General features: G+C 41.4%; 11 protein-coding genes and 1 long non-coding RNA gene across 19 annotated transcripts; 5 read left to right on the forward strand and 7 right to left on the reverse strand.

Moving 5' to 3' along the window:
* Positions 1-763: 763 nt before the first annotated feature.
* On the reverse strand, positions 764-4,257 carry ccdc107 (coiled-coil domain containing 107). Of its 2 annotated transcripts, XM_061268554.1 has the most exons (7): positions 3,958-4,257; positions 3,421-3,641; positions 3,025-3,087; positions 2,647-2,716; positions 2,453-2,543; positions 2,200-2,303; positions 764-1,780 (listed from the first exon to the last, which is right to left on the reverse strand). In XM_061268554.1, the coding sequence occupies exons 1-7, from the start codon at positions 4,091-4,093 to the stop codon at positions 1,425-1,427; spliced, it is 1,041 nt and encodes a 346-aa protein (XP_061124538.1). In that variant the 5' UTR covers positions 4,094-4,257; the 3' UTR covers positions 764-1,424. The 2 variants fall into 2 exon arrangements, with proteins under 2 accessions (XP_061124538.1, XP_061124539.1); XM_061268555.1 differs by lacking the exon at positions 3,025-3,087 and having other exon boundaries at positions 3,958-4,256.
* A 406-nt stretch (positions 4,258-4,663) lies between these two features.
* On the reverse strand, positions 4,664-9,781 carry irak3 (interleukin-1 receptor-associated kinase 3). Its single transcript, XM_061268553.1, has 10 exons — positions 8,764-9,781; positions 8,233-8,490; positions 7,985-8,145; positions 7,736-7,800; positions 7,554-7,668; positions 7,370-7,488; positions 7,096-7,294; positions 6,234-6,296; positions 5,547-5,711; positions 4,664-5,439 (listed from the first exon to the last, which is right to left on the reverse strand). The coding sequence occupies exons 1-10, from the start codon at positions 8,864-8,866 to the stop codon at positions 5,086-5,088; spliced, it is 1,602 nt and encodes a 533-aa protein (XP_061124537.1). The 5' UTR covers positions 8,867-9,781; the 3' UTR covers positions 4,664-5,085.
* Positions 9,782-11,462: 1,681 nt separating this feature from the next.
* On the reverse strand, positions 11,463-13,201 carry b2m (beta-2-microglobulin). Its single transcript, XM_061268159.1, has 3 exons — positions 13,022-13,201; positions 12,251-12,526; positions 11,463-11,875 (listed from the first exon to the last, which is right to left on the reverse strand). Exons 1-3 carry the CDS (start codon positions 13,095-13,097, stop codon positions 11,862-11,864), a joined length of 366 nt encoding a protein of 121 aa, XP_061124143.1. The 5' UTR covers positions 13,098-13,201; the 3' UTR covers positions 11,463-11,861.
* A 532-nt stretch (positions 13,202-13,733) lies between these two features.
* Positions 13,734-19,004, reverse strand: lemd3 (LEM domain containing 3). The gene is made up of 13 exons (XM_061268151.1): positions 17,807-19,004; positions 17,386-17,426; positions 17,238-17,307; positions 16,881-16,954; positions 16,711-16,790; positions 16,491-16,636; positions 16,253-16,354; positions 16,073-16,175; positions 15,765-15,931; positions 15,602-15,683; positions 15,437-15,542; positions 15,299-15,377; positions 13,734-15,231 (listed from the first exon to the last, which is right to left on the reverse strand). Exons 1-13 carry the CDS (start codon positions 18,978-18,980, stop codon positions 15,062-15,064), a joined length of 2,394 nt encoding a protein of 797 aa, XP_061124135.1. The 5' UTR covers positions 18,981-19,004; the 3' UTR covers positions 13,734-15,061.
* Positions 19,005-19,711: 707 nt separating this feature from the next.
* On the reverse strand, positions 19,712-21,554 carry tmbim4 (transmembrane BAX inhibitor motif containing 4). The gene is made up of 7 exons (XM_061268152.1): positions 21,365-21,554; positions 20,996-21,104; positions 20,761-20,866; positions 20,659-20,692; positions 20,432-20,549; positions 20,315-20,360; positions 19,712-20,202 (listed from the first exon to the last, which is right to left on the reverse strand). The coding sequence occupies exons 1-7, from the start codon at positions 21,453-21,455 to the stop codon at positions 19,996-19,998; spliced, it is 711 nt and encodes a 236-aa protein (XP_061124136.1). The 5' UTR covers positions 21,456-21,554; the 3' UTR covers positions 19,712-19,995.
* A 354-nt stretch (positions 21,555-21,908) lies between these two features.
* msrb3 (methionine sulfoxide reductase B3) lies at positions 21,909-26,592 on the forward strand. 4 transcript variants are annotated; one of them, XM_061268154.1, is made up of 7 exons: positions 21,909-22,069; positions 22,800-22,914; positions 24,669-24,777; positions 25,292-25,369; positions 25,457-25,485; positions 25,597-25,694; positions 26,012-26,592. In XM_061268154.1, the coding sequence occupies exons 2-7, from the start codon at positions 22,812-22,814 to the stop codon at positions 26,186-26,188; spliced, it is 594 nt and encodes a 197-aa protein (XP_061124138.1). In that variant the 5' UTR covers positions 21,909-22,069; positions 22,800-22,811; the 3' UTR covers positions 26,189-26,592. The 4 variants fall into 4 exon arrangements, with proteins under 4 accessions (XP_061124138.1, XP_061124139.1, XP_061124137.1 ...); XM_061268155.1 differs by lacking the exon at positions 22,800-22,914 and adding an exon at positions 23,472-23,622 and having other exon boundaries at positions 21,915-22,069; XM_061268153.1 differs by lacking the exon at positions 21,909-22,069 and adding an exon at positions 22,126-22,179.
* A 1,073-nt stretch (positions 26,593-27,665) lies between these two features.
* On the forward strand, positions 27,666-28,474 carry LOC133145651 (protein BTG3-like). Its single transcript, XM_061269297.1, has 3 exons — positions 27,666-27,892; positions 27,948-28,085; positions 28,288-28,474. The coding sequence occupies exons 1-3, from the start codon at positions 27,723-27,725 to the stop codon at positions 28,472-28,474; spliced, it is 495 nt and encodes a 164-aa protein (XP_061125281.1). The 5' UTR covers positions 27,666-27,722.
* A 5,880-nt stretch (positions 28,475-34,354) lies between these two features.
* On the forward strand, positions 34,355-49,313 carry hmga2 (high mobility group AT-hook 2). Its single transcript, XM_061269066.1, has 6 exons — positions 34,355-34,395; positions 34,663-34,776; positions 35,702-35,788; positions 36,108-36,158; positions 44,584-44,616; positions 46,106-49,313. The coding sequence occupies exons 2-6, from the start codon at positions 34,675-34,677 to the stop codon at positions 46,157-46,159; spliced, it is 327 nt and encodes a 108-aa protein (XP_061125050.1). The 5' UTR covers positions 34,355-34,395; positions 34,663-34,674; the 3' UTR covers positions 46,160-49,313.
* Positions 49,314-50,222: 909 nt separating this feature from the next.
* Positions 50,223-56,674, forward strand: dera (deoxyribose-phosphate aldolase (putative)). 2 transcript variants are annotated; one of them, XR_009710932.1, is made up of 10 exons: positions 50,223-50,375; positions 50,959-51,056; positions 51,121-51,268; positions 51,431-51,526; positions 51,602-51,736; positions 51,796-51,924; positions 53,382-53,494; positions 53,837-53,986; positions 54,060-54,199; positions 55,088-56,674. XR_009710932.1 is itself a non-coding variant. In XM_061269142.1 (9 exons), the coding sequence occupies exons 1-9, from the start codon at positions 50,345-50,347 to the stop codon at positions 54,114-54,116; spliced, it is 957 nt and encodes a 318-aa protein (XP_061125126.1). In that variant the 5' UTR covers positions 50,223-50,344; the 3' UTR covers positions 54,117-55,045. The 2 variants fall into 2 exon arrangements, 1 of the variants encoding a protein (XP_061125126.1); XM_061269142.1 differs by lacking the exon at positions 55,088-56,674 and having other exon boundaries at positions 54,060-55,045.
* A 951-nt stretch (positions 56,675-57,625) lies between these two features.
* On the reverse strand, positions 57,626-67,261 carry LOC133145492 (uncharacterized). The gene is made up of 2 exons (XR_009710924.1): positions 66,387-67,261; positions 57,626-57,866 (listed from the first exon to the last, which is right to left on the reverse strand). It is a non-coding gene; the product is annotated as an uncharacterized LOC133145492 (long non-coding RNA).
* Positions 67,262-67,283: 22 nt separating this feature from the next.
* On the forward strand, positions 67,284-68,885 carry LOC133145491 (microsomal glutathione S-transferase 1-like). The gene is made up of 3 exons (XM_061269050.1): positions 67,284-67,492; positions 67,559-67,650; positions 67,914-68,885. The coding sequence occupies exons 1-3, from the start codon at positions 67,376-67,378 to the stop codon at positions 68,158-68,160; spliced, it is 456 nt and encodes a 151-aa protein (XP_061125034.1). The 5' UTR covers positions 67,284-67,375; the 3' UTR covers positions 68,161-68,885.
* A 12,836-nt stretch (positions 68,886-81,721) lies between these two features.
* Positions 81,722-111,072, reverse strand: lmo3 (LIM domain only 3). Of its 3 annotated transcripts, none has more exons than XM_061269327.1 (4): positions 110,639-111,072; positions 106,452-106,665; positions 89,343-89,468; positions 81,722-83,347 (listed from the first exon to the last, which is right to left on the reverse strand). In XM_061269327.1, the coding sequence occupies exons 2-4, from the start codon at positions 106,655-106,657 to the stop codon at positions 83,242-83,244; spliced, it is 438 nt and encodes a 145-aa protein (XP_061125311.1). In that variant the 5' UTR covers positions 106,658-106,665; positions 110,639-111,072; the 3' UTR covers positions 81,722-83,241. The 3 variants fall into 3 exon arrangements, with proteins under 3 accessions (XP_061125311.1, XP_061125312.1, XP_061125310.1); XM_061269328.1 differs by lacking the exon at positions 110,639-111,072 and adding an exon at positions 109,635-109,745; XM_061269326.1 differs by lacking the exon at positions 110,639-111,072 and adding an exon at positions 109,149-109,408.
* Positions 111,073-137,747: the final 26,675 nt, after the last annotated feature.

Here is a 137,747-nt window from a genome sequence, read left to right on the forward strand (position 1 = left end):
CCTACCACAATGTACCAAGTGCAGACCCTCGGAAGGAATTAGGCCCGAATCCCACTGGACGAAGACTGAGCTGATTAAATGTTGCCTTCCTGAATTGAGAAGCTAATTTGCGACCAATCCCACAACTTTGTTTCCATGCCGCAATGAGAGGAAGTCATTAATAAATGCCGTATATCTAATTAGGGGTCTTGATTAAGGCGGTTGGTTTAGTTCACCCGGCAGAACTTCTCTAATTAGGTCACATTTCAGAAGTATGCTAGGACATGACGCGTGCTCGCTCAGATAAATATTTCACAATTCCCTTGGCATACTGAATAAAGTTATCAAGTTAAACTGTGAGGGGACATAATTAAAAAAAAAAACAACAACATACGACGGGGTCAGGGTTAAACGTGTCTTTCGCCGACAGGCCTCGATGCGTTCTTATTATGATATTGCAGCGCTCTCTACAGGAAGTAAAGAGAACTGTCATCCTAACTGATCGAAAAGGTGTCCCTGTTAATATTGGTAATATTTTACGCAACCTTTCCATGAGTTCAAATAAAGTTATGAAATTTCATTTGAATAAATCTTTCCCTAAACTAAAAGGTACATTTCTTTCAAATATAACTTTTTTAAATCTATAGGAACTCTTATTATGGTACAACTTTTAATTTAAAATATATTTTGACACACTGGGGATTAATAATAAATTAACAATCCTGTATTAGCAACAATGTCAGCAAGGACAAACAATTCCCTGTGGAATCTAAAAATACACTAATTTATGTCAATGCAGCACGACAAGAAATTTATTTTTTATCCACGACACACAATATATGGATATTGGGGAGGGTAAGTCAAAAAGAAATAATGGATCCAAACATGACAGACTAGGAACATTTGTGTTTTCATTAAAATGCAGCTAAATTGTCATAGATATTAAAATAGTTTTTCAAAGACGATTTGGGGAAAATACCGCTAGTGGATGTATAAAAACATTGATAGCATGCTGTCACATTTTGCAGGCAAGGAAGTCACAAAAACATGCAGTGATATAAATCTACTTTTGTCACATGTTTTTATGTTTTCCGTTCAGCTCTTGGGCGCCCCCTTCCGTTCAAAAGTCCCTCTTAAGACACTGTGGTAAAACAAATTGTCTATAATAAAAAAAAAAGGATGAGCAGCTGGACCAATATGATTAGGATTTTTTTTTTGTGAGTCCATATAATTCTTTAAAAAGGCACATCGAATTATTTTTTTTTCTTTGAACAATTTTCACATTTAATAACAGCTGCTGACTGCACTTACATGATATCAGCAACAACTACACAAGCCCTGTTCTTAGTGATTGAAAGGTTTTTTTCTTTTTGGACGAACTTTTGTGAATAATTCATATAATAAATACGATAATTACATAGAGGACGTTTTATCCTGCAAGAAGTTCATTCGGGAAGATTGCGGCGCCTGAGGCCGCACGGCTGTTGCACTTTACCGCTTTCCTCACACTTTGTGTTGTCATGCGAAGGCATGGAATCAAACTCCTCGTATCCTTCCTCCTCCTCCTCCTCCTCCTCCTCCTCGTCTTTTTCAGCCTCCTCAGTTTCCTCCATGTCATCATCATCATCATCTTTCCTTTCAACCTCTTCCTCCTCCGAGTTTGGTTTCTTCACGCCGCCGCCTTCGGCTACGTCTTGTGGCTTTTTGGAGGTTTTATCGGTGTTGGTGTCGCTGGTTGGAGGAGTCTCGCCGGCGCCCAGTGTTTCGATGAGGTTGTCCAGGCTCTGCTCGAAGCAGGCCTCTGAAAGGGAGAAATATTTCGGGGGAAAAGTAGAAACTGCATTTCATTCATTTAAATTAATTCTAAGAATTCTATCAAAATTAAACAAACACTTCTGAAAGATCTGTAAATGTCTTGTGGTTTAAAGTTAAATATAATCAAACATTAAAAACACACAAATGGTAAAACTGAAATGTAGTGATTTTTCACTACCGCTAGGGGGCGCATGCACACCACTTTAAGAATAATTGATTTATTTTGTGTAGTATGAATTCTATCATGCGTTGTAAATATATACATTTTTAAAATGAACTTTGAAGCGCTTTGCAATTAATATTTTTTCTTTTTAAAACTATATGCTTTCAGACATTTAGTTATCGGAAAATGAAACCTCAACCAGTTGAATTGGGGTTTTTTCTCCAACCGGCATTTGAACGCACCATTCAAAGGCGGACAGTCCATTCCTCTCTTTTTCATCAGGTAGCGAATGGTTTGGAGTTGGGTCATGATCTCGTTCTTCTGCTCCTGGGCCACAGTTTTTGTACTGATGGCGGAAGAGAGGAAACAAATGGAGTTGGTTTGTGTTGAACGATTTCACGACGTAACATGGGGTCATGATCGTGTACATGTTAGATTGTTAATTACTGTTCTAAGCGGGTCAAACCTATGAATAGCCAAATGCAAAGCACTCACCAGTTTGTGAGCGGGTCAAGTTGGGTGAGAATAGAATTGAGCATCCTTTCTGTTTGGGCCAGCCTTTGTTCCAGTTCGTTCAACTGGTTCTCTGTGGGCGGAAAAACAAACACGTTTGGATGAGTTGTCGGAAACAAATATTGTGGTATTCAAATAGAAATCCAAGTGTATGGGGAAAAAAAAAAATAACGCACCTGCCTCCGCCGATTTTTTGGCCCCTTTTGCAAATGTAACCTTTTGTGCTTGGTCATCTGAAGACTTAATCTGCAAATGGAAAAAAAAAAAAAAAAAAATCATATTGTATTTCCGCAAGAGCGGTTGTGTACTCAAATGTAAAATGAGGGGAAACTTGGCGTATTAAGAAATAGGAGCCGACCAATATGAATTTTCTAAATTCCGATATTTAGTATAAAAAAATTCCGAAAAACGATTAATTCAAAATCATATTTAATCAATGGAATAACTTCAAATTACTGTCAGAACATTTGACTGTTTTACACTACTTTGTTGTATTTATTTAACTTTAGAACAGAGAACTTTTTTTCTCAAAACATAAAAACGGAGACTCTCACCCAAAATCTTTTGATCACTTGGGAAATACTGTCCACCACCTCCACTTCCACTTCCACTTCTTGCTGACAGCAAAATATCATGCTCAGGAAAATTTGGAAAGCCGGCAATCCACCAGCGTCGCGGAAAATGCCGTGCACGGCCGCACGAAAACATGTCACCAGGAAAATTGTATTTTGGATTGAGAGGAGTCAGAACTCCCTTAAATGGAGGACATTGTTCTTCGGAACACTTGACAGCATTTAAGTAAAATCAAGAACATACACGAATAATTGATTCTGATTATTATAAAAAAAAAAAATTAAAAAAAAAAGTTTGAATCAGCCGATTTTAATCCATTATTCGGTCTGGCTCTATTAAATGATTTCAGTGGTTTATTCTTCCGAATTCGGTCCTACCTTCAAAAACTTGTATGCCGCAAATACTCCGACTCCGATGGCATACAAGGGCATGAGCGTGAAGACGTAGCCTTTGCTGTTGTTGTTGGATTTGAATTTCTCGCCCTTCATCTCCTGCTCCATCAGCTTCTTCATCTGCAGCATGCTCTCGGCCGACTGATGCGAATTGGGGGCGACCTTGTCGGAGGCTGGAACTCGAAGTGTACCCGGGCCAGGACCTCCTGTCATGAATATTGTAAGACCGGCACAGGGACAATGGAAAGTGTAGTTTGTATCATGTTTGAATGAAAACCAACAGTTTGTAAAGACTGAACTAACGTGGGTGGTTTATATTGGTGAAAATATGCAATATATTGGTAAAAATGTGGGATGCTATTCATTGGTATTGAATGACATTGAAAGATATTGGAATGATGCTGGGTGATATGGAATTCAAATGATAATAGAAGGAATACATTTATAAACTATAATAAATGAAGAATACAAGAAAATAAGAAATATTTTTTATATTTATACAATTATAATAGCTTACGTCACCTTTTCTGGAGTAACGAGGGTCGAGCCTCGACTCCTTCGCCCCAGTACCGACGCCGAACATCTTTGGCAGGACGACAAACGTGAACAGCACCGCCGTGAACGCCAGGGCGACTTGCTGGGACGTTGACAAGACCATTTTCGAACCTCTTGTCAAACCAAGGTTCAGTTAAAGATAAAGAGTCGTGCAGAAAATGCAAAAATGACTAAATACAACCTACGCCCAGCTGGTAGTGCGGGACAACGAGGCCACAGCTGTGTTGACCACAAACTAGCTTTACTACCAAATCAACAACTCTTTTTCCGCAAGGCAGCCTTTCAGAATAAAAGATTCCCCTGAAGGTCTTTCATAAAATCACGTGAGCACCAAGAGGAAACGATGGGTTCGTCGTTGTGAAATCACGTGTTCCTCAAACAAATTATCCCATTTGTAATATTTCGATTTATATTGCATGTATTTTGTGCATATAAGCTACTACTCTTCTCTGCGGGACTTAATGGATTTATTTTGAAAAGCAGCACATTATGGTTCCTGTGACAACGGATGTTGCGTTAAGGTTCAGTGTAGAAATCGGAATTTATGCAATGCAGTTTATTAACAGTTCAGTGCTTGTTAATTCACTTTTTGGTGGAGCCCCGCTATATTCCATATTCTATACGCCATATCACTGGTCAATCGCAATTATTTTTATCAACCTGGACAGACAAATGACAAATATAATTTTTTATTATCACAATAATTTTAAACTATAAAATATTCCAATATCATGACATAATGTAGTCATGCTATATCAGCTTTGGTTTTATACATAGTGTTAATGAGTATTACAGTCATAAACGTACATTTTGCATATTCAAAATATAACATATTTCCAAGAATTTTTATAAAAGGGGGCAGGCCACCATATCTCCTTATCTCAAACATTGGCTGGTATTTGCTCAGCAGAAGGCATTCAAAGGGGCGAGACATTTATTTGTTAACGTATCAGTGAATAACCAAGGCCCCTATTTGAAGATACGAGGAATATAAAATTAAATACTACGACAAAAATAGCTTAAATAGATCTAAAATGTGTATGACAGAAAGGTTAAGGACTCAATATAAATCATAAAAAAATAAAAAATGTCCAATTACTCAGCTAAATCCTGGCTAGTGTTGCTAAAACCATTAGCCCTGCAGTCTTCACAGGAAAGACCTCCAGTCTCAGCTTGGCAGCTGCACTGTACCGGCCAGCTTTTGTACGACGGGTTTCCTTCTTCTTTGGTTTCCACAGTCTCAGTCACATTTATATATGTCACCTCTGATTGGCTGCATTCGCAGGGTTGTGCCTGAGCCGGAGAACCAGGGAGGCTGCGCTGTTCATCGTGTTCCACGGGGATGCTAGGTGACGGGCTGTGCTGGATGTGAATAGCGGCGCCATCGTCCAGGCTGTGAGGGCAGTCCAAAGAGGAGAAGCTGGGAGGTGGCAGCAGCTGACTCAAGACCTAAAGTGTTAATCAGAACAATCCGAAAAGTCCATTTCATACTATTGTAAAACAAATTTTATGGCCCCTGATGAGAAATTCTTACTAATTGAATATTCCGAGCTTACGTTCTCCATGCTGGGTCTGCAGTGGTGTTGACTCGAGACACATCGCAAAGAAAGATCCAGAAGACTACGCGCCAAAGACGTTGGCCATTGACCAGCTGACGTATCCAAAAACTGCAGACAAGAGTCTACGCTGCCACTGTCCTCCACTTCGGTGAGCAAATCCCGCTGTAGAAAATAGATGTCAATATCACTTACATAACTGTACTTATAGTAAATAATATTTTTTAATGGAATTTAAATGTATTAATTCAATATTACATTTATTTTTTTTATTTAATTTAAATTCATCAATTCAATTAAAAAATTGGAATTGGACTTAAAAAACTGCTTGAAAAAAACATCACTTACATAACTGTACTTAAATATTGATTTTTTTAATGGAATTTAAATGTATTGATTCAATATTATTTTGATTTTTAATTTAATTGGAATTCATTAATTCAATTAAATTGAAAAATTGAAATTGGACTTAAAAAACTGCTTGAAAAAAAAATCAACCCACAGTAACATTCTGCACAATTTTAATATTTAATGCTTTAAGTAGCACTAGAGGGAGCCTGAAAATATTTCTAGGAATTTTAGTGCGACAAAAATTAAAGGGGCCCTCTGAGCAAAATATAACCCAAAATCTAGATTCTAGAAGTGTAAAACCACACTGTTCCTCTTTCTGCCGTAGACGTCACTCACCAGCTGCGCACGTTTCGGCAGCTCCTCTACAACTTTACGTCCTGTCATCGTTTCCATGACGACCTAAGGGCATACATTGCTGAAATGTGAGGTATTATTGATGTACGTTTTGACAATAGAAGAATAATTCATATCGATAGCGATGTACCAATATTCTGCATCTTTACTGGTACTTTTAAAAATGTGCCAATTGTATAACAACTACCGTATTTTCCGGACTATAAGGCGCACCTTCAATGAATGGCCCATTTTAAAACTTAATCCTTATATAAGGCGCACCGGACTATAAAGCGGACCATTAATGCATCATGTCAGATTTTTAATCCAAATCAAATCATTCTCCATTTTACCTTTTTTATTTCAACTTCAGATGCAACAAATGACTTTATAATCACAAAATAATGATCCATAGTCTTTTTGATTCATGATTCATAGTCTTCAGCAGGCCACTTATGTTTGATTTCATGACACAATGCTTCGGGCCAGTTTGAATTTAGGAATTTAGTCCATATATAAGGCACACTGGACTATAAGGCGCACTGTCGGTTTTTGAGAAGATTTTAGGTTTTTACGTGCGCCTTATAGTCCGGAAAATACGGTATATGGTTTCATTTCCTCTCGTTTCAAACTGTTCCTTTTTACACACTTCACACTTGATATTAAACCGGAAGAGGAAGTCTGAATCTGGAAGTTTCATAGACCATGTTAACGTGTCATTGTTGTGTTGATACGGAAAAAAAAAGGAAGTGATACATTAACTGGGTGAAGGTGGAAAAGAGTTTACTATTTTGATTCCTTTGAAAGTCAAAAATCTATTTTAACTTGGCCGAGTTATTATTCAACAAGAAAGTTAATTAGTTACCATTCCGAAGCTGAAAATATCCAAACTGGTCGAGAGTTTGCCATTTCGGAGGTACTCCTCGGGGAGGTACTCCGGGTTGCCGTGGGAACCTGCATCCAGTGTGATGGTATGATTACGTTTGACCGAATGAGGACGAAGTTGGGCCAGGCAGAAATCGGACAGCTTGGGTTGCGTGTCGTCATCCAGGAGTATATTAGAACTGCAGAAACAATAGAAATTTGACTTTTTATTAATATCAAGTATGATATTAAGTAAAATAAAATCTAATCATTACCTGGAAAGATTCCCACAGATGACTGAGCATGGTTGGGACTCATGGAGATAATGTAAAGCCTTGGCAATTTTATTTATGATGGTGAAACGTTCGTGCCAAGACAAAGGCAATCCACCGTTCTGTAGAGCATCAGACAATTTGTACAAACTTCTTTTCGGGAAAAATAGAAATAATCTTAATCTACCTGACGATGGAGTCTGTGGAAGAGCGATCCCTTCGGCATGTAAGGGGAAACCAGACAGTAGCGCCTTTTGTCAGAAAAGCAGCCCGACAACTCGAGAATGTTTGGATGTCTCCGCCTGCGACACAACAAGTGTTTGTAATCTCCGCAACGTCGATTAAATTGATTTGACCGATAACACGTACAACTGATGGAGTTCCATATCTTTTTGGAAAACGTCCCACAGATTCTTCCAGGATATGTTATTGACCTGCAGAGGATGATGAAGATAGTCAAGTAATGTAAAGCACGTTTGTTGCTAACATTCTGACTCACATGTGACTCAAGCAGTGTGGTTTCAAAAAGTCAATATATAATTCCGTTCAAAAAGAGGTCACTGGTATGTTGAAAAAAAAATGACTTCAGATGAGACAATCATAACAAGATGTCGTTACCTTTTTGAAAAGTTTCACGGCGAATGTTCTGCCTCCCATCTGTGCCAAGTAAATATCAGCGAAGCAGCCTTCCGAAATTCTCATTTCGTGGTTAAAATCTCTAGTTGCCTCTAAGATTTTCCTCAAACTGATTTGTGGCTGAGGTTCCCCTGGAGAAAACACTGATTTGGAGATTCCAATATCAAGTCAATCATTCTCAAACTTGATAGCCATGAAAAAAAAACACATTCATATTTTAACGTACTTACCATCTGCGCTTATTATTTGATTGATGTGTAATCTAGGTGGAGGCGGCTGGGATGCAACATCTTTGACTTCATAAAAGTGGTCCTGAAAGATCTTTATGGCCCTAGAGTGCCCCATGTCCTGCAGGACTTTCATCAAGTCCTGCACTTGCGCGTTTCGCTGAGCCCAGGACCACAGAAGCTCCTTGGTGGGACTGCGACCACCTTCCTCCACACGCTCGTACTTGCGGACCTCTGTGAAGCTTGGGAGGATACGGGCGGCTGGCGCGAAATGAATTAGATAAATTACTATGAAATTTCAAAATAAATCTAAAAAACATCGACTGTATCAATAAAATAACAAAGCCTGCAGATAATCTCATCATGGTGTCCCACACGGGTCTATCCTTGAACCAGTATGATTTACCTGCTTCTCAAAGTGCAACAATTACAATAAATCAACCACTAATTAATTACAACATCTACCATCAAATTTGAACTATGACCAGCAAATTTCAATTTGAACGCTAAAACGATTAATCAATTAAGACTCACCTAGTTCGCGCCATCCGTAACGATTACATCCGGTGTCCATAATCTCACAAAACCTTTCAATGAGGAACGGAGGGACATTGTAGAGAAACGTGTTTGGGTCCATATCAAACCGTCTGAGCTGATAACAGTCACAAATGTCAAAGACGGAAATTTCGCGTATGGTGAAATTGTGGAAACTCCCCTTAGTGGTGGAGTCATTCTCCGGGTACGTTTTAGAATATTTCCGGTAAAGCCGCCCTCCCGGCTTCCGTGGTAAACAATGAGTGACGTCACATTCTCTATTTGGAGCGGAAAGAACTAAGGTTTACCACAAAAATAAACTGGGTTTAAAATTATAATCACAAAATGGCGACAATTCACAATTTCTTTTCGGCATGGTCGACTCTCATTCCAACATTTTTTGTATCATAATTTTAATAAAATTCAACTGCACAATGAGTAAAAACAGCAACAATGAGTAAAATAAAATGAATAGAGTGTAAATAATTACCTTTTTAAACTGAAAATCGTATGCAAAAATGCACTTTTGGTACAGAAGCATATCATCAGGAATGACTCGTATTAGGAAAAACATTGAATTTATTACAATGCTGGAAAAAAAGTATGTAAAGTTCCACTGCTGTAAGAATTTTGACACCATTAAACAAGACGAGAAACCAAGCCAAGTCCCAGCAATTCAAAAGAAAGTCCATATTCTTCTACTTTTGTCGTTTTGGGTTTATACAATATCGCAAATGGTGGCAGTTCAGTAAACATTCACTTGTCCGAGCTTTTTTTCCCTGGTTTTTTATAGTGTCTTCTGCCCTCTACTGGCGAAGTTAATTAATGACTTACACGTGATCAGTTCCTTATTCCATCGTCTGTTTGTCGTTTCAAACCGGTCGAGGAACCTTTTTTTTTTTTTTTTTTTTTTTTGGAGAGAGCTTAATTCACCGCTCCCAGAAGTCATTGTTCCCCTTAAAAATGAAGACTCGTATTTGTAAACAACTCTCCAGTTTAAGACACTCCTATGGCAGACCTGTGGCAAACAAGGAGTAAAAAACTTAATGAGAACAGATTAAAAAAAAGTATTTGCGCTGTTGTTGTTGAGAGGATAGGCGGTTCATACCTAAACCACAGGACCGGGAGAATGTTACATATCCAGTTCTAAAAAGAAAGATAACCAAACTGTAAACAGAGACTTTGAGCTTCAAATCTGTTTAGCCTGTAATTTATCATCTCAGTTTTTACTCCACCACGAATCATAAAATCAAGTCACATGATTTTGGCTGAATCTGATCTGATATCTCACCATATCTACTGTAGCCAAAATTAATAATGAATAATTCGATTCCATACTAATAAATAAATACCTTACGGTACATTGTATTCATGAAAATGCAAACATACCCCAAAAATATGTCCTGGTTATCCCCATGTGGGTGACCTGGCAGGTGTACTTGTCTCCCTTTTGGGGGATGAAGGTCACATGTTTGGTCATGGAATAGTCCCAGTCCAACTCAAAGATCATCTCGGTCTTATTGGCATTTTCGATCACAACGTCATTTTTCAGCAGGTCCACTGTGATTATAGGTGGATGGAAGTTGCTAACGTAGCAGACGAGGGTGTTGGGTTTGTTTAACACTCCTGTCGTCCGGCTGTACACTTGAACAATTGGTGGTGCTGTAAAAAATTAATAAACACAAAAATCTATCTGTGACTCTTCCAGTCTTTATATTTCTGTATTTAGCTACCATTGCCTTTAAAAGGGTGACACAGACACATCCAGAAAAGTATTTAGGCATTCAGCTGCTTGTGCAGAAAGTACTGAAATGTTGAGCACTTATAAATTTTACAAATGTTTGGAGGTCAAAGTGCACGCCGGGTTCTTTATGAGTATTCCGTACACAAAATCAGCTAAATCCTAATAATTACAAGATGAGACAATATTAACTATTTAGAAGTTTACAATGATGCATATAAAACTATCAACAGAAAAACTAATGAAACTATCAACTTTGTAGTTCAGAAATGATTTAAACGCTTGTTCCGTCCTCCACAATAAAATCTCTTATGGATATTTAGAAATATTACCAAACTATACTTACATTGTTTGGTCGCCGTAGACTTCAAGAGGCACAAAAGACCGAATAAGATTGAGAATCCGTGTGTATTCATAATTTTAAAATCACTTCGTTGGTTATTTTAAATAAACCAGCAAACGAAAGTAAAGTGAGGATTTGGATTCCGCGATCACCCGTCGACATAGCACTGATTATTTGGCAATGTGGAAAGAAAGAGCGCTTCATATGATACACGCCTATGCCGCGCGAGCGGTGCTATGGATTTGAACAAAACAAAAAAACAAACTCCACCCGCAAGTTGGCATGCCTCGGTGCAATTAACGAAACCAGATGACCCGACACTCCTATTTTTTGGTGTCCGGTTACTCCAGATTCTTTTATTCAGTTTGGAATAACTTGATTGACTTGTTTTGGCGTTTGCCTTATATATATATATATATATATATATATATATATATATATATATATATATATATATATATATATATATATATATATATATATATATATATATATTAGAATTTAGAATTTTATTTATATTATTTAAAATATTAGAATTTATTTATTAATCCATCGAATTATTAAAACAAAGTATCAAAGTTTGTATATTGCTCAATATTTATAAACACAGAAACGTAACACCAGATGTCTTTTTATTTTTATTAGACAAAATCATCATTGGGATAGGCTACAGTGCACCCGCGACCCAAGCGGTACAGGAAATGGATGGATCATTACTTTACATAACGATCATTGTCATTGATCATCAAACACACATCATTGTTGAATGGATTATAGTGCAGTGACTAAAACACTCAAGGTTAATTATGGTCATTAGTTTCCTTAATGTGATTATTGCCCTTGAATTGTGAGTTTAGGAATGGGATAAGAAAATGTCTGAGAAAGGCAGTCTGAAAATATCCCTAGTTGAAGCCAAAGTGTAGTGTCACATTAAATGCAGAAAAAGGGTGAGTAGTGACAACTTTAGGATTCTGGCCGGATTGTGATGGAATGACATCGATGGCCCTTGCATCCTCACATATTGGCTTCTGTAAGAAAACAAAACATTGTATTATTCTAACGAGAGCATCGAAATTTGCATCAAATAGCATTGATAGAAAATGTAAAATATAATCTATAACTATGATAATATAGTTTTACATGAAATATGACTACAAAAAACAGAAAATACACTTTAAAATGATTTTGATACACATTTGATAAAAAAACAAAACGGTTCTTGTTAATTTTTTTGTGACGTCGTCACGGTGAACATTTACTTTGACATTGCAACGCTGATAATTTCAAATAGGTATGGATGAGAACAATTTCTTGGACAACTGTTTATAATATTATAATTATAATATTCTCAAAATGTAGCAGCGTTCGACTTTGGACTTTCCATTGTGATCAATTTTACTCACCCCAGTCAATATTGCGGGGAGGATTTGAGGCATGAGTGACTCGGCAGAAATATTTGTCATCTCTCATTGGCATGAACTCAGCATGCTTGGTGAGATGGAAATGCCAATTCTTTCCGAAGCTCAAGTCGGTCTCATTGGTTTTTTGGAGCTCCTCTCCATTCTTGAACAACTGGATGGTGATGTCCGGGGGATGGAACTGGCTCACGTGGCAGATGAGAATGTTCGGCTCTCCGAACTTTGCTGGCAGGTGACTGTACACTTGCACTGTCGGGGCCTCTGTCAGAGAAGAAGAAAGTCACTTGAGAATCGGAATTAACTAACGACATTCAAACACCTATCAAAAGTGTTTTTAATTAATCGCAAATGAAAGTTTAGATGTTCTAGTACGCTTTTTCTGACATGTTGTAGTCTATTCTTTTGAACAGGGGTGTGCAGACTTATGATATCCACTGTGAAAACTTAATTCCTTCGCTATGAACAAGAAGTTGTGGCAAAATATCTTTATTCTATCTTATTTTATTAGCCTTATCTTATTTTATTAGCCTACTTTGGCCTAGTACGAACGATCCTACCATTGTTATCAAATGAGGGCGGAGCCAGTTCAGTGGGTGATTTCCATGAAAACGAAACTGAACTACGTTGGAAGCAGGCACTCAATTTGTGCTCGATATTTTTTGTAATAATTCTTACAGAAGAATCAGCCTTGTTTATGGTTATTGATTTAAGGGGGGAAAAAACGATTTCGCAAAATTATGTTGAATCTATACTTACGAAACTTGGAGTCCACCAAGTAGACAGCTGTCAGAAAACCGAAGATTACCACGATCTTCATGTTCGAGGTCACCATAGATCGGATTTTTGTCGCAAATGCAAGTCGAGAAATGTGCAGCTCTCACTTGAAGCAAGCAATATCGAAAGTAAGACTTGCACGAACTGCGCAGTTGAAATAGTGTGTTGAGCCCGCCCACTGCGGGTGTGTGTGTGTTTAATTGCATCCTGGAAATGTGAATCTTCTGGTTTAACAAATGCGACGTCAACAATTCAGGTATTTTCATCTTAACACATTCGCCATTTAAAAAATATAAGACAATTGTGATGGGCTCGGTGGAATTCTGTTTCCTAATATCTTCCTAATTTACACGGATTAAAAGATATAAAGTAAATATGTATTTAAATTATGCAGTAATTGCTCCGCGAAATAAAATTCGTGCACCTTTTTATGTACGTATACATTAAAAAAAAAAAAGCCTTACTGTGTACATGGTCTTTTTTTCTAAAAATACTAAACACTGACCCCTAGTGGTCATTCATCAAAACTCAATTCAAATCATTGATAAAAAGTAGAATGCTACAATGTTAAATTAACAAAGCTGTTGGATTGCATGTTTGGGTAGAGATATTTGTGCCGCCACCTGCCAAGAAATCTGAAAATCCCACTAGTTATATTATTCCACTCCCCCTCAAATATTAAATAAAAAATCAATTACATTTTTACTGAAAGTGATCTTTATTGTTTTACACATCCTGACAATTGTCTGGCAGCGGATGTAAGGTCAATCCTTAATGGAAAAAAAATAAAAAGCTAACACATTATGTAACAGTTCTAGTGACATCAAATAGTACATCACCATGGCTGATTTAAAAAAAATAAATAGAGGAGCATTTGGTTTAATAAATCAGACAAAACTGCTACAAAATACCAAATCTCAGAAATCTACCAAAACTACATCTAGGGCCAGCTTTCCTTACCCCCTTAAACCAGTTTCAACATTTCCCCACAGCGATGCAGTGCCCATCTTTAAAAAAAAAAAAAAAAAAGGTAACACACATTTAAGGCACGGTTGGGATGTTTGCTGCTAACTGTTTTGCACCAGGTTGTGAACATCTGTCAATGTGCATCATTCACACAACTGTTCACTGCAAATACTGAATGCGACTTTCAACTCACTGCATTTAGAAACATGATTTAGGTGCATCTTAGTGTTGATAAAGAGGTGCTGTATTAAAAAAAAAAAAAAAAAAGCAGTTATGTCTCTTAATAGACCTTGGAATATTACAAGTAACAAACTATCAATGTATTTAGAGTGCTCCAAAGGTCACGGTGGCATCATTTTAAAAGGGGCAAGATAGTAGACGTTAAAAAAAAAAAAATCATGAGAGACGGGGGGTCCAGACTTGACAGAGGTAAATAATACACTCGTAACATATAATATTGGATTACAACTGAAGAAAGCTTCGGGGCAAATGTACAACACAACACTCCCCTGATTCTGTGATGTCAGGAGCACTGCAAGTTAAGATGGAGGGCATCAGAGGAAAGAAGGAATAAACAGTAACAATAAACAGCTGCATCAACGATTAAAAAAGGGGTTGAGGGGGGGTGGGGGTGCAGAGGCTTGTGTTTTGCTCTTAATGCAGGTTATTCCATAAAGCTTGTGCCGTCATTCCCATGTATTTACAGCATGTCTTCATCGTCTGTTCATTCGTCACAAAAAAAAAAAAAAACGGGAGGGAAATCTCGGTTCCGACACGGAGGCGTACGCCCATGCATGCGGCGGCCGTACGGTATATTCTCTACGAGGCGCGGCCGACTCCGCCGACTGTGGAAGAGACGCGCGATTGGGAGTCCTTGCGCACGCATTTAAACAAACCCAGAGGGGAAATAGTTACATCCGGGACAGTTCCGATAGCGACATTTGTAGAAAAACCAACACTGGAAAAGACTCTGGGAAAATAAGTCATATAGAAATGTAAAAAAAAAAAAAACATTACGTGGTCCGGTTAGAAAGGACCAACAGAGGGAAACACTTCTCACGAGAAGCCTGAGGAGTTGGCCGCGCCCCTCGTGGGCGAGCTGGCCGTAGTGTTCGTGGCGTTTGCGTGGACGCTGGAGGCCTTCAGGGGTGTGTTGCAGGCCTTTGACTGCGGGAAGCGCTGGTGGTAGCGGTCCAAACGCAGGTATTTCACCGTCACCAGCTTACCTGTCGGTGAAAAAGTACCGCCAGTCACCGCTGGACTTTTTTTCATTCACCTGCTGGTCTTACCTACCATTAAACCAAGAGCCATGAAGCGCCTTGAAGGCTTTCCCTGAGTGCTCGGCGGAGAGGCACTTCACGTAGACGCAGCCCTGTTGAGAAGAGCGGCTGTGAAATCACCGACGTCGGAGACGTGGCGGCGTGTGAATACCTCTCGACATTTCTTGTCCACCGCGATGTGGACGATGCCGCTGTTGTCGCTGCACTTCTCCAGGATGGCCTCGTGGATGGCGAGATCCCAGTTCTCCCCGACCTCCCTGGAAACAAAAGCATTTTGAAGCGCTCGCCACCGACGTCGGCAGAGCGAGGCACTCACATGACCGGGTCAAACATGTTCCGGATCTTCAGACACGGCGTCAGGCTGTTTGGTGGCGAATTCCGCCAGTCGAGAGTGAAAGCTGAGAATTCAAAAACAAAACAGGTTTGACGCCCAATGGGGATGGATCACGAGAGCCCTGACGCTTTTCCAGTGCCTTTACCTTCTCCCTGCCAAACTTTGGAGGTCTTGTCGCAGCTGAGAGATGGCTGGATCCACCTCCAAACAAGAAAGTCGGATCCCCCGATTCTCACGCGCTCCGTTCGAATTCTGGATTCGTTGGCCGACAGAAACTTCTCGGCGCGCTCCCAGATTCTCTGCATTTTCTTCCTACAAGACAAAACAAGTGTTTCTCACCTGTTCAACGGGACGAGCGTATGTGCTGGCTACAGAACGCTAACGTTGCTAATACTAACATTGCTAATACAACAAGTCACGTTGACATTTATTTTAACCCCCCCTCCCACTGACCGGTCCTGAGGTTGAACCAAGGAGTCTCTGACGTGGGGTATAGGCAGGTACGGCTGAAGATCTTGATTCTCTTGACAAGCGTCATTATGGCTCTTTAGAACATCTGAACAACAATAAACACACACAGTCAAAGTTATTTGCTGAGGAAAACTTTGATGATGCAAAGTCCTTGCTTCTTACCGATGATCCTCTCCACCATGTGATACATCTGTCTGGTTTCCTCCTCCTCTCTCCTCCAGCGATACTTAACGTAGCACACCAGGCCCCACACGCCGCCGACCGCTGCGTACAGACATACAGGTTGAAACATGACGGGCATTCCACTTAGGGTGAGGGGGGGGAAATTCCTCTTTAAATTATAATGACATCACCAGGCGAACATGGATGGCGAGGCTACGGAAAAAAGTTCACGTCTTACCGGCTGCCAGGAGGGAAACTCTACTGATGACGGTGAGGAAAGCTCGGCGGAAGCGGCACGTGAAGGACATCCTTGGATGCGTGGATTCCAGCCAAGCGACCTCGGACACGTCGGTCATTGTTTCATCGGCGACCTTACCGGACAGCCTACAAATTGCACGCGCAGAGTCAATACCGATGAGGCCATAATCAATGTGAAAAGATCAATTCCATTCCATTACCTTATCCCAACATCTTGGCCTGTCTTGATGATCCATTCAAGCGACGTGTAGACTAAGTCCTCGAACGTCGCATTTTGAGACTGGGGATTGACAATTATGAATCTCACCACGAGACGACACGACAAATTTCAAGCATTGTGAAAACTGCCCACATTCATTAACGACTATACCGTCAAATAAGCAGAGGCTTCTTGTATGGACAGACTTCTGTTGGGATATTGCTGGTCTCCACAGTCATGTTGGCCTGTAGAAAAAAATTGAGTGCTTTGTGACAACTTGCTCTTAAATTATACTAGCAAAAGGAAGCAGGTATCGATTGAACAGCACAGGGATGGAGCGCGGACCCCTGCGGGACACCATGTGAAACTTACGTTGGTAATGATAAATACAAAATCATTTGGGATTTTACGCAAGTTGATCACAAGGAGGTTATTGATTAAAAAAAAAAAAAAAAATAAATCCACTATGCTACAGAGATCAAACCAAATACTAACAGCAGCTTTGGAAAGCTAAACATTGATACCCACCAGCGATGTGCGCCAGATGATCATGGAGATCTAGCAGCAGGTTCAAGATGAGGTCCCTAACGGTCTTGTTCTGTTGAAGAGAAGAATTCACATGTAAAACAATCCAATCTCTGTTTTATATATTGCTGGGAAAAAAAAGTGTACTTACATGCGTCTGGTCGAACTCGATGCCAAAAGGATGACTCTTAACTGCGACAAAAGAAGGAATACATTCATAATAAATCTTAAAGTGAGACCACAAGCTCAACCGGTTTCAGGAAATTAGCTTTTTCTTCAGAGTATGTTGGAGGACGCCATTAAATAAGCGAGTCAATAAGGCGGCCGTTTAACCATCTGGAACTAGAAATCAGAATATAAGTTTGCTTTGAGACGGAGATAAATCTTGTAGGTGATATGTGTTTGAGTTACTCACATGTCGCACATAATGGTTTTGTTTACTTGTGGTGCAATGGAACTTGCTCATATTATAATGCCTGTTTGGCTTGTAATGATTTTCTGTGGTCTCGTCTTTGTTTTCTATCAGCGGCACTCGATTTTAAAGTGGCAGGAGTCCGGCAATTTTCACTTACTGACTCCATCCACCTCTGATGACCCAGTGCCCCTCATCCTGAGGTACATGAAGCCCAGGACAAGGAAGAAGAGGCATGCAGCCGTGAGGAGAAACATGGACAGGTAGTGGGCACTGAACCCGCTGGAGGTGGCCACCTCTTCCCTTTTGAACTGCTGGAAAAGCTCATCTACCGGTGCAGAAGAAAGCTTTTCCTTCTGGGGCTGGCTGTATGAGTGGTTGGGGGTGGTGTGGTTGGAGTGGTTGCCGCTATAGGTATTGGCCAGGCTGCTGTACTTGGAAAATCGCGGTCTCAGCCCAATGCTGAAGCGGCTGACGTCCTGGCGGTCGGCGTGGTTGTTCTCCGCTTCTCCTCTGTGGTTGTCGTTAAGCGACACGTAGATGGTCTTCCTCGGATAGCTTCTCATCGCGTCGTCGCTCTCAGCCCCCTCCTTCCGTCTGCTCACCATGTTTAGACTCCCGGGTGGGCTCGGCGCCTTCGCGTGGCCCCGTCTGGGCTCCAGACTACCCCGCTGTGGGTCTCCACCAAGGCCCCAACCCTCTTCCGCCGCCTCTTCGTCGGAGTCGGAGTAATCCCCAGCAGCTAGCTTACTTGTATGCAAGTGTGACGCCCTACTGCCATTTAAAGAGCGCGAGGACTTCTCCAGGCCCCTTTTAAATTCGTCCTCAGATTCATCGTAATTCACTCCATCCGCTTCGGTAGTCGTTTTAACGCCGGGTCCCCAGCACGAGGAGATCCGTCGGTTACCCCCCGGAGCCAACGTAGAATTGTTGCTGTTCAGTGGATTCCCCGCGCCATGTCGACTTTTCTCTTTATCGAGCTTTATTTTTAAAGCGGGGGTCCTCCGCGGCGCCCCGCCGTGGTTGAAAGCCTTCCTTATTAACGGAGCTTCGACGTCAGACTCGTCCGAGCTGAAGCCGAGAACGGTGGACTTCCGGCCCGGTCTCCTGCTGGAGCTCAGGTGCGTGACGTTATGGCTGGCTGGCCTGTCTCCCGCCGTGTTGCCGCCACTGCTGGTTTTGGCGACTCGAACTCCTCGTTGGCGCTCCTCGCGAAGCTTCTTGAGCTTCTTTAAATACACCGGCCGAGTGCTTTCGGTAACCGGACCCGGAGTGAAACCGAGGCGCTTCAATTCAGAGTAAAGCTCCTCGTCCGTTAACTGCGTTGACGCCATCTTAGTCCAACTCAAGCAAAGGACTTTAGGGCGGAAGTGACGTAGTAAATGACAGGCTGCTGTGATCTAATTGGATTAGACCCCAAACTTTGGCAGACGTTTAAAGTTATTATATCTCTGGGGGGAGGAAATAAAATGATTAAAAGATTTGTACTCTATTTCATCAATTGAACTACTGCTTTCAGTATTTCTTTGTTAATTTATGACCTGGTAAATAGTTATTTGAAAAGAATAAAGTTTAAGTACATGTCCCCAATTTTCTGTGTTCACATGCTGTATGTTCACGACAATATTAAAAATGAAAATAACAAATCTATCCATCAAGATCATTAAAAACCATGGAAAGGCATCAGTACACCTTCTGGAATAATATAAATTGAAGCTATTTTTCAATGAAGAGATCTTCTCCACTATTTAAAATGCTAATTTTTGACAATATTTTTTCAGTGAAAACAAATGTCCCATAATATTGTACTCTGAAATTGCACATACACTTATGATCACGCAAAAGACGACAACTTAGTACTTGTTTGGTTTGACATTGGAAAATCCTTTATTTACCCCATAGTGAGAGAAACTAAATTTCAACAAAGCCAGAACACAATAACTGCCATTAAACCCACATAATGTACATAATCTGAATTAAAAATAACATTGTTAATAGTGCAAATGCACAATGGAATTGGATCAAACCTGCACAATTACATGTTAAATATTGCACATATACAGAGTACATTTTAAAGTATTTTATTTTTAGAGCAATTATATTAAATGCATATTCAAAACAGACATACAAAGATATTCCATTTCACATAACAGGATAACAATAATCTGATCCCTTCAGAAGAGATTTTCAATTTATAGCAATTTACCCACCAGATTTGAGTGTAAAGCGAAAGCAAAAGAATAAATTACCAGTACAGGTGCCCACAGTGTTAAAACCAAAGGCGGCCATGTTGTCACAATCCGACGCGAGATTGAATTCAAGCTTTTCAAATAGGCACCGACTATTTTTTTAGTGCTTCTTCATCGAATCTAGGATACGCAAAATGTGAAGGAAGAGGTTGACGATGTCCAGGTAGAGATTGATGGAGGCCAAGATATGCTCCTCGGGTGAGAGCTGCTTCATCAGCAGGTGGGTGTCGTAGATGATGAAACCGCAGAAGATGAACGCCCCGGTTCCGGCGAACAGCAGCTCTGTGCTGTCGCTGTTAAAAAACACCTGTAAAAAACACCGAGGCAGACCAAAAAAAATGTCAGTTTTGAGAAAGGGGGTCCTCAATCTCACTAAATTGAAGAAATGACATTGACGCCGTGCAAGTAGAACCACTCACCCTCATAACGCTTGCAATCAGGAGGATCCACAAACAAGAAAAAAGGCTGCAACACAGAGCAAATCAAATACACTGCAAATCTCAACTTGCGTTTCTTCCCTTTTTGAGCCAACTTACCCTGCTCCCAGTTTCGTGAAATCTCTCTTGGATTGAAAGGTGTAAGCAGTCAGTCCAGCGAACACGGCACAGGTCAGGAACAAGGCTTGGAGCACGGTAGAGTATTCGTAGAAGGTCACTGTATAAAAAGAGCGGCGCCGTTATCACAACAGTCCAATGGCTTACGAGTTTATAATTTGAATGTAGTGTCATTACGCCAAAGTACCACTGTATTCACTTCTACTTACAAGCAGTGGCCACTGAGATGGCCTCCAGCAAAGTCTGCAAACAACACACAAGTCAATAAAAGCACTCAGAAGTCTGAAGATACAGAAGAGCTTATCACTTACAAATACAAACAGCAGGTAGAGGTTGACTGGATGCTTGTGTCTGTAAACAGCCAAGGCCAGAAGCAAGACCAAAGATCCCAGAGCGGAAACCAAAACAACAGCAGGGCTGCGGAAGAGAACAGGTAAAACCCAAGTCCTGTTTATAAAATGTCTCCAACCAAAAATGGCGCTGTTGTGCAATGGACTCTCATAATAGGTATTACAGCCACCTAGCGGTCCAATTTGAGGTGCTCACCTGGCATGAACAAAATCCTTGATGGTTTGAGAGAACATAAAAAGGGCAGATGTGCCCGTCGTCAGAATGATCTGCAAGCTTAGGAGAGTGTACACCTTCCGCAAAAAATCTGGAAAAAAAATTGAATTAACAATACAATAGATAGTTTCCAATAGCTTGATCCCACCCACAAAACCTGAATGGCAACATTTCAGCGCTAATATAGACTTTAAGGTGAAACTAAACAAATACATGGACTATCCATGCAATCGAGGTAACAATATGGATATTCTGGAGGAATATATTCCGGTTAGCTACACTGTCAGGTGATTCCGCATACATTTACGCTAGCTAGCGGCTAATTTTCGTCAATTGTGTAACTTCACATACCCATACGTATCTGTACGCTGGCTGTAGCGACATTAGTGCCATAGTTGAAGTCATCTTCAATCGAAGATCTCGGATATTTTTCACAGCTCATCGTTAAAATGGTCCAGTTGTCTTTTGTCCTGAAAACGGCAGATTATAAACTGAGGACCGATGTGGAGCTCGGACGCGTAGTTATGACGTCATCGAATTTAGTAAATAAACATTTGTTTTTGCACGAAGCTTTATTGAAAAATTCTAATTACTGTGTCCGCGCGATAGATTCTATTGTGTTTTTCTTTAAGGATTATCCTGTTTAGCGCATTCATTTTGGTTAAATCCTTTGTGTACATTTTAATTCATATTTGTTTTTAATTATTAACTTTCTCAACAGCTAAGCTAAACCATTAAGATTAAACAAATACTATTTCTGATCAAATACATTTACAACGTTTCACATTTTTCCCCGTTGACAAATATTGTGCACATCCTGATTTTAAATAAAGCTTCTAAACAAAAACAGATACGTCGGGACCATAAATGGACACGTCCTGCAACCGAAGCTGCGCTGTTGCATAGCTGAAAGTGTCGCGGGACTTGTTACCAAGCTTGTCCGGTTGTGTCTGTCCCATCTCCGGCTCATGTTTCACCCAGTCCACGGCAGACTGTCGCTTGGTTGTCGCCGCCGCTTTTTTCTTTACCTTTCATTCCTGCTATTACTCCCTACTGGTATGTGTCCATATTTTATTGACGTTATAATGCTGATGTTTAGTTAACAGTACCGATACTGCTTTTCCAAAATGATGACTTTGCATTTCAGGCTGCAAAAGGGGCTGCAGGTACGTTAATAACAATGTCATAAACGCAGAGTCGAGCGATCGCTTTTGTCTACTGTACAACATAAATGGGATTCGATGTTTTTTCATTTGACAATATAAAAGTTATTATTGACGTGGTGGACTTTTGGGGACGAAGTTGAACCGATTACACACCAAACAAAGTCTCTGCGTTTCAACATGGCGACTTCTCGATGACTCCAGCTGTTTCTATAAATTTACCACTAGATTTATAGAACAGTATACTTGACTCTTACATACTGTTAATTTTACATGCAGACATTAAAAAAATATTCAGTGCCAGTCTGACATTAATAGATGCTTTAATAAAGTCCTGCAGGAGCATGTTTGGCACCTGAACAAATGTGACAACTCAAGACAGCTTCTCCACTGCCCCATAAAAATACTGTAAACATATATTAGTTTCCAAAACACAACAATGCTTCTCGTATGGTTTACGTGTAACACTACACCTCTCTATTCATTTAGCATGTGCCGAGCTATTAATATTAAAGTCGTCCTCGCTTCAAGTTGGGCTCTTTTCAAATTAATATCCCCAAAAATGAGTCAGAGTAGTCCAAATATTTTAAAATAATCCAGCCTACTCTTTTGTCTTTCTTTAGCGTGACTATCTCATGGCCGCCTTGCTCAGACGTGGGCTCTTCCTGGCCTTGCCCCATCTCACAGGGCAAGGCAGCAGCTCAGTCTGCCACCCTGCGGTGTCGGCCATTCTGCTAGGTAGAGTAAATTTTCCTGCGCTTTAGTAGTACACGGAATTCCGACCCCATTCCATGACGCTGGTCCAATTTCCAAACGCCATTTTCCACCTATCCACCCATTTACATTCTCATTTGCACTAAGATGGAACTGAAGCGAAAGACTGTTCCAAAACCTCAACATATAGAAGCTACCGTAACTTAACAAAATATAAGAAACCGTTTTATTGTATTATTAACCTAATATCTACAAACTTGTAATTCTTGTTGTTTATGTAAATAAAGCCTCTGTCTGCCGCCATTTTGTCTCAAAAAAAGGCCTTTTATTCGTCAAGAGAGTCTGCACAGTGTTTGTTTGTGACCTAAACTCATTTGTCACTTACCATTTTCCTTCTTTTAAATCTCAGATATCCAGCCATCGTCCGCTAACAATTTACTTCCTTTCTAGGTGTGCGTACCGAGTCGTAACCATCGCTTTCTATGTGTTGCATGAACCGGGACCTCCCCCCCGACAACCCCGCTCAGTTATCGTGACCTTTTACGTGTTATCTCTCCTTGTGTCTGCTCCTCTTCATCCAGCCCAGGCCTTGTTGTAAGCCCTGCTGAGGAGGGTGTTTTGATTCTAGTGGTGGTTGGAGTATCGCTTCAGCAGCCATGTCAGGCTTCAATCTTCTCCATCTAATAAGCAAGAGTCAGCCTGTGACTCTGAGGTCCTGCAGTCTTCCCTCAGGTCCACTGACTGGGTGCCATGTGCCTGCTGTGCTCTGCCTCTCTTTCTTAAAAAAAAAAAAAAAGCCTTAACATTTGGCTGTTGTGTCAGCATGTCTTAACAGTACCAGTCTGTGTGTGTGTGTTCACAATAATGTGCTGCTTTCACTGGTTTTCTTAATTTTGATCAAACCTCCCTGGGAAAAGAAACGATGCTTGGGAGTTTCCATGTAGATCTGATCAAACTTAAATTCAAGTAAAGAGGCTTAAATTTGTCCCAGTGAGGTTCCCAAATCTTGCACAGTTGAGTTCTCAAGTATTAAAGTGGAACCACAGGTCACAAACTGGGGATAATGGTACTTGGATTAAATTTTAAATCCAGAATAGTTGGGATAGAAATTAAGTATGGCCTAATTATCAGTCAATCGATTTCTGTCAATTGTGTGGTGGTTTTGATTGTTGATTTGTGGCGTTTTGAAGCAATTGAGGCAAAATGACGTGCAATGCTCGGCTGCAACCAGCAGAGGCGCTGTAGAGTTGGTCAACTAGGTTGTGGTGCAGAGAAGAAAAACACATAAGAGGTTCAAATACACTCAAATTCTAAGAAACATTAATCCGTTCAACAAACAAAAAAACAATGATTGAGAAATTGTTAGCTGAGCAGTGCTATTAGCGCAGATGCTAGCCATAAAACAGCAACAAACACCATATTTGATTGTCGTGGTAATGAATCATGGTTACTCCAAGAACGAGTCCATAATTTACTTTAAAAAAAAAAAAAAATTCAAATAAAAAATCAACACTGATGTATGCTAACGCTTTAGTTTTATGGCTGTTTGTGTTGTTCGTTGTCTCGCGCGTAGAATCTGGGCGCTAACAATACAAATCAAACGGTTCACTGCTTTGCTTCCTTGCAGCTTGCACGCATTGAGTGGGTTTGATTTTCAAGGGATTTTTTTTTTAAAATAATTACACAAATAAAGCTTCAGATCATATGAGCAGAAAAATAACAATTTTAGTGAAAAGACTAATCGACACCTTAATCGCTGACTGCAACGATTTCCGTAGGAGCTGCTCGAACCAAGAAAACATGGCCGGTGACCTTCTCTCAGGAGGAGATGAAGAAACGTCTCACGCCCATGCAGTATCATGTGACCCAGGAACGAGGAACAGAAAGGTGCGGGACCTGAATTTAAGGCCGATTATTGGTTGTTGTTGATTCTTGAAGCAACTGTGGGAAAGGAAACAAAACTGTATTATTATAGCAATATTTTTTAATACATTTTTCAAGTATGTGTACTCAAGTTTAACCAGCTTCAATTTTTTTTTTTTTTAACAATTTGTCATTTAATCTGATTTTTTTCCCATTAGTTGTTACTGTTATGTTTTGTTAGCATAAAGGCCAACGCAAGCTAGCCCTCAAACTCCACCCTCCTTCTCAGTACGAGAACACTTTTGTTCTTTTTTTTTTAAATTATCAATTATAAGGGCTATTCTTTATAGCTAATAATAAAATAATTTTATTTTTGCACTGATACCCCTGTTAGTCTGGTATCTGTGTTGCTGTTTCGGAGCAACGGAACCAATACTGGTGGGGAATTTTTATTTTATTTTTTTGGTGCAGGTACCATTGAGTCAAGTACTATGTGTACCTTTTCCACCTCTGCCTCTTATACAAGCTTTCTGCACAGTGCCTTCACAGGAGAATTCACGGACCACAAGGAAGATGGAACCTACATGTGTGTAGTCTGCGGGGCACCGTTGTTCAGGTAAGACCTTACTAATGTTAATTATTTGTTTTGTATTTATAGCCTTGAAATATTTTGTCATGCAAATATTTCCTTTTCTTTTTTCAGTTCAAAAGCCAAATTTGACTCAGGATCAGGTAAGAGCAATCGGAACGGCCAAAAACTAAATGTAACCACAAACTGACTATATCACCACAAAATGACTATATCACCACAAAATGACTTTCTCACTTATGACATACACGCAGGTTGGCCTTCCTTCTTTGACCTTGTGAAACAGGATTCCATCGAGGTGTCAGATGATTTCTCCTATGGGATGCACAGAGTGGAGACTACCTGTGGCAAGGTACACTAACGGCACTTTATACTACAGATGAGATGCCAAGAGTTTTCCCACTAGATTAATCTCAAAACAATAAATCACGTATCAAAATACTTTGGTGTAAAAAACACAACTATGGTATTTGGTTTACGCTTAACCACAGAAAATCCCACTCTCATATGGTGTTCCACAGGGTTCAATATCGGGGGCCCCTGCTGTTTTCAATGCATTTGCTACACCTAGGTTCCAAAACACGTTTTTATTCTATGGTTTTTGAGTCAGCATTGTGTATACAAACTATATTTCCTAAATCAGCTGAGTAGCTCTTCATTCTAATGCAGTGCGGCGCCCATCTCGGCCACCTGTTCGATGACGGTCCAAAGCCCACCGGGAAGCGTTACTGCATCAACTCGGCCTCGCTGGCTTTCCAGTCCAAAGATGCGGAGGGGGCCTCCGGCTCCACCTCCACAGGTGCCACCGCAGACTCCACGATATCTGAGGGAAGGACAGAACTTTAAGAACCCAGCAAGAATCCTATATAGTGTGTGTTTGAGTCAGTGATTGCATAGACTTATTATGGTTGAATCAATTTGCAGTTTTGAGCAAAAGCAACACGCACAAAAATCATATGTCAAAATAATACTGACCAAAACTATTAAACTCATGTTCACTAATAGGAAAACGTACTCAAAGATAGTTGCTGTCCTGTTTACACAGACACACAGCTGCTTATTTTTTAATACACTAGAGTCTATTTTGAGTGCACATTTGATGCTTTTAAGGTGTGATTAAAGTTCTGCAGCAGAGGCAGAGCAAGTGGATTGTGTTTGATTTGGACACTATTTTGTATTTCTTCATAATGAAAATTATTTTTTGGCACAGCTTGAAGTGATGAATTGAGGAATAAAACAGCACAAAATAATATGACTTTTTCTCCTTTTTTTATTTTGGATTTAATTATTGTGATATTAAAAACAATATTATTAAAATAAATAGGCAGAGCATAGTATAAATTTGTGGTGTCAGTCATGAATGATTTTTTAAACAAATTTATCTGAGTTATGAGATACATAAAAGGTAAGATTTCTAAAGTCGCTAATTAAATCCACCAAGATAGCTTTTAAATAATATAGTCTTGCATATAATTTATTATTTCTTGATTTTTCCCAATTTGTCCTATTGTGCAAAGTTGTGGGAGGTCTACTCACAATATGATTTTTGAAAAAAAAATAGCAATATGCATTGTTAATAGCACTTATTATACTTTTGCTAAAATTTTCTGAAGTTAAAAGAGAAAGGAGATGCATTTCTGCTGTTCAGTGAAGAAACATTGCGAATGATGCAATATAGAAAAATTCTGATAAATTAATTTTTTAAAGTACTTGCTCTCAAAGTGATTCTTGAAGGTTCTTGAAAAAGGAATTTAATAATAATGAAGTACCTGTTTTTTATTTTTTACTTACAATTGCAAAGTAGTAGCTTAAGGAGATATGTTTGTAATAGAAAAATGTTTTTGGCCAGGCATGACTTAAAATTTGACAAAACCCCAGAATATTTGCAACAAAGGCAAATTGTATTATGCAACACACACAAAGCAATTCCTAAAAGCTAAATTCACCAGGGTCAAAGGTCAAAGACCGCAGCTGCACATGTACCTCTGCCAAGGATGCTGTTGTTTTTTGTTTGCATGCAAGTTGACAAAAATAAAATATAATCATGGAAGAATGTAAAAAAAATTTTTTTACAACCTTCTGGTGGAGCAACACGAGAAGTCTGAGACTAAAGGACATGAAAAGGGAGCCAGAGAGTTCAAAACGACTCAAATCTGCAGACTTACCTTTAATGTTGAACATTTGATCTTTATGATGCATTTCTGGCATCATAAAGGCCAACTTTTAACTTATAACTCTTCCATATTAGTTCTAGTCCAGATGCTCATAACTTCATTTTCAATATTTTACACTGGCTAGGGGCAATAGGCGCGGGAGAAAAAAACCCCGACAAAATGGAAGCATATTTTCAAGCCCCGATCCATTGGGCACAATTCAAAATATGGAGAAAGAAATAACCGATGCTGTATTTCCATTAATGAAGACGCTTGTTTCCAAGAAGGTGGAATTCCAAAAAACGGAACTCTTTATCCAGCGCTTGAGCTTTGCCTTGCAGAAGAAATTTGAGGGCCACTGGTACCCCGAAAACCCGAGCAAAGGAGAAGCGTACAGGTATTGCAATAACATCCAATTAAGTTAAACCAAATAATAATTGACGTCTCCATAGGTGCATACGAGTCAACCAATACAATCGTAACGATCCGGAACTCCTTCGTGCTTGTCATGAAAGTGGTGTGGAGTTTTGTGACTTGCGACTTCCCCTCGATTTCACGCTGTGGATAAACCCTGGTGAAGCTTTTTGCAGGTGAGTGATTCACTTCCAGGTAGTCCAAATTGATAATCGTGAGCTGCACTGACACCTATCGCCCAGTTGTTGTAGGTGCATCAAAAAGTCTTCAAAGTCAAAGGGCCAATCTAATTTAAATTTAGGATTATATTGAGGGGGGAAATTAGCCAAAAAGCTTTTGACTGTCATGTTATGTCTCCTTGTATGTGATCATTCTTAGAATCGGTGAAGAAAATCCTCCATTTTCAGTAGCGACTGTGGCTGCCATGTATAAGGAATACCTCGCCAAGCAGTTGTCAAACACTCAGGACAACGAGATGTTCGACTCTTGTTCTTCCTCGGATGGCGAGGACATACTTAATGGTTTTTCTATCAACAACGACAAACAGGTATTTAATATGCAGTGAACTCTCACTATTGTCAATACTCATCGAGATGCTCAATAAATTGCCTATAGATTCACAACATGGCGGCAAATCACTAATTTAGATACTATGACGAATTGTTCATTCATTTGTATTTTTTGGTCTTAGTTGAATCCACTCGCTCCGGCCTGGTATCCCTCTGGCTTTCCGGAACCTACTCGCTCCCGCTTGAACTCCAGAACAACCAAGGAAAAGTCACATTCTTTAAATATTTACAGGCATTGTCCAACAGCATCGGGAAGGAAAATAAAAATGAAATAAGAAACAGTCTATTTTATCTTTAATAGTTTGACTGTATACAAAAAAAAAGTTGTAAATTCCTGTTGAATGACTAAAGCAATGTGGATTACAGGCCTAGAAACAGATTTTTTTTACGAGGGTCAAGTTGACAGCAAAATGTATTTTTCCAATGCAAAGGCAGCAGCGGGAGTGTCCAACTCATTTTCATAGCCGGCCACATGGCAGTCATGGGTTCCCCCAAAGGAGCCATTATGACTCATATAAATGTATCATAATAGAAAAATCTGACTTTAAAGTCTTTTTTTCCCCCTTGAAGATTAAAAAAACCTTTTATTTATTCTCCAAAAACTGCATTTTGAATAATATTGCATTTATGGAACATGAATTAAGCAGCAGCTGTTATCAATCGCAGGAGGCGGCCATTTTGTTGCCATTGACAAAAAATGACATCATAGTTGTAGCCACCAATCACATCTCACCTATTTTCTTGTAATGTGGGCAAGCAGAGCTGGGGGAAAAAAAAATATCTTGGCGGACCCCGAGCCTCGAGTTTGACTTTCACACAACAAATCCACAGGTTGTTGTGAACAATTCGCTGAGAGAAACTCAAAAGATCTCTCCGCCGAATGTTGATTTACGACACACCGGGCCCGTGTTTGACGCAAAGCATGGCAGGAATGTCTCGGCCTTGTTGGAAATGTTTCTCCTCTTGGAAAAACACTTGGCCGTCGAGGAAAACCTCACAGGCCTTTTTTTGCGGTTTACTACTGCTGTGGATTCCGAGTGGTTTGAGGAAATAGACTGAATTGCTTGTACCTGACTGGAGAAATTCGGCTTCCTCTTGCCAACTGAAATGTTTATTTGCGCGGGAATCAAAACACGTAAATCATTCAAGAGGGGCATATTTTCCAAAAAAACAATACGTAAGACATTTTCCAACTAGGCAACCGTGTGTGGAGAGTTTGAATACAGTCCTGTTTTCTTTTTATCAGTTGAATAAAAGTATTGATTTGCAGTATTTACGTTGCACCAAATTTTTTACTGATGCAAGTAGACGGCAAAGGCAAAAAAAAAAAAAAAAAAATTATGATCCGTGGCTTTATTAAGGTTCATAGCATTACCCTGATGTAAGTGGACTGTAACAATCTATTAATAGCATCGTGGAGGTCTGCGTGTGCTGGAACCAAGTGGGAGGTGGGGGGTGATGTCATCGCAATGGCTTGCACACTATAAATGTGGGATTAGGGAAAATTTAAACATCCGGCCGCTCAGACAGGCCTGGAACATGTGAACAAAACAGGCACCTAAACAGACAACTGTAAAGTGACTGGGACTCCAGTTTCCATTTAATAACTCTTGTGTTTTATTTTTTATTTTTAGTGAAGTAAAACAACAAATATCACTGTAATTTTGAATTTCGGTCGTTATGAGGTAAATTACGTGAATATGTTCTAAGACCAGTAGAGGTCGCTGTTTGCTTTACAGAAAGTGAGACTCGCTTAAGCGGTTTGTAAATGTCAACAGAAATATTTTTTCCAATACTTTTTTGTTTATAGTTTTTAATGAAAAAAACAAATTGAATTAATGACAATATAAGTAGTTTGGAAAAAGGAATTTGGGTGTTTACCACATGCACGCTGACAGAGTCCTCCTGAGACTCACTTAAACGTTGCAAAGTGACCTCTGACCTCTGGTGGGCGTGGTGTCTGGATTCCACAAATCCATTGGAGTTCATCTACAGTGCTTACAAAAAAAGAATCTCTATCAACTTCCTAAGTGCCTCATCCACAGGATGTGCGCCTGACACTTTGTGACAGAAAACACACTTTAGGTTCTGCACTGCTGTTAAAGTCACTCATTTGTTTTAATGGGATTTTAATCAGGAGCGCCATGTAAAAAAATTGCTGCACATTAAATTAGGAATGAGTAGTCTGATTCCAGGACTGTTTAATAGGCACACCTCCAATTTCATGTCCTTTAAAAACATTTAACTTCTCAAGCTTGTTGGAGCATATCAGCGATCGTCTGACAGGACCGGCCTCTGAATCTTCAAAGCTTCCTCCTCAGGTTGTTTTTTTATTGCTTTTTTTCCACATTCCAGTGTCCCTAATCTTCATGGATCCTGTGTTTTTGTGGAATGTAACACACTGCAGTGCCACGCCATGTACGAGGAGAAAATAGTTTTGACGGGATGCAGTCAAGGAATGCAGCAATTTGACTGTTTGGTTTGTTCACCATCGTTTTGCGACGTTTTCAATGTGATAGTCTAATCTCTTTTAGTTGAAGGGCATCTCAGGGGGTCTGTCGAACCACTCCCAATTTTTTTTCTTTTTTTTTTACAAGCCCCAAAAATGATTTCGAAAATTAACATTCAGCATATGTTCCCATAAGGTGACAGAGGAATAGCAGGAATGGCAACTGTATAAAAAAAAAAATGTCTAGAAAAAAAAATCTGTTTACCGTATTTTCCGCACTACAAGGCACACCTAAAAACCTCTAATTTTCTCAAAAGCCGACAGTGCACCTTGTATATGGACCAATATTGAGCCACTACAGCAGGCGTGTCCAAAGTCCGGCCCACGGGCCAAATGTTCTTATATATGGACAAAGTTTTAAAATGGGCCATTCATTGAAGGTGCGCCTTATAATCCGGTGCGCTTTATAGTGCGGAAAATACGGTATAGCATTACGGAGACATGATGAATTTCCTCGAAATTTAAAAAAAAATTGTATCAAAATGTTCCTTTTGGCATGGTGGTGGCCAAGGGGGTGGGTATGGCCACCCCTGGCTACCACCTAGCGCCGCCCCTGCTGCTCAATATATAATCCATATGTTTTTTGACATACTGTATTTGCAATTGTACTCAACACTCCATATGCTATTCTGGGTTAATCCCACATGCAACGCACACCCTATCCGACCGCCTGACATCTGGATGGCTTACTTTATCTCCCGGCGTCTATATTTAATGTGTTCATTCCATCCACGACAGTGGGGAAGAACACAGACGTCGTCCTCCACATGGAGATGTTGTCCTTGAAAGCGTAAAAAAGCGGGAGCCGAAAGAAACCGTCTCCTCCGTTTCATTGACTTGAAAAGAAGTAAACGCGGGGGCGCAATGCCCCCCGGAAATCTTTTCCGAAAACGCTTGTAATCCGAGAGCAGATAGAAATAGGAATTCTTAAACAATCCTAAGTGTTTGGCAGATGGCCTCTCAGCACTGTGCGCCGTAAATGCATGACATATGTGCCGCTGCTTTGAGAGAGCCCGGGAGGGACATGTCTGGAGGCGAGACTGTTAAAATGGACTTTGGGTGGCGCGGCGGTCAAACTCTCATCTGTTCCCGAGCTGTGAATAGGTCCTTTTCTTGCCTTGCCAAAAGCACGGCCAAGAATGTGCATGTTGAAGTCACAGTTGCTATTAGCAGTGGATGCAAAACGCTATGCGCCGAAAACCACGCTGTCCATCATGCTTAAGTTGCACTCGGATGCGTCGTACCAAAATTAAAGGGTAAAAAGTTGGCCACCATTTCCTTGTAGCCAACAAAATGCAGCAAAACATTTAAACACACACACACACACAACATGTGTTGATGACAGCCGTGACTTGTTTCCAGGAAATGGGGCAAAATGACTTTCACTTAGAGAGTTAGCGTATTGCTAACATACAACTGACAACACCATAGACGGGCTAACATAACTAACATCAACATTGCACATGTAAATAAACAATATTTACAAGCATATATTATTTATCATCTGCAAAGAACGACTAATGTCACTAAATTAATTAAACTCTTCTTTGTGTATTATGCGCAGCGGTGTTATACTGCCACCTAGTGGCTAAGGTGATCACACCACAATGCTTATTGAATGAAATTTTTTTAACTCTTTACATTCTATCTTTTTTTATGAAGAAGACATTAATTTTTTAATATTTGTTCTTGTGGGACTGGAACAGATTAATGGCATTTCCATTCATTTCAATGGGGAAAAATGATTTGAGATACTGTATTTGTTTTGGAGTAAAGGTTTTCAGAAAAGTAAACTACACCTGAAAAAATCGATTGAAGTACTTCCCGCCAACTGCGTACAACACGAAAAAAACAGACTCTCACAGCAGACGCTTGACTGGCTTGGCTGGGTGAGCGTCACATCACTCAGACTCTTTCGGATGTATTTATTTAGCTCGGGCAGCATTCCAGGCTGGAAAGGTGGAAAGTCTGAGATGACTCGAGGGCTCGCAAAGCGCAATAACATCTTTACGTTCTCGTTTAATTGCGCTTCAACAAGAGGTCAGGCTGCACATGTGCGCCATGCACAAAAACCACCCTGAAGGTTGCTGAAGGAGCTCCGCGGCCCATTGATTGTATTGGTTTGATGCCGACGCCACTCAGTCTGCAGAGGCGGGCCTTGCACAGAAACCCCCTTCTTTTTGGGGGGGGCTGTTTTTATGAATGAATACTCGCCACAAATGAACCCTCTCAGTGGAGTCATTGTCTGCATGGGAGCGAGTAGTTACACCACCAAATATTTTGATAGCGTCGTGGCTCCGTTAAGATCACTCTGGCTGATCATTTCACTACTTTTACTCGCACCGGCCAGGCTGTAAAAGCATTTGGAGGAGATGGTGGGATCGTGGGAAAGGTCGTGCACATAAGACACTTTATTCTTTGTTTCTCTTGTTCCTGGGTACGTAATTGATCTGCTTGCGCGTTCAAGGAGGAGAGCTTCAAAGTGGCCAGTGGCCTTTCCACAAAATGGACATCTTGCATTTTAGTGAAATTGTGTTCAGCTTCAATAAAAATACAATTCAGAATATTAACTCTACATCCTGATAGTGAAACCAGGAAACTTGCATATAATTTTGAATCTGATGAGGCAACATCTAAAATTTTAATGCCTCCTTTCTAAAATGTGAGAGTTTCCTAATAAATGCTAAAACACAATAAAAACTGGCATAAATATTTTGCTATTTACAACCTTTTAAAAAATAAGATTTTGAACACAAACACACAGTCAAAATAAAAACTCAAAGTTATATATTCTAAACGAATATATAAACTAATCCGTTTACATTTTACGGAATTATTTGTAAAATTGTATAGGCGCCTGTATTACATTGCCCCCTAGTGGACACAACATGCACAATAAAGGATGATGTAAATGGATGAAGTAATGATGCACGCTTTGAGTTTCTTATGACTGATGATGAATTAATCTCGCTAGTCATGGCACATCTATCCCTCATAAGTATTATTTTTACTTTATTACTTCCCACCCAGGAATGTAAAACGGCCGGAGCGTAACTAAATGATCCATTCCGAGCTGATAGCATTCGACCGCCATTGAAGAAATGAACTTTCCTCTCAATGACTGTCCAGTAGTCAAATTCCATTGAAACGTGTGAAAATGTGAATTTAATTCATAAACGCAGTCTACCACATCTGGCCCATAGCCAGGAATCCGTTTTGCGTGTTTTTTCTGGACCCACTCCAGAACCGCCCCTCCCCTTCTCATTTTTAACTCCTCCTTCCCTTCTGCCCTGTGCGTCCACCCACGGCAGAGGTGATTTCGTCCTTCCCCCCCTCCTTTTTTTTTTTTTTTTTTTTTTTTAAACCTCATCCTCATTGAGCGCTTTTTTCGAGTGGACCGTGGATGCGGTTAGTATGCCTCTCAGACGCTCCGTTCCGAGCTGTCACGCCTCGCCGCTGCTCCTCGGGCTACCCCGGTGCCGCGGCGCCTTGTAAGCCGAGCTGAGTCGGTTCTCATCCGGCGTTGTGGACTCGGGTGTCACGCTGCGCCCCCGCCCCCCTGGTGCTCACTTCCAGGCTCCCCCCCTCCTAATAATTTTAACCGGCTCATCTGGATACACAAATCTACTAGAATTATTGTTTTAAACTTCTTTTTTTTTTTTTTGAACGGAGTAGCCACCGGGAGCCATGAGTGGACGCGGGGACGAGCCCGGCGAGAGCTCCCAGGAGCCCTCAGGGGCCGCGGAGCCCCAAAAGAGGAGACCGGGAAGACCGCGAAAACTCCAAAAAGTCAGTATAACCTCACTTCTATCATTGCAAATACAACAAAAAAATTTTCATTCAAATTAATCCTCATTAATTCATTCAAAGTCCCCAAAACAATTGTAAATGATTGTAGTGTGTAACAAGACTCTTTCACCTATCTGACATGTTTATATAAGAAAAAGAAAGAAAGAAAAAAAGGAATGTAGCTATTTCCAGTCTGGGAATCTTAATTAGAGACATCCATGACTGGAGTCCCAGACACCATGACAAGTGGGACATTTATGAACATGTGCATGTGTGTACAGTACAGTTCACCGTTGAGTCACTTTTTCCAACATTATTTCAAACCGAAAATGCAATTAAAATGCTTATTTGAATTATAATTACTGCCCAAGTATGTTAAAACACATAAGGAATTAGTCAGTCATTTTTGTCATAATATTTTCCTTCGGAAGAGAAAACCATAAAGTCGTCTTTCGTGGTTATGTCACATATACAATAAATTGTAGTTTTAAATAAGAAGTTTTTCAATTTGCAATTTTATCATTTTAACAAGAACCATGAAATACATGAAGTTAATTTAGGATATGCTGTATACTGTATACAAAATGTACAACATGCAAGTCATTAAGTAACAACGCAGAATAAGAGGGAATAACACACTCCCATTGCCAGCCCACACATGCACGCAATTGTTACACACGCTCGCAACCTTTGTCTGCATTGCTCTTGACCCGTAAAGCAGTGACCAAATGGGGGACCACCACCAGCAAATGAGCGCATGCTTGAAAAGGGACCCACACAAGAAGGGTTGCCCAGTGTGTGGTGTGCGAGTTGAGGTGGGGATAGTGTGCGGCCGGGGGGTTGGGGTGCGGTGGATGAGAGGGGCTCCCCGCTTTTGTTTCCTGTTCTCCACACCAATGTCATCCCCCCCACTTTTTCCCTCCAGGAGCCGAGCGGAGAGCCCGTCCCAAAGCGACCGAGGGGCCGCCCCAAAGGCAGTAAGAACAAGGGCCCTTCGAAGGCAGCACAGAAGGTGAGTTCCAACACCTGAATTGTATCTACACGCATGACGGATAAATATTCCCGATCAAAATGAAATTAAATTATAGCCCAGTTAAAATAGACGTCAATAATCGTCAATGGCAGCGAATGAGTTAATATCTTTTGCTGTGTTTCTGCTCAGCCGTATAAAACACACTGATAATTAATTAAACAGCAGATTGTCTTTCTCTTTGACCTTCAAATGTCCACATTAAAAATGTAACAGGTAGACCTTGGACTACAAGTAGCTCAATCGTTGTAACGGGACTTCGTTATACAAAACACTGCATTATTTCCGTATGTATACGCAGAAAGCCGAGGCAACTGGGGAGAAAAGACGCAGGGGGCGACCCAGGAAATGGGTAAGTCATTTTATTTTAGTTCACATTGCTGTTTGGTACTACTATGCGTGGATCATGTATAATGAAAACGTAGAGACCTGCTAGCATGACATGCTAGCATGTCACGCATTGTGAAGTTAAGGATGGATATAGTTTGGGGTTATGGATTGGTTCTAACGAAAACCAAATGAAAACCTAGACACCTGCTAGCATGACGTGCTAGCATGTCGCACAGAGTGAAGTTGAGGATAGATGATATAGGCTGAGGTTATGGATTGGATTGGTTCTAACAAAAAACAAATAAAAACATAGATATCTGCTAGCATGACGCGCTAGCATGTCACGCAGTGTGAAGTTGAGGATAGATGATATAGTTTGAGGTTATGGATTGGATTGGTTCTAATGAAAACCAAATGAAAACGTAAACACCTGCAAGCATGACGTGCTAGCATGTCGCGCATTGTGAAGTTGAGGATAGATAAAGTTTGGGCTCATGAATTGGATTGGTTCTAACGAAAACCAAATGAAAATGTAGATGGCTGCTAGCATGACGTGCTAGCATGTTGCGCAGTGTGAAGTTGACAACAGATGTTATAGTTTCACGTGATTGTATGACTACACACTCACTTCCTGTCATTGAAAAGCCATTTTTTTTTACCCAACGTAATCCCCCCAAGTAGGTTTGCCTCGTTTTTTTAAACACATCTTAATTTGTAGCGTCATTAAATGGGATTACGTCACCTCAATACTTCAACATTCAAGGAGATTCCCATCCCCCTACTAAATGTTGCTGTTATCAGTCAAAGAAAATGTTTACCTTCCAGTCTGACCACAGGAAAACTGAAATAATACCTCTGACAGCTTGAAGGCCTCAGTGTTTATCAGCACCCAAGTGACAGGCGTGATTGATAGCGCAAGGAAATGGAGTCAGAGGTGCCACCAGGAAGGGTGTGCGGGGATGGACTGTTTGCATGTTCACGAGATTCCACATATATTTTCTCGGGGTCGAGTAAAAATGTTTAGATGATCTTATACGAGGAAGTTTATGACCAAGCCACGACTCCAGCAAATCAGTTTCTCAACACAGCTGCAAGGCCGCCACTGAACCGTTGGACTGAACTGATAACAACCGGTTGAAGTTTGCCGCAGTGTTTTTGTTTTTTGGGTACTTGTGTCTGCTGGTGCCTGCATGTCCCAGGTACACGCACCTCCGCTTCAACGCCTACGCTCTGACCTTGACATCAACTCCAGTCTGCTCTTTGGATAACCATTTGACAATCAAAAAGGTGCCTGTGACTAGCCCACCTATTTATTTTTCATATCAGTCTTTCTCCAATTCCTGAATATACTGGGTTTGAGTCAAACGGGGTCACCCAAAGAGTCTGGTCCACTTCGACGGTCCCTGAATTCATTCCCAAGTGACGTGGGGTCATGAAATAATAAGTTGCATACAAGTGCTTGCCTGGTCTTGTCTTCAGTTCTTGGGAAATCTATTTGGTATGCCCCAAGGTGGATCACAACTGAGTTGACTGGCGCTAAATCTCTCAAATTTTTGGGGGGACTATTGAGAGGAGGATTGTTATTTGACTCTTGGCATATTCCAACTCGCTGAACCGTTTTAGTTCCGATTTCCTTTTCCGTTCCCTCTCTTTATTGCCTCTGTGTGCAGGTGTTCGATTGCCCGAGGAAGCTTCTGCTTCCTCTGTTAGTCAAAGTTGATGGAGGGCTATGTGCCCTCCACCCCCAAAAAATGTCCATGTCGCCAAATCTCTCCGGAAGTCTCTCGGAGTAGTTAGTAAACACGTTTGCCTTAAATTTGTCTTCGCTTACTAATTCTTTGGCACCATTGGCTACTTTCACTACACTAACAATAACAAACATGAAAGTTGGAAGATGATCGTGCCTTGACTCATACTCCAACATGGGAAATGAGTCAGACGTTTTCTTCCGAGGACCGTGACCTCCGGCCTAATGCGAGGACAACCTTGAGTCATGCCAAGTCGGACATGCGCCGTAAGGTTTCTCTTCATCACTCTTCTGACTTTCCTTTCCACCGCAATCGCTTCCTTCCACACACAGCTGCTTCTTTGTATTAAATTCTCCGCAGTCACATCTGAAGTTACTCACACCCAGGACACGTTCTTATTCACACTCGGACCCATCACCTTTTTTTTCTTCTATGGCCACGCAGACTCTCAATGGAGGCTACTGTGAGACTAATACGCCCCACATGCAACCCTGCGGAAATTACCGGTTGAATGGGAGAGGAAGCGCAAGTGCTTTGGCGCGAGCGTGTGTGTGAGAGAGAGAGGGGGGGGGGAGTTGATGGAGTGTGAAGAGGAGAGGGTGCAAAACTCCCAAAGTGCATGGCTTTGCTGCTCTTGGCTTTGGGTCAGACACCGGTGCCAAGCGTTTGGAGAAGCGAGTAGGAAGGCCGAGGTGATGAGCAGCACTTCCTGGCATTTGACCAGCGGCTTTGGAGAGCCTTTCCAGACTTGTTCTATTGTGATCACGAGTGTCGGGACAAAAAAATACTCAACTTTGTGGTTTCTTGGCAAAATCCGGAATGAGTCAGAATCAAGTCGGGACTATTTTAAACGTTCTTCTGGCCACCGTAAGAGTCAGGCCTTGTTTTTGGAGTGAATCATGCTCAAAATATGGTGTGACTAATACCTCCTTGGGTCATTGGCAATGTAAGGCCTTACATAGCTGACTGATAAGTCAGCTGGGAAAACCTCCGGCTTACATGCAACCCTGAATAAATTCTGGACAAAATCATTGGATGGATGGATATCACTTGGTAGATTGTTCACCTGGGATAGCCTGCAACCCTAAGTTGGATGGATACCTATCAGCTCGGATAGACTCCAACTTTCTAGAAACTGGTTTACAAGGGTCTACATTTCTTGGCGGGAAATGTAGCGGTTCTCATTGATGAATTTCATGTAAGCTAGCTTGACTCCATGTCAACTACCGCCAACAATTCAATGGACTTAGTCTATCCGCCTTAAGTCAAGTCCTATATCCGACAATAGCATGACTGAAGGTTTTCTGACTCTGGTGCACAATACTAAATCCCGGACATGCTAGCATCCCCCTGTCTACTTTTTTTTTTTTTTTTTTAGCAAGCTAGTACAGGGATTGCTTGTGCATGCCGACCTGGAATGTTTCCTTCCACGTCAACGTTGTGTGTCAGTGGGCCGGTCTCGACTGCACAGTATGTCAATTCTTGTGAAGATTTTACTTTTAAATGAGACATAGCTAGCAAACTGAAGGTACTGTCTTTGCAAATGTATACTAAGAGACTCTATATGACCATTTTACAGAGGTAGTAGTCATTGGACAGAAACGATTTAAAAAGACTTCATTCAGTCTCCGTGTACGGTACGCAGTTTTTTATGTATAAGGGAAAAGTACAATTAGTTCAGTTTACCGTACTTCCCCCATGCTGCCAAAATGTAAAATAATTAACGATCCACAGTTGAATACATAATACTTCACCTGTGGGAGTGTGCTTTGGTGCTGCTGTTTTGGTTAGCAACCGAGAATGCAATTCACGATTTTTGGTCATTCATTATATTTAGAGAAGAAAAATCTCTGGTTTGTCTTTAATCCCGTGTTTATGGATATATTATATCACTCTGGTCCATGAATCAGAGTTATTTTTAGATGGGTGCTAGGTCACACTAGTTCCCTCAGGGTATCTGTAAGAGGGCGAGAAAGAGAGACCCCAGAGATCACACATACTGAAAGGAGTGTGTGTGTGTGGGGGGGGGGGGGGGAGGAGTAGGTGGTCAGAGACCTTGCCTCATTCCCTACATTCTCCAACCCCCGACCTTCCTCAAGTTTTGGCTGCAGAGGAGCTGAATTCCAGCCACTAGACCTTTGTCCCCGGCATTAGGAGGTCTCGGAGGACATTAACGGTTTTCCACCTCTTTTCCCTGACTGTGGATAACTCTAATAATTTCACACTTTATATGCTAATTGTTGAGTTCTTATTCCTCTTGAGTCGTGGGGTTAAGGAAATTTAGGCAACCGCAAACCTGGCACATTGTTTGAACTCTCTGGAATTCCCCTCGGGGGAATTTGGGTCCATCATCCACATGGTATCTCCCAAACCAATTTGCAACGACTCCTCACTATTTAGATTAGCTACAAATATTCACTCGTGTAATGATCCTTGTTTAACACAATCTACAAATAAACACAAAGTAGTGCATTTGCAGAGAGACGGCACCTAGCTCGCCAACTGTTTGTTTTACACAGGAAGCTCCGCAGCTGTCCTGGGGTGTCCTGCATGACCTCCCTCCCCGCCCAAACCCCCCCCTCCCTCCTTACAATGCCACTGTTTTCTACAAATTCCTTACAGACTTTCTTGCCATTAGTGTATTTTCGCTGCAGCTATTACGAGGCAGGAAATGAACCGGTTCAGTCAAGACAGGTTAATTCACAACACGTGCAACAAACTAGTGGAATTTTGTTTCTCAACCAAAAAATACAAACTAATATAAAAAAAAAAATCCTTATCCAGGATACTCTAGGAACAGATTTCACATCAAACAGCAGAGGCTCCTAAATGAAGCCAGTCCAATTTGTCTGCGCCTTTCTTTCCTTCCACAGCAACCCCCCCACCACAAAAAAAACTTCCAAACAAAAGGCTGCTTGTCTGTGAGGAATTTTCCACATTCCTTACAACGACAGACAGTTTTCTGCTCTACAAAGGGCCCTTGGGCAAATTCCCCCTAATCGCCGGACCCTGATAGGTGTAATTCATAACTGGGGGCCCCCGCTGGCTGTCGGGACAGTGGGTGGCGTCAAAGCACGTTCAATCGTTACCAAAACATAATTCATGCGACTAACGTTACCTTGACGTGTTTGCGTGACCGTGGTAAATCCGGCAAATATCTGTTTGAACTGCAGCTGTGCGCTTACCTGGGACTACCTGAGGTTTACATTGCCAATGTTTACTAAAATACTTTTGTTTGGTCAATGAGGAAGCTGCTGATAACGTTATCTTTTCGGCTTACATCTGGTTTCGATATGGTCCAACCCGACTCCTTTCCAGGGCACAGGTCAACTTTTTCTTCAAATTTGTTTGGGTCTTAAAACACTTGGGGCGACACTAAAGGGAAATACAATTTTGCAGGTGATAAGGACAGAGCTTGCTTTGATTTGGGCGGAAACGATTAATCGAATAATCCGCGCCGATTCGATGACGCCCACGTCACTCACCAGATCGTTACAGACCGTGTGGTGACCCCAAGTGGACAAAGATAAAACCTGCACCTTACGTGTTTTTCTTAAATACAAAAATGTTTTTATCCGACAAAATTTTTGTTATTATGGTCGGAATTTCATCTGCTCTATGTCCAGGCGGATTGTTTATTCCCAAGCGTTCCACAAACCTGCCATATAAGTAAAATGTTCACCTAGGCCAGTGCTTCTCAATTATTTCCTGTTACGCCCCCTCCTAGCAAGAAGAAAACTATTCGCGCCCCCCCTTCCCCACCGTGACTATCCTAACTTGTCTTGTAAGTCGTAAAATGTTGTACTGTCGCAAACGTCACAGAAGTAACAATGAGAGCGCCACTGCCCCCTGCTGTGAAGATTCGCAATTACACTTTATTCTAGTACTGCCAAAAAAAAAGTCTGTTCCCCAGGGTCACACGCGCCCCCCCAGGAATAGCACCGCGCCCCCCAAGGGGGGCGCGCCCCACTATTTGAGAAGCACTGACCTAGGCAAAGTGCTCTATTAGGCACAGTTGTTAAAGTTTAACTATTTAAATGTCAAGCATTCCAGATTTTAACAGCCTCCTACACGACATAGCGCTCGGTCTGATGCGTATCCCATTACAGCCGTTTCAAGCGTGCAAGCCCGTTGTGTGTTTGCGGAGGTTGAACCTCGTCGCTCCAATTATCCAGCCGGCTTCAAAGGAGGTGCAAAGGTTAGCGGGCTCAGTAACGGTTAACTAGAGCAAACAGCAGCTTCTACCTTAAGGGAGAACGAAAACCTGTGCAAGGACAGCGGCGCGGGAATGCGGTCTGCAGGTTGTTTATGAGCAAAGCAGTTCTAGTTAGATTTTGTTTAGGACCAAAATGTGGAAGCCGAGTTTATTCAGTTTTCTCAAAAAAACAATTTGACTGAATGCTACAGATGTTTTGCTAGTTGGGCTTGGCTGAAACAACTTGTGATCGGATCCACCAATCAGAGGATAGAAAAATGACCTCATCGAGGATTGGCTCACCCCCCCCCGTCTTGAGGACAAATTTGATTGGTTTAAAGACTAATTGCTAATGTAACACAATTGATTCCAGGCAGATTTAATTGACATGGCAACACAGACAAGTTAAAATCTGATTGGATGAGTTATCTAGAAATGTTCTTGGATATTGCTCAGGTCATACGTGTGTGCGAGTACATTTCTTAGCGAGTCAAGTAGAGGCTAAGACATTTCGACACAAAAGGGGGGAGCAAGCTGAGTCTCTTATGAATGGCGGCCTGTGCAATGTACTTTCTGGGGAGTGAAAGCTTTTTCCCTTTGATCGTCCGGGACTTCTGGGTGGGTGAGAAGCCCACGAGGAGAGCTCGCATTCTTCGAGCAGCAGACGGGGAGGGGGATTGTGTTTCAGTCGAGAAAGGGGTCCCAACCGCACTCCCCTTTTGAGTCATTCTTACCCAACATTCCTTTGAATGGGCTGCCCTCGTGCTACGCCTCAAGCTGTCTCCAGAATCACTTGTACGAGCCAGCAGCTGCTGGGGCCTACAAGTGATTCATAGTGTCAGAGCTGGGCGACATCAAAAAGCCGCCACAGTAAGTGAAAGACAATGCGGTGAATTTTTTTTTTTTCGGGGGTCGGGCGGGGGCAAAGGGAACGAAGGGGTCTTAGCGAGGGCACTGCGAGAGAGAGAAAGCAGGGAGTTGATTTTTTTTTTTAATGACCAGTTGTCATTTTGTACACGCTGAATTATTTTTAGGCATTGAAACGGTAGGTGATAAGTTTTCCAACTTGGAACCGTTTTGTTTTTTTTGCACCTCACTTATGTTTCGCATCTGGTGTTGGCATAGAATCGGTCCAAAACCCACCAGCTGCTAAAAGTGATCTTGGGGTAGGGGGGCTCAGTGGTCCTCCAGCTGGCCTGGATTATAAGCACAGGATACTCCATGTTCTCGGCCAGGCTGCTCAGCTGTTCATTTGCTTTAATGCTACTTCCTGTGAAGATTTAGGAAGGCTTAGGACATCCCTCACACTACATCAGTCTATTTGCAATTCCTGGAAACTGGATAGAAAAGTTCAACGAAAACTAGAGTTGATTAAGAAACCATTCACTGTCATGATTGGCAAGATCATTTTGTTTCATTTTACATTTCATAATACTGAGGTGAGTCCCAGAGGACTTGAGATTGAGGACTTAGGTTTCTCTTCTTTGTCCCTGAATTTCTTTCTCGAACTTTTGTTTGTCCTGGACATTGTCTTGAGATCAAGGACTTGGTTTCTCTTCATCTCCCGAATTTATTTCTTGGAACTTTGGTTTGTCCGGGACATGATTTTGAGATTAAGGACTTCTGTTTCTCTTCTTTGTCCTTAAATCTCTGGAACATTGGTACGCCCTGGATATTGTCTTGAGATCGAAGACTTAATGTTCTCTCCTAAATTTCTTTCTAGAACTTTTGTGTGACCTGGATGTCTTAAGCTCGAGGACTTAAGTTTCTCTTCTTTATCTCCTTTCTAGAACTTCTGGACATTGTCTTGAGATTGACTACTTCAGTTTCTCTTTGTCTCTTGCGTCTATTTCTAGAACCTTGGTTTGTCCTAGACAAAGACGTGCGATTCAGAACTTGTATCTGTTCCTCTCCTCTTTCCAAAGTTATCTTTATGACTTGTACTTTAGTGGCAGACTATACCGTATTACTTCCCCGGAATGTTCCATCCATACACATTATTTATCGAGCTTACCGCTGTCAATCCGAATAAGAGATTCAGCCAGTCTCAATTTGTTTAGGTCTCAATGTCTATGAGGTGTGAAGAGCAGCTGCATTCTATATCGCGGATGTCATCCACCAACATCCCCTTGGAGCTTATAATGCCCCTGTGGTGGGTAGCCACTTCCTTTGGCTTTTTGCCTTCAGTCATAAAACGCAAGCTAGCCCTGTAAAACAGTTGGCTTTTTACTATCGGTCAGTTTATATTACTTTTAGTTTACTTTGGCCAACGGCGGATATAAATCAACAATACCTCCTGTTGAAGTTTTTGTGACGGGACAACATGAATCCATTCAGTATTTTCTCCGGATTTAATGTGAACTATAACACAGTTGAAACATGACACCCAGATACTATTACTTGGTTGAACTACTTGACGTACAACTTTTAGTTTTGCCTTCTGGTTTTGCCAATAGCTAAAATGCTATTAAGAATGTTTAACACTTTTTTTGGTTTTCTTGCAGCCACAGCAAGTCGTCCAGAAAAAACCTGCTCAGGTAAGAAATCCCTCATTATAGTAGCATTAGCATTAGTAGCATTAATTAGTAGCATTAGCATGATAGCATTACCACACTATGCTGTAAAGCTATATTATACTAGTAGCATTAGCATGATAGCATTATCATACTATGCTATAAAGCTTATTATATTAGTAGCATTAGCATGATAGCATTATCATACTATGCTATAAAGCTTATTATATTTAACATTTGACTTTATTTAGGATGATTTATGTTTTGTTGGCTGGATTAATTTTGATTCCTAAAGCAAAACAAGCGTGAGTAATGCCTTGCTCCCCTTGCGAGTACATTCATTAGAGGGAGAATGGAAGTAGAGTGAGTGAAACATGACACAAGGACCCCCACCCCGGCATGCCCTCACTGTCCAGGAATCTCTCAACCTCCCCGTGTTTGCTGGTACAGGCCACTTTTGCATAACTCACCTCTGATTTGTGGCTCTGTGGGAACAGGGCCTGAAGTTGTTGGGAGGTGCTGTGAGGCCCGGGGAGCTGCAAACCATAAAAATGTCGTTTAGCTTAGCTCACCCACTTTGATAGGCTGCTCTATCTCAGCCCAAACAACGCCCGGCTAGCGCAAAACCTCAAAACCATTTCATTCCGGCGTGCAGGGTGGGGTAAAGTTGACGCATCCAGATCCAGAAGCTAACTTAACTCTGTCAGGGGTGGGATGTGAAGACGTACAAGTATTACTATCTAGAAGTAGATTCGCTTCCATTTTTCTCCTGAGGAATTTTTACGATACTCCCTAAAACACATCTACCTGTGGCTTAAAAGCGAAGCGTGGAGAGTCTCTGTCACGGAAATACATGAGTGCAGTAAAGGATCGGAATTTGAATTTAAGTAAGTGTGTGGTGCCTCAAAACATGCTGTAACTGTGCTTTATGACAGTCTCGTTAGCTTAATGCTAACTAACAATCCAAAACACCATAGACGAGCTAATGGATCCGAATCACAATTTGCTTTTCTCACTTCTAACTTGCCTGCATGCAATATTGTCAAGGTTGTGGATGGCAGGCCAATATGATTAAAGGTTCTTCTGTAGTACCGCCCCCCCCCCCCAACTTTCCCCTCGTTCTCGTTTGCCCCTCGTCACACATGGTAGCATTTAGCTGGCTCTTCAAGGCCGCGCCGTCTGCAAGCATTAATGAATGAAAGCGGGGCTGCACGTTTCTGAAAAACGCTCAATGGGTTTCACTCCTGTGGCCTGGGAAAAGACAAACATTTTAAATTGTGCCAGTTAGCTTCACTTTATAAAATGAAATGTGGAAAATGAAATTCACCTCATCTGAGTAGCGAGTGTGTTATTCCCATTATGGTATGCGTTTGACATTTTGAATTTAATATTGATTCATTGCCAACATATTTGGTAAAGGTGGCAGCTGCCACCTCTGGCCACCCTGTAAAGCCGCCCATGGATATTTTGAGGAAAACCTTGAATTGACACAATTGATCTTGTTCCTTTGCAGGAAGAAGAAGAAGAGGAGGAAGAAGATGAGGAGGAGGAAGAGGAGGAAGATTAAGCTTCCATACCATGAAACCTCTACCTCATTCAGCTGTCAGGTCTTTCAAAGGGAAAAGACTACCTTGACCACTTATTTTTTTTTCTTTAACCTTTTCCACATGTTATTTTCCTTTTTTTTTTTTAAGTCCATATCCAGTATTTTTCCTTTGTCACTGGATGTTGGATGCAGAGACCTGTCACCAAGCAGGCAAAAGATATTTCTCTTCCAATTTCCACAACATGCAGACACACCCTTTAAAATACTTATGGAGATGTCCTCGCTCTTAACCATCTCTGAAACTGAAACTGCAGGTTTTCTTCTCCGAATTATACAAATATTAGAGCAACCTACAACTTGACCTAAAATGATTACCATCAAGGACAGGGGGACGCTTTCCTCAGGGGGCAGTTTTATGATCAATCATGTTAACCTTTGACACCTATTTGAACCCTAAACCCAATAGCATAAGGTGTTGTTCATTTTAATCTGACAAATAAAAATATTACTATATCTTAAAATAGTATACGATTTCTGTTGGATGTAATCCTCACATCTCCAAAATTATTATTTTTCAAGAAATTAGAAGATTGTTTGTTATTAAACGTATCGGTATAAAGGAAGTAAATTCAACCACTTTGAAATTTTGGAAATATAACAAAACCATGTAAGGATAAATTAGTGAAAAAAAAGTTCGACAGTCCTACATTTCTTTTTTCAATCTAAAATAATGGTTTTAAAATTTCAATTAACTTTTAATAATTAGAATGAACATTCCAATGCCCCAAATTTATATTTGAAAGCTTTAATTTTGACTTGAGGTCACATTACCCCGGTTTTGTTTATTTCCGCAACCTCAGTATTTTGCTTTAGTTACCCTGTTCTTGGTGGAATCGCAAATTTCCCGTTCAGTCATTTACGCCACAAACCAAACTTGTTTGCATCCGACTGCTGTACAGTATCGTTTAGTCGTGAATAGCTTAAGTTGTTTGCGTATGCGCAACGTAGCTTTAAAATCTCGCGAAACAACCTCATGAAAGAACAAAAACGCATTACCTCAGAACACACACGATACCTGGATTCTTTTTTTTTGTGGCAGCACGGCATCGGACATCTCATCTCACACTGTAACACGCAGAGGAGGCCTTGAAATAAATCTGCTGCTCAATCAGACCTTAGTGGGTCACTGATGTGCGGCGCCTTCTCAACGTTTTTTTTTTTTTTTGTCAAAACTACCTCCGACTCAGCACAAGCCGCTCTTGAAATGTCCGTTTATGTCACGGAATTTTATGATACTGTATATTGAAAACGAGGTCATTCTTGTTGACGTCTTCGCGCATTTTCTTTTGATGAGGTGCAAACGGAGAAAAAGCTCAAGTCAAGTTTGCGCCCGTTATAACGTAAACTCGAGGTTGTTCTGTCATCTTTTAACTCATATCCTGAAACTTGGTGGGGAATTTTATTTTATTTTTTATATTCCTATAAAAAAATTGTACTGCGTATACAGCTATAAATGCAATTCTATGTTTTGAACACATTAAAGGATTTTCTTGGGTGGTGCTGTACAAGTACTGTATTTTTCGGATTATAAGGCGCATGACGGCACGTTCAGGGAAACAATCCAGCAAAACTAAATTTGACATCCATTGAGTATTACAAGTGTGCCTTATTGTCTGAAAAATATGTTAATTGATTTGTAATTGCCACCTGACGGCGGCAAGGCATTACTTTTGTCTAAATGTAACTCCTTAACTCACTTTGCCATATTTTCTTGATAACGAGATGCCAACAAATGGCGCCAAAGCAATACTTTTATACTCACCCATTCACTGCCAACCCAGTTGAAACGAATTTGACGTAGAAAGCAGCGAATGAGTTCGACATGGCGTTGTCAATAACTAATTATATGCTCAAAATTTTTTATTTTTTTTTTAAATCCATGAATGGGCGAATTCTGCTAAATTTACTTTGCTATTAGCGATTCCTGAAAGAAAAAAAATCAGTGGTGTGTTTTTATATACTTAATACACAAAAGCAGCTATGTATTCCTTCTAATATACTTTAATCTTACTTTCTATCTATACACGACAATGCAACATATTTTCCTCAAACTGGGATGGACAATAGTTAACTTGAATGTTATTTTTGTTTTGTTTTTAAATGAGGGGCTGTTTTTTTTTTTTTATTTTCTTTTCCTGATTGTACTACCTACAGTATGAATGAACTGTACCTCAAAAGTATCAGCTAACAACGGACTAATCACGTCACTACCTCCAGTTTTGGTCATGTCTGTTTACGTTCAGTATGAGCAATGTTAATAATCTACAACGTATTATCAGGACTGCAGAAGTTTCTTTTTTTTTTTTGTCTAATCTCAGTAACTTTCTCACCCTCAAGTGGCTTTTCAGATTTGACTATTGTATATTGTATTCATGTTTTCTTGTTTTTAAATAGATGGTATACTTGATTAGGAGTTCTCGTGTACGCAAATGTGATTTTTTTTTCTTCTCTTATATGGTTAAACCAGATGTATACGGGGATTGGTTTTTACTTTGAAAGAAAGTGTTGCATTCTTGAAATTCATCCAAGGCTAGAGGTAGAGCCTCCGAGAAGCGACGTGATTTTTTTCAATCCACCTTCATTAGCAACAGTTTATTCTTGCAGCAAATGTTTTTAATGTTAAAGCTGCCTTACTACACTGTGGAGGAACTTTCAGCTCTGGGAGTCTTAAAAAAAAAAAAAGTTACTCGTCATAACCTTTGTATTCTAGTACAATCAGATACACATTACTACCTCTCAAAGGGCCTATTTTTACCTCAATCTCAAATCTAAATACTGTTTTGACATCAAGAGAGCATTTTGGGTGAACATCTTGAAATGTTGATTTTTTTTGCCGGGATACATTTTCTACGACTGTTTTTCGATTCACCTCAACTGAACTTGTAACTTTTATTATGTAGTAGAAGCTGGGAGGCACGTGGTTGGATTTTTCCAAGCTCTCCGCTGTTTTATTTTCCTTTCTTCGGCAGTATCTAACGTCTAAAGTATCTAACCTGTTTTGTTTGTTTTCTTTATCCACTTCCTTTCTTGGATTACAGTTTTTACTCGCTTGCTAAAAGTCTTTAGATATTCACTACATTTTATTCAGCACAATAATAAAAAAATGTATGGCAAACAGTGTGATTTTTTTGTGATCGTGTAAAAAATGTGACTACCAGTCATGGTAGACTTCAACCCTGTTGAGAGCATGAGAATTTAAATTATTTATCACTTTTTTTTTTAAATAATAACATTAAAAAATATTTTCCCCATTTAGTGATTCATGGACATCTTGTTTTGGTTTCGTAAATATGGTGAACCACAAGACTGTTTTTTTTACCACAAGGAAATGACCACAAATGCTTGTTTGGGAATACACACTAACCACAATTATTTTTTACTAAGGTCTGTTTTTTTTTTAACTTGCACGATTAGTGGTTAATCCTGGTGGAAAAAAATTCCTGGTTTTATATTAGCAAGTTTTATAGCATAGCATGTTAGCATTTTATTCAGGTTTGCTTTTTTTAAATACTACCTGGCAACGTGACATGGAACAAAAACATAAAACTCTTTTTCCTCATCATAAAATGTTTTCTTTTTATATGAGTTTTGAGTTTTATGTGAGTCAACATGCCATCACTTCCATTGCACTCGAGTCACCCCAGAACATTGCCACTCATTTTCCTTCATTCAAATACTTGGAATCCATTTTTTTTCCTTCCATTCATTCCTTTTTCTGCACCACTTTTGCTGTTCAATAGCAGAAGTGTTGGAAAGCAAAGTAGTGCATTAATTGTGTATTCAACAGCGCGCTCTAGCGGGAAAACAGAAGCACTACAGGTAAATTCGTAATATTGAGATCACTGTATTTTATTTCGAAAGGTTTTCACTTCCTGTGTGAGTGTGTTCGATTACAAATTACTCCAAATTTAATCTGGCATGTCATTGTTAAATTTTGAGTTTTATAAGTTTATGTTAAACATATATATTATGTTTAGTGTAGCGGGAACAAAAAGCTTCAATCAGAATTTCAACTCGCGTTGTTGTTACTATATTTTACTGTATAGGGATTCTACTTCTGGTACACTCTAGATCCAGGAAGTGAACACTGACAGCTTCGGTGGAAAGCAACAAAAACATTTGCATTTAAAAATATAGTTTGTCATTATGTCTGCTAGAAACCCGGGGACGCAACTTGGTAAGTGACAACTTAATGCATAGTTCCTGGCTTCAAAAATGCTCGATCGACATTCGAAACTTGCGCTTTTCAGCTCGTTTTCTGTCATTCTCGTTGCTTAATCAGTAACACTTGAGAGGTAAACGACCTGCAAAATGCAGGGACGGACTTGTCCAAACCGGTGCGGGACAATAAAACTGACTTTTGCTTACTATGTTGTTGAGAAATGTTGCCTGAAAAGTATCCCGTTATGAGCATGTAATTAACGTCTCATGATCACTGCACGCCTCACTCATTCATTTTGGACATAGACATAGTTCCTTCATGTTTTTTTTTAATTTCATACTTAATTTAATGGACAGCATGCAATTCATCTATGCAGTTAATTTTTTAAAACTTATTTGCAGAGTAGCTGCATGGAAAAAAATCTAAAAAAAAAAAAAAAAAATCTATACAGAAACTAAATGATCTTAAATAAAAATGACCCCGTCCTACTGGTGTAATAATACATAAAATTGTGGTTTAATCAAACAAACAAACAAAACCTACCAAATCAGATATGATTAATTTTCATGTTTTTTTTTTCTGTCCCATTGTACTTCAGATCTGGAATGGGTCTCCAAAGTGAGAGTGAACACACAAGCTGTACTTCGGAGAGCTCAATCCATCCAAGGACTGAAGCTCCCCAAGAAACAGTGGCAGGTATTGGTATTGCTACAAAAATTAAAATTGAAATAAATTATAATACATTTATGCTCTTTTAAAGGCCGCCTGGCTGCTGAAGGCCGTCACGTGTATTGACCTGACGACTCTGGCCGGAGACGATACGCCTTCCAACGTCCACCGACTGTGCATGAAGGCCACCCAGCCCGTCCAATATGAGCTCCTCAAGAAAATTGACATGCATGACAAAGGTATGTTTAGGCTAAATCCAATTGTCTATTTTTTGTTGAATGGGTTATGAGTAGTCAAGCTGTTTCTCAAAAGTTCCCATCCAGCAGTTCTCTTTACAGCCCGCAGGGGGCGCCAAAGACCAGTTAGTCATGCTCTACTGTTTCTGTATAATGTGTCCAAAGGGGTAACAACCGGTGCAGTGTGCGTGTACCCGTCACGCGTGGCCGATGCGGTCAAATCGTTAAAAGCCGCCAACTCCAATCTTCCGGTTGCGTCGGGTGAGTCCGTTAAAAACCCGTATAGAAATGTGTGAATAAAATTGTGTTATTGAATCAAAATTTCCTTTCTTCCAGTGGCGACCGGTTTCCCGGCAGGTCAGACTCCACTGGAGACTCGTATTATGGAGGTTCGTATGGCCGTAGCGGACGGCGCCACTGAGATTGACATCGTCATCAACAGGACTCTAGCTCTCACTGGACAGTGGGAAGGTATAGAGACTATATAATAAATTTTAAAAATAAATAAATCCTGATTGTGACTTCCACAGCCATGTATGATGAGATCGTTCAGTTCCGAGAGGCCTGCGGCGACGCTCACATGAAGACCATCCTGGCCATCGGCGAACTAGGCACCTTCACCAACGTCTACAAAGCCAGTTTGGTCGCCATGATGGCCGGTCAGTTTGAAAGTGCTTCAAGGATTTCAAACTTTTTGAGTAGTCACTGATACCGATACCAAGTACCGATACTTTTGATACAAAAAAACTGATCCTCTAATTTACAGTATTTGTCCTTGCTTAACATTATATTTATATTATATTTAAAGTTGCGTTTTGGTAGTTGAATCACTCAGTTTTGAAATTAGAATAATCGTGATTTCAATTACCCCCCCCAAAAAAAAATCACGATTATTTTTTTCCCATAATCGCCCAATGCTGTTTGAGCTTTTTCACATCTCAATTCAGCCAAATGTTTCGATGACGGCCAAAACACGCTCACTCAAATGCCTGTCAGACGTCACATCTTAAGCCGATTACGGAACCGAATCGTGAATCGAGATCATTATAAAAACGCATCGCTTTTTGTCACCACTCTCCCTTCTTAATCTCCGCTTGTTCCTCTGAATCGCCGATGAGATTCCTGAAATTGAATGATAATTTCACCTATTAATCTCCGACGCAGGCTATTTTCCTCCACCAGTGTGCCCCCCTCCTTCCCCTCCGCACACAAATGAATGGAGCTTCATTACCGCCACCCGTATTTAATAACCGTTATCCATTATCTGGTAATTAAGACACCCCGTGACGAATCTTAAGGATTATTTGACGACGAGAAGGGGGAGAAATGCTTAAAAAAAAAAAAAAAGACCTGACTGGGGAAAAATACATAGCGCAGGTCTTTAATGAACTGGAAAATGTTCATCTTGTTCTGTTCCGTAATGAACAGTCATTATACACCGGGGAGACAGAAAGGCTGATTATCACTCTATAGTTTGTGGCTCATCTATTAAAAGAATGTCATTTCATCTTCTATTTTTATCGGGAAAGCTGATAATTGGCTGTGAAGGAAGGAAAAATGAAGGATTTTATTGATGAGCGTACAGCTGCCCTCTGTTAACCATCAGCAGCAACATCTGTTCTTGTCTGACCACGGGATCCAAAAGTCCGCTTTGCACCTTCCCGTAATCTGTCCAACAGTTGGGATTTAAATGCAACGTCCCCAAATGGGAAGAGTACTCAAATAAAGAATTTATTCTTCCCCATACAGTCGGGGTGGCCAACCAGTCAGAGACTAAAAGCACACTGTCTCACGCAAGTCAAGTCAAGTCACGCACACAAACTCTCAGTTCAACAAAATCCACAAACAAAAACATAATAATTCACAATACCTTTTTTTTACTTACTATACATGTTGCTTGGTCCGACTTCTGGCATTCCTTGTCTTGAACAATCGTCTTCAAATCCGGCTTGTATTCCGTTCCAATGTTCCAAGCCAGTTGTTGATACGATGCAAGCGTGACAGTCTCTGAGTGCTTCGAAGTTTTGGGGAAAAACTAAACCTGACTTTTCAAAGTGTCCAAGTTGCGCTTACGAAATAATATGAATAAGTTTGACTTGCGCTTCAATCCCACCAGGTTCTGACTTCATCAAAACATCCACGGGAAAGGAATCCGTCAACGCCACTTACCCTGCCGCCATAGTGATGGTGAGGGCCATACGTGATTACTTCCTGCGTACGGGTCACAAGGTAAATGGTCAATTTTTTTTTTTTTTTTTTATGTGCAAATACGAGAAATAATATTTTGGTAAAACCCTCTATACAGTATTAAGTAGAAAAGCGATGAATTAAAATGAACCCAAACTTATTTTTAGTGTGGTCGGAGTATGACTTGTGGTAATCTGGCTCCCTCTAGTGGTATGCAATGGCATCGCTGAATTAATTGATTAAAAAACACACAATTTATTTTAAATCCACCGCAGTAGTTATATTTAAGTGCAATAGGTGCTGTGAACTCTAGGGGGAGCCCAAGAGGAAAAAACATTTCATACAGCGGTTTAATCAAACTGTACTTCTCTTGTGGGCCCTCAGGTGGGCTTCAAGCCAGCGGGGGGCATCCGGACAGCCAAGGAGTCTTTGGTGTGGCTTCTGCTGATCAAAGAGGAGCTAGGCAACGACTGGCTTACTCCTCACCTCTTCCGTTTGGGAGCCAGCAGCCTCTTGGCTGACATTGAGAGACAGGTGGGGGAGACATAAATGACAAGAAATGAATTGAGAAAAAATATTAGAAATATAATCAGAATTAATTGTGCAGATTTATCATCACGTAACCGGACAATATGCTGCCTACCATGAGCTTCCTATGGCCTGAAGCTCTGGAGATGCTCCAAAAGGACCTCAAGTTCACCACACAAGCCTGACAATCTTGTTTTCTACCAGTCAAGGATATCTCAGGTGGCTGCAAAAAAAAAGAAAAAAAAATCTTTACAAACCCCAAATATTCTATATGTAATCTAATATGGGGGTTCAGTGCCCCCTTGGCCCCCCCTCTAGCACCGCCAGTGCTTTATATACTACAGCGCCATTAATAATGTGATTTGTAATGCAAATTTCCTTTTCTTCTATGTTTGACTGAAGCTATCAATATTTTTTTTTTTATATAACCGTTCATGAATTGAAGTTGCTTGCACGAGTCTTCCGTTATTCGTCAAGCGTTCCAACCTTCAACTGTGATGTGGACCGAATCTATTATGGAGGCTTGTTCTTAATTTCATTAGCGGGACAACTCAAGGATATGTGTGTGGGGGGGATTAATCGCTGGGGGTTAAGCGAGTTTAAAAGATCTTGATTGAACAGCTCACAAAACTGAGGAATCATTTGAAGACCCTAAAAAAAACTTTCTCTGTTATTTTTGTTTAATGAAGATATCAAAAGACTTGACCTTGAAGGAAAGAAAGCGGAAATGAGTGAATTAATTACGTATTTGCGAGACAAAAAAAAATTAGTATTTGATGGAGGGAGGATGAACTCCAGGGAGCAGTTTGGCTTCTGCACAAGGCTGGGAATGAGGCCATTGAAAAAACTGAATTTAATTGTCAAACATTATCTAAAAATGTTTACCATTCAAACCAATTGTATTTTTTTTTTCAACTGTGAATAATGTTAGAGTGGCTTCAAGTGTTTTTTTTTTTACACCGCTTATCCTCATTCGTGGCCGGGTCGAACTGGCTGTGTGATTTATCGAGTCTGAATGATGCCATCTCTGGTGGAAATAAATGATGCGACCGGACAACTTTTAAATTGTTTTCCCTTTTGGTTTTCTCCACCCTCATCCCACTACAGATCCACGAAAAAAAAAACATTGTGTGAGATGCGGACTCGGCGGCGATGATGGAGTGAGCTCGTATGGCCGGCTTCTTGATGGATTAGCCGCACTTACATAAAGGCATGTAGATCATCTCAAATCTGAACCATCGGTCAGCGCGCTGCCACTTGATAAGATGGAGGCTGGATCCTGCTTGATTGATTCCCTAGGCCATCTACTCAGATCCCTATCACACACATGGTTACACACACACACACACACACAAAACAGCCACGCCGTTTCACTTCATTGGGTTCAATTTGTTTTGTTGAGTGTGTGTGGAACAACGTTGAAATAAGAGTGAGGAGCTTCATTTATTTGGCTTGTCTAATTGTAAACAGTGCAGTGCTACCATCTAGTGGCAGCTATAGGTAATTACAAATATTTGTCCAATCCGTCTCTCTGTTGCTATGTTATTCTAATCTGCCTGTTCAGAATTAGAAGTGCTTGCTGATAAAGTATAAAAGCGTCGGAAGGGTTCAGCCAATCAAATTGTAGAATGGGACCACAGCGTTTTGGTTTTGTTTGCATTGCACCCCCGCCCCGCCCCCAGCAACCACCCACCAAGAGGTCGGTTTGGATGAACACCCGGCAGGCCAGCGGTGATCAAGTCCCTCACGCCTGACAAATAGTCTTGCTCAGATTGATTGTTTTCCCCTTGTTTAATTCATCAGTGTTTCTTTAGCCCGCAGCGGCGGTGAAAAACGACACTTTCCCAGGCCCCGGCGTCCCACATGTAGTTTATGATGAAGAAAAAATGGCCGAGCAGCCCACGCCGTCAGTAATGGCCCCACTATCCATTATGAACGGCACTTTGGATTTGTCATGCTGTTTGCGCTGGATGAGGAATGAATGTACATGTTTTAAAGGGAAAAAAATAGGTCTGGATGCCGTCTTGCTATTGGACGTCACGGCCACCGTGTGTGAATGAGGTTTGAAGAATTGGAAATAAAAGAAAATACGTTGAGATTGATTGAAAAATACAGGGATTGTTATTTAAAAATACATTTGCAGTAATACTAAATTTAATACATATATGTAAGATTAAGCATGAACGATGAACTACTCTATTTTACTTTTCATACTTCATGCAGTGTTTTTTTAAAAACTATTATTTAATAAAAAATATTTCAGAAATAAAAAAATACAATTAATTTGATAGAAAAAATAAAAGATGATTTTAAATACAAAGAATAAAATAAAAAAATGTGTTCAGTGTTTAGCATTATTTTGTTTTTTTTAGCGTTAAGTTTTTAATGAGCTATTTGATTTATTTTTATTTTTAACCTTATATTGTTTACATATGTAGCACATGAAATAAATTTATTGTAAATAAGAAAACACATTGGTAAGAAAAATGCAACATTTTAACTTCAACAGTGAAATTCATGTTCACTGATTTTTCCTGTTATTCATTAAACAGTATGACTTTTTGTCATTGATTACTAATTAAAATCATCTCAGGACGTAAAACAAGTACTCAACTGTGCAAACACATTTTCCCAGTTGAAAGTCATTTGTTGCATGTTGCTTTGATCACAAAAATAAACTCGCCATGACTTCTAGCCGGCTCTTACTCAAACATCCGCACGGAACCCGATTGAAGGTTGGCGCAGGTAAAATTCAAAGCCAGAATAATTGGCGCTCCACTGCAATGATATTAATGATACAATTAAAGCGGGTCTTTGGTTTCCTCTGTGGCAGAAACAAGTTGTGATAGGTGATACCGGGGGACTTCACTAGTGTCAGTCCGATCCTTCTGATGCCGCACTGATCCCGCAAAAGTGGGAGGCTGGCACGCGCTCATTTCCCATGGTGCGCCGCTCGCTGCCTTCGAGCGTTGACCTTGGTTGGATGCTCCCTCGTGGCGGTACAAGAGATGGAATACATGTTTGAGAGATCAAACCAATGCGGCCGGCTGGCCGGCCTCACCTGTCTGAGGCTTGCCCGCAATTAGAAAAGTTGATCAGCATTGATTCCGATGAAATAGTTACGTTCTCGTGACGCAATCCGATGGGAGACTTTCCAATTAGGTTTTGGTTATTAATCAATCGGGCACATTTCATTTTTGGTTAGAGAATCACAATTTCGAATCAGTGCAGTTCAGTTGTCTTTAACTTTAAAAGTATTTTTTAAATTTATTTTTATTTAAAAATGACTTGGGTTCAATTTTCGTGTAATTTTCACTTAACTTTTAAATGTATATTTTTTTTCATTAAAAAAATTACTTGGGTTCAATTTCCATTTAATTTACATTTATTAAGTTTTTTTACATTCCTACTTTTAATGTTCAAATTGTGCATTATAATAATTTGTAATCTTAATAAAATTAAATATAATATAATATAAAATATAAATTGTATTGATATTCAATCCTGAGAACTTCCTTCATTGAAATGACAATAACATTTCCAACATTGACTTCTCCTTAGCGCTCAAACAAAAAAGTCTGGAGGACTCTCGTTGAAAACTTCACCTGAGTCCTCCAGCCAGAATGTCAAAATCCGAGAATAAGAAACAGTTGACGCATTTATTTATTCAGCCATGTTTACTCAGATTCGTTTTCCCTCCAGGACATGGCTGCAGCTTGTGTGTCTCCTCAGCGTGGGTGGTTACCGCGGCGAGGTGAGGTTGGGGTTGGGGGGGGAATGTTGCAACTCCAGCTTCTTTTAAAGTTCCACTTGTGGACTGGAGCTTGTTCGGGGGAGGCCTTTGCAGAGATCCAGTGCTCGGGGGCGGAGGCTTCACAATGCTTTCCTGTGGCAACAGAGAGGCTTTCTTATCTATTTTGAATGATATAGCCACACACCTTGAAAGAAACCAGGTGCCTAGGCCAGAGGGGTTGTAGGACCTCCAGAGGAAGACCAGGAAGAGGGCTGGACCAGGAATACTAAGTTGAAAAGTTCTGTGGTGATGATAAACTTTGTATCGTGTTGAGGGAAAAATAGTTGAATTTTACAATATTTTTGGGGGACATAATATTCATAATTTTATTTTTCAATCATTTGGAATTTTTTCCAAAATCTTCCTTTTCAGTTCAGCATTTTAGTTGATTAAATATGTTAGAAATAATTCTAGTGACCTCTTCTGTTAAAAAAAAAACCCCAGTTAGCTTAATGCTACCACACAATGCAAAACACTATAGACGAGCTATATAAACTAGCATTGATGTTGCTGTCTTATACCATTTCGATATTTAAACTCAATCAGTGCAGCAACACTTGTAGACAGACAATAGTCACAGGCATATATTCTTTATCCTCCGCTAAACTGACTAATATGCTAATATGAATATCTGTTTAATACTCCCCCCTGGTGGCAAAATGAACAGTATGTAACTTGATATGGCCACTCAGCTGTAGAGGTTTCCAATCTCACTCCTAACTAGCTTGTAGATATCTCTTTAGAGAACCATCTACATTCACCTCAAGTGTCGGGTCAACAGGAGAACCTCTGTGAAGCGCACGATACCGTAGAGACACGGAAATTTGACTCATGGCCTCGTAATATAAATCTCGAGAAATCTCTGTCGGAGCAGCACGGACGGAATAATTGTTTGCAATGGGAAATCTCAACGGAGTCCTCAGAGCTCATTCGGAGGCGTTTGAAGTGAGCGCTGACATTGAAGAAACCCAAGGGCGGCGAGGGAGCGAGGGGCCTTTCAAACGGAGAAGAGAGAAGCGCTCACCTTCGAAATTACGAGAAGCGATTTCAAGAGCGTCAAGTTTGGGAGAGTAAACTGAGGTGGGAAGAGGAGGAAAATCTCTGCACTTGAGATCATTAATAATTAAACGAGTTGGGCTTGCAAAGTAGAACGGCGTTGATCGAGCCATCTTGTATACACTACTGAACCAAACTTTTCAATTATATATTTTTTTTAGCCTCACAAATTTGATTATTATTGGTAACTTTTGCTTGTCACAAAGCGCCCACTAAATATTGTAATGAAACAATAAATCAAGCTTGATTTATTTTCTTTTGTAAGTGCTGATTTTGGCTAGTTAGCACTAACGCCACAGTTTGTGGAACTATACGTGTCATATAATTGATAAAAATAAATAAGAATTTGCTGAGATTACTAATGTACTGTTTTTAGAACTGTTTCATTCATTTATTTTTGCCAATTCACTTTATTGTACTACCATATTTTCCACACTATAAGGCGCACTGGACTATAAGGCGCACCTTCAATGAAGGGCCCATTTTAAAACTTTGTCCATATATAAGATATACATTTGGCCCGCGGGCCGGACTTTGGACACGCCTGCTGTAGTGGGTCAATATTAGTCCATATATAAGGCGCCCCTGATTATAAGGCGTTTTTAGGTGCGCCTTGTAGTGCGGAAAATACGGTATATAAAAATGCTAATGTATGTAATCCAACAGGTTTGGAACACATTGCTAAATTTAATTCTTTTATCTAGCCACACTTGTATTTTCCTGATTTCAACCATCACTACTCACATTAAAAGTCTCAATGCAAGTTCCTTGATAAGATGGTCAGTTTGTGAAGTTAGCGTTATCGCACATCACATAGCATGAATGCGTAAATAAAACACAATGTTTTACTTCGCCTACACCAGTTTATAGGGCGGCAGCGCGCTGATCAAAAGAACATTAGCTTTGATTAATCAATCAATACCCCGGTGGCCTCCGTCCTGTCCATTGATCTGCGCGCCGTATGGAGGTCAACGTCAGGCTCGGCGGCATGTGAAACGCTCGGCTGGATTTTTCACACTGGCCCGCTCAAACGAAAATCCGCCCTCATTGATTTTCCTTTCATTTCCCTTCTTCGCCTTTCCAAATGTTCCTTCTCTCACTGACGCATTGAAAGAAGTTGTGGAGCTCAAGATGCTGTAGTGGGATTTTAGTTCTTTTTTAGATGCAAGACGAGTGTTGTGGGAGAACAATGGTGAATTTGTTTCAGTTGTTTTTGTTTTTAGTTTTTTTTTTCCCCCTAGTTCATGTCAAGAGTATGATCAGGTATGACCCCCATCTACAAAAAACATAAAACACCCAAAAATCAAATAAATCTGTATTTACACTTCCAAAACATTTCAGTGTTCACTTTGTAAAAAATTTAATTAACGCAAAACAATTACAAAAATATACTGTATATCTAAAACCTGCCAAGCCCTCTGACAGGGGTGTGTAGACTTTTTAAAAATAAATCTGTATTTATGCCTCCAAAACATTTCAGTGTTTCCTTTGTAATAAAGTTAATTAACTCAAAAAAATCTATTTTTACAAAAATATACTGTATAATTAAAACCTGCCAAGCATTCAGACAGGGGTGTGTAGACTTTTTAAAAATAAATCTGTATTTATGCTTCCAAAACATTTCAGTGTTTCCACTGTAATAAATTTAATTAACTCAAAAATATATTGTATATTTAAAACCTGCCAACAGGGGTGTGTAGACTTTTATTTTATTTTTTAATATCCACTGTACTATGAATGAAATTGGGACACGATCAAATGCTCGGAATCATTCTCTCAGTCGTGGAACAGAGGGAGACAGAACATCATATTAATGGCGAAGTTGTTCAATCTCCTGAATTCCATATTTGTTAAAGCCCTGCAGGGGTGATCACCACGTCATCTCATCCCGTTCAAGTACTCCGAGGTTCCATTTCAAAAGCACGCCGCGTCTCTTCACGTCCCTCTCAGTTGGCATCGTTGTTTTATTTTTTTTTGTCACCCGGGCCTCGGTTCCTCCGCAAAAATGCAAATGAGCGTAATTTCAAATGACAAGGAAAAGTAAACTTTTCCGAGTTGCGAGCGCCGAGGTTCCCCGTAGGGGGGGGGGGGCTGTGAAAAATCCTGCTCTAATTCTGTCATTGTCAAACTTTGACATAAGTGATTGTTCCGTTGCCTTTGTTGAGTGATACAACGGGGTAACACGGTCCCGGTTCCACCACGTTAATTTTTTAAAAGAAAGCACAAGATGTGTATTCCTTGAAGAAATGTTTGCCACAGCTTATGCTAAATATTATAACACCCAGCCAGTGATGTCTTTTGTGGTTTTTTTCCCTTCTTTTTTTAAAGCTTTTATCTCCTCTTATCCACGGGAGGCCTTTACCTTTGCTACATAACAGCAACTCAGAAATAATTGAACTATCCCATTTTTAAATATATATATATATAATAATAAAAAAACCAAGACAAGTTGGAAGAATTTCAAAACGAGATCAAAGTGTGCAGTTTCACCAACCCAAGGGCGTCAGCTTTCTCTTCTGCGCCACACGATGATCAAATGCGCTATTTTGTAAAGAGGCCTGTCCTGGATTGCTGAGATGTGCCCGCTAAACTTGTCTACGTATTTACAGGCATGTGTGTGAACTGCAAATTAAATGTCAAGTTGAATGACAGAAGTGCCGACATCGGCATTTTTTTTTTTTTTTTTTTTAATGTTACTGTAGATAATCATAGATTTCAGGGTGGCACATGTCAGGACGGTTTTGCCGTAATTTTTTTAATTTGGATATTCTTCAACAATATTAATACAGGACTGAATAGTAATAATAAATATTTGTGTTGTGTCAAACAAACAAAAAAAAGTGTACGATAGGACGGTACGTTTTGAAATCTTACCCGATTCCATTAAATCAAAATAAATATTCAAATCCATTTTTGGTCACTTCACTAATCTATATGTATATACACAGACCATGCAAAAAGGCGGAGCTTATATCGTCTCCAAAACAGAGTGAAAAAACTGAATAGTTGACACATTTTGGGTGAAAAAAAAAGTCCGTTCAGGATAATGTCAGCACTGATCAATCATTCATCGCAACCTTTATTTCAAATTGAGACAAGCCCTACCTGAAGCCAGGTGGGAAATGTACACTCTCCTCACACAACGGGGATTTATGGAGTTAGCCCATTATACACCTAAAAGTTTCTCAGACTTCACTTAGTCTTTTCTTCTTTCCACCAGCATAAATCTCAGGATAAATCTGGGGCTAGAAACTTCACAGCGATTTTTTTTTTTTTTCAATTTCATCACCACCCCTGACTGACAAGTATCATTATGGATAAAATTATCTTGGTAATTATCCTGCCCGGAAAGATTTATATCTCTTTGTGAGGGCTGAAAGGAAAGGCATGGGATATTGAGCGGTGGTTGCATGCAACTCTGCAGAGGCGAGAGAGAAAGTGCTTTGTTAAAATAGCGCCATAATGAGGCGCTGTGGCCCCTCCCGCTGTGCGAGATCCTTGCCTGGCTGGATCACCCAGAGTGCTTTGCTTTTTAGTCTGCCAAACTCAGTTGAGGTAACGAGCATGGCAAAAACCCTTCCACAATTAGGTAATTGCTCCGTTTGCTTCGTACGCCGAAGAAAAATGAGGGCAAAAGTCCTTATATGTGTATATGTGAGGACAATGATAAATCATTTCAAAAGTTTCCCCTGTTATAGACTGTTCTCAGAATTAACCAATTTCATTCAATTAAGTGAATAAAGTTTTTTAATAACCAACTCTTCCGACTTATCTCTACATTGACTAAGGTCGGTGTAGTTTTTGAGCTGAAAATACTTTTAAAAAAGTAAAATTTTTGTCCTATCAGATTGTGAGATTTAGCTACCGTATTTTCCGCACTATAAGGCGCACTGGATTATAAGGCGCATCTTCAATGAATGGCCCATTTTAAAACTGTCCATATATAAGGATTATAAGGCGCATAGAATAAATAACTCAACGTTGCTCAAACGTTAATGTAATCACAATATAGTAACACTCGAAATAGTGAAAACAATAACAATATAGCAATAACGCAACGTTGCTCAAACGTTAATATCACACAACGCACAAAATAAGCACGTAAAGCTTACTTTAATAAGTTAGTTCTCATCCACGAATCCATATTGGTCCATATATAAGGCTTTTGAGAAAATTGGAGGTTTTTAGGTGCGCTTTATAGTGCGGAAAATACGGTAGTTTAGCTAGCTAGCTAGCTAGCAAAGACTTGGTTTGGGTATATGAATGCGCCATATGCTCATATATTTTTGGCAAGATAAAGAAGTGCTGTCTCCATGAATAAATATCAAAATGTCATTTCGCTGAGTCGATAAATAGCATCGTTGTGTTCACTTTGGTCTTTAATCATGTTCGGACCTTGTGGCTTTTACAACCGTTCTCTATGATACAACAGCCTTTAACAACCAAATGACAAGGTTTTTATATGCTACCAGATGTGCTAACTAGTTTGATCACCCACCTCAACAATGGCTTACTAAAAAGGTGGACGTAATGAGAGTCCGGGGGCCGGGGGGGGGACCACTTTCGCAAAAGACAAAGCCTAAAGGCCTGCATCTAATGAGCAGCTGTGTGACTCTCATTAAGAGCGGAATGCAACTGCTGATCCTTAATGAGCTTCTTCATTAAGATACATTCGGAGGGGAAAGTTGTGTAGGTTTAGTACCCCAAGCACTGGGGCAGCCTACCACCAATAGGGATAAACCATTATAAATATACCCAGTGACTGGATGTGTGTTATAGTACTCATCTTCTGAGATTAAGATACTGTCAATCATAAATGATTGGAGCTGAAGCTTGTAAATGGTTGCAAATGCTGCACGGTTATTTGAAAAAGCATGCCAGGATCTATTAAGACCTCTGGCGAATGACATAATCTGGAATAGCATCGATATTTTCTGATATAATGATGCAATGTTAAAATGGTGGAATGCGGCCGTTGAAAAAATAGATCGCCTGGATTTTACGAATAAGATTATTTGTCAATTTAAGTGGGCCTAAAACAGAACTATGTTGTACACCGTTGTCAGCACTACTAAAAAGCAACATCGGATTTACTTCTGGAGATTTATTCTCAATAATTTATGACTAGAATCTAAAGTCAAACCAATATGAATATCAGTCATAAAAAAAAATTGAGGATTTAATAACTGAGTGGTTGTTTCTACTTTTTAAATAATATTGCCTAAGCATAGCATAGAAAGACTAAATAGTCCAGGTTCTAGTACGGACCCCTGCCGCATACCATGCCAGCATTTCCCATCAACCGTATTTTCCGGACTATAAGGCGCACCTAAAAACCTAAAATTTTCTCAAAAGCCTTATAGTCCGGTGCGCCTTATATGTGGACCAAATTCCTAAATTTAAACTGGCCCAAAGTATTGTGTCATGAAATCAATCATAAGTGGCCCGCTGAAGACTATGAATCATGAATCAAAAAGACTATGGATCATTATTTTGTAATTATAAAGTAATTTGTTGCGTCTGAAGTTGAAATAAAAAATATAAAATGGAGAACGGTTTGATTTGGATTAAAAATCTGACATGATGCATTAATGGTGCGCCTTATAGTCCGGAAAATACGGTACATGAAACAATCTTCATTCCCCAAATGTACAAACTCTAAAAGAGTAACTGCAACACATTCACATTATTTGCTTGGCAACAGCTTGCTGTCTAACCTTGGAGACAAAAAGAAAATCACTCTATAATTAAGGCCTTTTGAAGAAAGTAGCTTTTTTAAAGAAGACGTTTGATTACAGCTACCTTAAAGGACTGCGGCGCACAGCCTGTCAATAAAGACATATCGATCATGTTAAGTACAGCCGTGCCAACCCGTGGAGGAGCATACTTAAGTAGACGAGCTGTTGAGGAGTTACAAGTAGAACGAGGAGGCTGACTATTGTAATCTCAATTTACAAGCTACATACACAACACCTATTTTTATTGATCCCATTTGATCCATCTGACCCATCATAAGGTTCCAACGAAAGAAAAAAGAAAAACCTGACAGTTGCACAAAATCAACCCTATTGTGGCTTTAACCATTACCAAGCTGTCAGTCCATCCATCCAGTTAATATGATTTCTCTATTTTGTGGTTGAGGTAAAATGACAAAATAAAAAACCCTATCATCAGTTCAGTCTTATCAGAGCCTGCTTGGCTGCTAATCTGATTTCTTATTTTCTTGCCGCCCTTGGGCCACCACTGTGTGAATGGGGTCAAATGAAACCCAATTGGACAAGTTAATCACACAATATTTATGGTTTAACCCACAGGTTGCAGGGAAAACGCTTGCACTTATCAATTCGATCAGTCGGGGGTCACCTTCCAAATCCTGATTATATGCCGCCAAATTTATTGCCCGCCCAACACAGTATGCCGTTGCAAAATTCGCCTTTCATTGATTGGCGGCTGCATGTGACAGTCCTGAAAGTAATGTGGACACCAGTTGTGATCAATAAAAAAATGTATGTGCCTAGAACCTAGGAGGCATTCTGTAATGAAATCAATAACTTTGCTTGGCTTGTGGCATTAAGATCATTGGCCGGGCTGTTATTTAGTCATTGTTGTCCTACACCAGCGGCATAACCTGGCGACCATGAGAAATCAATGGGAACACAGCGCAGCTCGCATCCCAATTACTGGCAGGGCTGGCAAGGAATCAATGCAGCTTTTAGCCATTACCACTCCTTGTGGGAAATCACGGGACATTAGTTTTCTCGACGAATCCGCTGCACAAAAGGAAGGACGACCGCTCCATGCGAAAGCGCGCAAATAAATAAGAAATACAAGAAGAAGAAGAATATTTTGCTGCTAAGTCTTCTTGGGGCCCGGTGATGCGTTGATCAGTCATCTCGGAAGAAAGAAGCCGCCCCAAAAAAAGAATTCGTGGCAGAAAAAGAATTCTTGTATTTTAAGTAGTTTCTCACGTCCACACTTTTTTTCCACCATGTGTCATTATTGCTATTTCATACTAATAAATTACGACAATATCCACTGTAGTATGATTATCATTATGATACATAATTGTAGAATTAATATTGTGAAAACTAATAAATTCAAAATGTAATTAAAATATATTTTTTAAATCAATGTAAACACAGGAAACAAAAATAACTGTTACCAGTACCAGAAATATTTATGTACAGTAGCTGCCTAGCTAAAATTTAAGCTAGCTTCTATCAACTGATAAAACTAATAAATTAAACATTAAATTAAAATATTTTTTTTTAAATCAATGTAAACACAGAAAAACAAAAACATTACTGTTACCAGTACAATTCAATTAGCTTTTAATTTAATTAAATTTATTAAGACTAATAAATCAAAAATTAAATTAAAATATATTTTTTTAAATCAATGTAAACATGGAAAAACAACAACAAAAACGTTACTATTACCAATATCAGAAATATTAAGTAAAATTCAAGCTAGCTTCCATCGACTAACTGTAAACCGACTACTTCCTTATTCATGCTTCACCACAATTTTAAAAACAAAACAAAGCATACACGCTACCTTGTGAGCTAGCATGAATGACGAGCACACCAAAAAAAAAAATGGCCGACGCAGCAGGCCTTAATCTGTTTTGCGCAAACACAAGCCCCCCTTCTGTTCAAAGCAAAGAGCACGGGGAAAACGTCAGGCGCCAAATAACTAACATTGATGGCTTGCGTGTCACCTGTTATTAGTCTCACGCTTGCACATGTATCAGCATGTCAAAATCATGGAAAACACGCCTTAGGCCATCTTGACAAACTAGCAACATTGTGTTTCTATTTGGCAGCTGACGCTCGCTCGCTAGTGCCGTCCTACAACACTCGACGGTTCCCCTCCCAAACTGGCTCCGACAAAGTGCTTGCCGGGATGTGACTGGCAGGTGTTTTGCACGCCATTTTCAAAGCGTCTCACGCTGGCAAGGCATGGCTCTTTGTTCAAGCACGATGGCGTTTCAAGCACCTGGCTCCCAAACGCGGCGTCATGACACTAGTTTGATTAAAGCGAAATGACAAGAGTTTGAGACAAAAGTGATTGTGACTAGCGTGTAGCTCGGGTCTAGCCGTAGTCTGGAGAGCGAGGGTTGACGGAAAGAAAGATGAAGGCGGCACTAAACGCAGACGTGGAAATCAACAAGGAGAAAACAACACTTTTGGTTCATGAGAATTCGATTCCCTGACACTTGGTTTGCTAGCTTGCGATCGTGTCAAACTAATTTATTACCTGACAAACAATAAAATCTTTAGCATGTTTTTGAAAATTAACAGTGAAGCTACCGCAACTCTTTCCCGTTCTTACGCAATCAACAAACGCCGCGGAATCGTTATTCATCTGGCTCACATTCATTTTTTTTTAATGTTAGCTAGCTCCACCCACAGAGGGACTGGGTTAAGGGTTGACTTGTGTTACGTAACACATTCCAGTCTTATCTCTCTCTCTCATCACATTTACTTTTTCAAGTCGCCTTTTGCAGTCAGTCGTCTTTCTCTAACGGCTGCAAAGTGGCCACCATGTTGGATCTAATGCAAGATGAGGTGTTCAAGGCTTTCAGTACCTACGCGCTTATCGTCATCCTAAAGATGATGCTTATGGCACCTTTGACTACTTTTTACCGCGTTAGAAGAGGGGTAGGTCAACACGAGTTCAACTCGATTATCAAAGCATCATTTTAACGCTTATGTTGATGTTTTTAGGCTTTTGCTTCTGAGGAAGATGTGGCCCATAAATCTGGAGAAGAGAGAAAGAAGCTGCTTAGAACGCACCCAGATGTTGAACGTGTTCGTAGGTGAGTCAAATTCTGCCGAGACTGCAATTTTATGTATCTAATAATATTGAGTGAGTCTATCATAAAGACGGTTACAGCTGATAAAATGATTGCGCAATCCACAAACAACTGCTAGTTAGCTAAACATGTTTGGAATTAGCACAGCATTGATGCTAATTAAGCTAGCAGACCTTTTTGTGTATAATTTGGTTGAATGTGGTTTTTCAATTTACCACATCTGACAATCTTGTTCCTCATTTCAATGCGTGTTTTTGGTTAACCAGATGTCACCAGAACGACTTGGAGAACGTCGTTCCCTTCGTACTCATCGGCTTTATCTACACCCTGAGCGGACCGCAACTCTCAGCAGCTATACTTCACTTCCGCATCTTTACCGGTTCTCGGATTTTCCACACTATCTCCTACGTCGGGGCTTTTCATCAACCCTGCAGAGGTCTGTCCTTTCTCGTGGGCTTGGCCACCACCGTATCAATGGCTTACAATGTCCTCAGTCAGTTTTCCAATCTCTGAAGATAGATTCCAGTTTCCAAATAAGATTCAGACTTCAAAAAAATGGAAAAGTAAACAAATGCATTATCATGTCTGTTCAACTGGTAGAACAGGTATGAAAACGAGTTTTTAATTTCATTCAAAAATGCTGCTCAGCCTTGAGAGCATTCAAGATCTTTGGTATTTGGTAACTAGGGTACCAACGTTTCTGCAAAGATTAATCCTGTAACACAGGTTGATATTTTCAATACGGTCCAACCTCGAGTCTTACGTAACGTTTTTACAAGACTTTGATCAAAAGCAATGAAGGGACATTCCACAACTGGTGGAAGGCTTCCAGATAATCATCTGATCTTCGGACAAGTTTTTGTTTTACATGCCTGTGTGAGGAACCCAAAAAAAAAAACCTACCTTGCATTTAATTTTTTCCTCATGGTTTGTATGGTCAGTGTGGAAGGAATATTAAATTCAGTCACCAAAAAAACCCGATTGAGTTTTGTAATGCACATTTACCACTGTTGATCGGTATTTACCGCTGTGTCTTAAAAGTAAATTACACTTTATAACTGCAGGAGGGGCCTGGGAGCTATCGATTGTACTTTAATGCTACTTATAAAGCAAAAAAGTCAGTCGGGAGAATATTAAGAGCAGTAGAAAAATGTTATTCAGGTGTGATTTGTTGACTAGCATGTTTTTCTTAAGTTGTTTAAAAACAAATTGGTCAAATTAAACATAATTCTGACAAACTTGGTGTTGGATGGTCACTTTCGAGTACATTACTCATCCCCTGGAGACGATGATGAACCACTGAGACAGACTCCCATTAGGTTGCTAGAACTATTTTTATATATCGTCATTTATCAATTTAGGGTCTCGAAGGAGTTGGTGACTCACACTAGCACCATGCATACTTACATATACATATATATATATATACGCATATACATATACTCACACATACGCACACAAAAATGATCTGTTGATTTAAAAGTGTTTTTCTTTGCCACTAGAGGGAAGCATTTTAAAAGTCAACCGGGTTGCTTCCTCATTAGGAATCATTTATGGACCAGGTGCAGCTCATAAAAGTGCCTCCGCTCAAGCAATTAACTTCATTAGCTTTGCTGCTAACATTCCTCTGCGTACCCCCACAACGCTGCTTTTCTTTCATTTCAAACACCAGTGAGGAAAAAAAACACCCTGCTGAATGTCACACATTTAACACCCTGCTTAATTGACATGCAGGAACAGGAACACTGTTTTTAGCGAAATTCCCAATTGCAATACAACCAAACCACCCCTCCCAAAAAACAATAAAAAAACATACTTGTTATGATACAGTGTGTCAGCCGCTGATATGATGAATGCTTCTCGCCGCACATGAAGGTGACTGGCGTCAATCCAGAACAGTGAAACCCATGGGTGGGCACTGCAAATAGTGGGATGAAATTACCATGAAGGCTGCTTTGGGCTGCTGCTTGTCTGCATTATGTCCTGTTTCTGTATAAGTAGAGTTAAAAAAAATATATATATATATAGGGGAGCTCATTTATTCGAGACCCTTGGCCCTTCAGGGTCTCATTCCTCAGAGAAGCCAAGCATTTCACTGCTTGGGAGAAGAGCAAGAGGGGTTGGGTAGTAATAACCTCAACACCATTTTTAACTAACGATTGTGGCCACGCCCACTAATGCGGAGTCCTCCTTCAAATTGTGTATGTTTGGCGCCCCAAACATGTGAAAACTACTAATTTGTGCACCCACACAACTTATTAGCTAATTTATGTGCACCATTTTTTGTTTGTGCACAAAATACTCATTTATGTGCCAAAAAGTTTTTTTAAATTTTTTATTTATGCAGCACAAACTAACTAACATGGCGCACAATACAATTAATCAATGCATGTTTAATTCTTTACATTTTAAATGAGTCTCATTTTATGATGTAAAAATACTAACAAAGCAAGACTGTGTTTTTATTACTATTATTTCCTCTCGAGAAAAAAAAAACATGACTTGAGATTGTGGTAAACCTTTGAGGTTATATAACACATATTTATGTGTTGTTTAACATGCGTGTGGGTCAGGAACTAAGAACTTTGTGTACAGCTTGGGAGGAACATTTACACCAAGACATGAATTCAAAATTAATTAGGCAGACTTTTCCCAAGCACACATCCACTTTTTGATACTATGCGTGTCATAAATTCTATATTTCATGCCTGATTAGACGCCGCGTGCATTCCAAGGCGTCACATCACAATGTCTGTTCTCGTTCTTTTGTGTCTGCGTTTCATGAACTGTCATGCGCGGCGCTCAGGATCTTTTTTGTTTAGCTTTTTTAACCCGCGTCGCTGCTTAATTAGATAGAACTTCAAAGTAACGCTCCACACAGACATGAAGTAGATATTTATATCTTACAGCCGCACCTTAAGGTTTCGGAAATGCAACGAGAAGATAGCATGGGACGAATTATGGGATTGGGAATCAATCGGTTGCCATGGGGTGGGCATTTTGAGGCCACAAAAAGTTTCACAGAAATAGTCTGGTAGTCAATTATTTACTTTAAAGAATGAATTTTTAATTTGTCTCTTAGGTTCGCCTTAAATCCTGTTAGCTTAATGCTAACACACAATGAGAAACTCCATAGACAGGCTAATGAATAGCATCTGTGGTGGTTTAAGATAGAGTTTGAGGCAGGCATATATTCTTTATCCTCTGCAAAGAGTGGAAAAAAAAATAAAATAATAATAATGATGATAATAATAATAATAATAATAATGATACAAATAATAATGATAATAATAATAACAAAAGATGAAAAATAAGTATTTCAACAGGGAAGTCTGAAGTTACAAGAGTATTTTTTTTTCATTTATTTATAACGTATTTAAAATTGACCAACCCTGACTGGTTTAAGGGAAAGCATTGTACAGCTTACATTGTGCCAGACAGCAATTTTATTTTTTTCGCTGCAGTTTTTATTCAAACCGACGACCACATAACCGTTTCCTCCTTATGCATCACCTCCTAACTTTTCCCTCGACCCTGCCAGTGAATGCATATGAACGAGTTTGAAAAGCCGCCATTCCATCTCCACTTCTAAATTCTATGAATAGAGGCGTCGTATATTTACAGCTGGAGAACAATTGAGCCCACGAACCTGACACGTTGTTTCCGACCTGCATGTCTGCATTTTGCAACTTTTCTATAGTGGCTATACAACGGAACGACTGTCAGCGTTTCACTTCTTGTTGACTTTCCATCATAAAGTTGCTGTACATTGAATCCTGTCAATACACAGTTATCAAAAGAATATTTAAACTTTAACATCCATAGAATAGTTTGAAGTGGCTATTTTGTCGTAAATTGAATACTTGTACAAAAATAGTTGGGAACTCTTGAGTTCCTTTTTCCTCATACACAAAAGGCCTATTTTGTATTAAATATTGTTTACAAGTCCGTCAAAATCCTTGTTAAATAATTTTACCGAAGTCATACTGACAAATGTAACAAACACAACATAAAGGATTGCTGTTTTTTTCAAGTGGAGGTTGACTCCAAACTATTTTTTAACTTTTACCAAGAAATAAAAATCAATCAGTTCTAGTCAAAGTTGCAAAAAAAACAACACCTAATCCACTTTAATTGTCTAACCTCCCTTAACCTTAAGCGCTTGACCTCATTGCTGTGTATTTCCAAGCGCCACATCCCAGCCTCTCAAAATTGCTCAACCTAGCATTTGCATTTTAAAAAGTCCCAACTCTCTTAATAAGAAATATCAAAAGGCCGGGGGTAGGTCACACCAACAGATATACATACACGGTTTAATCTCCGCCGACCGTTGCGGCCAGCTGACTCGTCTTCATATGTTTCAATCAGTGGCTGAGCATGGCTGGGGTCAGCAGATTGCTTATGCTGATCCCAGTGATTGGAGTGCAGGTGATTACCATAAGCAATTTAAATTTTATTGATTTAACCTCTTGAGTGCAATAATTGAAAAGCTAGGTCTTCGGTTTCCACTCCGTTACCGCCCAACCCCACCCCCCCACCCCACGCAACTCTCTTTCCAAGTATTTTTCCAGTTCACCGTTTGTGCCGTCTTTTCGTCGTCCTTTTAAGTCCGAGGAAGCGGAAGAAAAGCCGATCGGTCGGCAGCTCTGCTTGCTAACAATGGCGCTGTTCAATTAACAAGGCGGCGTGGATAATTTACAGTCTCGCCGTGGTGGTGGCGGTAGCAGAGGTCACGCGGAATGTCCGTGTTTTCTCCCTTTCATGAGAATAATTTTCTGATAATTCTTCCCGTGAATAGACTGTCATTACTAATCACCATCGCTAACACAAAAGCCCAATTTCTTACTTAATTACAATTTTTATTTTAGATAACAAGGACAGCCTAATTGTAAATTACCGAGCGGAATTGACAAAAAATGATATTGGCGTTTGTTCATTAAAATATTCCCGAATGTACGCCATATCTTCTTCATTATAGCGAGCCATAATGGAGGACTAGATTCCGTCGTCAGATCAATTAATAAATGTAGAAAACTCCACCTGGGAGAGACACTTGTGCGTTCTTCATTTTTCATCAAGAGCCCGCCATTCCTCATAGGGGAGGGGGGGGGGGGGATCACAATTTCTTCTTTTAATATTTTAGTGCTCTAACTTAAGCTTCCGAATTCTCTCCAGGTACGACCACTAGATCATCTTGACATTTCAAAGTACTGAAACCTTTGGAGTAAAGCGATTTTTATTAAAATCTATTAACATAATTTATGCTTGTCAGGTACCCCCACTCCAACCCCTCCGCCCTCTTCAGTGAGGCTCATTCACCATATTTCACCCTCTGGTCCCCGAAGTGGCTCGGACAAATTGACATGATGGTGATGATTACGGCGGGAGAGTGATTGCGCAACATCCGGGAACGTCAGAGTCGCGGTTACTCGGGTCATGCTAACATTAGATCAACCATTTTTTTTAAAACTGTCCTAAAAAAAAATCAAGTGAAAAGTCAAACTACAAAAAACAAAAAAAATCCCAATTATATTTTTTAAATACCTGCAAGAAAACCTTGACCTTTTCTTTAATGGTGTCTTGAATTCCATCCAAACAAAGTAATTGAAGCACCACATGCAATTTATGACCGGCTCAAAAATCCAGTAAAATAAGCATCAATAGGCAGCATTATGTAAACTCCAACCATTCCTTTCAGACACACGTTTCGGAGTTAATGAGTTCTGCGGGAGAATAATCAATAACCTGGAGGGTGGCTAATTAACTGCTAATCATCTGGACCCGTTTTAGTTGAGGAACAAATGTGGTCATTATAAGTAGCCATGTTAATAATAGATAAATCTGACAGTTTTTTTTTTTTATTAGCGGAATAAAAGCAAGCTTATCAACTGACAGGTCCAAAATTGCTTCGGGGGGGAAGAAGTGTTTACCCTTCAAAAAGATTCCCCGTTCGAAACCAAAATGGTTTTGTCTAATAATTGTTTGAAGTCACGACAGTATTTTCGAATATATTATGAAGAGTGAGGAGACAACATTCCTTCTACTTTGGTATTCCCTCGGCCCACTTTGCATGGCTTATGCTAACGGCTAGCTAAACCGTCGAGCCGAGTGCTGTTGGAAACTGGCCCGGCTTTTATGTATTAACAAAAGCACGAGGCAGTAGAATGGTGATCCGAGTATTAGAACACTTCAAGCATGAAAACTAAGCTGTGCTTTTGCAGAGCTCACCCTGGATTGTGAGCCGAAACCTATTCAGCGTACTTTGAGCTGTGTCAGAAACATTCACACTTCCACTATACATCCTTTACAAGGTTACTCCGATGAAAATAATACAGATGATATCATCTTTACTGGGAATTGTGGTGTGAAAAGATGAAGCTGCCTGAAAAGATAGTTGGACGTGTTTTGTTAATATGAAGGCAGCTTGCGGAATTTATAACCGTCTCCATCTTTGAAGCAGCAGTGCATGAAATCGTTTCGATCGCCAAAAGGGATTTTTGTTTGGCTGGAGTAAGCCGTACGTTGGAAGTTATCTGTCCAACGAGTAAATTTGGCAATTTATGTTTTGGTAGATTTCGATTTTATACATTTGATATCCCTTTTCAAGAAAACTCTGAAGGCAACTCTGGCTGAAAACTTGATTTATAGGATTTAACTGATGACATAATGACAGTTCGGGGCGCGTCTCATTGCACCGATGACGTCATATATTATGATAGCAGTTTATGTGTGATCATTTCAAAATGACTCTAGGCTGAATAGGCTCAGACAAATCTGCTCCCCCGGTGGTGAGCGAAGACCGAGTGCAGAATGATGTCAGTGTGTTAGCGGTGTTGCCAACCCTCTGACATATCAGATTGGGGCGGATGAGGGGAGGAATCCGTCAAGGCAACATCCCTCATGCGCCGTGGAGATGTCAATGATGCCGCTGCCAGGGCGGGACTGCGATTGTGCACCTGGGGAAACCGTCGAACCCGCCGGCAAAATTGTGATGCGAGCGGGTGGTGAAGATACAGAAGAAGTCTGTGACGGCGCAAACACATTTATTTGGCCCGGGCGCCGGCTTTCACCCCCGCGGAACTCACAAAATCAATAATTGAATAGAGCAAGGATAATAGCTACTACACGCGCTGTGCACTCTTTGAGCGTGATGATGGAAACATATTTGCGGGTGAAATAAATTGCGGCAGGTGGTCACTTGTTTGCACCCTGAAGGATAAATGACGAGTCAGTGATGTCTGGTAGCATTCAAAGAGAGTCAGGAAAGTTCCAGGAAAAGAAGATTCCGTTTCGTCTTTAAAATGGATCCCCCTCCCTGTTGACCATGTTAAATTTTAAAAAGAGGAAAATACACAAAGACTTCCCCAGCACTGCAAAGTTCCTCTCTGGCGGGAACTGTCAGATGCTCAAGATCACTAATGAAAAGTCAAGTTTGGACATTCTTGATCCTTCAGCACGTTATCAAATCATATTTTAGCTATTTTCATCACTCCCCACCAAAATTATTAAATTATATATTCAGCCCTGCTGTGTATTTTCACTTGGAAGGTATCGGGTGAATATTTGGGTGAATGGGACAGACAAGAAATGAGGGCAATGAGCCCACCTTTGCTTCTCCATTATGATAATCTTTTTTTGTGAGTTTGGGTGCACCTGCATGAAATGCTGATGTGGATGCCTCCTCCTTCCCTGCGGTTTTTCTTCTCCGTCTCTTCCCTGTGGCACTATATCCAATTCCCTCAGCAGAAATCATTCTTTGGCATCATTACCATTCCTAACTTTTATCTACAGCCTCTTGTTTCTTCTCTCCATTGGAGATTAAATCCAAGGAATAGCTTTTTACGCCGACCCTAATAAGACTCGGACTAGTCTCTTTCATTGGGATATTTTAAGGGTTGCAGTGTGGCTGCTGTCTAAAAGGATAAATCGTTGTAGTAACATAAAACCGTTCCCAACAAGAGCTGGCTTTAATTCTTGGTGAAAACTAGCAGATGTTCCAATTCAAACTTTATTATCATTTGTAATTACCGTATTTTCCGGACTACAAGGCGCACCTAAAAACCTAAAATTTTCTCAAAAGCCGACAGTGCGCCTTATAGTCCGGTGCGTCTTATATATGGACCAAATTACAAAATTTAAACTGGCCCGAAGCATTGTGTCATGAAATAAATCATAAGTGGCCCGCTGAAGACTACGAATCATGAATCAAAAAGACTATGGATCATTATTTTGTGATTATAAAGTAATTTGTTGTGTCTGAAGTTGAACTAAAAAAGATAAACTGGAGAATGATTTGTTTTGGATTAAAAATCTGACATGATGCATTAATGGTGCGCCTTATAGTCCGGTGCGCCTTATAAAAGGACAAAGTTTTAAAATGGGCCATTCATTGAAGGTGCGCCTTATAGTCCGGTGCGTCTTATAGTCCGGTGCGCCTTATAGTCCTGAAAATACGGTAATGTAGTCGGATGCCGAGATATGTTTGCTTAAGCAAAACAGAACTTTTTAAGCTAGGACTGGTCGAAGGCCGAAACATCCGGATAGACAATTACCAACACTCGCGCATCAAATATTTAATATTACTAAAGTCACTGAGCTGGACAATCTGGAGTTATACCCAGGAAAGTCTTCCCGATTGCATTGAACATGGTGTGGTCAGTAACGCCGACTCTTCCCCGCAGTTCTGTGTAACGTATTAATTAAAGTTGAAACTCTCTCCCTGTAGCACCGGGGTGATTCTTAAGCAGTATCTCCCAGTGCAAAAATGTATTATTCATACTGGCTGTTTTGGTTTCTTTGTTGTCCCTGCAGGCAGGTCCCAGGTAAGTCCCGATGCCTCAGTAGTGCTTCATGCGGCTGGGAGGCCCTGGGGTAGAGCCTCTGGCGATGGCTTTAGCCTAGCTGCTCCCCGGAGACCCTCCCCGCTCAACCGCTCCGTTCCGTCTTCAAAGACAAATACAAACACGGCAGTCTTCCCCATCTCCAGCGTCTCGCTCTCTTGTGCTTGCGAGAACTCATACAGTATATTGTTCCCCTCCCGCTCTGCCCACACTTTCAATCCAGAGTGAGTTACACCACGGCAAAATTTCTACGTGGGCGCCTTCTTTTAAATTGTGCTAGTGCGGTCAAGGGTTCAGCGGCGGAGGCGGCCAAAAGAAAGTCTTTTGTGACTTTACAGATGCAGATATCTCGGCAAACAAACACACAAAATGGTGGCGACATGAAACTTGTCGGGGAGCTAATCAGAAATTCTCAAATGTGCTTTCTGCTGTTGCTACTAACCCCCCTCGCCCCTACACGGTTTTGTTATATTCATGACTTTCAGAAGATACTCCACAGTCAGCCTTGGCCTTTAAGGCGATAGTTTGGCAAAGAATTAGCAGTGTCAGGTTCCGGAACGGGATGGTGAACAGTAATTACAGCGAGGCCGCGGCCCCATCAAGATCCCCCCCGTGTTGTCAGTTGGTCAGTGCCGGGATTGGCAGCAGGCGCTCCTGCCTGAGAGTCTCCAGAGTACCCATTAGGATGGAGGCCCGGCGTCCTTATCAAGCCAACCCCTGTGCTCTTCCAGTTCGCAATTACAGCATGGTCTGCACATTTGTGGAGCTCACTGTTGTTGTTAGCGTCACCTTAGTCTACAGCCTCCTTAATAACCGTAAGTCAGTAGCGAGGGCTTGCAGGGGCCGCAGTTGGCAGGGTGAGACGTGCGCGGCGAGTTAATGACGAGAGTTATGGCTGTTGTGTGATGTTACATGGGAGCTGATTGGGAGAGAGACCGTGACCTTGTGTTCTGCAAGCTTGATAATTGTTCCAGGTTCATACGGATCAGCGGATCGTAGAGGAGCGTTATATTCAGAACGTGTTTCGGCGAGGAGGAATTTTTCCCTATTTTTGGTCACGACGTTTATTTGCTGATACTACTAAAGTTGTCAATATGTGGGATTAAAATTAGAGAGGAAAAGTTTGCCCGATTGCATTTTCTGCAAGTTCTTCAGATCCTCCATCTGCCCTGTTTGATTATACTCATCCTCTCGAGAGATAGGTGGAGCAAAGGGAGGAAAAAAAAAAGCCTTTTGAGTTTCCTCCACCATTTTCCCCCGCAACAAAATAAGACGTTTCATTGCATCTAACCAAACGAGCTGGGTGGGAAAATTGCCTTTTCAATAATCTACACTGAAACCTCCACTGCCTTTTTCATCCTGAAAGGTTTTCTGAAGGTTGTTGTTGAAGAATAAGGCGGCTCCTATACCACCCGCAGATAACAATCATCTTTCCAATTTGTTTGAGATTAGGTCATACGGAAACAGCGCTTCATAAACACGCAGGGTCGCCATCAACAGCCTATGAAGGAAGGCAGGGTGAGATCGACATAGCGCTGGTGGAACCGGGAGGAAAACCAACAAAATTACACAGCTCTTCATTACTAACTGGTGGGGGAAAAAAATGACTCCCACCCGTTCTTCATTTCCAAAACAGCATGACCCGGCTAGAAGTTTGATTCAGATCACTAAACCCATTTTTCAATATAATTAATATCGGAATGAACAAGTGAGTCTTGGAAATAAATCACTTATGACAATGGCGCATAACAAAAGTTCAGTAAAACCACACTCAAATTTAGAGAGCCAAATGATGGTGTTGACTCTCTGAAGACAAACAAGGAACTGAAAGGAACATGAATTTTATGGATATGTGAAGCCCTTTGAGACTCCTTTGTGATTTAGGGCTATATAAATAAACTTGACTTGACTTAACCCTTTTATAGCCTCAGCATTGTCATCAAGTGTGTGAGATGAACCCAGGTGCTCTCAAGATCCCTCGATGAGTTGTGTGAAGCAACCTCAAGTTTATAGTTCTTCAAAACCATCTGATTTTGGGGGACTCAGCAGATTCACGCCGATTCCTTCGGAGCATAACTTTTGTTAGGCTATAAATCTTAAAAAAATACGGGTAATTGAAAGGTTTACAATTCCCTTGAGACAGAACCATATGACCATTCATCACCGTTCATTTGCAGACCGGGTCTCCAAAATGCTCCATAAATCTGTCGATGATGATTCAACATCTGATTCAACACATGATTCACCAATTTAATTAATTGTATTCGTGACCAGTAAAGCACATAAGCAATGGAATCTTTTTAAGACTTTAAATCACTTTTACTGGTCAGGTGACTCGTTGCTGTGATTTTCCTTGCACGGTTGACCTCCTAGACGAAGGTCTTAAACGGACATCTGGTAGAAGTTATCCAACCACTTCAAAAGAACCGAGTTCACAGACCTAAACGCTGCAATGAATCCCGATGGCCATGCGGCAGATCACTTGACGGGGTCAGATTTGCGACGGGACATTAATGCGATCAATGAGGTGCTAATTGCGTGTCTCGCTGACGTTCTTTCCATCCCGATTGTCAATACTCTCCTGGCTAAGGTTGTGACTCCATATTAAAGGTTTTAATTGCCCTAACCTTCACTAATCCCCAATGTTATTGCATGGGTATTTGCATGATTATGAAAGGTTTAAAGAAAAGAACAAATGCAAATATCACAGAGGATTATTTTAAAATGAAAGCAGTGGGTTAATGATGAAAGCGCAACCAGCACGTGGATTTAGTACTAAAATGGCCCCTAGAGATACAAATGGCCCAAGACATTAAGAAATTGTGCATATACAGATAAACAGTGATCCCTCGCTACTTTGCGTTTCGTTTATCGCGGCTTCACTACATCGTGGATTTTTTTTCAAATTAAAAAAAAGTCAAAATAAAACTTTGAAATTGGGGAAACATGTGTCTAACCTTTAGGATAACGTAGTATTGCTCCAAATGTTCGTTTACATTCTTTTAGAAGTCAGTTTTCGCGTGTTAGCACGATCGCCAATTAGCATCTTTCCGCTAACTCGTTAGCCTGCCCAGTACTTCTTGTCGGGGACCGTACTTTGCGGATTTCACTTATCACGGGTGGTTTTTGGAACCAATTATCCGCGATAAACGAGGGATTACTGTATATTCTTTATCTTCTGCGGAAAAACTTTGGATTTAATGCCATTTTTCTTTATGTATATAGTTCGAGACGGTTTAATAATCTGGCTTGTTTGAGAAATAAATGATTAGCGATAGCATGAAATCAAAACAAGCTTGTGGTGGACATTTCTATTTTTAGTTCAACTCAGAACAAATCATCATACTGTTGTACTCTTCCTGGGAACTGACCAATTGTTCAAAGAGTCAAATTCGCTCGGGTCTTACACTCAAATCAGACCCAAAAATACAAAATCCATTATCACCGCAATAAAGAGCTAATGACCCAACAACTGGAATTTATTTGCCAGGGCGGCCATCTCCTTGAGAGGGCCAAAGGATAAGGAGTCATTAAAGCAGCGTTATCTGGTCCAGATAGCATTGGCATGTCTGTAAAGATCATTATTTTTGCCCCTGGAGCCGTTTGGCAACGGAGAGCAGCGCTAACTCCAGGGTCAGCATTAACACAGGGATGAAGACGCTAACGATACACAGCCTGGCAGCTAATACTTTTTCTAAACGTTCTTAATGACTGTCGATTTGGACGTGGGAGAATTTGGGTTTTTCTTTGTGCTCAAGCAACTCACTTTGGCTGTGAGCGACGTGGCGCGGTTCTTTAAACATTCTTTACTTTTCTCAAGGTTCTATCTTATTTTGAAATCAATCGGTGAAGCAAAAACAACACGCTATTCAAAAAGCACATCTTGTATTTGCGCTAATAGCCGTCACGTTGCGATGTATCACCGCTGTCACAAAAGACAACGCGACGCTAATGACGCTAGGCTATCAGCGCTAGGCGCTCTGACTCCGGAACAGCCAAGGCAAAATAACACATGACACATGTCTGCCATTAGCACGAATCTTCCCTGCGGTTGCCACACTTTCTTTTAATTTCGCTCGTCTGTAATCTCCAATCGACTCGAGTGTTTTCATCTACTAAAGGACTTTCAACAGCTTGAGCCTAATCAAAGACGTTCTTTCTTTTTTCCTCATGTCTCCGGATAAGGAAATTCAATTAGCTTAATTGGGCTGGATATTATCCTCGGCAATGTGATGGAAGCATCGCTTTCACCAAAACCACACAGGGCACTTTAGAAGCACCTTGCTAATTGGCGCAATAACTTTAATCCAAATGTTTTACCTCAACATTCCAGATGATTCCAAATTGAAATCCAGGTAATTAGTAGAAATAACCCCCCACACACGAGGAGATCACTCGATTCCATCTTGAAGGCTGCTGACGGCAAAGTAGAAATGAAGTGTTCCGTTTCATGCTTGACAAAACAATGAGACCAAAATAGAAAATATTTTACTTTGTTTTTTACAACCGCAAATAGTTTTCTTCAGTTTGTGCTACTTTAAAAAATAGATACTAATGTGACCTATAACCTGGTCAAGACAATTGAAAAAAATAAATATTTCAAAAAAGGAATACAAAGTAATATGTTTGCAAAAGTGTACACACCCTTTTAGAACTGGAGATGTGACTTTGTGATACTTTAAAAGAATAGATACTGTGACCTATAATCTGGTCAACACAATTGAAAAAATACATTTTTTAAAGGGGAATACAAAATGATATAGTTGCAAAAGTGTACACACCCTTTTAGAACTGGAGATGTTTAGAATTAACCAATCACAAGGCCTCAAATTCACTTTGAGATTTCATCAGGGTTCCTTTCATCTGAGCTAGGCTGAAATGGAACTTTTTTTTGCCTCTCCCCCCCCCCCCCCAAGCATCAGAGACAACAAACTAAGGAAATTATTGCACTTCAAATCAGTCATATATCATAAGCTGCAACATGCTCCGTTGGTTAGGGTAATAGACAGAAAACTGATTTTTTTTTTTCTTCCCCGATGGCTGGTTTGCATCTAATGCTGTGCCCTTGAGCTAGATACTTAACCTTAGCAGCTCCAGCAAACACATGGCCTTCGAAATGGCTTTGAAAATGTAAACCTATCTTCAGATATAAATTTCTCCCGTCAACCGCTTGAACTAATGCTCATTTTGCCCCCTACGAAATGACACGGGGAGAGAAAAAACAGACACCAAACTCAGTGTAACACAATAAAACTGTATTACATTTGTGCTTAAAATTATTACAATTACAGTATTTACAAGCGTTGTCCTAAAAATAAACATCTCATGCTGGATGACACATTAAAAAGAAAAAATTGTACAATAGGCAAGCAAAAGGAAATATTCTTTTTGTTCTTTTTTATGTACACCTTCATTTTATAGAGGACATTTTTGAAGTGAAGAAAAAACACGCTGAGCGGACGGTTAACTCGTGGACGAGGAGGTCAAGATGACGAGGCCGCGATCGGCGAGCGGAGTCGCGCATCCGATGGCGTTCGAAAATCAGCGCGTTGAAGCGAAGCCAAATTCCGGACGAGAACTGCTTAAATAAATAATCGCCTGAACGTTAACCAAATGTTTCAAGGTCACCTGTACATCTGCTACAACAACAACCAGCCTCCATGAGCGTATCGCCAGCTTCCTACTAAAAAGTTCAATAAATAGATTTCCAATTGAAATAAAAAAAACCTCAAGACAAACCTGGTCCAGTGATTTTCCGAGTATGAGGCTCAGTAGCGCCAAAGCGCTATTCTAGTCCATAATGGCTCGTCTCATTCATCATCATTATCATTATTGGCTGTTAAATTCAAACTATTGTGCAAAAGTCTCGGGCGCTTTGTTGATATGGAATATACCTTGCCTTGAAAATGTAGAATCTCGATTTTTGCTTTTTGTTATTATCAAGTTGCTTTGTGCTATTTCGATTCCGGAAAATGGACTGTTCCATTAATGATCATCCATATTCAATTGTAGTCCGGTTCAACCCAGACATCAAATTTCTGCTATTTATCCAATTTTATAAAAACGATAATTACAACAGCAACGCCAAATCCTTATGCACAAAACTGAAAAAAAGAAATCAATCGTACCGTCAGTAAAAAGAATAAACATTGAAAAATATGACATCAACCTGATGTTGACTCCACAGACCAAACTGAGATTGCATGAGAAAAAATCCCTTCAGAAATGACAAGCGATTTACACACGCACCCCACACACACCCACGCAAGTATTAAATCATTATTTTTTTCTGAAGCTTCTCTGTTTACACTTAACAACATCCAATAAAAAGGTGTTTATCCCAAAGATACACTGATTGACAATACCTCTGCGTGTTTTCAATTCAAGTAGTTGGACCGCGCAGTCCTTGTCATAAAAGTTGACACGTGTAAAGATCTGTCCAACAACTTGCTTTGGGTTCTTCTGAGGCAGCACTTGTCAGTCACAAACAAAATTTTTTACTTAAGAGTCCGCTTTTGGGGTCGCTGCCTGACCGCTATGTCGCGGTCTCTATGGCTATTCTGTACAGTCAGGTACCTTCAATTCCGGATGTGGCTTTGTTATGTACACGTGGGGGGAGGGGACGAGCAGGAGCCGGACAGGAAGCCATAGTGCTATTTGTTGTATGATTGCAAGCTTTCCATCAGTCTTTTTTTCCATTTCCTGTGTCTTCCTCCTGTTTTTGGCCTCACCCCCCGCCCCGCTCTTACGAGGGTCAGCGGACTTGGGGGGCATAGCCTTCCTTCATCAGGCCTTCTTCGTAGTCCGTCTGGCACAGGATCATGTTGTTCTTCAGGAAGAACTTGTCTCCCACGCAAAACCTGCAAGAGTGGAGAAGAGCGGTGAGAAGGCTGAAAAGTATCGAGCGGTAAGCTAGCGGCGCTAGCTTGTCTTTGGGAGCTAGCGATGTGCCAAACCCCTTTAGCTGCAAAATTTGAGCAACTTGGGGAAAACAGGCGTTTCTTTAGTCCCTTACAATCATTCCCGGAAGCCAAATCCTCCCCAGGGGGAGTCCGCGGTTATTTTTTTTACATTTCAACACAGCGCCAAGTGGAGATTACGTCGGACGAGAGGCAACTCTCACTGAATTGTCCTGAGGGTCGCTTATCTCCCTTTAGGTTGGACAAGGTCGGCGAACACCGGTGCCAGTGTTTACCAGAGGGTACGCGGGTTGGGGGGGGTTGACTGTTTCTCTTGTTTGACTTTCAACGGATACTAAGAATACAAAATTCATAGCTGGAAGCTACGCGCTAGCTTCTGTACCTGACGTGTTCGTTGTGTTTATCCAGCGCCGGAGGGCAGATTGAGAGCATGATTTGTTACATCCGTTTGGGACCAATTAACAGATAAACCGTAAAAAGGTGAGACCAATGTGTTTTGGGAGAAGAAGGCAAAAGGCATGCTCCGAGGAAGGGATTATAATTACTTAGGAAAACATTCGCTGAAGCTTTGTGCTCAGAACACATATCACTTGAAATCATCCTTATAGACCATTAGGGGCAGTCAAGAAGGTAAAATTGGGTTTCAGTGGCAATGACGACCCATTTTGGATTTTCATTATTAGCTCAAGTAACAGTTTTAGAGACGCAAGGTAGGACCAAAGCAGGGGTTTGTCACCTGTGAGTTAGAGATTTGAGAACAAATAGAATGATCTGCTCCCTCTTACGTGTTCCAGTCAAGAGGTGACGGGCGTTATTTTGGACCTCCAAAGTATGTACATCAGCTGACTGAATCTTTAAAAGATTGTGACTAACTATCATAAATGTTAAACCAAACAAACGTTCACCAAACACGATGAAGCCAGTAAGAACAAATGATTTATTCCCCGCTGTAGGTCAAATTTCTACATATTGCTACTTGAAAATAACCGCCTCTAAACTCTATTATTTTTCTGCTTACACTGTGTCCACTCTTCTAATGACCTCATGTCAACCTGTTTTTTTTTTTTTTTTGCACTCCTTCTCTCCTCCAGTCAAATTGTTTCTCCCCCTTTTCACCTTCCCGTGCTCGTTTCCTCTCCTCCTATTTCACACAGACAAATTGTTTCTGCTCGGTGAAATGTCAACAGCATATGTGACATCTGTGCGGCAATTTTGATGAGGATATTACACCGGAGCCCATCACAGGCGTGTCTAATAAAGGACGTTTTGTCGCCCCTGACTATTTCCAGTTCCTGGAACAAACAATAGCCGACATTTTTTTTTTTTTTTTCTCCTGCGGTTCTATTAGGTCAGGTTTGAAAAGTAGCTTGCTGTTTCTGCAACTTAAAATAACGGCCAATTAGTGTTGCTACCGGCAACTATAGGAACTTTAAAAAAAAATAGTAGTATACTAAGCTGAACAAGATTTATGACTAAGATCAAGTTATTTCAAATCGAATTCAAAAATTATAAAATACTTAAAGCATTATTTGCGAACCATAATGAGAGTCCCTTGACATCATTAATACAATTGTTGTATTCGTATTATGGTCATACAGCTGCTTACTGTGCATGCAGTCATCGTCGTCTGACTCTTTCTTCATCTCTCCCTTTCTTCCTTTTCTTAACCGAGAGGTGAGTGTGACTAATGAGTCTTTAGAGACCTCTTGTTGTAAGGGGGGGGGGAGAGAAGGAAAAAAAAAAATGGCTTCCACAGGCGCACACTTAAAAGATGCATTGCGATGCCAGCTATATGCCCCGGAGGCACGTGTTAACTAGAGTAGTCGCTTTCCACTCAAATGAGGAAACGGGAGAAAAAGTGAGGCGCGCCACATGGAGTTAGTGTTGGCAAATACTCGGCCTTATGAATAGGACCGGGGTTCTACGTTGTCATCCGACAACACAAGGACAATTGGGGGGGGGATTTGTTTTTGCAGTGGGTTGAGGGTCATTAGTCATCTATACTGTGTAGCGTGGTTCTATCACTTTCGGAGGGTACGGACATAGCGGTAATCGAGCTGGGTATGTTTTCCCAAAGGCCCAATTGTTGGATGCCTCGGAAATATCTTGACTGATAATCCTGCGGTGCGGGGTGTGGGATTTTTTCCCGACCCGATCTTCTGAGAAAGTGGTCAAGGCAGACAATGGTAAATATAGAAAAGGTTGTTCGGTGTTTATGCTAGCAAATCATTTGTATGATCAACAGGTCTACGGTTCAATCTAAACTGCAGAATCTAAAAACCAGAGCAGACTTAGGAAAAAGTTAACGATCGAAGAAAATTCAGCAAAAAATCGAAACGTAACTGCAAATGAGTTCGGAATGTCCTACTTTGTATATTTTCACGTGTCGTGATCATTTTCTGGATCAGGATGTGGAAGCCGGAATGCGCCTACCCCGCACAGTCTCCCAGTTCTCGACACCAATCATACACAAAGTGACAACTATGTCCCTTATTGCCTATTAGGCCCCTGTCTAACAAGCCTGACTCATGACATACAAGGCACCCGTGGCTGAGCTTTGCCGCGCTGAACCCAATTGGCGTCAGTCTCTCCTTCCAAGGCTCAAGTATGGAGACTCCCCCCCACCCCGGCCCCTTATCAGCACTGACCTTCGCCTGCACTGTCACCCATCCTGCTCCTCTTTGCTCTAACCTTCCTCCAGCCTCCCCAGACTGTGGCCTCCAGCTCATCAGGGGGAAATTGGGCCAGCACTGGCTAGATGATGAGGCTGGACGACAGCCTCATCGATTAGCTGTCCCCCACGGCTGATCTGTGGCTAACTGCTTGCTGGATGGAGGCTCATATCTCCTTCCCTATTCCCAACACCTCTTTTTTCGGAAGCGGTCGCCCGTTCCTTTCGGCTCCGGCTTCCTGGCTGCCGCTCAGGTAGGGAGAATAACAGGCCCTGGCAATTGGGAAGGTCACCACGGTAGATTTATGTTTGCTTTAAAGGAGTGAGGCCGCATTGGGTGCAGACACCAGGAATCGGGGCTGATGTAGGATCCTATATTTTCACTGATGGACCACGGACAAGGGGGGGTAGTTACTCCCCTTTGCTTGATAACATTTCAAAGTCATGCTCGGAGTGGGGAGAAAAAAAAAAATCTGGCAGATGCACAAGTAAGATAACCACTGAGGCTTTCCCATTTATCACACTCTTCATTGCTTTGCCCTCATGGCAATACATAGATGGCTGTCAATTTGACAGTGATGGTGACAAAGAACAAAGGTCATGGTCACTCGCTCCCGTGCACTAATTGGCCTATCACTTAACCAAGGCCTTTAATAGCAGAGCATGGCAATGACTATTAGAGTCCTACAGTGATGGAATCAGAATAATCACCGGCTTCCGAGTTCTCTCGGGTAGTTTGAATGCACCCACAAAGGAACGGAAGACACGGGTTGATATATGGTGGGAGTGGGCTGGACGTTCATTCGTGATTGTAGCAATTCAACCTTCAAACGCCAATTTACGCGGCGGCTGACCTGGAGGAGCGACGGATAATTACACCGCCTGACCCCTGCCGACCCGCCGATCGCCTGCTCTGTTTATCAGATTTCACATTTTCTGACGACGTTCCACAGAGAAATCTCTGGGCCATTTGCGAGATGGATTAGATTGCTTTATTGAAGGGCCTGTCGGGGGAGAGCGTCAATGGGAGGGGAGGCGAGGAGGGGGGTCGGTCTTTCGTGTTTGTTTGAGGCCGGGAAATGAGAGGGGACAGAGATGGTGCCAGTGAACAAGGCGAGCGGTGGGATCGGTATGCCAGACAAAGCGCAGGAGCCCATTTTCAGACATTCCGAAACAAGGCGGATAAACTATTCAGGAAAAGCGAGATCCCGAGAGAGCTAAGAGCAATTTGCTGAAGGTCAATCTATTAATCACACGATAAATGTTGAGCATTTTACCTTACCGAAACGTGTTACTCGCGACAAAGGCATTCGAAGGCAACGCAAACAACAAAGACAGGAACATGGTAAGATTCAATTTGTGAGATGCAGATTTTTGATCAACTGAATTCAGAAACCTTCAAAAGGTAATCCCATGTCAAGGTCCTAATTATTGTGTGGAATAAACAAAAACAAACAAAGGACATGTTCATATAACTTATTTCAAATAAGCAATCCAAACAAATGGAACTCAAATTCTCAAAGTGCTGTTAAAAAGCCATTATCTCTAAGTGATGGAATATTTTTTTGTCCATTATAGTATAGATCTGCTGCTAGTAACAAACTGGGAAACAAAAAGTCAAAGCTGACGAACAGCTTCAATTAAATCTGGTGCCACACCATAAACCGTGGCCAGACTCCGGCAAAAATTGTGATGGGCATCTAAATGGCGCCTCCAAGGCCGCGCTGGACCGTGCGAAACACACAAACGTCAATTTTATTCAACAGTCCATCAGCCGCCTTAATGTAAAAAGAAAGATTTGCCCGCGCTTAAGTGGGTTTTAATGCGCCAGAGCAGAGTTGGCCTGCCTGGGTCTAGCTGATGAAGATTAGCTGACTTCTTCTATTAGGAAAGGCTGTCTGGTGCAGCCGGCTGAAGTGGCAAGACAATAACCAAGTGCTAATTGTGCGTAACCAGGTCTCTTGTCGTTTAGTATGCACGATGTGTCTGGCTAGCGCGGACGGCGGCGACGTAGAGACTAATGTCCTTTGTGTCTGATTGTGCTTGGTGTAACCTTCGCAAATGCAAACTCACTGGCGGTCACCTACCGCAGAAGAGATAGCTTTACCTTTTGTCGCATTGAATTACAATATGTGGGCACGGTGTACGGGATAAAATGTAATATATACCCCAAGTCCACAGTATTGGGATCAATCGGGTCTTGCTTCACAAATAAAGCAAGCAGTTTTGGCTGACCCTATCAAGAAAATTGATACTGCAAATTATTTCTTTAAATATTTCGACTTCTTTGTGGAGCTGAATCAATTAGTTTAGTTTAGTTTATTGTTTAGCACATATTATTATATCAATAACTGTGCAAGGAGGGAGACGAATCCTAGGGCTTGTAAAGAGCTCCACTCCTTGTAACCCCCAATTCCAAACCTTAATGCTGAGTGCCAAGCAGAGAGGCAATGGGTCTTACAGTTTTACAGTCTTTGGTATGACCCTGCCGGGGTTTCAACCCACAACCTTCCAGTCTCAGGGCGGACACTCTAACCAATAGGCCACTGAGCTGGTTAACCAAAATATACTAGTGTTAGCATTAGAGCTAGGCTATTTCTTCTCCTCTATAGTCTTCCCAAAAAAACCTAAACCAAACCAAAGCAAAAACGCACCCATAAAATTTAGGTCTGTTTTCCCTTCATCTGTTTCACCTGTGGTATGCCCCGCCCCCATATGGCTCCACCAATCAGGATTCTCATACTGGACATGCCAGGTGGATCTCGTTCATCACGAGGATTTTCGAATTACATAAGTTGTTTTGTTGTCTATAATAACTAAAAAACATAAATCCGATCTGTAGAATTTTTAAATTGACATTTTACATTCTCTATGAGATACGTCATTGTTGTTTCCTTGAATTTCAGTTTTCTAAAAACTAAGTCTGCATTGTTGTCTTTGTAAAGTCACAATTATGGTACAAGCAGTCACCTCTGACCAGGTTCAGGATTTGAGTAGACTTCCCGTAATGAAAACTGATGGAAGAATAAGTACATAGGGGCCCCACTAGTTTTGTCTAGCCTGAAACTGCGCTGTCGTAGTACAAGATCATCATCGCTATGTCCGTCTGGGGTATCTCTCTGGTCACTTGTTAGAGTGATAAATCTCTGGATGTTCAACTATCAGCGGGGTTAGTACAACTCAATCGTTCTTCCCCTAGCAGCTATTTGGGCGGATGCAGGTAGCGGCGGCGAGACGCCAGTTCAGCGCAGTTCAATCACTCACCTCTGATTGCAGAGCTGGCACGCGAAGCAGTCCAGGTGGTAGACGTTCTCTTTGGCTCTCATGACCATCTCAAAGGCTGGAATTAGCTTGCTGCAGGCTGCGCAGTTCCCCGTCACGCCAAACAACCTGCGCCACATCGAACAGCTAATATTAGCGTCTGTAAAACTGCAACTTTGGGAGTCCTGCACTTTCCAGGCAGACTGGGAATTTTTATAGACTGATCAAAATGTTGAAGACAAAAAAAAGACACCTTTTGCATTTATAGACTACGCTGTATATATTAAAGTTTTATTATATCCATTTTCTATCTCACTTATTTTGTTCAGGGTCGTCATCCGAGCGGGAACTGAATTTTCCATCAAGTCTCCGCAGGGTCACGGTAAAAATGCGGACTTTGAGAATCATTTCGGATAGTTTCTCGTTTCAACTTAGTTCAAGTTTGTAACATCTTCGATCATTAGAGCACCACCGCACTGATGCTAATCGTTAGCCTATCTATAACGTTTTCCATTGTCTGCTAGCGTTAAGTTAAACGCACCTCTAACAAAGTGGTTGTTTTGAAAAGGTGATTTTCTTTGAAAAGTTTGACCGAGACTTTAACAACCTGACCTGCTGATATTGACGAGTATAGGTATTGGATAAAAAAATCTCTATTGGTCTTGGCCTAAGCATAAAAAAAAAAAAAATGCAGGGCCACAGCTTGGGCCATTGAAATAGATGGGACATGGCTTCCACCACTGCCCAGGGAGGACCCTATTATTTCTCTGCCTGCTCCAGGGACTTTAATAGGAGTATTCATTAGGGATTCAGGGCTGTTACTACACAGCGACCTAGACCGGGGATACAAGGGAGAAAAGAATCTGATAACGAAATCATATAACAAAATAACCTATTAAGCAGACTTCTTGGGGCACTTTTAGCCATCGTTGTTAAAATGATAAAACGGCATGCCACTCTCTGAGTCTGTAAGAGATCGCAATCTGATAAATGATCTCGGGGCTTGGGATATGCAGGGTTGTTTATTAACCTTCAGAAAGTATGTTTCCCAGAGGCACAGGAAGCAGATAGATTGCGCCCTCATGAATACCTCCAGAATTAAGGGCCACTGTCAACACACCTTGAGACAATGAAGGATATTGCTTCCAACGTGCTAAGCTTGGTGAAAACAAAGAAGGTCTCTTCTGTGGATTATTACTGACTTAATTAAAAAAATTATGCCTTCTCCTTTGAGCCCTCTAAATTTAGATATGTCTGTTATCTTTCATTTTTTCTTTTTTTTTCCCCCTGCGTATCGCCAAAAGGCGCTGGGATGAAATGGATGAAATGATGACTTCTCTCCTTACAAAGAACGGTAATTGATCTAAAAAAAAAAAAAAAAACAAGAAAGAGCTAGATATGATAGATTTAGTGGGAGATAATGAGCACGTGTGCTGGAGCCTAACAGCAGCACTCTGTATTACGCCGTACAACAGAATCACAGCGAGACGCCGCTTACTCTGCAGGGGTGAACGTCCTTGTCTTCCACTAACCCGAATCATTTTCAGATAGGATGCTCTCAAGGCTCCCCAGATTTTAAATGATGGAAGGTATTCGGGTAAAAAAGTGATGTTATAAGATTTCTGGCTGTCGGATTGAATCAAAACGGTGTTCTGTTTCACCGTTTCATTTTTGCGGGGCGTCTGTCCTGAAATTCGTCTGGCCCGTTTCTGTTTAAAAAGTCTGTCACAGCGCTTTGCTCTCAAAGATTCTCGATAGACGTCCTTGTGCCCTGTTGCTATTCCCCGTTGTGTCTACCGAGGCAATCAATAACAAAAGACTCCTACTTTCCGCCGGGATCCGTCCTCATTGAAGTTAAATCCTTACAAAACACGGAGGAAACTTTTTCTCGAAGGTCAAATTGGTAGAAAACCATTCGAATATTGCTCAGTGATGATTATTACGTAATATGTTTGAAGTGTCTGAAACGCCAACGCATCTGACCGTTCCTCAATTGACGATGCCTCCAGGTCAAGTGGTCCTTTTTACACCAATTACCACTTGGAAAAATAACAACCAACACAGCTCAAAGTGCAAAATGAGACCGGAGGTTTTATTCTTAAAAAGTAGATTGAATATTGTGTAACGTAACCTGAGGCGATTCGTTTTTTGAGACGATTCAAGGATTATAAAAGTGCCTTATATAAGCCGAAAAATACGGTAAATATATAAAAACAAATCGTTCCTATAAATAAATATATCGCGCTTGGCAATTAAATTTCAGCATATAACGTGTTTATTTTTACACACTAAGAATTTTTTAATATTACTGAAAGTTTTAACGTGGCAACAGTTTGACCCTGAAACTTATTATTTCTATTGCCATATTTCCTTTGGGGGAAAACTCAGACAAAAAAGAGGTATGGATTAAAGTTCTAATTTGTTTCCAAGAGGACACCATTTTTTTTTTTTAAGCCATCGTTCTAAGCTTCGACTCTGCTAGCGGAAAAAATTAAATCTTTGATAATGTTTTCCAGCCTGGGAGCAGCATTTTTCTTGCGTCTGTGATGGATGTGGTTCTTGAAGGAAAAAAAAAAAATATTGAAAAGAAAATGAGAAGCCCAAAGACCCCCCAGGTTCCTAAACAGACCTCCTGGCTGCTTCTCATCCACTTGTTTGCTGCATAATTCATTTGGTACCTATGTGCTACATTAACCACCGCGTTAAATGATTCAACGTCGCCTTCCGGCGTGTATTCGCTTGCGGGGACAAAACATACATTTGCTTCTCGAATCAAACCATTTTTTCCCCTCTCCTTCCTTCCAACAATCTGAGGCAATACGAAATCCTGATGACCATCTTTTGGACGGCGATGGCAGCTCCGGTGTGGTACTTCAAAGCGGCGGGACGTGTGGGGGGGAGGGAAGGCCCGCCGCGCCCTGTGGGGAGGGGAAGATGGATGGAGCGTACCTGCCACTCGTCTTTGGCCGCTCTGCCAGTTTGATGTCACGGACGCTAATGGCTCTCAGGGGAGAGGGCAAATTAAGCGTGGTTTTGCTCGTAATGAATTCAAAGGCTCGCACGCAATCAGACGATGACGGCTTAGAGGCCTTTGCGTACCCCGCGACCCGAAGCCTGCCATTCAATACGTTTAGCTCCGTATTATAATTGGTAATAAATAAATACGGACTTTCTCATGGCCTTCTCTCTTATTCTAACAGCTGCCTGTTATGTCTCCAGGGCTGCGGGATAACAATGTAAAACAGCAGGCTTGACATACACTTAATATCCACGGCTGACAAGACAGCATGTATATTTAAAGGGGTCGGGAAGATACAGCCTGAAAATTAAAATTCATGCCTTGCGCAAATCTGAATTTGAAAGGGTATTGATGCAGTCAGTGCTCAATACCTTGTATTGTCGGTCAGAAGGCGTTCACTGTGTATTAGAGCCCGGTACGGCTCAGTGGTACCTATTTGATGAGTAGAGAGAGACTGAGAAAAAAAAAATAGATACCAATTAAATTATTCCACAAGGCTTTAGCCCAGTGGACCCCAAAACCTGATCGGAGTTTGCGAATGCACAAGTGGTGTCACGCCAAATGGATTGTTTCGGCTTTGGCGAACTAAATGTGTCAAACGTAGAACGGGTTCCCTGCTCATTACCGCGGTTTTGTAAATGACGTACCTTTGAACGGAATATATTTATCCATTGGACTTGACACATAACTAGATGGCAAAACCTCCGCCAAGGTGAAAAGATTGAAGTCTCCATTTTTACGGAAAAAGGTATCCCGGACAAACATAGGAGAGGGAGCGAAAAGTATCGTCATTTTTTGGACTATAAGCCGCACCGGACTATAAGGCGCACCAGCTAAAACTCGGGTTCAAAATTTATGAAAAAAGTCGCGACTTATAGTCTGAAAATTACAGTAACTCAAACTAAAATAATTAAATTTAAAAATAAACATGATTTTGTAATAAAATAAACCCGACCACTTATTATTATGAGGTAGCCATTTAAAATTCCGGCCACACCGTTCTTCCTGATCTCCATCTTTCCCGTTCCTCCCACCACTTGAATTGCCCCAGCCTCGGCCTGCATTCATCAGCTGCCGGATTAGAATTTGTTTCCTCACAAACCATTGATCATCGGCCTATTACTAGGCAAATGACAGTTAATTACCCACTACATTAACCACTGGGACCCGGGGACCGACTCTCCGTGCCATCAGTCAACATGATGAATGTGGCAAGTTCAGTAATGCATGGCCATTCTCTCGTCCGCCTGCCACGCCGAGAACAACCCCGGGATCTCACTTCCAGGCACCCAAGGAAAATCTATGGTAATCTGCATAATTACAGGCTCAGGGTTAATAACAGACAAATGATTTGTTGCATCTCAACATGGGCTTTTTTTTTTTTTTTTTAATGGGATTGCGCTCAGTCCATTTGCTGATGCCGCCTGTCCGTAACAACGAATTTACTCACGTTGGATTTGTCGAATGAATTCCAATGACACCACGCAACGCTGCCCCGGTTTTATCATAAAACCGCAAAGTAAAGAAAGTTACAACCGGGCTGGGTAGGAAAGGGGGAGGGGGGGACGGTTAAAAGTGGCAGATGTAATCAGGCTCTTGCGTTCTTCAATTTAATACCCCCAGCCTGTGTGATTGTCAGTGATTAAACAACGTTTCGGGGGCAAAATTATTTCAATTACCGTGGCCATGACCTGGGAATTGTCCGCGGGATAAGATTTTCTTCCTCGAGTGCCCCGACTTGCCTGGCTGCCAGCCTCTATCAGTTCTCATCTGCACCTGGACTCTGATATCCTAATGATGAATTATGGCCCGCTTTCCGGGAGTATACAACGCAACGTTCTCCCAGTAACTGTCAGCTCAGCGAGACGCCGCAGAGCGCCACCTAATTAGCTCTCGTATAACCTCTGCCGAGAGGTTTAACAACATCTGCTTTTCTACATTAAGCAACTTTCAGAAGATAAGCCGTACGTGCAAGGTCATGTTCTTTGTTACTTTCAGCAAGTATTCAGAACAGTGAATCAGTCTGGTGGAAATAAACGCCAGATCTGGCACGTCCCGTTTCCGAATATCTTTCTTACGTACGTGGGGAGTGCCCAAACGTGAAAGTAACGTACGAGCTACACTGAGCGGGAATATTTAGCTAGCTAATGCCGTCCTAGCACATCTGTTCGTCCAACAACGGAAATATTTGACTGGCTGACACCTTGGCTGTTGGCTATTTTACGCTATGCTAGCAACAGATTCAGAAGAGTTTTTGAACTTGAGAGACAAACTAGCTTACCGCTAGCTAGGATGAGGCTGGTAGCAAAATTAGTCTATTTAAAACAAACCACCCTAGCAATGGAAATATTCGACTGGCTAACACCTTGGCTGTCAGCTATTTTACGCTATGCTAGCAACAAATTAAAGAGAGTTTTTCAACTTGAGAGACAAATTAGCTTACCGCTAGCTAGGATGAGGCTAGTAGCAACATGAATCTATTTCAAACTAACCACCCTTTGTTCTAGAAGTTAAAGTAAAAATCGAACCATTCGTGTGTTTAAAGCAAAGTTACGTGATTGTTTTACTTTGAGCTGTACTGTTTTGAAAATCCTCTCTCATCAATAGGGAAACAACTCAAGCTCAAATCAAACGGCAAAGCTGTTTTTTTGGCAGAGCCTCCTCCCGGGTCCATTTTGAGGACGACTAAATGAAAGATTCCAACCAGATGTGTCGTTCGATAGGCACTCTCCCCGGCGCCAGCCCACCTGCTATACCACGCCGGGTGCCAGATAGTGGCACACACAAGCCTCGCAATTATCTGCACCAAACATGCACAGTCCCATGAGTCATTGCTCTTCACAGCTAATTTAACTAATCTCCACTGGAGGGGATGATCCAAAAGAATAATGCATCCAAGGGACTGAACAAGTAAGGATTTTAGTCCAATTGGAAATATCAGCGGCGGGGCCCACACAAACACAAAAGGTGACCACAAGAGTTTTGAAGAGAAAAACAGCATAGATGAAAAGAGTTATTGATTTGAAATTTTTAGCTGGAAAGCCACGATTAGTTGAGTGAGAAATTGCTGGCAACAAAAAGTTCCCTAAGAGCTTTTCTCTCAAATTAATTACGCCTGCACTTCACACGCACCCTAAATTATATTTCCGTTGAGAGCCTGTCATTTTATTCCATCAGACGCCATTTCTTCCATGCTTTTTGGAATCCAAACAAAAGAGCTATTCTTGACTTCCGCGAAACTAAATGTAACCCTCTCTCATCGGGGACAATTAAACCTGGGTGAAAACAGACCCTCCAATGCGTGTGTGTGTGTGTGACCCTCCTTCAGACACAATCACCGGTGCCCGGTTTGACCCCTTCGGCACTTTTAGATTACACGTGAAAAGCTCGGAGTAATTACAGGAAATTCACATTGGCACATTTGCGAGCTGGGTGCATTATTGGCGAGGTAATTGCTTGGCGTGTGAAGTGAGTGGTGATGTAGGGGGCGGGGTTAATGGTAGCCAAGTTGTAAAGCTACAACATTTAAAGAGTACTTTGCCAGAGTTGAACATTTAGAAAGCATCTCATTAAAAGTGTGAGTCAGAAATAGGGGATTAGATTTTCCTTTATTTTACGATGAATATAAACAGAATGGAATATTATCTGAGTGGGTAAACAAGTCTCTGTTATGGCGCTTAGAAAAAAAAATCTCCTCGGCTGAATCTCGGTTGATTGACGCCTTGTTGAAATGTGAACGCGCATCAGAATAAATATTCCCGCTGCTCCCTTCAACTGGATTGTCATAGCTGTCCATAGCAATCTCTTAACGTTCATTCAATTTCGTAATCATCCCATCAGCAACTCTCAAGGGGGAGGTATCCAAGTACGCGCTGTAGAAAAGGTCAGCTTGTTTTTACGATGTTCATGCAATTGTCCCTATTCGAGGTTGTTTTTTCTTTTTGAAGTATTGTCGTGAATAAACCCCCCGCCCCCCCAAAAAAATCCGACTAAGTAGAACGTTAAAGTCATCACAATGGACTTGATGACATTGACAGATATGTTTGAGTGACTCTTAATGTCAAAAAATGAAGTGACCCAAATCACCTTTCCAATCGGCTTATTATTTCGTGTTCCGATAAGGCAACAATGTGTGAAAGCCAGGCAAGGTGCGAAACAAAGGCGATATTGCTAATGAATGGACGCGCTGCAATGCCAATTAAATTAATGAGACCATACAAAGCCTCGAAGGTTTGGCCGGAATATGTGAAACCGTTAAAGGCCGGGAGAGGGGGGGGGGGGGGGTTCTCTCGAGAGGACTGAGGTAGACGGGCTTTTAATTGTTTGCGTTGGGATAAGTGCTTGTCCTTTCAGAGAAGTGAAGGGCAAATTGTGCTTTTGTGTGAATTGCTTGACAATGACTTCCTTGTGCATTTCTTTTGCTGAGCATATGGAAAAGAATTCAAGAAAAAAAAATTAAGACCATGAACAACTTATTCTATTTACATGCAGCATAACAGCTAATTCACCATGTTTGCTTTAACAACAATAACAATCTGTTAGCTTTGAGCTAATAGAACGTTAGCCGCGTCAATCTTCTGAGCAGTTTCTCGTGGTTCTACCAAAAAGAGATTCCAGAAAGGGTTCGCAATTGACTTTGGGGCGAGAGATACCAAACACCAGAAGTGTTGACCCGGTAGGATGGTTTCGAAAGCTTTCTGGGGATTACAAGTCCTGTCTGTCCCACCCATTGATCAAGTCTTCTCTGGGGGTGGCAGAGAAATCACAGGACCGACATTTGAACACTGCTGTGCATCCCTCTGATTGCCTATTTACCATTTCGCAGATTAAAAGTACCCGAGGAAACTGACATAGGGTGCAATCAATGCAGCGGTAGCCGTGTTTTTCCTGCCTCTGAATACAATCCTCATACAAACTGTAGGCATGAACCCCCCTAATAAGAACCCCAATAAACTCTGGACACCAATCAGCCTTTGAATTACTTCCACTTGAGTGATTTCCAGCATCATGTTTGCCCGGGCAAACAATTCCCGATTAAAACCGGATCATGTTGACAGTGTTGTATCAACTCGATAAATATTCGGCAACATCTGGGGTATCAGATAGGTCTTCTATCGAGGGTTGGAGGTGCCAATGTTGTCAGGTGACCTAATGAAGTTGTTAATTCCTTTGTTGAGTGACTTGTTTGTCAATGTGGCCTAGCCAAGGGCAAAGCAGTGTGTAGCATTAGCATTCTTGTCTTTCTTTTTGGCATCCTCATGAATAAATCAGACTGTTCAAATTGCCACATTTACATCTCATTTCACACAAGCGGAGCACGGCAACGGGGACCGGGCTTGACTCGGTTAAGCAAAGCGGACTTCCCCATTGTGGAGTGTGTTATCTACGATATTCAGGGTTTTTACAAAGCCTCACGCGACTCCAATCCGGAGAGTGCCGTTATCGTGAAAGAAAAGGGGGAACATCAAAAAAACATCATATAGCATCCTCAAAGACGCCGCGATGAAAAACAAAACTAGTCCGATAAGGCGGGTCTACCCAACAAGTCTACGTACAATAACTCACCGATCGCTCGATCTGGCAAACATACGGCTTGGAAGGTTGTAGCGGGATGACGGTTAGGCATTGGGGGGGGATGCACAATAGTGTCTGGCAGTTCCGCTAGGCCGCCCACTAATTGAGAAGTCGCTCAGGGGTTCAGCACAGGTCTCCCAGCCCTGCCTAAACCATTCAAATAACGCCTGTAAGTGGGGCTGACACCGACCAATCAGCAATTTGCTGTTTTCCACAGCTCTGCGTCCGTCTCCTCGCTTTCACCCCCGCTCTGTTTTAACAGCTGCAAGGGGCAACCATCGCCGCGTCTCCGTGTCTTTCTCTACCCACACCCCTACTTCATCTCCATAAAGGCCTCATTAACCGGGGGCGGCACACAAGGCCTTACCACATCCACACACTACTGTGTCGACGCACATTACCACACTAATTGCCGGCAAACCCGAAGTGACTGACTCGCGGATCAGGTTCCACCCAGCTCCCACACTTCCATAATGGGGCTTGACTCCTGCTCGCACACTTCCGCTAACAATACGAGACGACGAGTTCATGTGACCTTCCTAATGTGGAACATCACCTCTGACATCGACACGGCTGTCACAATGGACAGGCCAAAAAAAAGGGAACATTTCTGTCATTTGGGTATGAAAGCATATCGTGAAATACCCGATTGATCAATTAGCAACCGATATTAGCGCTATCAAAATCCCGATCCGGTATCTACACTTCCGAAAGTGTATACACAAGGGAGACATCGGGTTTTACCGATGGTTCCGAAACGCACGACCGTGAAACAAAACAAAAACTGGCGTATGCCAAAACTCGCAGGGATGGAGGTGGGAGGGAATGCAGCAGCGCCGTGAGAGGTAAACACAAAGCCTGTTATCATCCTCTCACATGCTAGCAAAACAGACGGAGGAGCCAAATATGTGGTGGCGCCGCGTACACGGCAAAGCTTGATTGCAAACGTGAGCCCGGTTTTCCAACAAACGGTACAGTTCAGTTTGCTTTGGACCTCTAAACAGGGTTCCAAAAAAAATTGCAGTTAAACATCATTTTTCCCTCCTTATCAAATGATTTGCTGTGTAACAAAGTCCAAAAAAAAAAAAAAAAGGGGAAATGGACGAGACTTAAAACTCTACTTAATCTGTAAAGCCTTACCCAAGAGGAAACGGGATAATAATATATGCATGGAAATGACCTGCGGCACTGCCAGTAAAGAGGGGTCACTAGAGGTCAAATAGCCGCCAAACTGCACTTGAGTTTAATTAAAAAGACAAAGGGGGGCATAATTTTGGAGTGGACAGGGAAGATTACCGTTCAATGAGAAGGCGAGTTGGTTCTTTCAATGCCCCCCCCCCCCCCTCTTTCCTACAAGTCCCTCCGCCATCTTCTCATCCCTTTGATGTGAATATAGACCATTTATTAGGGCCAGAAAGGTTAATCTGGAAGGAGAGAGGATATCACATGGTCGCGGTCGACACGGGCGGAGAAATCGGCGGCGGGTTGCCGCGCCGGAGGAAAGTTCAAATTCACTTATCAGGTAATCAACTTCTCCCGTGTTTAATGAAAAACCTTGAAAGAGCAAAGTGGGACATGGCGAGCTTTGAGTGTTTAAAAACTTGATTTGCTTGAATGAATTTAACACAATGGGAGTCAATATTCATTACGGGGAGGTCTGCTCGGTCAGAGGGGGTTCGTGATTGGGACGGCCGCATGATTTACTATATTACAAAGTAACACAAGATGATGGATGTGTTCAATTGCACAAAGTAACTGACTCAATGAATTTTTCATTACCCTGGTTGATGTGTTTGGGACAGAGAATTAGATAAGCCCGCTGATGAAACAGAGCTGCGGCTGTGTAGCGAGAAACCCGGAGGGTGCCGTTTTTTTATTTTTTTTTATTTTAAGATATGTTCATTTGGCACACTTCTGTCCAAATTTAAACAACTACTTCTATATGAGCTGACTTTAATCATCATAATTTGGGGAGAAGGAATAACACAAATATAACTGGGGGTTGTATTTAATCAAAAATATATCGCACTGAAGGGAGCACGGCGGTTAGCTTGCGGATGGTCGAGTTGGATCTTGTGTGGGTTTTCTCTTGGTGCTTTGTCTTCCTCCCACGTTTATAGAAATTAATGCAGGGTTAATTGAGGACTATATTTTCCATGATGGCCGTCCTCATTTCCAAAATGGCCGCTCCAATGAAAGCGGTCGTCTTCCATGAAACAGATTGAACGGACGCTTGGAATAAACTCAATAAAAACAATCCTTAAATAATGATTACTATTTAAATCCGCCAATATAAAAACTTTAACAGACTTTATAACTGTTTTATCACCGCCCTGGAGTTGCTCTCACTGGCTTAATTGTTTAATCAGAACCTGACTCATGATACCCATGTCTGCCCTGTTAATTTTAAAAATAATATTCATCAGTTCTGAGTGATGTTGAGTCGGTGTCATCGCTGCAAAAAAAAAAAAGCCCGCTCAACCTAAAGATGCGAACGGAGAAAAAAAACCTTGGAGAATTATATAAGTCTACCAAGAATACGTGACGGTGGGAAATCAATAGAGCAACAATAACAACACATAACGGCGCAGGCGGCACAAGCGGACCATTACAGTAAACACCGTGTTCGGCGAGAGTGAGCCGTCTATTCACCGGTGAGTAATCATCTCACTGTCTAATACGCAACAGGAGGATCGGAAGGGAAAATAGTAGCCAACCAACTTTAATCCACAGGCGAGTTGGTGTTTAGAACATGGATTCATTGCTGTCTGACTAAACTGACCATTTAAGTGAATGTAATTACACTCCGCAACAGTAGGGGGAAACCCTGAGCCATACAGGTGAAAACAGTTCGATATTTATCAGAAGTAAAATGCACATTGTCATTCCTTCACTTTGAAATGAAAATATTTGAAAATGTCTAACATTTTTTGGGACAAGAGTCCCAAACTGACAGTCAAAGCTTAAAATAGAGCACTGGTGGTTGACCCCAATGTCATTACTCAATGTTCTGACAAATAAGTGGGTCACCATGCTAGTCAGCAAAGTAGCTACCAAATAAACATTTCTCGCAGATGGTATGACGTGCAGCTGGTCGCGACTGTCTATACACTGCTACCTCAATACTTCCTATAATGGCTCTAAAAATAGTCAAAAATACCCTCAAGATGGCAAATTTCTATATAATTGTACAGTCAAACCAGAATTGGGAAGAAGAGAATGCTACTTCTTGTTCTTAAAAGGTTTAGTTACGGTAGCATCTATGCTAACTGCCATTAGCCATCTACAGCGTTTCGCATTTTACGTTAGCATTACGCTAGTGGGCTCTTGTTCGACAAAACTACTGGTTTGATGAAACATTTGGGTGTTTATGTACAGAATAGAAGGTTTATACTTAAGGTAGCACTATGCTAACTGTTGGCTCTTGTTGGACAAAACTACATGTTTGGTTAAACATTTTAGTGTTTCCGAACAAAATGTTCGATTCTATTTTGTTTTATGTGTTAGTCTAACGCTAAATTTTGTGTTAGCAGTGTGTAGCAGTCACCTCTACTTCCTTCTTTACAACATTTGATTATAAGGTAGGTAAGGTAGGCTTCACTTCAGTGCATTATTTCGATAAACTCCGCACGACTTTTTTTTTTTTTCCCTTCGACAATCTTTCAGATCGCTCCTCTCACTTTAACAGCCCACACTGCCAGATTCTCCTCTCAAGATGTGTGGGAGGAATCACGCAGCAGCATCTCGGGTGCCTTCAAATCCCAAACATAAACAGGGGAGTGCTTTTAGGCCTTTTACACTCAGCCGTTAAGACATCAAGCTAATAGCTGTAATTGCCTTTTTACTGCATTCTGTCCTTAATCTTAACATGCAGATATCAGAAAACCTTGAGTGACCTTACAAAATGCCGCAGGAACTCCAATAAAAAGTTATCATATCGCAACAATGGACGTCTATTACCGATAATATCTTGGCGTATTTGTGTGCCGTGACCTGAAAATTCTTATTTAATCCAACCGGAAACGAATCGGGGCCGTCAGCGTGGAAGCAGCCATTCTCATTCTACTATTTACAGTTCGGCCATGCTTTCACAACCTTAATTATTTCCAGTGCAATCTCAAAGAGACGAGCTAATTATGCGGCGCGGCTAAAATGGTTATAAACCCTCATGAATTGCGCTAACAAGAGATATCCCATAATGTGTCTGTGATTAACATTGCTCTCATTTTTATGTGTGCCGCTTCTACTGGCTCTGAACACATTTGAATGTTGCCATCAATTTTTTTTTTGCTACTTGTCAATCTTTACCATGGTTATTATAGTGTTACTATAATAATGTTATTATAATACAAAAACTAGCTACTAGTTACAATTAATTAGATTAGTTAAATTAATTAGCAACAAGCTACTTCCCGAATATAGTTATTATTATTTCCATTTGAAAGTAACGTAACATCTGTGTAAGAAGTTACTCATTACTTTTAAGTTACTTTTTAAGTTTGTTGTAATTCCTCATATGATGCAAGGGCGGCGCTCAAAATGAAAGTATAATGAGGTTTATATCGTTAACATGACATTACACTTTTAAGGAGGTCTAAGTAATAACATTATTGGAATATAATGAGAAAAATATCTTTTTTAATGTAGATAAAATGAAAGCTTCTGGACTAGATGTTCCCCCGTGTTTAGTAACAACAGAGAAGTACAACGCAAATAGAAAAAGACTTCCGAAAGTTTGCCGAAAGGTTTGTTTAAAAGCACCAGGTGGTGACATCTTCATTTTTCACAGGCCCCAAAAGTGAGGCTGCACAGCTTTCCTGGCGCTCCCCTATGCATTATTCTTACTTTAAGCAGCGCGTCTCCTCAGGGGGACGAGGAAGGGGGGGGGGGAGTATTGTTTTACAACACACCCAGCTGCGGCCTAGTTGCCTGGCCCGGGGTTCTTTTTCAAGGAGTTGTCTTCGGTGACCCCTCTCTCTGGCAGTTATTAATAATAACACGTGCCGGGGAATAGTTCACCTTGTAGCGCTGAGGCCGCTGCATGTATGTCTAGCCTCATACGTGAGGAACGGGGGGGGGGGGGGGGGGGGTCTCCAGGGGGGGTGCGGAGAAAGAACAGGACGAAGTAGGGGGAGGTTCTTGAAAGGTAGCCAAGCTGAGATGCACACAAAAGACATCAAATAAAGTTTCCCCCTCCTTGCATGTAATTAGAATCAGGTATCATGGACGGTCTTGCCAAAGCGACGGAGAGTCTGATTAGCCGCATCAAAGACGGCCAAGAGGGCCGAGACTTCTGATGAAGGGCGAGCGTGCCGAACGGGAGGGGTGGAATCAAAAAAAAAAAAGATGAAGGCTAAAGATGCTGAAGTGCCGAGGCTGACAGACTGAGTGCTGCATTCTCCACCTCCGAGTCGCCCATTAAAAGCTTGAGCAGGCGAAGCCTTTTGTGCATGCTGAGTGCTCCATTGTAATAACAAGCAGCCCAGATAGAATTCAATCTGGAGCCTCAATGAAGCCTCCCTGACAAAAAAAATCTACCGCTAACGTGTACAAAGCGCTCGACAAATTGAAGGCTGCCTTTTCTTTCCGAGTGCAAAGAAAATATTTTAGGTTTCCCAGGAAAGGATGTGTCGCGTCAGTTTTTTTTTTTTCGGCGGCGGGAATTTGCGCAGCTTGACATCCTAATTGATTACGCGGAATGCTGGTTTTATCTAAATATGGCGACGGTGTAAGTAATACCGGTGGCATTCATGGGCACAGCGGGCATCGTGACCTTTCGCAGAGCCACATTCGTCAAGTCACAGATGGCTACCTTTGTAAGCCCCGGCTCTAAAAAAAAAAAAAAGGGCAGAAAGAATATACAAATGACGGAAAAAGTTATTTCACACAACTTATGACACTTAAGTTCTGCTACGTGGCCAATCGAAAATGCCAAATCGTATCACATGACCTTTCACAACAAATACGCATATGAAGCGATACAAAGCTGGCCACTACCAATGCAGTAAATAAAAAGCAAAGTGTGGAGAGTCTCTGTTAATTGGGAAATCATCACCAACAGCCACTGAAATATCTTTCTTTCATTCTTTCTCTTTCAGATTTTCTTTTGTGGGGAAATAAAAGTAATAGATTATCAACTGGAATAAATCGGTTCACTTAAAAAGTCAATTTTAATGAATTTAAAATTTGAACGTCAAACCACTTCAGAGATCTTAGACTACCAAAAATGAGACGCAGATAAATAATTTCTAAATTTCCCCCCATAAATTTGAATAATACAATCAATAAACAACTGAAAAAATGTGGTTGCACAAGTGTGCACACCCTTATAACCGAGGCTGTGGCTGTACTCAAAATTAACCACTCACATTCAAACGCATGTAAAATGTGAGTCAGCACCAGCCCGCCGTCATATGTCAGGAAAAGCCTACCAGAACATCTGAACTTTATTCGAGATGAATCAGAGGCACTTTACACACTCCCATTTAACATGCGTTGTGAGAAAGGGTGTGTCGACTTTTCCTATCCAATCCGCGGCGAGATTTCCCGCTTTGACCCCAAAACGCGGCCTTGGACGCTAATTCAAACGCACACTCGGAAAACGACGTTTGTGAGTAATCACACAACGCAGCCGGCGGAATATCCCTTTTCTTATTAAAGCGATGACACATGTTCACGAGCGCGAATGTATCTAAATGAGATTTCCGAGGAAAATAGATGGCTTTGAGACAGGCTAAGCTTTTTTTTTTTCCTCTTCACTGCCTGTCACTCGGCGGCGATAAAGGTTGACGTGATGTCACAGTCACGCCTGACGCCGACATACAAATGCGTAATAAGCTTGATGTAAGATATAAAAAAAGCTATTTTTTTTCAAAGGAGAGGCATAAAAATAATATTCCTCAAAACCATGCTCTACATTTGGTTATCACTCAGCTTTCTTAAAACTTGAATAAATCCAGCTGTGTTGACTGGTGTGCGCATTTGCTTGCAATCTTAGTAAAACCACTGTAGAGGAAAATTGGAAGTCGGGGGAGGAAAGAAAAAAAAATGAATGAATACATAGATAAATAAATAAAGCCGGTGCTGTTTTTAAAATGGATGCTTGGAATTTACAGTTTTCCATTAAGTGATGCCCGACAGTTTTTTTTTTTTTTGCATTCCCTTCCCTGGCCTCTGTGGCACTTTGGATGCTCGCGTTAGCTGTTAGCGCCCTGCCTGGTCGAAAATAGCGCATCAGCATAAACAAAGTGGCGCTATTACCCGGAATCACCGACGGAAAAGCCTGCGAAGGGATCGTTTACGGATACGGCGTTCTCCATATTCATTGGGAGCAAAATACAAATCAAGCTCTAGGAGATAATACCTGTAATTTTCTTTACATTTCTCACCGTGTGCTGTATTCAATCGCGCCGGGGGAACTGCTGGATCCTTAACTATTATTCCCACTGTTTATTTCTTTTCATTTTACGGGGGGGGGGGGGGGGGGGGGGGGGGGATTATTACTTCTCTGCTGGTTTTAGACCCCTGTAGGATTCTATTAACCCTTGTTATGTCAGCCTTAATAACATACGAAGCAGCTAAACAGAACAGGAGCACCCCGTGTCAGAATATAAAAAATGGACAGAGTCTGAAATCATGATTTCTTTTTTTTTTTCTCCTTGCTTCTAACCCCGAGCTGACACAAGCGAGATAAACACAAGTCCAAATAATATACAGAAAGAGCTTTTTTTTACGAGAGCGGGCGCACGGTTACGGTGAGGAGGGGGGGGGGGGTCATGAATCTGTCGCAAGTCCTGATAACGTAAATCATTCAATTTTAAGGCAAGGTTAGACCGAGTCAATGTAATGTCCTCGGCAAGTGATGGAAAGTGTAAAATAGCGGAGTTTCTTTTTTTTCTGGTAATATCGTCGCCATTGATTGCCCTGGTGATGGAGTCTGACTTTTGTGTGGTTTCGCAGATCAGATGGCGAGCGCTGCCGTTTGGCTGGACGTGCCCGCTCATTAGCTGCCGGTATCGTGATGGCGAGAACTGAATCAATTCAGTCACCTTGAAGATGAAAGAATAACATGTTGGAGCTTGGGAGATGACGAAACACGTTTTGGAAAAGGCTGGAAATTGGCTGACGAGGAAATATGTTATTATTTTCAATATTTCAGAACTTGATGTCGTTAGCTCGCAAGCTAGCTGCTGGCTAGCACCTCTTGTTGCGTAGATATAAAAACATTAAATTAAATGGTTTAGGGTTGTGGTTAAGGTAAGGTGATCAAAGTTTAGGGTTAATTTCACCTCCACAAGGGAAGACTCGACACATTTTACGCAGAAAACTATTAGCTCCGCCTACAACCATTCATACGTTAATGTTGGAAGTATTTTTTGAGGTGTGACTTATCCAAAGCAAATAAAACCATTTCGGAGCAGTGTTAAAAATGTCTTTGTAATCCGGACGCATCCAACCTGACTTCTAAAATGTGAGATTTGAATAGAAAAACGCGGAGGTGTTTGTTTAACGTCTCTTACCGTAGGTAATCTCTCCGGCAGAGGATGAGGTTGGCTTTGGTGTAGAGCGTGGAGCCCACCTCGCCCAGCCTGCAGTCGCAGCAGGCGCACTTGAGACAGTCTTCGTGCCAGTACTTATCGAGGGCCTTCAGGAGGTAGCGGTCCTTGATCTTCCGGTTGCAGCCGGCACAGCCTTTTGGCTTCGTGTCCGGCTGGACGGAAAGCATTTGTATACCTGCGACAAAACCAAAGACAGAAAGATTTAGACGAAAAAATCAAAGTTGGGTTCGGATTTCCGTTTCGTCAGATTTTTTGGCTTGACGGGAATGCATGACAAATTAAATCCTAAAAATAAATAAAATATATGTTAAAGTTTCTGTTGTAAAGCGCGCCTGAGAAAACCAACCAATCAGAGACGAGTTAACCTTTCAGTGTCTGATTGGTTGTTTTTTCTTAGGCGCTGTGGTTTCTTCGATGCAGATGGAATTTATCACACTCTTCAATCAAGTCTTAACAAATGACAAAATTATTTTTTTAAACTTGAAGTGTTTTCCTTCCTGGTGAAGGCCAAAGCAAAAATGGTCAATGCTCTTGTGAAGATCATCGCCCCGGTAACGATAAACAATTCCATCGCTTTGAAAAGATGTGGAAATTGGAATGTGCATCATCTTTCTAAATTTATATTTAAAAAAAAAAGCAACAGAATCACATGGACCAAAAACTTTTTGTTGCTTGTACACGAGAGAAATTGCTGAGGCGGCTAAAAAGAAATGTTAAAACCATGTTTATCTGGAAGATGGCGTTTATAAATCCTGCTGTGTCAATATTACGATTTTTATTGGTTTAACTTTAAAATTTGTAACATTTTATCGGTGTTTTCCTGTAAAGTGTGTTGACCATATTTAGCAGTGGGAGGGGGCACGAAGGGGTGGGGGGGTCTTAACAAACAGCCCACACAGCCACAAAGAACACTTTTTGGACACTTTTTTTTTCCTCTACTGTTTTTAAATGTGCTGACCTCCTCCGTATTTAAAGGGGCGTGGCTACAGACGAGAAGCTTTGCAACCCGTCTGTATTGTTTGGCCTGAGCTGACTGGGGAGAGCCTTTGTTGGTCCATTGGGGGACTTAAAGAAGAGGTGGGGAAGGGTGAGGGGAGGGGTGGGGGGGAATCAGGCTGGAATTAGTATTCTCCCACTATTCCCTGAGGAGAGGCGTACCCCCGCTCCCTTTTGTCCAACATTCACCACACGCACTAGTGCTCAGTTTAGTTTCAAATCATGCAATTTTTTTTGGGGGGTCAGTGTTTTTTTTTGGCCCAAATCACAAAATGAGAGTTATTCTTTTGATGATGTTTTCAGTTTACAATTTTTGACTAACATCAAGCCATCATACAGTACGGTTCGATTAAAACTAAGTCGGCATTTTCTTGGTTTTCAAGTTGACTCGAAATATAGAAGTCATGAAAGATATGAAAATTTATTTCATTGAATGCAACAGCTTAACTAATCAAAAGTATTGCTGCAAAAACTCATTGTTTTGATCTATTTGAGTTTAAAGTGGATTTAGAGAAGAAGTCAATAACTTTCCAACATGCACCTAAAGTGTACTGGATTAAGTTTGAACAACATTTATAGTCCAACTTCTGCATTTTTTTTCAGTTCCTTGCACGAAGGTATATTTGCAGTATCCTCAAAGATTAGGCCGGTTGAATGTAATCCTATTCCAACTTCTACATTTCTAATCCCCCTAGCAACACGCAATTACTAAATATTCCATTAAGAGCAAATAGTGTCAAATGTTTTTTTTTTTTTTGCCATAATAACGAAGACCACTTGATCTATTTCAAACTTGCGCCCAAGTTCCACTTTGTTTACATTTCCAACATGTGCGTTCTGCCGCTCTAAATAAAGTGACAGGCAACATGTATGAATTTCTCCTATACAGCTTTTTCCTTCAGTACCATGCACAAAGTCCGTTTTTCAAACTCTTGTGGGTGGTTCGCTCTCAAACCGGGCTGCGTTGCGCCGGCGAGCTCAGCTCATTTGTTCCAGCGAGTTGCGGCTGTTGATTTGTTAATTGGCTGGATTTAGAGAGCGCGCGGGCTCGCTCGCCCCCTGGTTCCTCTCGGCCGCTCCTGTTCAGCCGCACTGATCCGTCCCGCAGCCTCGTTAACACTACAAAGTCCCCGCTGCTCATTACCAAAGGCAGAGGAAGAAAAAGGGGGAGCCGGTTTCGAACCCACCCCCCCTCCTTCCCCTCCCCGACTCCGCAATCAAGGAGAAGGGAAGAAGCATGGCAGGAATTCGGCCACTTGCCTCGTCCGATTGCCGGTGGAAGAGGAGGGTGAGGGGGTGCCTGAACAAAAGCGTCATTTTCCCAAGAAGGGGGGGAGAGGGATGGGGGGGGATCACAGCTGCTCGGAGCTTTAATGATATCTGTTTTATTTGCTTGCTGGCTCGTATCCTCCGTATAGCGGGGTTGCGCGTCCCCCGCGGTCACATGCATCATCACCGGATGGAGGACGTCGGAGGAGACCCCCCCCCCTTTTACCTAAACCTCCCACAATTTGCTGACATTTCACCCGATCACTTTAATTACCGTTGCCATAGCAGCCGAGCGATAACGAATCTCGCGTTAACGCCTCACGGGGAGGTTATTTAGGAGAAAACGAGGAATATTAGCAAATCAGACACCGAAGCCACAAAAAGCCTTCTTACCGAAACTTTTCTCCCTTTTCTGCATTTGTTGAGCCGCTTCAGCAGCATGCAACCCGGTCCAGTCGAGCAGCTGGCTTTGTTGCATACACACACACACACACGCACGCACGCACGCACGCACGCACGCAAAGACGAACGGGAGGCAATCCAGCCGATGAGAAGAGAGGGAAAAACACCCCAAATAAAAACAAAAAAACGGTTCCGGCCAGCAAAACGCGGGAGTAAAGCAAAGGTCGTCGAGCGCGGTGTTTGCGCGCAGGTTTTTGCCACCAGAGTGTGGAGCTGTGTGCGTAAGAGAGAGAGAGAGAGAGGGAGGAGAGAGAGAGAGGTGGAGAGAGAGAGAAAGGCGAGTGACAGCGCGACAAAGGATGCTTCTCCTCCGCGGCGCAGCCACTGATCCTACTGGCCACGGAGCGTCTTGCGTGCGCAAAAAGCGCGACGACGCACGCGTAGCGGTCCGTGCAATCCCCCAGCAAAGTCACTCACCGTTTTCCCAACAAGTTGATTCCACGCAATTTCACTTAATTCCCCCACATGAGCACCGGAGTCGGGTTACAGGTGCTCGCTGGTCCGCGCAATTTTGCAAAGTGCGTGAGGTTGGTGTGGCCATGTGCATCACTTAACAAAAGCCCCCACCTTTTCTCAACTCCACCCCACGTGTGGTTGGTTTCAAAGTTAGGAGAAACTAAATGGATGCAGAAAAACGCAATTTTCATACATTTCGGTATTCGATTGAGCACCCTGGCACGTTCTTTAACGCCCCCCCCCCCCCCCCATTTAAACGCTCGATTAAGCGTCCTGGCAACTTCACTAAGCTTCAAACGTGTCACAAAAATGGCATTCGCTATAATTGAACATGGTGAGATTTACATCCTGTCGACTGCAGGCAGTTTTCATTGACACATTTTTTCCCATGATTTTATTTAAAGCCTCACTTTGAAACCACTAGAATAACTTAATACATATTCCAAGTCTTGAAAATTGTGCCAGACGCGGAGACAGAATGGCACTCGGATTTTGAGCCTCAAAACGCGGCGATAATGAGATGGGTCATAAAACGCTCTCCGTGCGCCATTATGAGTGATGAGATGCATTAAAGCTGACAGGGGTATTACCTGGCCGTAATTAGGTTTTGTCATGGATTGAATTATTTCAAGGCGGCCTATCTTGGTAATCATGCAATTTGCCGCGGAGCCGCTGCCCTCCCACCCGCCTTTCACTCAACGCGTTCGGCAAATTATTTCCCATCGGAGGATGGATGAAGGTTTTACACGGAAAATGCGTGACTATTTAAAATTTTTAAAACTGGGGAGTTTACGTGCGCGCAGCTAAAAACGCGAGTTTCAAAATGAACCAGTCGGGAAAAGACGGCGCGCTTTTGGATATTTCTCTCCGCGCGGTCGTGCGCCTTTTACGCACAAAACCCCCCCGCCCCCCCTAAAAGGCGTGAGTTCAACTCACAAAACCCACACGAGGACTTAATCGCGTACCTTGAAGTGAAAACAGCGGCGTCCAAAATCAAAACGAATCTCGTCACCGTCCAACTTTGTCACTTCCAATCGGCTGCGCGCGTCCTCGAGTTCTCCGTTGAGCAGAGAGAAGAAGAAGAAGAAAAAAAAAAACTCCTCACTCCGATCTCTTCCACCGTCTGGTTTCTCTCGAAGTGAAGCCGGCGCTCTCCTATTTAAGCTCCTCCGCCAGGTCCCCAGTCAGCAGCACACTCCAGCTCATGCAAGAAGCTGACAAGCACCGTTAGGGAAGGCAGCGCATGTTGCTCTAATGGACCTCATTAAGCTCTACTTACAGATGTTCTCTTAACATAATTGATCTGCAGCGAGTTGAGAGGACGGCAACCCTATTCCCCAGCCCCCAATTATGGCCCGGTAATTAGATCCCCAACCTCCAGTTCTCCACATTCACCCTCCTTACATTCCGAAATATCAAAGTATCTCTTTCTCTCAAAGCGCGCTCCCCCCTAACTCCTCCACCCCAACCGACCCCCCCCCCCATCTCACCTCCAATGTCTCCTCCCACCCACCCACAAGACTTTACTATTGACAGTCAGATGTGCTAACCTTTTGTAGTGAAGCCAGACTAACTCCAGCTGACGGTGCTCACTCACCCCCCCCCCCCCCCCTTGTCTCCCCTGCCCGGTGGGAGTCAGTGTGAGTGACACAGGAAGTAAAAAAAAAAAAAAAAACTTCCCTTCCCATAAAGGGTTGTAATGATAATATCTGTCAAGGGAGACTTCCATAATGTCTTTTATCTTAAATAATTCCTCTGATGGCAACTTTGAGAAGACTGGGTGCCGCACGAAAGAGTAAAAAAAAAAAAAAAACGAAAAAGTGATCGCGCAGCTTTTTTTTTGTAATGCCAATCAGTGCCACTCCTACCGCCCGTCTAATTAGCCGCTACGCTAAGACAAGAAATCACAAGGGAGATGCTCATGTCATCCGGTTGCACTTTGGAGAGAAAAAAAAGAAAAAAAAAACAAGGGCACTTTCTATTACGTTGATTTGATGTGATGAAGTTTTTGAGTGATAATGGTAAAGGGATTCCTCACATGTTGGGTGAGTGGTTAAAATGACAGCACTGCACTCAAATGTTGAAAAAGCCTAAAATCGTCCACATAGGGATTCAAACCCGGAACTTTGGGTATGTGAGGCGGACACGAAAAACACTCTCCTGCCCAATTCATACATGCCCTTCGAATAATGTCATGTAATTGTTTCTTGATGGTTATCTTTGTCTATAATGGGAATAAACAAACCGCTTGTGCTTCATGAGCGCCCTCTTGTGGTACTCGGAAGAATCACTCAATTAATCTAGTCCAATTTGTATTCAACTTCTAATTTACGATCAAATACTTCTCATATTCATTTCCACAATCATTTTCCACACTCGTGAGTCTTTTTAGGTCATTTAGGATCTTAAGGGTCGGATCCTGGTCCTTCAGACCGGCACACACGCGACCCACAATTCCCTCGGGAGATAAGCCAGGGGACTGTCTTCCGCTAACGACCAGAAAAGACTCCCCTTAAAGACACGCTAAATAATTGCTACGACCTTGAAGTGAGGGTCAAGGGATCCGTAATTTTAATGACACCCCCCCCGCCCCTCCCCTCGCAGGCCAATTTTGTCTTTAGACAGAAGTTTCAGAGAATCCTGAGAATCACCTTCCTTCAGTAATAGGTCAGGAGGGAACTGCGCAAATCCAAAGAGAGACGCCGGCCAAAGAGTACTGACCCTTCTTATTACTCCTCGGAGAGTTAGTGGAAGATTACTTCATTCAAACGTCTCTTCATTTAGTCGGAATGTAAAACAGGAGAACATCAGCCGGCGCTGGCGTTCTAGGCCGTTTCATTCATCCGTTTGACTCGGAACGGCAAATAAAATCCAGAGGCTGGAAGATGATTGAAACGGCACTTAAAATTCATACGTGAGATGTGTTATTTCAATTAAATCCATCGGCTCAAATCGAATGGAATGTCAAGAGATTTTTACGACGTACAAGATTCATCCAGAGTGTGTTAAAAAAAAAAAAATAAGCAAAGAGCTAATAGTAGCTAAAGTTTTTACTTTATATACTGAACAAAAAATTAAGATCTGCCCCTTTAAAATATCAACACAAACACATAGACAACATAATACTTACAGGAATATATTCTTTATCCTCCGCAAAAACCAACTTGCATCACTGCGACTGTCTTTTTCATGCTGCCCCCTGGTGGCCGAGGAACACATAAACAACATAAGGAGCAGCACAAAGCGGCATAATCTTTTTATTTGAATTTTAACATTTTCATCAATATTTAGGCTTTTTCCAAGAATAAAAAAAAAGTGTTTACCGTAATTTCCGGACTATAAATCGCGTTTTTTTTTCATAGTTTGGGTGGGGGTTAGGGTTACTTATAAGGGAGACTTATAATAAGGAGCGACTTATGTGTTTTTTCTTCAAAGATTCCCCCCCCCCCCAAAAAAAAGTGAAACCGCGATAAACGAACCGCAATGTAGCAAGGGATTACTGTAATTTGAATTTCAAGTGACGTCAGCAGCGCGACGCGGCACGGCAGTTGTTTACAAAATGGACAAAGATTGATCACGGGATGACTAAGATGACGAAGGGCCCCACGTACTACCGGCATCATTAGCGGCTTTGTTTCTAAGTGACACGGAGGACAAAGAGTTTGAAGGATTTAAGGATTTGGAGTGACACAGAAGGTTTGAAAAACTATTATGGCTTTTACGCACGCCCGGTCCTACTCTACGGAGCTCTCTTTCACCTCCGTGGATAGAAGTCGAGGGCCGGCGCTCGGCCGGGTGGCTGTCCGGGGATGGTGGATGGGGCTCGGACATGGCTTTTACGCGCGCCCGGTCCTACTCTACGGAGCTCTCTTTCACCTCCGTAGATGGAAGTCGAGGGCCGGCGCTCGGCCGGGTGGCTGTCCAGGGACGGTGGATGGGGCTCAGTCATGGCTTTTACGCACGCCCGGTCCTATTCTATGGATCTCTCTTCCACCTCCGTGGCTGGAAGTCCACGCCGCCACACGCCTGGAAGTTAAGTAAAGAGCCGTTTACCAAACCCACATCTTTCCGTGTACTTTGTTAACGCTACAATCTAGTTACGTATATACTCGATCTGTGGAATAACAACGAGGCTGACGTCAGGGCGCACGCGCGGCGTTTTTGACAAAGGACGAGGAATTTGATCGATGGATTTAATGATTTAGAGCGCACAGATGGTTTGATAATATTATTGCTTCTATAATAGTTATTTGATATCTAATTTATATATCATTATATGGGCCTGTGGAATATTTTGAAGTGCAAGCGCCGTCAGCGTATATGTTTCAAATAATCTCTGAAATTTTCCTTTGAATATTTTTTCTCTCCAGCCTTTAATGATAATAACCTTGAACAGCGCCGTGCTGGTAACTGCTACATAATATCTATCGATTCCATCCGCTACGATTTCCTTAAGTAGCCCTGGCTGAAATGACTTGTGTGTTCCCCAAAACCGAACATCTCAAACAGACTGCCGTATACCTCAGCAGCAATCAATCAACCTTAATCCAAAACCAATTTACTCCGCCTGAAGAGGAAAATATCTTTTAATCTCTTCGCCGACAATCCCTGATTGCAGTCAGTTGACAGTCAAAGTGTGCCGGCTGGAAACGGGACATTTATATTGGATTTGCGCTTTGCCACCGCGACACACACATGAATGAATAGTCAATTTAATACCTATGAGAACTGTTCTCCTCTGGCTGAAGATGGGATATTGCTTCCCTGATCGTCTTTTCCGTAATCATTTGCCGTTCCATCCTGTAAGACACCGTGACAAAAGAGACAAAGGTCATCGCGGAAAACAAACTCAAAGCAGGAGCGTCGATGTGAGGACAAAAGAAACGAAATATCGGTCGAAAAAAATTTGGAGTGCACTTTGACCTCCCGATACGTCCCGCCCCCGAAATAGTTTCCTCCAAGCTTTCAAGCACAAGCAATGGTTGATTAAGAGGAGCCTTGTGGGTGGCTGTTGTTTTACTCCATATTGATCCTCCAAGCACAACTTTCCATCATGCAGAGAAGGCCAGGGCCAAAGACGACAGCTAATTAAGATGGCTAATCACTTCATTTCACAAGGCTGCAGGCTCTGTCACTCTTCTTTCCGAAAGCACCTGTTGTTTGGTATCTGGCGAATGATAAAAAAGTAAGATGGATTTTAAAAATATATATATATATCAGTAGAGGAGAAACTGATTGGTGGACGAAGTAGACATTAAAATTGCCTTTTAATTCTTTTAATTATACAAAGAATTTTTTTTTAGAAAAACAACCTAACTAGGTGTATAATTGGATTTTTTTTATGTTTTGCAAATATGTTCACGTCGTTCATACATATGTATATTTTTTTAAATGTTAAGTGAAGTGTAGGAAGTAATGTATGCTAACAGCGTTAGCTCCTGAGAAGATTTGTGACATATCTTTGAAACTTTTTGCACTTTTCTGATCTACAACTGTGTTATATAGTAAGAATTTTTTTTTTTTTTCAGAAAACTGAAGTGAAATAAAACAATTGGGATCGCGTCATGTGGCGACACACACAACTGGGAATTAGCCAATCGAGCATCTGCCCTGTATGCCAGATGGCCAATCCAGCCCTGCCTACCAATTAAAGTGACTCTGGATTAACCCCAAATCAAGTTCTATTTCACTTGTGAATTTTTTTTTTGTTATCCTGCAAAAAAAAAAAAGTGACAAACATCCAAATCTAAAATTACACAAAGCAGCAGTCACGAAGAAACGCATAATAAAATCGATTTAAGAAGTGTCATTGAGCCCCCGAAACATTTTACGGCTTCTCATGTACAGACGTGAAAGGTTTTTGGATGGGAATCCATTGTGTCGTCAAACTGTAAATTAGAGATGTAGATGAACCTCCTTTGGGTTTCGAAGCCCCTCAGGGATGTGGGGGGGTTGTCAACTCAGACATAACGACGCCTGACGTGGTTGATGTACAAAAAACTCTTTTTACATCTTTTTCAGTGTTCTTTTTGTTTTTTATTTTTTAACGAGTCCGTCCTGTTTTAATTGACTGCTCTGTCAGAGTTTTTTTTTTTTTTTTGGAGAGTGGCGTTAATCCCCATGTGATCATCAACCTTGCAGGGACCCGGACGAAAAACCCGGATCACGTTCCATTACACGGTGTATGTCGTATGAGATGCCATCTCGGGCGGGTAACAAGCGCCTCGGAATACATTGCGCGAGGGCGAGCTTGTTATAAAGTGAAAATTCCGCAGCAGGCGAGTCACCTCGCTTCTTTTCACAATCACTCCGAGCTGAGGTATTAGATGCTGCTCTTCATGTCAAGTGGACTTATTCCGGTTGTTATGAGAAAAGGAGGATAAACATTACTCAAGAAAAGCCGCCAGTGGATTTTATGCACGGCCGGGCACAAAATTACAATTTTTTTTTTTTTTTTTTTTTGGGACAATCTAATCGTATTGATAACCGCTAACGCCATCTGGGGAAAACCTCAGCCATCATTTATTTTGTTCTCTGACCATTCGGTAAAGTGATTTGTGGGCTGGGATAAACACAGCGGAGCTAAGCCCCGAACGGTACTTATGAAAGGAAACGGTTCAAGAATGATTTCCCTTCTGGATTGAGTCGGAATAAGACACTTTTGACTGCATTATTGAGTGTGTGAGCCGTGTGTGTGTGTGTGTTAGGCCGCTATATTGCATCGCTGCTACACTCGAGAGAAGAAGAAAAAAAAAAAGGGGGCGGTGCGCTTCTTAGCACCCAAAAGAAAAAAAGTGTGGGAAGTTGAGTTAAACCGTGCCAAGTTGTACAACACACAAACTTAGCGAGAGATTAGAGCTGGAGTCACTTCACATCAGGCAGATCCGCCAGGGAGCTAATGGAGACAGGAGAGAAACAGGAAGAACTCTTATCCATCCAAGGGATTGATATGCTGCCGGAAAAAAAAAAAAAGGGAATCACAAAGGATCAAGCGTGGAGATCCAGGCTTGGCAACACATTGGTGCTGTCATCTTCTGGAGCCATTTTGAGATCCCACCCCCATCCCTTTCACTTCTCTCTAGTCTTAGACTCCTTTAAGCTAGGCTAAGGGCTGTTTTCAAATAGGTTCTTCTGATCAGTTGTGGGGGGAAGGATGAGCGATGGAAATCCGCCAAGGTTCGGAAATCCGAAATAGCGATGAAAGGAGAAAATGCGCTATTTAATGTCCCTTACATGTCAGGTGGCGCTTGTCAACTCACGACAACGCTTTGTCTTGGGATGAGGATTTATTTTGGCGGTACTACCGGTGATGCGGCTAATTAGCGGCCTTAGCGGGTATGCTAGCGTATTTCTCCGATTATAAGGCACACTTAAAATATGGAATTTTCTCAAACATCGACAATAAATATTGACTCATTTGCTGTAGTTGTTTATTTCCGGCAATGCAGCTAATTAGCGGTTAGCGACCATAGCAGGTATGCTATCATATTTTCGGGATTATAAAGTGCATTTAAAATCTGGAATTTTCTCAGAAATCGACAAAATTTGACTCATTTGCTGTTGTCGTTTATTTCCCTTAATGTCCAATACTGCCAGCGATGCAGCTAATTAGCGGTTAGCGACCATAGGTAGGTATGCTAGCGTATTTTTCGGATTATAAAGCACACTTAAAATATGGAATTTTCTCAAACATCGACAATAAATATGGACTCATTTGCTGTAATTGTCTATATCTCTTAATGTCCGATACTGCTGGCAATGCAGCTAATTAGCAGTTAGCGACCATAGCAGGTACGCTAGCGAAATTTTTGGATATTAAAGAAGCGCATTTAAAATCTGGAATTTTCTCAGAAATCGACAATAAAATTTGATTCATTTGCTGTAATTCATTTCTCTTAATGTCCGATACTGCCGGCGATGCAGCTAATTAGCGTTTAGCTTTATGTGCTAGCGTATTTTTCAGATTATAAAACGCATTTAAAATCTGGCAGACGTGCTAACCACTAACAAGGTAACGCAGAAGAACCAGCCTTATTTCTAAACCAGACAAATGAGCAAAAGATTTTACCGCCTAGATGTGGGCGGAGCTTCTGATTCATTCACCATCCAACACAAGCTCGTTTCTTTTCCCTTCCTGCATGTGTCCTCACCCTAACTGTGACGGCATCGTGGAGAAGGCTATGAGACACCGGGATAATTGGACTCTAATGGATGTGAAAACAGCAGGATGTGTTGAATCTGAGTGATGAGCCCCATGTCATGATGTCTTAAACCGCCCTAGGTCATCCATAATGATGCTCTTGTGGCAGACGTGATGATTTTGATGCCCTTTTTGGAGGTGGCTTTTATAAAACATTTGATTTCAAACACGGGACACGGAAGGCAATCTTTCTGCTGACTCATTTCTCAACCGCTTGGGTTACTAACCCAATCTACCACTTCTGCATCTGCCCAATAACAACAGATGGCTTCCCCTAGTCTTTTTCCTTTCTTCATTAGACCTCTTCAAAAGAAATGTCCCGATGCCTTTCAGTCACTCTGTAAGGCACGGCGCAAGTTATCTGCGAGGAAACTTCGCTGACAAAGTTGCCTCGGAAATAATTGCTTCAAACAAATGAGCTCGTGCAGGTCCATTAGGCAAGTATAGCGCTCATCAAACAGTGTGTGATACCGCCGCTTGCTCTGGGGGTCTTTGTGGAAACAGATGGGGGGCACAATTTAAAAGGAGAACTCCATCCTTTCCTAGGCTCCTATGACTGTCTCAATTTACACCGACAATATGTTGATACTGAACAACAGCTTCAATCTCAACTTGACAGTCAAGAAAAAACAACTTTACTGTTTTATAATATCACCAAATCGTTCAAAATCCACGATTGCTAATCTGAATGATTACGATATGTCCCATCCCAAAGATTATGACCAAATATCCATCTGCAAATCACCCAACAATAGTTGAAATTGATACGCGAGCGGTTAGCCACGTGTGCTAATCATTTTGAGAATTTCCCGGACTTGTTCAGAAGCTGTGCCAGAATCCCGAGCTTCGATTATGCATCCTCTTTTATTCAATCATCGCATAGCTCTTCGGTTGACATTTGGTCAATATTGCAATTTCCCAGTAATAAGGATATGCCGGACAATCTGCGCCAAAGGATTCCAATAGCGGTGCCTTTCACTTACTGCATTTAATTACACTGTTTGGGTTTAGTTATTGTTTTGCGGCGTTATACACTCCACTAAGTTTGAATCATAGTTCATATAAAAATTCATTGTGTTGACTTTTTCGAATCACAGTATTGTGCTTCGTGTCAACAAGCTATTAGCATAAATGCTATCTTGCTAATTCTGTGCTGAAAACTTATAATCAGTCCTGTCATTCAAATGACAAGTACCAGGAAAGAAAAAGAAAGTTTCCCGAGATGGGAAAATACATATTTTGTGTCATACAATATTGTTTATTTTGAGTGAATGGCCCAAATATGTTTATGCAGTTATTGGTAGGTCTACCCGTCCATCATTCCAGCGTGCTGATTTAATTCACTATCTCCGTCTATCTATTCGCATATGTTGCTGATTATTTTTTGACTTATTTAATAATTAACCACTCTAGGTCTGTTTCCTTTGGCAGCGTGTCGCCTCATCTATTCCTCTGGAGACCCGCCGCTTGTCTCCGCGGATTACTACATTGTGCATATTTAAAAGCAACACCATGAATTAATCAATGCCCTACAACTAGATGTACTTATCAGCAGCCAGAGCTCGTGACAGACAACTGGATCAAACCCAAACAGCCCCTGGTCGGGTTGAATCACACAAGTTTATGGAAATTCTGGCAAGATCTGTCTTTATTTTTTTCGGGGGGGGCGGGTTGGGAACTAATAATACAACATTTCATATTTGGTATATTAGCAGTCAATCATCAGTTTTTCTCATTAGCATAAATCTGGAGTACCATAGCAGTTCCAGTTTAATAGCTTCAAGGTTTGTTTTTGTCCAGTTGACGTCTTTTCCCGCTTCATCGGTGTTTATTTTGTATTATTTGTAATTTGCCTGGTCATCAGAGAAGTCAACCCAGCCTGGAGGTAGTAGAGTTAAGATGACCGATGCTAATGAGCAAACAGCGTGCGGTAGCATGTGTGTTGGCAGCCCTAAACTTAACCACGGGGTCTCGATCCAGGGAAACTTTCCAGTCTTGCAACAAGCAATGAAGTATCATTAACAGAAAAATCTCAACCCTGCTAACAAACATCATATGGAGTCTATTACGGGAAATTTGTGACTTGGGTTAGCGCTATTCATTTGCGGTGTGAATGCACAAGGCCAACATTTCCTGATTTGGAACGAGTCTCTCGAAGTGTCCAATCATTTAAAATACAGAATATATTCCAAAATACAGCTAACCACGATCCAACCCATTTTTTCAGAAATACATAAAAATCAGTTTGCCAAGATTGATTGAGATCTACCGTATTGGCCCGAATATAAGACGGTGTTTTTCGCATTGAAATAACATTTACATTCGGGGTCTAGACATTATACCCATTCACAACGCTAGATGGCGCCAGATATCTTTAAAACGAATGCTGAACTTAACTCCCCAGGCCAAAACGAAGCCGTCACAAAGAATAAAAATAAAAATAGCGGTAGCATGAAGAAGAAAAGTGAAAAATAGCAGTAAGAAAGAAAAGAGAAGAAAATAAGAGAAGGGATAACAGGAAATGAAGAAACAGTAGGTTTATTTACATTTCAAAAACCCGAAGCCATATATTTACAAATGTGTGTGCACTTTAGTTTACATATTTAAATGTTCCGATATTAAGATGTGATAGACAGTTTTTGCATGATTTGAATGAGGCAAAATAACATGCTTTTTCTCTTGAATATATTCTTATAATCACTTGTTTCAGATGTACTGTAATTATTTTCTGTATAAAGATTAATTTGGTGTTCAAAAAGTTTCTTTTTCAAACTGAAGTCCCGAAAAAGAGGGGGGCGTCTTATAATCAGGGTCGTCTTATATTCAGGCCAATACGGTATTTCTGGAGCTTTGGTTGTCTTCCGTTTCAGGACTTTGCAGACTTCTGATTTCACAAACATTACGTGTGCCGATCTAATAATGAAGGAACCTTAGCTTCCCGCCAGTATTGCCTCCGTGACAATCCCACTGTATCAATTGAGGCAATCACATCTTATTCCAGAGGCCAGGCTAGGACACCCGGACCTTATTTCCAGATAGAGCCTCAGCATTATCATTCATATTAAACAATAACCCATTGGCACTTTACTCTCGAGGGAACAATATCACGGGTCAATCAATAATGCATCCAAAGTTCAATTTGAAATTGATATTTTGCTCGCAGTTAATATAACGTGGCCGCTTCGCTTTGGCCCAGTGAGTATGAGGAAAATTAGCCTACCTAGGCTAAATAATCAAGTGCATAGCAGATATTTACCTCCTGAGAGAATTGCTTAATATTGCAGGAAACATTTATTATAAGAGAAGGATAAGCAAATCCTCGCGAAGATAAGACGACGGCTATCAAGGAACTAAACGATTCTGGACTATCAGATGTCAATAATGGGGAAGTGTATGCGTTAGTTAAAGTTCTGCTTTATTAGCCATTTACATAGAAATTGCCTTATTTTCAACCTGCTAAGGGCTTCTTTGATGTACTTGGCTGGAAAAAAAAAAAAGAAGTGGTATTGATTTGAAAGAGTTTATGTGATAAGCCTGACACACCATTGTGGCTCTTTTGGGCCTTATCAGAAAGTGGCGAGGTGAAACATACGATTTAAGGTACTTGGTGTAAAGATACCGGTTACCAGATTGTACAAATGTGTGGTAAGACTCTAAAATATTGCTTAAATGTTTATCAATTTAAAAAAAATAAAAATGAAAAACACAGACTTGATTGATTTGCTTTAGACCGACCCCCACCACCCCAAAAAAAAACTATAGCACTGAAATATTTTCTAAATCAATACCAACAAGCAGCATCCATTCCCCCGTCAGTATTCTTGAGTCATATATATTTGTAGCTATTTTTAACCAGTGTTAAAAAGAATTCAAATCCCCCCCTGGTGGTCAAAAATAATAAAACTAAAGGGAATTATTATGTGCTCCATCATAAAGTCAGAAGGTAAATGAGCAACGCTGCTGGAGATGCGTTGGCCGTGTAAACGGTCGGACTGTTGACACGCATGAAATACAGCTGCCTCCACAGACCTCCTCAAACGCTTATTGATGAAAACGTAATGGTGGATTTTGTTCTCCCTCTGTGGTTCGGTGTTGGCACACAAAGACCATAGGAATAATTATTATTTCAGGAGAACAAATATTACCCCTTGGGCTCCAATTATTTTCATGCATTGGCTCTTTCAGTGTCTATGGTTTTAAAAAAATCTTTTCCAGTCAATTGTGTTTGTGGGAAAACAGCACATGATGCGTAATGGAAGAAATGAGATATGGAAATGCAAGGTTGATGGGTTCGATTTTGGCATTTTGACGTTTTATTTATCTGCTAGCTGGAAAAATGTTACACTTAAAGTCCAACCACCTTGCTGTTTTTACAATTTAGCCCAACATTGTTGCTCACTGGTACCCTGAAATAGCCCAGAAGTGCTGAAGAGGCGAGCTAGCTTAGCATGACATTTTTTTGTGTGTGTGCGCAACTCCATTGCAAATAAAGTTATTACCGTAAATTTCGGACTATAAATCGCGGCTTTTTTCGTAAATTTTGAACCTGGAATCGTGGGTTTTAGCTGGTGCGGCTTATAGTCCGGTGCGGTTTATAGTCCGAAAATTACGGTAACTCGTTTCAAAACTGCAAGCGGAATTCAAGGCTCCACTGACAATATGACAAATTCAATTTTTTGGGTTGAACCGCAAAAACAAAGAATAAACTGATGCTCATAAATATTTTTACACAATACAGGGCTATTTTTTTAAAATCAAAAATAATAATTTGGGGGAAATATTTGAGTTCTGTTGCCTGACAACCAAACAGTGTCCAGTTGGCTCTTTTCAACTAGATAATGTCATGACAGCTGGAGGCAAATCAACGATGGAAAATATTAGTGCTGCAAAAAAGAACCTCAAGCCAATTAATTTATTTTTTGCACTGTGCAAAAAACTGCAATCATCAAAGACGGTGTAAAGTTTATTCCAGCTAATTGGCAGCTACATAAAAGGGGATATTTGGAAAACAGAGAGAGAAAAATAAATCACTTTTTTTTTGTTTTGTTTATATTCCTAATCTGTTTTCTTTAAACGACAAAAACAAAGCATTTGCTCATTAATGATGAAGCCGCTCCCCAGTTGATTGACGATCACTGAGATGTATGACACCTCTCAACTTGTCATCGAGGAGTTATTTGTACTCTGCCGCAATCCATTCTGTGAGGAAAGACCAGATGTCCCGTCTTAATTAGGCCGGCAGTGATGTTTTTAATGACTTCTAGCCCATTACATGCAAAGCGAGACTTTTCAGATCCTCCTCCCCGTCACTCCTGCTGCCCCGGCGCTCTTTGTCTCGCGGCTCCGATTTTCCTTTTGACACATTTTTGAAATCCTCCGAAGACGCCCGGGAGAGATGCGTGTCGGTAGACGCCAAAGAATCCATTGTCGAAGAATGAGAGTCCCGGTTTCCTCCCGTGTTGCTCGTACGGGTTTCGTTTATCCGAATGTAGGCCCGTGTTGTACAATATATTTAATTCATGGTATATAAAGTTGAAAAAGTAGGCCATCAGAGTTGACGCAGGATCTGCTGTGTGTGCTTCTTAAATAATAGTGCAGGAAAGAGAAGCAAAAACGCCCTCTGAGGAAATCTCGCCGGTTCTCTCTCTAAGGTTTCAAATCAGACAACACCTTGTTTTCCGTCTTTCTTCCCTCAACTCGCATCCCTCTGTTGGTTATTCTACCCTTCCACTCCCTGACATGTTTCCCCCCCCCTCCTTTTTCTTGGCAGCCAACACGCGATGATATTGTCAGGCAACGTCTCTCATTCATTTTAACGGGATCACGGCTCGCCGGGAAAAAAACGATTCAAAATGAAATAAGCGTCGCGGAAGGTGGCTAAGGATCAAATTGGAACTGGTTCACTCCCAAAAAAAAAAAGAAACAAACACGTGTGTGGCACCTTAAGGTAAAGACAGTTTCTGAACAAATGTTATTGCTCGCTATAATGAGGGTATAAAATGTTATTAATATTTTAGAACAAGCCCTATTTTTCATTTCTGAAACCCACTGTGGGGCTTCTTTTCAAAGGGTTTCAGTCAAAACCCAATGGGAGATTCAATTGACTTTAATCTTGCATTCGTTTGAAAATTTGAGCCCATTAGTTAACTTTGCCTTCTCGGCGCAGTTTTCATTGCATTTCAATGAAGCCGCTTTCCTGTGGTGTTAAAACACTAATAGTTGCTTCAAATAGCAAATGAGAGAGAGAGAGAGAGTCAACGGGAGCGCCGGGGTGGAAAGGAAGCGGGAGACGGAAGGAAGCGAGGCCGTGGTTAAGTCGTTAGAGTGGACACTTTATTAGGGACACCTTCACGATGACTAATGGAATTTAATAGCCTACGGCGATTGGTCAATTTTGTTTGGGTATTAACTCATTCACCGCCAGCCCAGTTGAAATTTCAATTTTGACGTCTATATCCGTCAATGGCACTGAATGAGTCAATCGTGTAAATTTTACGTGACTCGGTGGATCATATCAGAAGGGGGTGCAGCTAATTTTGTGACCTGTGGATGTATATAATACATCCACATGATAATTAGAAATGGTGGCACACAATATGCACTCAAACTTCCAAGGAGCGTTGACATAACAAGGCTAATTGCCCAAACACATTATGGCGGGAACCCTGAGAGGTCAGAATGGTAATAATAATCAGATAAAGAATAAAAAAGCAGGGACCTGAATTATTCTCTCTGATGTCAGGTAGACTTGGGAAATGAGAGTCTCTAATTGCCTCTAATAATCTGCTTCTCTGTTCTATTTCTTTCTGGACCCTATGTCACCTGCTCTACTTGGATTAAAGAAGACATATGAGGGTTGGGGGGGGGGGGGGTTTCCCGCCACAAAGTTTCCAGGTACCTTGATGATATGTCTGTGACAAGCTCTTGTCAAGTACAGCACTCGAGATTTGGCACATTTCAAATACGGCTAAAATGGCAGCGACTTTTGGAAGCTCTTCAAATAACTTCAACATACCGTATTTTCCGGACTATAAGGCGCACCTTAAAACCTCAAATCTTCTCAAAAGCCGACAGTGCGCCTTATAGTCCAGTGTGCCTTATATATGGACCAAATTCCATGGACCAAAATGGTGTGCCTTATAGTCTGGTGCGCCTTATATATGGCCAAAGTTTTAAAATGGGCCATTCATTGAAGGTGCGCCTTATAGTCCGGAAAATACGATAGTCCCTCGGCACAAAAATGCTACAGAATGCACTACTTTACGTCTAAAAGTAGCTCCTCAAGTCACTTCGACACGGTTCCTTGGCTTTCAGAAGATGGCGTCAAAGCATAAATATTGTCTAAATGAAGCTTGTCAACATAAAAAAAAAAAAATCCGCAAAGTAAATCGCGTAAAAAAAAATTGAAAAAACGAGGCTAGCAGTTTGCTTGTCTGGTACTACTCATCCCTCGCTCAAGGTAATCTTTCAGACACATCCGAGAATCAGGCTTTCGCTGACTTTGATCACGAGGGAAAGTAAACGTTTTTTTTTTTTTTTAACCCCGCTTCGGAAACTGCACGCTTGTAAGCTTTGAAAGCTTTACCGCTTGTAAACATTTCTCCGAAAGGTGTTTTGCATGCTCTTCTAGCTTATCACAATAAGCGTGATGCCTCATGGGGCTCAATGAATTGGAATTCATCCCTTCTATCTCTTGCCGTTTTTACCAAATGCCATTCTGGTTTCCATTACAGGCTAAACAGCTTTTTGCATCCCAATTAATTAAAAAGTAGGTCAAGTGCAGAGCGCCAAAAGGAATGCCAAAAAACCCGCCCACCGTCATCCCAACTGCTCGCCCGACCTCATCGGGAAAAAGGTGCAGGCAGGGAAGAACCCATCCAGTGATTTGTCACGCTTCTCAGCCCCAATTTCTATGTAAGAAAGAAAATGATGAGAATGGCTCTTTACACTATGAGCTTCCTTAAAATGTTTCTCTCGCAAGGTTATGTCAAAGCGAAAAAAAAAAAATGAGTCAACAGATTATTGAAAGGTCCCATGCATTCGCAGAGCTTTAGTGTCCCAACGGGAGCCTCCATAAATGTTTTTTTTCCCTATGTTTAATCAAGCAATACCCCCCCCCCTCCATCACCCAAAACTCCCAAGCAAGCATCATCACAAGCCACTGACACAATACTTGACTAATCCTATGCCCATTTTTGGGATATGGCACCCACACAGTCAAATGAGCAAACAAAGAAGCTTAAATCCTCTATACTGGATTAAGGAGTTATAGGGAGGAATAATGGCAGGCTATAGATACCCAGTCTTTGAGTATTTGGGGGGAACCCCAGGCACCGGGGTCCCATCAAGCCAAGTGTCTCAGACTGTCTGAGCCCAGTCAAGCTGAGCCCATCTGTCATGATGTTGACCTTTTCGTGGCAAACGGCTTGCTATTCGTCGCTTTAAGTACCGTCATCATTCCGAGTATTCTCACAGCTAGAAGTGTGACATCGTTAGGTTTTTCTAAGAAGCAAAAGTGGATTTGGATCGCCAACCTATTAGCTTTCGCTATTTCAAGTAGGGCTATTTATAGTTGCCAGAAGTGGTCACACGAGTACAGATCTTGTGTAAAATATAGTTTTGGAAAAATAGAAGTAGTACATTTAGAAAAGTACATCCAGTCTATCTACTAAAGTCAGTTTCGTAAACCAGCGATTCTCAAAAGTGTCACATAAGTGTCACTGGGGGTACATGAGCTCCCTCTAGTGGTGCGTATTACCCAATTAAATGTTCCGACTGTTCATAAAGGTACAGTGGTCTTAATTTAATTTTCTTAATTTCTCCATATATGAGTACAGTGTTAATTAAACTTTACCCAATCGACAAGTTTTAGAGAAAAAACCCAAAAAACGATAACCGATTATGGATCCGATCAGAAGTCGACTGCCACTATTCACGGGAAAACCCGGCAACCATTTTTTTTTTGCTGTCTTATTTTGTGGATCTCAGCTCGGCAGATTCTGACCTTACAAACCGCTGTGCCACAAAAACGATTATTTAAACGCACCGCCATGTAAACAGCCAAAATAACAAAATGCGGACGAAGCAGCAGGTGGGCTTTAATGTTGACGTGGGAGCGCGTATTCATTCCTGCGTAGGTGCCGGTAATATTTCCGTTTGTATATCCCGTCCATCATTTTACGAGTCTTTAAAGGCTCAGTTGCGGAAGGAGGGGTGGAAAAAAAAAATGAAGGCAAAGGAACGGGGCAAAGTTGCGGCGCGGGGGGTCTGTATCGAACCCGGGCCATCTACCCACCATCCCCGCTGCATCCAATTTCAGCACCGACGCTTCCTGTTAAACCCCATCAAACAGACACACGGCAGCACAAAGGAAAACCTCATCTCCACGGGAAACTAATCCGCCGGTGTGCGCTGTAAGCCTGTCAGTTTCCCCCCCCCCCCCTTTTTATTTTTATTGAAAGAAGTCATCACTCATTTCGCCAAAGATTAAAAGTATAGCTAAATTGAGAAAATCCGCTTAGGAATTCTGAATTTAAATACCGAGTTGGAAGGGCGGCCAGGAGAGATGCCAACCCTTGTTCTAGACAGGTATGGGAGGTGAGATAAATTGAAAATATACATATTTGTTTCTGTAGTTGGATTTTTCATAACCATCAGGGTGTTTTTTTTTTTTTGGTGATTGGAGAGGAGCTGGAGGCAGGAGGGCTCCACATATGGCAGTCGTGGGAAGCAAAGAGAGCCTCACCTCACAGGCAGGTTCCTGATTGGAGATTTGGGCTGCAGACACACGCATGTGAAATGACTTCCTGTGACTTTAATTGCCTTGCTGTTGGCAACAAGGTGTTTGAGCAGGGGGGGATGCCAGTGGCTTACCAGCTTGGCCTCGCAGGGCAGGGAAAATGTGCAATCTCTATGATCGGCAGCGTACTGCGGCGCAGTTCCGTCCAGGTTCAGGACTCCGTTCTGGAGCAGAATCGTTTTTTTATTTTATTATTATTATAGATTGAAATACACAAAGTTGTTTTTCAGAAGAAGAAACCCTGGTGAGAGCCTTCGATGTGTTTTGGGAGCCCGAGAAAACTTGAGGTTTGAATCTAGAACTAGAAGAAATTTACGAAACATTACCTGAACTGATTGTCGGACAACCGGATTATTTGAACCTTCTTCCGTCCCAAAAAACATCTGAAGCTTTTCAAGATGAATGCGGTCGATCAGTCACCTGTTTTCAGCTTCTTTGTAAACGTACCTTTTTTGTGTTGCTAGCATGATTGCAACATGCAAACGACCAATCTGTCTTTTCCCCCCTCGCGCTATCCAAACAGACTGACATCATTCTGTCTGAGATATTTCACGTACTATCCACAGAGCCGGGGCCGGCGTCTTAGGCGATAATTATGTCAGCTCCCAGACCAAATGATGTATTATTTATTTTTCAGTAACTGGCTGCTCTCTCTCCCTCTAACGACTGGCTGAGATGTGTGCCCCTGGAGTGGTCATTAATCTGATATCTGGTCAGCCCGGGCGCAGCCCCTATGATCCTGACCCAATCTCAGATCCTAATCCAAGGAGGAAGAGGGCTGCAGGCCAGGATTTGGAGACCCTGGCTATCTTTCGCTATATAATTGATAGGTTTTAGGCGATTATACCCTTCACATGATTATGATCTATAACGATGTATCGATTGGTGAGTAGCGGTATCCAACCGGGATGCCTTTCACACCACGGATACGTATCCTTTTTTGGAACCGACTATTTCGTAGCTAGCTACTGTACATAATGGTTTGGAGCTGGAGCCAGTTGAATCCCCAAAGTCCTGGTTGTTGGTTATATTTCAAAAAACCGCCACAACTACAAAAACAACGGCGAATACATTGACGGCCCTTATTTCAGAGAACGATTTGATGTTGTCGGCTCCGAGAATGATTTGCGTCTTATGCCCAGCCTAGCCATCATTTTAAGAGACTGATGTTGACCTTCTAATCTCCTTGGTATTTGGGTGGGTCAATATTATTAAGGCGCGCTATAATGTAGCGCCTTCTCCGAAGTGTCCTCGAGAAGCAGACATGACATTTCTCAGTGAGTATGACGATTTGCGGGGAAGGTAATATTTATGCTAGCTATTCAGGTAAAACCGAGTGTGACATAACTGTCTGAGTGCATGGACAATGCTTTCAAAGGACATATTTGGAAAAAGTAACTCTGTATCCTTTTCATTTGGTTCATTTTTTCCATTCCTCTTACTAACATCCTCACTTTCTCAAGACTGCTGCAATTCATAACCTATCCAACACATATTTTTCCCCCCTTCTCCTTGTCACTTGTTCTTCATCTGCCAACGCAGCTGCTCCTTATCTCCCCCAACAATGCTTCCAGTTTAATGGCCCAATCCATCATAACTTGGACTTCAACAACTCCGAGTTGGTATTTCCAATGGCCAATCTAAACGTGTCCCATTGCATCTGCTTGGGGGAAGCAAGGGAAGCGGCGGCCAACTGACTCACAAGTCTCTGAGCATGGATCCGTTCCAGAATGCAGAAAACAAATCAAGATGGATCGAGTTTGGAGTTGGAAGTGTCTGTTTTGAGTCCTATATTTTTTGCCGTGGCAGATCATTTTCATAATGGATTCTCAAATTGAATCTCTGCTATGCCTTGCCTTGCCGGTGGATGTTTACTTGTGTCATGTGACGAGAGTCTCCGTTATGCTTACAGCAAAAAATGGAAATCAGTTCTTTACCTAAATGCCCCATAACCATACAGATTATGCTTACCGCTCTCCAAAACTGTTTGATAGAGGCAATAATAACTCCGGCGATTGAGTTGGCTTGGTTGCAATATTTGTACTCCTATCAAAGGCAGAAATACAGATGCTAAGCTAACTGCTAGCTCTGGTAACTACCCTTATCCTTGTGTTGTGGTGACTGAATATAATCGTGACTATTATTAACCTGAAACTCTACAAGAGGACCAGTTGTTTTTAACATCTATGCTAATTGCTAATGTCCGCTAGTGCATCAAAAGCTTTTCAAATTAGCTTTAAGATAGAAATGCTTTGTTTGTGTCAGTTTTACGGTAATGTCAATTGGGAGTAATATGTGAGAGAATATGATAAAATTATGCTATATAATTTTTGGGGGGATTTAAGAAATTCTTTTAACGTGTTTGTGTATTTTAACAGATGTATTTTAACAACGTGGGAGTGTTACACAAGTTCAGTATCATTTCCAGGAAGCATCTGTAGCATCACGTTTTAGATTTCTCCTCCCGAAATGCATCGCTCCGAACATTGCGAGGCAAAAAAGAGAGAGAGTGAGAATGAAAGAAAAAGCAGACAGAAGCTCTTCGAGTTCATGCCAGCATTATGGCACATTTCCATTTTTTCGCCTCCGTCTTAATCTTCATTGAGTGACTGTCATCACCCTCCGGCAGTAATTAGGCATGGGCTCTGGACAACAACAGACGAACGGGTCTAGCTCTCCTTGAGAAGCAAATTACCTTTAGCTTATGGTAAGCAATATTCCGTGCCAGGCAACTTTTACTGCTGATTAGCAATTAGCCCAAACTAGCGGCAGCCGAAGCGCTAATGTTTAATTTGCTCCTCTAATGATATACGGCGTCAGGGTTGCAGGAGGTTGGGGGGGTTTGGATGGAGGTAGTCTCGGAAACGTATGGATTTCTACTTAATTCCTTTTCATTTATGACCTGACAGGCCCCGCAGGTAGGAAAGGGAGGAAATTTCTTAGCGATTAGTAATGGCTGCTCCTCAAAGGGAAGGCAGCAGGCGAATGCTAAGAAGGTACGCACACACGTACAGAATTACTGTCTCATTTCGGGGCCCTTCCCAGCACATTCACTTGCTCAATTATTCACAGTGAAGTTTGAATAATAACGCCGTTTTCTCTGCAAAAACAGAGTGATTACCGTGCGCATCTCCTCCTTCTGTTCATGGGGGGAGCAGTTGTTGCGAATATGAACGTACCTGGAGAGCTATTACAGAGAGCCCTCTGGTAAATGGATTGCAGCACACTGTCATGATGATAATGTTGTTTCACTTACGAAAGCCTGCGGTCGGGGCCGCGCGTACCGGGATGAAATAAATAAAGTGACATTAATGGGCATCTAAGCGTCTTAATGAAGTGATCCGGTAACACGTGGTAATAAAGGTGATTTGTTATCTGGAGAGGCAGTTATTACCCCTGCAAGACATGCAAGCGCAAAGGCGGCGGGGGCATTGTTTTCATATCCGTTTGTTAGCTGAATTAGCTAAAAACTACTCGAGTGATTTCCATGCGTCGCTATGGACACACAATTCAGTTTTGGTGCACAGTAATCCCTCGTTTATCGCGGATAATTGGTTCCAAAAACCGCCCGCGATAAGTGAAATCCGCGAAGTACGGTTCAGACAAAAAGTACTGGGCAGGCTAACGAGTTAGCGGAAAGATGGTAATTCGCGATCGTGCTAACACGCGGAAACGGACTTCTAAAGGAATGTAAACGAACATTTGGAGCAATACTACATTGTCCTGAAGGTTAGACACATGTTTCCTCAATTTAGAAGTTTTATTTTGACTTTTAAATGTTTTTTTAATTCGGAAAAATGTCCGCGATGTAGTGAAGCCGCGATAAACAAAACGCGAAGTAGCGAGGGATCACTGTATGTCAGAATTCATCTTTACTGTTTCTACATTGATCAGAGTGAATATCCAAAGTCTACCAACTGGACCCGAGTCAGGTTTTCCCAAAGAGTCAAGGCGTACTGAAGATGATGATAGTCAACTAAATTAACCAACTTAGATGCAATTGGTACAGTTTTGCATTCTACCACCATTTTGACTCTAGATCGAGGATATTTGCATTTCTGGTCTTGCACTCGTGGTCCGTTAACACTGTTATGATTTGTCTTTGGCAGAGCGCCCTTATATTGTTTTTGTCTTATTGAATCCATTTTATGAACAAAGGGATTTGTTCTTGTTGCCAAGAATCCTGCAAACCGCAGTCTCTGTGCTCTTCTGCGTGTTTGTCATAACATTTTGGTTTTAACTAACTGCTGCAAATGTTTGTTGTCTTCTAGCTAGGGACAGCAGTTAAAATCATTTCTTGATTTTGAGCGATGTGTTCCGTAAGAGCCTGCTGCTCTTTACCTCCTAATACCTTGTTTACTGCCGAGACTCTGGCCTTGTTTGCAAACGCAAGTAGTCAGTGTCAGAGGAGGCTCCAGCAGCTCCCACGGGTCCACCATAATCTAGGGCGGGTTCCTCTTTAAACTAAAACGTGCTGGGAGGCTGGACTCGACAAATCAGGTGCACTGGACTAATCTCCGGTGGGCTGTGTCTGGAACGGGGGCTTGTTAAAAAGTGCAATGGTCGCTGTGGGAATAGCCCCACTCCCCTCGGGGTTAGGGACTCCTCCTCTCTAATGAAGGTACGGGATGAGGCTCGTTATGTGCTGTTGCCTGTTATTCTGTTGGCTAGCCCTCGACTTTCTCACTCTAGCTCGACTGGCGGTGGTGCAGCAACAATCAGAGCGCCAGTCTGGGCCCTCTGTTGTGTTTCAGTGTTATAGATGTTTCAGAAGGGAGTGATTTAGAGGGGTTGAGACAAATGGAGGGAGTCGGGACTGCTAGTGAACATCCACTGTTTGGACAGCTGCAGTGTTACATAGGGGCGATAACAATAAGACTAGTCTAGCGGGTCATTAGGGCTCTAACGGTGACAATCACTCACCGACCGCCCCTCAGACCTGTTGGAGGATATTTTGGAACAGTGGACCATGGGAAATCAGTCGAGGTCTTTGTTTATGCACTTGACAAATTAGGGATGGGCTTGATCAAATTGCTGTTCGCTATTACTTGGCAGGAACCAGCAGAGGGCACAATAAATTCAGTCCCAACTAGTTTGTTGCCTCAGTAGGCCGCTGCGGAAAATGGAATAGAACGAACCGGGTTCAACACATGGTTAATTATTCCAAAATCCAAGATGGCGCCATTCTGAGAAAAAATCTCTGTTAACTTTACACTGCTGTGTACCGAGCTGCCTCTCTATCCCCTTTCAAAGTCAAGAGACACAAACTTTCCCCAACCCGTGCATCGAGTTGGCCCAGACTCAGGGGAAAGACAACATGGAGGAAGCCCTCATCTCACACAGGATAAAAAAGACTGACAGGTAACTGGTTCAAAGCTTTGTACATCTTTCCTCTCGTGCAGAATTTCAATGCAACGTATTTTTTTTGTTTTTTTCTCTTCACCGGCAAAAGTCATTTTTTTTCCCCACCCTTATGATTCTGTGTAAGCTCCTCAAAAGATTCCACTGCCCATTTGCGAATCGAGATAAACATGGCAGTGACACCCGGAGAATTTTACTGCAACTGTTTTTGGTTCCATCCTTGGAAAACATACATGGAAAATATTTCTCACTATGTACCTCAACACTGACCAATAAGGACCAACACTGTTCCTGTGATCCTAAACCTCGCTGTCCTATTCCAATCATGAAAAAGCCAAAAGGCAATTGGCCTTTTACAAACATTCCATGATCCTGAAGTTGTAGGAAGCACAGAATGACCTTGTATGTGTGTTAATGTATCCTGATGCACTCATCAAATCCACTTTGCTGCCCCAACAGGAGCAAGCATCTCCTCACCTCAGGTTCAATCCACCCAGAGCTGCGTTTGACTTCAGGGGTCAAAGCTGTGGGGGCCCCATCTTTGTTATCAGCTGCTCAATACCCACTGGCTACACCAACGGGAGTTCGGGATAGGGGTACGGAGTGATAAGGAAAGGTCATGTCTGCTGGAGCCATCTGCATGCCGAGTCAACCTGTCTGTCAGGCGATACTCATTCAAGTTGATCATGAACTGATATAGATATTTTACTTTTATACTGAGTTTATTTTATGACTTTGAGCTGAGTGAAATTTTACCCAAAATTCCAGACATTTTTTTTTTTACAGAAGGCAATTTACTTGATTTGATTTAAGGAATCTAATAAAGCCAACATATGTTCCGTCTCTAACAATAAGCAAATACACAAGAAAAATGAACTGATTAAAATGGCAGGAAGTCTGCCAAAATGTAGTGTAGATATATTTCAACATGAGATGAATGCATCAAATCATAAAAACTATACTACATCCAAACTTTTGCATTTAAATTGATCTAGTTTTCATATTTCATCATAACGCTGTTTGTGTAATGATGTAGATGTTTAACGGCCCAAAACAAAATGCTCACTCCCCCGGGTCTATGAATCGACATTAACACAAGATTTACTCCAGTCTGTTCAAGTCCAGCCACACACACGTTTCTGGTATCAGTGGTATCACTTCATCGGGATTTTCCTGAATCTGTGTTGTCTGAATTTGCCTTTGGGAATTAGCATAGATGTTACGGTGATTAGAAACCTTAAAAACTGCTACTTACATACCAATAGATCTCAAAACAACCTAGAAATGAACTCCAATGCAAACCATACACTAACAAATGTACCCTAGCTTAATGCTAACATCATGCAAAACGGGTTGACAAAGATTTGCACACATTAGCATTAGCATAGATGTGTATGTTTACGATTTACACAGACAACACATTTTACCTTAAACCGACACCCCACCTGTTAGCATATTGCTAACATATAACACAAAACGCTATAGACAAGCTAAAGGGAATTAGCATTAGAAATCATAAAACATCTTAGCAAATTCCTACCGGCTAGATGTCACTACTTTTCCATAAGACCCCGCCCCCCACACACAACCCGATGTACCCCAAGCCCTCCCCCCGCACGTGTTATTCCTGATTAACCGTAAACGAGCAAATATTTTCCCAGTGTTCGCCAGGTTAGATCCCCATTTAATTAAACTGGCTCATTATGTTGCTCTCTGATTAGTGGAAGAGAATCAATTATTCAATTCACAAACACAGGGCTGCGAGGAGCTGGAGGTGCACAACGAGATGCTCATTTAATTCCAAGGACACTAATTAGCTACAAAGCAAGCAGTAACTTTCCCTCAACCCCCCCCCCCCCCCCTCTTCCTTCTTTTCCAATTATCACGCAGGCAGGACACTTAAGCGGAGAATCACAGGCCCAAGCCTGTGGGTGGTGCTTTGTAGGAGGGAAGGGCGATGGGATTCGGGCGTGGCAGGTCAATCCCGGTTTTATTTACCGGGATTCTCCTCTAGTTAGAGAGGTCAAGACGGAGAAGCGGGCAGCGGGGAGCATATTTGCCGATATGTAGATCACGGAAGCTTTCAGGGAAGCCGCCCTTTGGGATTTACGGATGTGTCGAGCCGGGGGCCGGCCGCTTTTACTTTTTGTTCTCGGCAATCAAACGGCGGGCAATTATCCGAATTATTGACAGCAGATTTCTCATTTCAACTGCAAATTAAGGCTATCAATAAAGCTTTCTGATGCAAAAGTGACTAATTAACCAACAGAGTGGAGCCTCTGAAGCCTTGATAGAAATAAATAAATAAATAAATAAAAAAAATCTGCAGTCGGCTGCACGTTGTGGAAACACAGGGGAACTAATTAGTTTAATTATCAAAACAGCTAATTAAAATTACACAGTTGCCTAATTAGTTTGGTGCCTCTTGCTGTCTCCTTCTCTGGCGCCTCTTCTTTTTTTTTTTTTTTTCTTAGTTGCCCTCTCACTCTTTAATTGACAGGTTGAAGTTAAATATAAAATAAGAGGATATAAGGGAGGTGTGCGAGTGAGAGAGCGAGAGAAGTTTGTCTGTACGGCGGCTACAAACAGCTCCCGCTGAATATCTCCTCCCGTGACAGAATCCCTAACAACCGAATAGATGGCTGTCGTTCCCCTTTCAGGGAGCCCGTCCAAATTCTCCTCCCATTAATCTGTCCCGGATTGAAGATGCACAGGGTGGGTTGAAAAATGAGAGGTCAAAGCCAAACAGCAGGGTCCCCCCAGAAAGTCCCAGTTTACAGCTTTAATGCGACTTTCAAATGACACATAAAAAGACGGATTGACTGGAGACGTCGCGAGGCTGGCTGCTGCGGCGCCAGGTGATATGCGGCGTTTTTTTTTAATGATTGCCAGCCAAGGTCCAAATACTGTATGGATGCCTGATTTGTATTCATTTGCAGAGCTCAATCAGCCAAACAATAACAAGACTCCTCTTTGTAAACATAGGCAGCAGAGTACAGTGGAGTTTATCTGTGCCGTGACCACGCCCGTCTTTTATCACCTTTCTCCATTGGAAAGAATACGCCGTTATTCTGTTTCAGTTTGTTTTTGGGAGCACAAAAAGCACGAGAATATTTAGTTGACTTACAACTCTTGATGCTATTTGTTAGCCTGTAGCGGAAGGCAAATTTTGTAGTTCTGATGACAAACAACGCAAAGGGGTAAACAATGCTAATTTTGTAACATTGTCTTTTTAAATTTTGAGAAATCCCCCAAAACTGCCAACAATGGAGGATATAACACCCCCAATTAAAAAAAAAATGGAAATACCCAAATTAGCAAATGCTAACACACAAACCTGCCATTCATTTTCAATCTATAATTACCGTATTTTCCGCACTATAAGGCGCACCGGACTATAAGGCGCACCTTCAATGAATGGCCCATTTTGAAACTTTGTCCATATATAAGGCGCACCTGATTATAAAGCGCACCTTCAATGAATGGCCCATTTTAAAACTTTGTCTATATATAAGATATATACATTTGACCCATGGGCCGGACTTTGGACACGCCTGCTGTTGTGGTCCATATATAAGGCGCACCTGATTATAAGGCGCACTGTCGGCTTTTGAGAAAATCGGAGGTTTCTAGGTGCGCCTAAATATTACAGATTTTGCTTATCCAACATCCGAGTTTGTAGGTTTGCTCTGACGGGTGTGCAAAGATAATATAAGTAAATCTTCTGTTTTCCTACCAAATATTGTTTTGACGTGTTTTGAGTCCCATCCATGTTTCATGTACAGGGATAGAAGATCAGCTGAGTCCTGGGCTGCTAAAAAATTTACAGCAGCATCTGCTCATAGCTACATGGGAACAATGTCACAGATGGTAAAAAGCCAGTTTTTCCTCAAACAAAAACTCTCCTGAACTATAATTCAGTTAACGGGAAACGGAATAAATATGCGGAATACATAAAACATACTGAGACATATTTCGTCATAAAATCTTGAATCAAGTCACTTCAAGTTCATTATAGAACCAGAGGAGTCTCAAAACTTTAGTCGTATCGAGGAAAGGGATGTTGCACGTCTTTTTGTTTACCTTTTACCGTCATCCAGCAACGTTGAAAAAGCTAACAGCCCAATTTAGAGTTAGTAAAAACTAGAGCTATCTCCCTTTCCTGGATAGGCAGTATGAAAAATAATTGGATGAATTGTGGCACTTGCAAACCAGAAGAACCAGTTTTTGTTTTTGTATAAACGTGCCCGAAATATATGACCGAACGGCACGCCACATATTTCATTAAGTAGTTCGACTTCATGAACACTGATGAAATCTATCTTGAACTGACTTCAGCTGTTCTTCGTCTCGTATGTGGAGGGGAAACTTCCCAAGATCTTAATTGGATCATGCAATATCTGAAAATGGAAGCATTGTGAATGCCAGCCGGTATCGATGCGCAACATCTTCCCGACTCTTTAAAATCAGACGGCCCTAAATAAGTGCCCAGAGAGGTCTGAGGTGTCAGGATTTTTTTTTTTTTTTTACATTCAATCCATCAGCAGATTGCGTCTAGCTCAATGTGTTCATCGCCTCCAGCGATAGAAGGTCCTCATCGGCAGCCTCCCAGCATGTAAATGGTCGGCGAGTACTCAAAAGTCAACCCGGAGCCTTTTTCGGCCAGGGGTATTTTTAAACACACTAATCAGGGAGCTTATTATTTCTCGGGTTC

Source organism: Syngnathus typhle, linkage group LG21 (genome assembly GCF_033458585.1).
Source record: "Syngnathus typhle isolate RoL2023-S1 ecotype Sweden linkage group LG21, RoL_Styp_1.0, whole genome shotgun sequence".
In the NCBI taxonomy this organism is placed as follows: Eukaryota; Metazoa; Chordata; class Actinopteri; order Syngnathiformes; family Syngnathidae; genus Syngnathus; species Syngnathus typhle.

What these genes read in the sequence shown, in the direction of transcription:
- ccdc107 (XM_061268554.1), bottom strand. Translation starts at nt 4,093, where the DNA reads ATGGTCTTGTCAACGTCCCAGCAAGTCGCCCTGGCGTTCACGGCGGTG. An exon ending in CTTGACCCGCTCACAAACTG is followed by an intron (nt 2,304 to 2,452) that starts GTGAGTGCTTTG and finishes TTCCGCCATCAG; the next exon opens with TACAAAAACTGTGGCCCAGG. An exon ending in GGACTGTCCGCCTTTGAATG is followed by an intron (nt 1,781 to 2,199) that starts GTGCGTTCAAAT and finishes TCTCCCTTTCAG; the next exon opens with AGGCCTGCTTCGAGCAGAGC.
- irak3 (XM_061268553.1), bottom strand. Translation starts at nt 8,866, where the DNA reads ATGGACCCAAACACGTTTCTCTACAATGTCCCTCCGTTCCTCATTGAA. An exon ending in ATCTGTGGGAATCTTTCCAG is followed by an intron (nt 7,295 to 7,369) that starts GTAATGATTAGA and finishes TTGTTTCTGCAG; the next exon opens with TTCTAATATACTCCTGGATG. An exon ending in ATATTTTCAGCTTCGGAATG is followed by an intron (nt 6,297 to 7,095) that starts GTAACTAATTAA and finishes GTATGCCCTTAG; the next exon opens with GTCGTCATGGAAACGATGAC.
- b2m (XM_061268159.1), bottom strand. Translation starts at nt 13,097, where the DNA reads ATGGTGACCTCGAACATGAAGATCGTGGTAATCTTCGGTTTTCTGACA. An exon ending in CTTGGTGGACTCCAAGTTTC is followed by an intron (nt 12,527 to 13,021) that starts GTAAGTATAGAT and finishes CTTCTCTGACAG; the next exon opens with AGGCCCCGACAGTGCAAGTG.
- lemd3 (XM_061268151.1), bottom strand. Translation starts at nt 18,980, where the DNA reads ATGGCGTCAACGCAGTTAACGGACGAGGAGCTTTACTCTGAATTGAAG. An exon ending in AGTTTCCCTCCTGGCAGCCG is followed by an intron (nt 16,355 to 16,490) that starts GTAAGACGTGAA and finishes GTCTGTACGCAG; the next exon opens with CGGTCGGCGGCGTGTGGGGC. An exon ending in AACATGTTTGACCCGGTCAT is followed by an intron (nt 15,543 to 15,601) that starts GTGAGTGCCTCG and finishes TTTTGTTTCCAG; the next exon opens with GGAGGTCGGGGAGAACTGGG.
- tmbim4 (XM_061268152.1), bottom strand. Translation starts at nt 21,455, where the DNA reads ATGAGCTGTGAAAAATATCCGAGATCTTCGATTGAAGATGACTTCAAC. An exon ending in TCTACCTGCTGTTTGTATTT is followed by an intron (nt 20,693 to 20,760) that starts GTAAGTGATAAG and finishes TGTTGTTTGCAG; the next exon opens with ACTTTGCTGGAGGCCATCTC. An exon ending in CATCTCAGTGGCCACTGCTT is followed by an intron (nt 20,550 to 20,658) that starts GTAAGTAGAAGT and finishes CTTTTTATACAG; the next exon opens with TGACCTTCTACGAATACTCT.
- msrb3 (XM_061268153.1), top strand. Translation starts at nt 22,141, where the DNA reads ATGATGACTTTGCATTTCAGGCTGCAAAAGGGGCTGCAG. An exon ending in GGTGTCGGCCATTCTGCTAG is followed by an intron (nt 22,915 to 24,668) that starts GTAGAGTAAATT and finishes CGATTTCCGTAG; the next exon opens with GAGCTGCTCGAACCAAGAAA. An exon ending in CAAATTTGACTCAGGATCAG is followed by an intron (nt 25,486 to 25,596) that starts GTAAGAGCAATC and finishes ACATACACGCAG; the next exon opens with GTTGGCCTTCCTTCTTTGAC.
- LOC133145651 (XM_061269297.1), top strand. Translation starts at nt 27,723, where the DNA reads ATGGAGAAAGAAATAACCGATGCTGTATTTCCATTAATGAAGACGCTT. An exon ending in AGCAAAGGAGAAGCGTACAG is followed by an intron (nt 27,893 to 27,947) that starts GTATTGCAATAA and finishes ACGTCTCCATAG; the next exon opens with GTGCATACGAGTCAACCAAT. An exon ending in CCTGGTGAAGCTTTTTGCAG is followed by an intron (nt 28,086 to 28,287) that starts GTGAGTGATTCA and finishes GATCATTCTTAG; the next exon opens with AATCGGTGAAGAAAATCCTC.
- hmga2 (XM_061269066.1), top strand. Translation starts at nt 34,675, where the DNA reads ATGAGTGGACGCGGGGACGAGCCCGGCGAGAGCTCCCAGGAGCCCTCA. An exon ending in CTTCGAAGGCAGCACAGAAG is followed by an intron (nt 35,789 to 36,107) that starts GTGAGTTCCAAC and finishes ATGTATACGCAG; the next exon opens with AAAGCCGAGGCAACTGGGGA. An exon ending in GGGGGCGACCCAGGAAATGG is followed by an intron (nt 36,159 to 44,583) that starts GTAAGTCATTTT and finishes GTTTTCTTGCAG; the next exon opens with CCACAGCAAGTCGTCCAGAA.
- dera (XM_061269142.1), top strand. Translation starts at nt 50,345, where the DNA reads ATGTCTGCTAGAAACCCGGGGACGCAACTTG. An exon ending in CAATCTTCCGGTTGCGTCGG is followed by an intron (nt 51,527 to 51,601) that starts GTGAGTCCGTTA and finishes CCTTTCTTCCAG; the next exon opens with TGGCGACCGGTTTCCCGGCA. An exon ending in TTTGGTCGCCATGATGGCCG is followed by an intron (nt 51,925 to 53,381) that starts GTCAGTTTGAAA and finishes CAATCCCACCAG; the next exon opens with GTTCTGACTTCATCAAAACA.
- LOC133145491 (XM_061269050.1), top strand. Translation starts at nt 67,376, where the DNA reads ATGTTGGATCTAATGCAAGATGAGGTGTTCAAGGCTTTCAGTACCTAC. An exon ending in TTTACCGCGTTAGAAGAGGG is followed by an intron (nt 67,493 to 67,558) that starts GTAGGTCAACAC and finishes TGATGTTTTTAG; the next exon opens with GCTTTTGCTTCTGAGGAAGA. An exon ending in GATGTTGAACGTGTTCGTAG is followed by an intron (nt 67,651 to 67,913) that starts GTGAGTCAAATT and finishes TTGGTTAACCAG; the next exon opens with ATGTCACCAGAACGACTTGG.
- lmo3 (XM_061269326.1), bottom strand. Translation starts at nt 109,233, where the DNA reads ATGCAACAAAGCCAGCTGCTCGACTGGACCGGGTTGCATGCTGCTGAA. An exon ending in GAAAAGGGAGAAAAGTTTCG is followed by an intron (nt 106,666 to 109,148) that starts GTAAGAAGGCTT and finishes GTTTTGTCGCAG; the next exon opens with GTATACAAATGCTTTCCGTC. An exon ending in TGCCAGCTCTGCAATCAGAG is followed by an intron (nt 83,348 to 89,342) that starts GTGAGTGATTGA and finishes CCACTCTTGCAG; the next exon opens with GTTTTGCGTGGGAGACAAGT.